Genomic DNA, 144,179 nt, shown 5'->3' with positions numbered 1-144,179 from the left:
TTTCATTTCTTCACACAGGAAATATCATTGATTCATGCAAAGAGGGCAAATTAGCAAAATTTTGCCAGCATAACCCCCTAATTTTTAACAAATAAAAACTTACAACCATACAGAAAACAAATCCTTAAACTTGCCACTTAAATAAAGAGAATTAAAAATTGAATTTGCACAAACTTGAAAGCACACAGGCAACTAAATTTTTTGGACAATCTCTTCAACAAATACATATAAATTTGGGAATTGATTAAATTCAAGCACAAATTACTCCATTTCCAAACCAAACTTTCAATCTAGAGTTTCCAATAAGATTTTGTAATTTCCTAGCACACACACAGGAAGAATCTCAAACATTTAAGTTTTTTTGCAACAAAAGAAAGAGTAAAATCTACCCAACCTGAAAAGCAATCCAGGAAGAAAATTGTAGAAGAGCTTCAATCTTCCCCACCAAATCCACAATTCAGATTTCTACTCCCAAATAGTTTCCAAATTTTCACTTTCAAAAATTCCTCCTCCCTTCCCGTGAACTCACAAGTAATATAGGAAAAATATTTTTAACCTAAACTTTTATGTTAAAAGTTTTCCTCAACCAATAGGAATAAAATATTTTAAAAGCAAAATCTAATTTTCCCCTTTTTCATTACACAATTCCTTTTTTTTTTTAATCAAAAATAAAAATCTAAAAGCTAACAACAAGGTCAATGGGAATTGCTTTTTATTTATTTTCTTTTCCCCATGTGAATTTAACTCATAATTTACACTAAAATTCTAATAGCATAGCATTTAACTTATTTCTTTTTCAAATAATTTAATACAACCATTTTTACAATAAAACATGCAATTTAACCATTTAATTTAACAAATCCATTTATTTAATTAAATCAATAAACACAAGGGCATATTAATTAAATTAAATACACTTATATGAAATAATACAATTCATTCAAATTAAATCTTTCCAAATAATTGGAAGCACACAAAACGAGAAATGACCACACGACGACACAAAACAAAAAAGTCAAAGGACTATGACTCGTATACCAATCAAATGGGAAATGATGACCGACTGACAACACTCACATGAGTGTAACTGCGGGTCAATTTAGGGTCTAACAACTATCTCCTCCACTCCCATCGGACAAATAAGGTACGCTCAGACCTATGAAACGAGGTGGAGTTGATACCACATACCTACCTGGCACTTGTACCTGCAACGTCCTACATCAAAGAACCACACGTGCATATAGATAAAAATATATAACAAACACGGTACACACACCAATGAAGAAGAATCATGACGTTCCTTGTCTCACTGGAGTGAGTGAAGGAAAATCATCCCCTCGCACCCCATACACTTGCAAACACGAAACATGTATATAATACATCTCACATATAAAGTAAATATGTTAGTCCATAGTCCATGACAGTAATCCATAAAATCACATTTAACATAAATAAGGAAATACTGCATGAAAGCATACACTACGAATCAAATTAAAACATGTAATAACATCGCATAAAGTCTAAATCAAATATAACAATAATGTATCCACTAAATAGTCAACCAAAGTCAAACATGAGTCTAAAAAGTCTGATCGAGAAGGGGTACTACATTCTCCCCCCCAAAACTAGGCTTACTCTTGGAAGCCTAAAAGAATAAGAATAAATCTCTCTCATCTTCGCTGCATCCTCCCATGTCATAGAGCTCTCATCATTTGGGTCTCATAAGACCCTTACCTGGTCGATGGTACGACCCCTAAGGGTCAAATCTCGATGTTGAGGAATGTGCACAGGCTCCATGGAAAGCTGGTCGTCCTCAACCTGCAAAGCATTCCAATCAAGAAAATGAGTCACATCAGGATGATAAGGTTGAAGAACAGAAACATAAAATACATCGTGGATGCGGGATAGACTCAGTGGCAAGGCAAGATGGTAGGCAATAGGTCCTATCCTCTCAAGGATGTCAAAAGGGCCAACAAAATGAGGTGCCAACTTAGAACCCTTTTCATAATGGATCAGACTCTTCCGCAAACACACTCTCAAGAACACATGGTCACCAACTGAAAAAATTGGCGATCCACTCTATGAGCATCGGCATACTTCTTCTTCCTATCCTGAGCAGTTACCAAATGCCCATGAATCTGTTCAACCTGTTGCTCCATCTCTCGAAGCATATCCGGTCCTAAATGCACCCTATCTTCTAACCGATCCCAACTCAAAGGAGTATGGTAAGGACGACCATACAATGCCTGGAAGGGAGACATGCCTATGGAGCTGTGATATCCATTGTTATAAGAAAACAACACAAGGCAAAGATATTCCTCCCAACGTGACTACTGGTCCATAACATAAATGTGAAGCATGTCCTCCAAGACCTGATTCACATGCTCAATTTGACCATCGGTCTCTGGGTGATAAGTTGAACTGAAGTTCAACTGGGTCCCCAAAGCATGCTGAAGTGAGGTCCACAATGCTAAAGTAAAGACAGGATCTCTATCAGAAATGATCCACGTAGAAATCCCATGCAACCTCACCACATCTTCCAAGAAAACTTGTGCCACCATTGTTGTTGTATAAGAAAATTGAATAGGAACAAAATGAGCAACTTTGGTCAATCTATCAGCAATGACCATGATGGCATTATGACAATGCGAAGAAACAGGCAACCCCACTATGAAATCTATGGAAATGATATCCCATTTCCAATCTGGTACCAAATTAGGCTGTAAAAGCCCTACAGGGTGTTGATGCTCTGCCTTCACCCACTGACATTCTAAACACTTTGACACAAAATCAAAAATGTCACGTTTCATACTATCCCAATGATATATCTATCTAAGATTTGTGTGAATCTTCTTGACACCAGGGTGTGTCGAATAAGGTGCACGATGGGCCTCAGTCATGATCAAAATGTGAAGACTCTCCAAAGGAGGTACATAGATCCATCTAAGATTTTGAAGAAGGCCATCTGCCTCAAGATTATAACCAGAATATCTACCCTCTAATGGTCTTCCAGACTCTGTCACAGCTCTAACATCCTGATACCAGGTGTCGAGAGGAGGAATCCCAAGAATTCTCTCACTCAAGTCCACTCCAAGGGAAAATGTTGCAACCACATGTCACCTACGACTCAAAGCATCTGCCACTACATTCTCTTTCCCCTGAATATATCAAACCTCAAAATCATACTCACAGAGGAATTCCATTCATCTTCGCTGTCAAGCATTCAAGTTCAGAAGCGTGAAAATATACTGCAAACTATGGTGATCACTATGTAGCTCAAACTGACGCCCTAACAGAAGATATCATCACGTAACCAATGCATGCACTACAGCTGCGAAATCCAAGTCATGAACTGGATAGTTCAGCTCATGGTCCTTGAGTTTGTGAGACTCATAGGCAACCACATGACCATCCTTCATAAGAACTTCTCCTATACCTTCTAAAGAGGCATCTGTGCATACCATAAAATCTCTGGATGGATCAGGAACTGCCAAAATCGGAGCACTAACAAAAAGTTCCTTCAAGGTACAAAAAGATGACTTGCACTACTCTGACCAAAAAAACTTCTTTCCTTTCCTCTGAAGAGAAGTGATCGGGTGACCTATCTGGGAAAAACTATGAATAAATTGATGGTAATATCCGACCAAACCCATAAAACTTCAAACCTCAGAAACATTAGTCGGCGTTGGCCAATCTACAATGGCTTGAATCCTAGAAGGATCCATGGATACACCTTCTCTTGAAACTACATGACCAAGATAGTTCACCTTTGACTGGAAGAAATCACACTTTGCCAAGCTGGCATAAAGTTGATTCTCCCTCAAGCACTGCAATACCTGTTGCAAGTGACCCTCATGCTCTTCCATAGATCTAGAATAAATCAAAATGTCATCTGAGAACACATGGACAAAATGATCAAGGTAGGTGAGGAAAACCCCATTCATGAGGCTCATGAAAAATGGACGCATTTGTCAACCCAAATGGCACCATTATGAACTCATAGTGACCATAACGAGTATGAAAGGTTGTTCTATGAATGTCTGCATCATGAATGTGCAACTGATGATACCCAGATTTTAGATCAATCTTAGAAAACACCTTGGCTACCTTTACCTGATCAAAAAGATCATCTATTTGAGGCAATGGGTATCTATTTCTGATGGTTACCTTAATCAGCTGTCGGTAATCAATGCATAACCAAAGAGAACCATCCTTCTTCTTAACGAAGATAGCAGGCGCACCCTAAGGAGAAACACTAGGATGAATGAACTCCTTGGCTATCAATTCCTCCATCTACAACTTCAACTCACTCAACTTCTGAGTAGTCATCTGATATGGAGCTCTTGAAATAGGTTCCGCACCAGGAACCAAGTCAATGCGAAAGTCTATGTCCCGCTTCGGAGGCATACCGAGAATATCCATAGGAAACACATCAGCATACTCTCGAAGAATAGGGTGAACATCAAGAGCGATTTCTCGACTCTCTTCCTCATCCACATCCTCAAGAGCAACTGCAAAAATATGACACCCTCAACTCATACACCACTTAAGTTGCATAGCGTAAATCATATGTAAGCATATCAATCTCTGAACTCCAACGATCCCCACTTTCTTGCCATGATCATCTAAACACTCCACTATCTTCTGACGGTAGTCTACACGAGCGTTGTGAGATGATAGCCAATCCATTTCCAACGCAACTCCATAAGACCCTAAAGATAAGACTCAAAGGTCAACTGAAGTAACAAAGGGTCCTAGCTCCAACTCACAACTACGAATAAAGGAATCTATGGTCACACGCAAACCAGTAGCCAACTCTACTTGCCACCTATCCGCCTGCTTAGAAAACGCGAGCCCGTACTACTCCACAATGGAGGAAGAAATAAAATAATTAGAAGCACCAGAGTCAAAACGTACAAAGATAGGAATACCACCCAACACACCTATAGTCTCGATCACCATACCCTGGTGCTCGGCCTGGCGATCAGAAATCGCCGCAAAAACTCTATGGGATCTACCTGCATCCCCCACTATTGGCTCTGACGTTGCTGGCCTCTGACTACCTATCTGATGGAATGTTGAGGGCACTGAGTGGATATGTAGCCAAAATGACCACATGAGAAGCAAGCTCCCCTATTAGGTCCTCTACCTCCAGATGGCCCATTGGATTGTTGGAAACTACCCCTACTAGGGGCCTGAGATGCACCCTAAGAGGACTGCCCTGGGAAACTCTTCCTACTCCTCTACTTGTTCCTATTCTTCTTAGGCTGAGAGTTGCCACCCTGCTGGCCCTGAAACTGCTTTGGCCTCTGCTGAAAACTCTGTTGTTGCTGCCCACCCTTAGCGGGTGCCTGAGAACTCCTAAAAGGTGTAGCAGTTTGGGACTGATTCCCTCTAACTCTGGAACCACTGAAAGGCACACTCCCAATCTGCACTCCAGACTGACTGCCATGAGCACGGCTAAGATTTTTCTCCACTAGCTTGGCTTTTGCCACAGCTATCTATATAGAAACAAGCTCAAACACTCTCACTCCTCCACTGATGCGGTCGTTTTGACCCCTCAAGAAGTGTTGAACTAGCATCGCCTCATCATTTCCAATACCGGCATACTGTTTGATCTCATAAAACATGTACTCAAACTAATCTACAGACATGCCAAACTGGCGCAAAGAATAATACTCATCTGCCCGAGACTATCTCCACTGAGCTGAGAGAAATCGTGCCCTGAATCTCCCCAGGAAAATCTCCCAAGATATGGTGCTAATGTTCAAAGCGATCCTCTCCTCCTCTAACCGCCACCAGATAGAAGCAAAAATCTTGAGATGCATGATGGCGCATCTGGCCTTGGTGTTACTGCCATACAGATGCATGGAAAAACACTGATCTAAACTAATCAGCCAGGTTTCTGCCTCAAGACCGGTACCCATACCGTCGAAGGAAGGAGGATGGGATCTCATGTGCCCCAAGGTAACTGAGTCCTGGTCCACCTCTCTCTCCTGGGAGATCTCTCTCTCTCCCTCTCCTCCAAATTCTACTGATGCGACTCTCCCGCCTGAGCATGGATGGTTGTTCGGCCTCAGGTCTAGGGCCTAGTCTGGCTAGCGCCTCCTAAAACATCTGCCTCAACTCTTCCCTTTCGGGAACCTGCTCTGTTGCATGTTGCTCATTCTGATGAACCGACTGATCATGTTCCACACTCACATGAGTGGGCACTGGTGAAGGACTATGGTGGCCTGAACCTTGACCATGTCCCCCACCTCTACCTCAATTGCGGCCACCAACATGGCCACTACCCTTGGCTTTCCTAGCCATGACCTAACACTGCACAAGAGAAAAAGGTTTAGATCTACAGCAAGGACACTGACAAGGGAAACACAAACACAAAGACCCAATCAAAAGGTCAAGATGAATGAGCTCAATTTAAAACCATAGTACCCAGTGTTGAAACATGGGCTCTGATACCAAATGTAATGCCCCGCCAGGAACCCCAAAGGAATAACCACACAACTAAGCAACTAAGGGTGAAATATTTTTTTTTTTAAGAATAAATCACATTAAGTGCTTTAATTACTACATTGCACATTAATTGCATAAGCGGAAGACTAACACAAGAATTCTTAAATGGTTACCAACGAAGAATTAAACGAAAGGTTAAATTCCATAATAAAGATTAATCCAATTATCCATCAATTACTTATTGAACACAATAAACCATATTCACATAACAGATTTCATCATTGAAAGATTGAAAGTATTACAATATAAATTACTCTTTGGGAAAGCATTTGCACAAAGCATAAGGATAACTGAGATAATAACATCCATTAACTTAAGATTACATTGTTCATCAAATACATGGCTTCCAATAATACATATAAAATTTACATCCTTACCAAATACAAGGTTACATAAATCCATCAATAAAAATGACCGCATAGGTCTCAAAGTACAATAATCTCCAACATGAGATGATACACGAATCACGAACCACAGGAATACCTGCGAAGCCAATCCTCGCATGAAGGCACGAACATAAACATCCGATGGGAAGTTGCACTACCACCCGACCATGTGATCCCAGAACGGAATCACCCCACCATGCTAGGAGATAGCAGAAGACCCTCAAACAAGCATAAGAAATATATGGTCGACAATACAAGTGTGACTCCCCAATACTCCAGGTGAACTCAACATCACAATACACTAGTGACCCTAAGGAGAGAGTGTCATCGCATAGCTTATGATAGTTACCCTAGGTAGGCCCCCATAGGTCCCGGCCCCCAGCCTGGGTTATCCTAGTAACCTTTCTCGAACCCTCAGTTCCATCTAAGTCTCATGCGGACCCTACCAACCCTTCGTGAAGACAAGGTGGTCGATTTGCCATTCCAAGCCTTCCCACTACATCTTGAGTCTTTACGAGCACTCAACCATGTGTGGGGTACAATATCTTATTTAATGTTAAAAACTACCCACCCCCTAATCAATTATTAAGTTATCACTTATTATCTCACTTTCGAGGGGTTATCCAGCTAACCACTTCAGGCGCGGCCCCCACTCGAAATCCACTCTCCCATAGGACACTATGCAAACATGGTCACTCTACGAGGACCCTATGGCAAACCAGACAGCCATAACACCACTACAAAAATACAAGTGACCAAAAACATTGTCTTACTAACCCTTGGTTAACCATAAGGAATAAGCACAATATGGTTAAAACAACAAGGTAATAAATACAACACCTGATCAAGAGGTACAATGAACACCACAACAGGACGACTAAACATTGACAAGAATTTGCAACAAAATAAGCCCCTTGCAAGAAATGTCAAATTCACTAAGACTGTACTCAAACAATCTTTTGAAATCAATAACATCATATACACTTGCAATTCATCGTTTAAAATTTGATAAAACACCACCATAATGACTAAGAGAAATTCAACTCATCATTAATCTAATAAGACTAGAAATCTAACTAATCACAAATAATCAATATACCTCTTTTCAATTTGAACAAGCAAAAGTCATATTAACTTTAACGAACAAAACACCCCATATTAAATAATACATTTATCCCAAAAGCATCATTTAATTTATAAATAAAACAATTTCTTAAAACTATATATATATATATATATATATATATATATATATATATATATATATATATATTATTAACAATTAATAATTAATAATTAACACTAATATTATTTTATTTTTTATTTTTTTAATAATTAAAAAAATATAATAATAAAAAAACAAACTAAAATAAAAAAAAATTATCAAATGAAAAATGGTGGGTCCACAGGGGCCCACACAACGCTGCCTGGCGTTGCCTGCTACCACAAGCATGTGATAGCAGCGCAAGCTACAGGAGGGGGGTGTGTAGCTGGGTCGAGCCCAGCTCCCTGCCACACATCCCTCATTAAATATTTTTTTTTTTTAAATTCTTATTAAATTAAAAAAAAATTAAATCTTTGCACCATAAACAGAGAACTCAGTTTTAACAAAGTATGACAAATTTCCATTTTTTTTTAAAAACTTTTCTCAAACAAGAAAATTTCTATTAACTAATAGAAGCTTAAAAGACCCAAATCAAAAGATCTTGGGCAAAATTTATGAGAAACTTAAGCCAAATAGAAGGGATTTAATCAATATTTTCATTTCTTCACACACAGGAAATATCATTGATTCACACAAAGAGGGCAAATTGGCAAAATTTTGCCAGCATAACCCCCTAATTTTTAACAAATAAAAACTTACAACCATATAGAAAACAAATCCTTAAACTTGCCACTCAAATTAAGAGAAATAAAAATTGAATTTGCACAAACTTGAAAGCACACAGGCAACTAAATTTTTTGGACAATCTCTTCAACAAATACATATAAATTTGGGAATTGATTAAATTCAAGCACAAATTACTCCATTTCCAAACCTAACTTTCAATCTAGAGTTTCCAATAAGATTTTGTAATTTCCTAGCACACACACAGGAAGAATCTCAAACATTTAAGTTTTTTTGCAACAAAAGAAAGAGTAAAATCTACCCAACCTGAAAAGCAATCCAGGAAGAAAATTGTAGAAGAGCTTCAATCCTACACACCAAATCCACAATCCAGATTTCTACTCCCAAATGGTTTCCAAATTTTGGCTTTCAAAAATTCCTCCTCCCTTCCCGTGAACTCACAAGTGATATAGGAAAAATATTTTTAACCTAAACTTTTAGGTTAAAAGTTTTCCTCAACGAATAGGAATAAAATATTTAAAAAGTAAAATCTAATTTTCCCCTTTTTCATGACAAATTCTTTTTTTTTTTTTAATCAAAAATAAAAATCTAAAAGCTAACAACAAGGTCAATGGGAATTGCTTTTTATTTAATTTCTTTTCCCCATACGAATTTAACTCAACATTTACACTAAAATTCTAATAGCATAGTATTTAACTTATTTCTTTTTCAAATAATTTAATACAACTATTTTTACAATAAAACATGCAATTTAACCATTTAATTTAACAACTCCATTTATTTAATTAAATCAATAAACACAAGGGAATATTAATTAAATTAAATACACCTATATGAAATAATACAATTCATTCAAATTAAATCTTTCCAAATAACTAGAAGCACACAAAACGAGAAATGACCACACGATGACTCACAAAATGAAAAAGTCAAAGGACTATGACTCGCATACTAGTCAAATGGGAAATGACAACCAACTGACAACACTCATATGAGTGTAATTGCAGGTCAATTTAGGCTCTAACAACTATCTCCTCCACTCCCATCGAACAAATAAAGTATGCTCAAACCTGTGAAACCAGGTGGAGTCGATACCCCGTACCTACTCAGTACTTGTACCTGCAATGTCCTGCATCAAAGAACCACATGTGCATATAGACAAAAATATATAACAAATACGGCATGCACATCGATGAAGGAGAATCATGACGTTCCCTGTCTCACTGGAGTGAGTAAAGGAAAATCATCCCCTCACACCCCATACACTTGCAAACACGAAACATGTATATAACGTATTGCACATATAAAGTAAATATGTCAGTCCATGACAGTAATCCATAAAATCACATTTAACATAAATAAGTAAATACTGCATGAAAGCATACACTATGAATCAAGTTAAAGCATGTAATAACATTGCATAAAGTCTGAATCAAATATAACAATAATGTATCCACTGAATAGTCAACCGAAGTCAAACATAAGTCTAAAAAGTTTGATCGAGAAGGGGTACTACAGATTGACACAAATATGATTTAGACATTCATCAAAAAGTTTTTGGCAAGTCTGGATGTGATTTTCACTTGTTTGTATGTTTGTATCAAAAGTTTCAACGTCCAAGTCATTGTTATGAAAAGGGAAGAGGTCTTCCATTACTTCTTCCAAGAATATATTACATTCTCTTCCATCATTAATACTCTCTTCAACTAAATCAGCACAACTTGTACATTCCAATGAGAAGCTCATATCATCCTTGATCATGAAAACATTCACAAACATATCACCTTTGTCCAAACAAGTGGACTTGTCATTATTATTTTAAATCACTTCCAACTTTGCTTTAAAATCACCCTCCTTTTGTATGAAGTCCATACAAAGATCAACATTATCGGCTTCCAAGCACAAAAGATTATCGTTCATAACCTTGTGCCCAAGAAATCATTCATGGTTAAACTAGCCTCTTTGAACATCAAATCCATACACAAACCCAAGTCAACCTCATCATGTGGAACTGATTTTCAACACCCATTTGATCATTCAATCATTAACATACCAGCTTTGTCTTTGCTTGTAGTGATTTCTCCATCTTGTTAGTCTTTGTCAATCAACTCCTTATGTGGGCCTTGTTGCAAGTCTTCTTGAGATACGAAAGATAAGAATTGTTCTTTGAATTCATTTGTAAGGTCCCAGTGATCTTCCAATGGAGTGAACACTTCTCCGAACTCAATTTCTTGTTTCAAGCATAGATCCATTCTCTCATAAAACAATTAGCTTCACAATGCTTGTTCGAGAGATGTATTCTACACCCATCTAATAATGCAATATTAACAAACACTTAGAAACATCCATTTCTTTCAAACGTCGATAAGTTGCTATGTACAAGTAAGATATCTTCCAAAGAATTAGTAATTTTCTCACCTTCATTCTATGATTGGTTACTATGAAACTCATGTTGGGAATAGGCATGAAACTTTTCAATTATTGATTCTCCATTGTAACAATGTTGGGGCAGCATTGTTGACATTTCAGATTCTTTACAACTTTCTCCCAAACAAGTTGTTGAATTACTTCCAAATCTGTTATATTTGTAATCAGAGTTTGTAGCCACTCAATCTTCATTTTTGAGCAACCGGTTCATGTGGTCTAGTTGATCATTAATTTTGTAGCTGCAACTTCATCATAATCTATTGTCCTTCCTCCTAAATCGTGACCAAAGAAAGAAGTTATAGCCATAAAAACTTCATTAGCAGATGTAATATTTTCATTCACATTTGAGAGTTGCATTTGTTGATTAGAGCCAAGTTGATCTATTGTGTTACTTGAAGTCATACTGGGCAGATTTGGGACATTGTAGTTTTCGAATACTTGTTGTTGGATAGGCATGGTGTGTACTTGAGCACGAGTTTGTACATATGAACAACCTCCTAACACAATTTCATTAAAATCATAGAAATTATTATTCACAACTTCATATCCAGATTGTGCTATGATTAAGGCTATTCTAAGTGCCTAATGTGCATCATTGACTTCACCAAAACTTTTAATTTTCACTGCAAATGTGGTACCAGTACTCCATAAGTGATGATTTTTCAAAAATCTTGCATCTACTCTACTCGTGGATTGAACTATTTGATACATAATCAAGAATCTATGATTGAATTGAGAAATTGATTCACTAGACACTCTTTTCACCTTTGCAAATTGAATTAATGCATCCTCCAATCTTGTGATAGGATCAAATTAACTTAAGAAAAGGAATTCAAGTTCATGCCATGAGAAAATCAAGTTAGGAGAAAGACTCGCATACCATCGTGATGTTGAACCTCGAAGAGTTTGAACAAAAAAATTGCAAGAAACATCCTTTGGTGTGATTTGAAGAAAGAGTATTTGATGTATGAAAATATTTACATGGTCTAAAGCACTTTGTCCATTTTCAGGAAAGACTATGGGAAGCCCATTATACGCATGATGAGGAATTCTATTGACAATCCTTAGTATGCAGAATGGACTACTCGTTGTAGTTAAACATTCCCAAGGTCTAACTCACTCTAACTTAAGCAAATAATTCAGAAATCATTACCGACAGACTCCCAGGTTTCGAACCTATGGGGTCCCAAGCTCGCATATTCTTCCTGCCATTCCAGCACTCCAGGATCTGGAATTCCAAAGACCTTTGGTTGCTAGATCTTTACATTGCCATTTCAAACTTTCTTTGGGGTTTTGGTTTCCAAGGTGTTGAGTTTTGAAGCAACGGCTCCTCTACATCTCATAAGTCTGTAATCCTAGACTCATTCTTTTACCTTCATTTTGCTTTGGGTTCCAGGGTTTTGAAACTGCGGAGTTGCGAGATTTCATATTTCCAAAGCTTCAACAATTTCATTCCTCTCCAACTTCGGGGTTTCGAACTTTTGAGATGTGAAGCTTTGGTATGTTTCGAACCTTCATACTCCAGGAGTCCAAGACTCTAAAGTGTTTTATTTATGAAACTCTCCAAACACTAAGAAATCTTTAAAAGATTTCAAAAAAATTAAACCCTCAAACTTTAAATTATTTTTAATTTTAAAATTCTACTTTAAAAACTTAAATTAATTTTCTTTATTGCAAACTCATCAACATTTTTTAAAATTAACTTTAAAATTTTTATTTTTTTAAAAAACTGATACTAATATTTCAACATGATCAAATTTAAATTAATTCATAATTGTTATTTTGAATTAATTTTGAATTTAACATTATTAAAATATTAATATATATATATATATATTTAATTTGATATTTAATTTGTCCAGGGGTTGATCTTAACTGTTTAAACAATGGGTTCTCACTGTGGAGACCCAAGTTCAATTCCCAATAGGGACATCTGAAGTGGAATTCTAAGTTGTGACTCTTGGCCTTCCATAGGATGGGGAAGGTCTTGGGGTCAATCTAATAATAATAATAATAATAATAATAATTCAAAGATATGTAATGGGGATGGGGCCCCCTACTGTGTCCCCATTGGTTCATAGCTCCAGTCAAAAGCTATTCAGGCGTTGGCCAATTATCGATAAAAAAAAAATTGATATTTAATTTTAATTTTAACAAACTTAAAAATTGACTTTCAAACTATTTCTTTTTTGTGATTATTTATTTTTTCATTTTTTTTGTATTATCAAAGGTTTTTCAATGTTTTTTATTTTCTCAATTTTTTTGGATTTTTTTGGATTTTAACATTTTAAGGTTTTTTGGGGATTTTGTTGATCTTTACGCCTACACTAACCTAAACCTATAGAAGACGAAAGCAACTGGACGATGACGATGATGGACAAGAAGAGGAACACACTACGAAGATGAAACAACAACTAACAAGAGGACGCACACATGAAAGCGAAGATGCACAAACGAAAAGGCAAACAAAAACTCAGGACTTCAGAGTTTGGGGAACTGGGAGCTCGAGGAACTAAATTTATGAGGTTCCCAAGGTTTTGAAATCATGAAATCCCAAAAGCAGCAAAGAAAGATGAAAACTCGAGATTCTGGAGTTTTGGGAAGTGAGGAGGCCAAGGCCACCACAAACTCGTAAACCCAGAAGTTTGGAATTCTGAAACAAAAACACATAAAAGAATGCGATAACTTGGGATTCCATGGTTCCAAGAAATGAAAGGACTCTTCCAAACCCAAGACTCTGGGATTTCAGAATCCCAAAAAAACAAAAGAAACAAAGACAAAATGCGGGAACACAAGATTCTTGGGTTCTTGGAATTGAAAGAACTCTTCCAAACCTAGAACTCCGGGATCCCAAGATTCTGAAGAAAACAAGGAAAAGAGCAGGCAAAGAGATGGAGGAAGCCCAGGATTTTGAAGATCCAAATGAGAACTTCAGGACCTCAAAATTCCGGGAACTTGAGACACAAAAAACAAAAGAAAAAAATGCAAAACAAAGAAAATAAAGGAAAACGAACGAAAACAAAGTGAAGCAAAGGGGGGGCCCTAGCTCAAGAAGCGAAAAATTGGGGTGTGTTATGCAGGGCATAACAAGATCACCTCCATTGAATAAAAGATGGAGACCTAGAAACCAAATTTTAATTTCAATGTCTAAGACTCAACAAAAGAGAAGAACATATTTGCACAATTAGAGATAAATAGTAATCCACACCAATCTACTAAGACCTTTAAGATACTTGTATTGCCATGACCAAAATGTTCATACCAAAGCTTTCTCACTGAATCTACATATGCAATGAGAGATGAACTCTAAAACCCTGACATAACCAAGATGTAGAATCAACACTCTCAGTAACCACAACAGCATAAGGATCATGGAGGCCTCTAATAAGCACATCATGTGGTGTGAAATCAACTATCTTGCCCATGCTAGAATGATAAATCCGATACATTGAACTAAGGTTGGTGGAGATATTAGGAACAACAAGAACATCCTGAAGAGAACCACCCTCAACCTGAATAGAACCTAAACCCAAAAGTAAAATCTAAAATCCCCCATTGCAATTTGTTAAGTACCACAATCTAAAAGAGAGATAAAATACCTTGGGAATGTGTCATATGGAGAGAAGAACAAGAATCAATTATTCAAGTAGTAGTTGAAGGCAAGGCTCATGTAGAAAAACCATGACTTTGGCCTATGTGGGAGGAAAAGACTTAGAAGATGAGATATTATACTATTGCATGTCCTTCTCTATAGCCTCTAGTCTCTTCCTACACCCGGTGACTCGGTTTACATCCTTGTCACAAAAGCTACAAGGCTCATCAGACTTCTTCTTCATCTTGGATGAAGACTCACCAAACTTAAAAGAATCAACAGGTAGAGAAGTGGATGAGGGTTTTTTATCCAACATTCAATTATGCTTAGAGGAACTATCACTACCTTATGAGAACATGTATTAGGCTTTTATTTTCCCTTATACTAATGTGCTACCAAAACCTATGATTTGGAATCAGAAAGTGAATCTAGTTGAGTCAACTTAGCCTATTTGCATGTCAAATAATCACAAAACACCTCAAAATAAGGTAGATTGATGGAATTACCCAGAGCATCCATAGTGGAGTAAAATATAATTTGAAGACCTAAAAGGGCCCTCAAATGTTAGACACAATCAAGAAGATACACTCTTTGTTAGTTTTATCATTTCCACAACCCTATAACAAAAATCTAAAAAACTTGAATTTCTCTACATATTAGTCCTCGATGGAGGAGAAGGAAACAAGTAAAAAGATAGTCAAATCTATCTCAATCTTAAGTGCCCTGAACTCATTAATTGTACTGAAAAGATCCTTGAATTTAACCTACACAATCCAAGGAGTATTACAAGATTCAAGATGAACTAAGAGACTATTTGAAACATGCATGAAAATCAATCCATAGCCTCATCAATCTTGATCCTATGTTGAAATATCTCAAATCGATGGGTCAAGTCTAGTGGGTTCTCTTTTAGGATTGACCATAAACCTCTAGACATGAGCAATCTCATCATCTGGGTTTTCTAGTTATGATAGTTATGGTGCATAAGGTGTTTGACAAAAAAATAATCTTCCATTGGTTTTGTATTTTATGAGGATCGAAAAGATACAATTGGACCCCCTACAACAAGACAAAACCAACCCTTTTGAAGCTTGAATGAATAGGAAGCAATAAAAGAAAAAAATTACTTCAAATGGATGTTTTGAGTACTTGTAAAAAAAATTTAGAAAAAATAGCAGATCTAGGTAGAGAATGAAATCGACTTTCCAACATCTACTCTTTTTGTGAAAAATGGATTCCAAATGAGCAAGATATAGCCCCGAAAGCACAAGCAGGAAGATCTAACTTCAATGGATAATAGAAAACTCTAGGAGAAAAATCTCTAATAAAAAATACTAGCACCACTCAACATTCCTTTGACTCAAATTTCCAATGATATCTTATTTATAAAAACAAAGATCATACACCCAAGTTATAGCCCATTTTATAAAAGTTGCCTAATTTGTCTTGAAAACCATCCCAAGGGCTAGGGCAAGGCATGGTTGGGTAGAGCTATTGCACTAGTGGCATCGGTGATGTGGTGATGGCAACTATAGCAAGGGTGGAGGCCATGATGGCCGACATGACTGCACACTAGTTGTGTAGGTGGAGGAGGGTGATTGAGCTAGGTGGTGGTGATGCTCTATGGTGACGAAGAAGATATAGACTACATATACCTGTAGGTACAATATGACATATAGATTCATACAATCATGTATATTGTTTCTAAAAAATGTGCCCAAAAAAATCCCATAAATCAACTTCACAATTTCTTGTTGAACAAAAGACATTTATTAGGTTTTTGGTTGTTGCATATGTGATGGAAAGGTTTGTTTCACCCCAAGATTCTTAGATTCTTTGTTGACCCCTAGATCTTGTCTCATAATGTGTGCCTTAAGAAAAAAAAAGACCCAAAAAATCAATATCTCAAATTTTGATGAAATGTCAATTGATTTGTAGATTTTGGAATGTTGTGAATGCGATGGTGAGGGTTTTTTTGCTCCAAAGTGCTTAAACAATACCCACTTTAAGATCCATAAAAAAGAAATATATGTGATCTTGTAACACTCTTCAGAAAAGAAACCCTCATATATTGATAAGGGGTTTGTTGAATACATGCGCAAATACATGTTGAAGTTTGCAACACAAGAATCTTCAACATCAAACAACAAACAAGAAGATCATCCACAAACAAGAATAGTAAGAAAATATTTACCATATTCCTCAAAAGCAAAGAGTACAAAATAAATGAAAAAAAGCATAAAGACTTGCTTTATAGAAAAGAAAGAGAAACTTAATTTAAAATTAGGGAACTAAAATTAGATTAAAGAAACTAAAACTAGCTCAATGATGTCCTAAGTAAACTTAAGCTAAAAACGCATGCCTCATAAATATAGAATACACTAACACTATTGACTAGTTATTATATAATGAAATTTGTTAGTGCTTAAGGATTCTAGTGGCTTGACACTCCAACACTTGACTTACTTAGCTAAATAATTTTGAATTGGTACGAACACCTACCATATAAATATTTGTGTAAGGCACCATTGGTTCCTACATTAGTTAATTTTTAGTTCCAACCTATACATTAGTTGAGGAATCTTTGAGTAAGTTCCTAATACCTTTTCATCATAATTTATTTAAATAGATTTCACTTTGGATGAAAATCTTGCTAGTAGATAGGTGTGTTGAAGCTCTACCAATAGAGTAATCCCATTTTGATTCTTAAAGGCATGTGGTTGATAACACAACTAGTTCATGCAAAAAGTAAAGTGAATATAGAGATTAGTAACAATATCAAGCACATAAACCATTAAGAAAGATATAAAAGGAAAAGAAAGGATGTTTTAGCTAGGGAAATGATAGCGGGATATAGAAAGATACGCATTGCAAAGAGGAGGCAGTGAAAATGTTGAAGTGTTGCTGATGAAGATTGCACAAATTATTTTTTTTGAAGGTGTGGGTCAAGGGTACCTATATTAAGATTGACACTTTGCAAATTGGAGCTTCTATGTTTCAACTATAAGTTACTCCTATGGAAGTCAAGTATAAACACTTGGATGCTAAGAGAACAAGGTATTAATTATAACCTTTATCTAATTTAAGTTTAGTAAAAAAAAAAGATAATCTATTAGTAATTTAAATAAGAACACAAATTTGTAGTGTCTAGGCCTAGTAAATGTCCATTAAGGTACTACTAACAACTATTATCTTAAAATACACAGTGCAAAGAGGAGGTAGTGAAAATCTTAAAGTGTTGACAATGAAGATCATACAAAAAAAAAATTTAAGGTGTGGGTCAAGGGTACTTATATTAAGACTAACACTTGGCAAAATGGAATGCTCATGTTTAAAACTAAGTTACTCCTATGGAAGTCAAGTATACACACTTGGATGCTAATCAACCAACTTATATATTGCAACCTTTCTCCTATTCAAATTAAGTCCACATAAGATTCTATTAGTGATTATAACGAAGAAAACAATTTTTAGTGTATAAGCTTTGTAAATTTGATATAGACTACAAGCAACTATAGCTAACTACCCCGAGGAAATATCTATTAGAAAGACAAAGTTCTACGTGCACCTTTTTCAAAACTTAAGAGTCTGAGTTGTTTAACTAAATATTAACAAATTGTTCCCCAACACCTCAATCGGTTTGATAATTCTCTGCAATGGTGTACACTTTCCCACTTTAACCATCTAACGAATATGTTGATACAACATAACAAGGAATGAGATTTCTAGGGAATATAAAAACAATGCCAATTACATATAACAAAAACATAGTAAACTACATTTCAAAATTTACCTCTTTACCACCTTGAATGTAACCATGATGTTTATTTTGTGATACGAGGCTCCAACATAATTGACTCTTCAAACCACTTTAGAAAATAACACCTAAAAGATTAGACTCCCATAAACTCACAAGCACAAGTATTAAATATCTAATAATGTATTTTGACATCAAGTTCACCAAAATGAATGCATGCAAATAGAATTAAAAATTAAGAATCGACATTAAATAATCAAAACACTCTTTCTACACATACAAACCTTGGATCAAACATAATTTGTAATTTGCTTGTTTTAGAATGTGGGTGCTCAATTCACTAACACGGTGATTCCATTCAGATAACAAATTGATAGAATTTGGATGTAAAAATAAATGATTGTGAAATGATGGATAATGGATTTGATTTGTAGACTTTTAGGAGAATCAAATGAATAGATAAGATTCAATATATGATCTCAACTCGATCTCAATTAGGGGATTTGATGAAAGAGATGGCAACCATGAAAAAAATGATATTATTGCTCATCTCAAATTGACTAGGGAGATGACACATTGATTAATGAGTTAATCCATGTATGAGGGAGTTAACTAAATGCACAAAATAGTTAACTAGTTGCATGAGTGAATGAAGTGGATTAGATTGTTGAGTGGGTCTAGGAGTATGTCTAGGTGAATTAATTAGACTAAGAAGTTAACTAGGTGGAGTGGATTTTAATAATTTAATAACTAATTAAATCAATTATAAGTACATATTAGGTGCAAATAAATGATAATGGATTTATTAATGGATAATTGATGAAATAAATAAACAAATAATTGGATAGATACAAAGAAATGAATGGAAAATTGATGGATAAATAAACCAATAATTAATTTATTACATTGACAAATAATGTTAGCATAATTTAATTACATAAGTAGAAATTATTTTAGTAAATTGTGAAGCATTAGGGGTCATTTGTATTGATGAACTATAATGAGATGGTGATGGTGAAAGCGGCCCTATTTAGGTGTCTACAATATCAACTCAAACACAAATATTGCATTGATGGTTTCGTAGCCACTTGGAATGTAGAACCCTAACCTTAAGGGTATGGATGAGTTGATTAAGTGGAAATGAGTTGGTTGGAAAGGAATAGGTCAACAAAATCTCTCAAAGACCAATTGGAAAAAGGGAGAGTTACGTTAGTTTTTTTCCCTCATGACAACCACCTTTATCAAGTGATTGCACATACAAAACACCTAATCAAACAATTGGTTGTATGTAGTGTAAAGGTTCTCAAGTGAGAGCTCACCTCCATTGAATAAAAGATGGAGACCTAGAAACCAAATTTTATTTTCAGTGTCTAAGACTCAGGAAAAGAGAAGAACACATTTGTACCATTAAGGGGATACATAATAATTCACACCAATCTACTGAGACCTTAAAGATTCTATATAAACACTATGTCATTGTTTATCAATGACTTTGTTGTTGACCCCTTCTTGAATGAGCTTGAGGACATGATGGGCACGTCCCTAGAAAGGTTGATAGAGATTGTAGAAATTATCTTGATCAACTCTACTATATAAAGGAATTTGATACTACCCTTTCATGCACGGGAAATAAGAAAAAGCTTGGGATTGATGGCTTTCCTGTTGAATTTTCCAAAAGCCCTAGCCAATAAATTAGAGAAGATTTCTAAGAGTCCATATTATCGAAGGAGTGGAAAGTAGTCCTTTCATCAACCAAGGATTGATCAAGCTTCTTCCTAATGGTAGGAATAAAGATTCAATGGGAAGGTGATGGCTTGTACACTCCTCAAACTTCCAATAATATAATTTCCTAATCTTTTGCTCGTAGAATCAAACCTATCAACTAGGAAGTTGTTAGATTAAACTAGAGTACTTTCTTGGGGATCATTTTATTTTAGACAACTTGGTGCTAGATTGAGAGACTATTGAATGAGCCTAATAGTTGGCACAAGATTATTTTCTTATCAAACTTCATTTCAAGAAAATGATAGAATTAGATGGCCTTTCAAACATAACATGCTCCAATAATTTGGGTTTGGGCACAAGATTATAACAGCTATCAAGATTTTAATTCTAATGCTAGTGTCTAAGCTCATTGTTAATAGTTCCCTCTCCCCTTCTTTTCCCCTTTAAGAATCTAAAAGACAAGGGTGCTCTCTCATCCACTTTTTTCTTTATCTTTTCCAACATGCTCACTAACATTAGCTAATCAAAGGCATCAATCACCTTAACAACTCCTTTTCTCTAAATTCTCATTTTCTTAATCACAAATTTCTTTCTCTAAGAAAATGTTGAAGATGTGGCTCATATCTTAGATGTGCTTGACCCTTTTGCCTATCTTGGATTCTTAATTAGACATTATTTCCCTTGTTTTTTACCTTGCCAAATTTAAACTTTATGCATCATTATATGTGGAATACCTTTGTCAAGCTAATCTTATCGTAAAATGTCAAACATTGCATAGTCGTTAACCTTAGAATGAAGTCATAGTGGCCAAGTGAAGTGTATTGAGATTTGAATTTGTGCATCGTTCCAAAGGAAGGAGAAGTGCATAATCACTTAACCATGAGATTTTACAATAAAATGATGGGCCCTTCTCTAATTGAGCTAAATATGAGTGTGCAAGCTTTATGTAGATTGAAGTCCTTTGTAAATCTTTTTTTCTCCAGTTTTAATGAAACTTTCAATTTAATCATTTTGCAATATGTTGAAAAAAATGAAAAAGTTTTAAATCTCCTAAATGAAATCCAAACAAAGGGATTCATTCAGAATCAATGCCTCTAGACAACATAGGCAAATTCTACTCAAACTAGAGAAGATCCTTTTGACCAGCCATGTCTTTGTTTCTTTCCATTCATTACCATCCAAAGATTTCTATAATCAACTTGCATAAGTAATTAGTAATTTTATGTGGTCTAAGTGGGGCACAAAGAAAAGTGTGTAGAACACATCTTGGTTGCATTACATCCACCCAAAGGACAAAGGAAAATTAGGCATCATTCATCCTCACTCGCGAGGAGTGCTTAATTGCTAATTGGATCATTTTAGACTTGTAGGGAGATGCTTCTTGGAAGAATCTAATTTAATATAGAATGCAAGTTGTTGTAGTTAAAAAACCCTAGCAAAATGTCCATTGGAAAGACCAAGTTCTACTTGCACCTTTTTCAAAGCGCAAGGTTCTACGTTGTTTAGTAACATTCTGAAAGCTTGACAAAGGGTTTCCTAACACCTCAATTGGTTTCATCAATTTGTGCAATGGTTTGAGTGTTCCCACCTCCATCTAGCAAAATAGGCTAAGGCAACATAATGAGGAATAATATTTCTTAAGAATATAAAATAATTCCAAATTGCACAGTAACAAAAACATAGTGAGTTACATGTCAAAATTTGCCTCTCGACCTCCCCAAATGTACCTATGACATATGTTTTGTGATACAAGGCTTCGAAAAAATTGACTCCTGAAACCACCTCAAAAAAACACACCTACAAGATTAGATTCTCATAAACTCACAAGCACATGAAATACATATCTAATAAACATAAGCAATGTGGAGATCACCAAAATAAATGTTTGCAAATAGAATAAACCAATAAGAATCAACATTAAACAATCAAAATACTAAAATTCTACACATTAAACTTTAAATCAAGCACAATATGGAACTTTGCTTGTTTTGGAATATGGGTGCTCAATTCATCAACATAACATTTGCTCTCATATAATAGGATATAAAAAGGAGATAATAGGATATAAAAAGGAGTTCTTACAAAATAATGGATAATAGATTTGATTTATTCACTTCCCACAACATCAAATGAATGGCTAAGATTCAATATGACATCTCAACCCTAATCCATGATTAGGGGAGCTAATGAGGTGGGGTAGTAAACATAAAGAGTTGCACTTTGTTCTGATAATTAAAATAATTATTATTGCTCAACTCAAATTGACTAGGAAGATCACAGTTTTTTAATGAGATAATTGTGCATGAGAGGGTTAACAAAATGCACAATGAAATTAGGGGGAGTTGACCATTTGCATGGAATATTAACTGATTGCATGGGGGAATGAAATGGATCAGATTGGTGAGTGGGATTAGGAGTATATTTGAGTGAATTGGTTAGATTAGGTGGTCAACTAGTGAAGTAGATTTTATTAATTTAATAATTAATTAATGAATTAAAAGCGCATATGATGTGGACATAAATATTAATATATTTATTAATAGATAATTAATGAAATTAATAAATAAATAATTGGATAAATACAAATAAATTAACAAATGGTTAATTTATTAAATTGATGAAAATGTTAACTTAATTTAATTAAATAATTAGGACTATTTAAGTCATGTTGATTGATGAACTATGACGAGATGGCAAAAGTGACTTTATTTAGGTGTCTACAATCTCATCTCAAATAAAAGTAATGCATTGGTGGTTTGGTAATGTATTTCCCTAGTTAGGAGAAAGGCTAATTAGTGCACCTTCACTTGAGCACCTTTAGCAAGTGATTGCACATACAAAACTCATTAAAAAATTGGATATATGCAAGGCAAAGGTGCTCAAGTGAGGACCCACATCCATTGAATTAAAGATGGAGACCATGGAATAAAATTTTATTTTCGATATCTAAGATTGAGGAAAAGACAAGAACACATTTGTATTATCAAAGGGTGAATAACAATCTACACCTAATCTACTAAGACCTTGAAATTCTTTATAAAGATTTTATGTCATTATTAATGGATGACTCAATTGCTGATCCCTCCCTCTTGCATGAGCTTGAGGACATGATGGGCATTACATCCCAAGAAAGATTGATAAAAATTGTAGACATTGTCTTGATCAACTCAACTCTATGGAGGAATTTGATACTACCCTTTCTTGCACAACCAATGAGAAAATTTTGGGGTTGATGGCTTGCCTATAGAATTTTCCAAAGCCCTAAGGTCCTACATCAGAGAAGAATTATGAGTCGTTATCAAGAAGTGGATATTAATTTCTTGGGTGCTTTCACCAATAAGGCTTGATCAAGCTTCTTCCTAAGGGTAAGAATAAAGATTCAATGGGGGGTTGATAGCTTATCATACTCCTTAGCCCTATGGTCCTACATCAGAGAAGAATTCTAAGTCTTTATAAAAGAAGTGGAAATTAATTTCTTGGGTGATTTCGTCAATCAAGGCTAAATCAAGCTTCTTCATGAGGGTAAGAATGAAGATTCAATGGGGGGTTGATAATCACACTCCTCAAACTTCCAATAAATGATTTTCAAGGCTCTTGCTCTTAGAATAATCCTACCACCCAAGAAAGTGTTAGATCAAAATAGATTTTTTCCTTGGAGATTGTTGAATAAGCCTAATAGTTTGCACATGATGTTCTTCTTATTAAGCTTGATTTCAAGAAATCTTATGATAGAATTAGATGGCTCTTTAATCATAACATGCTCCAATTATTTGACTTTGGACCCAAGATTATAGCAGATATCAAGATGTTAGTTGTTAATGCTAGTGCTAAGCTCATTGTTAATGGTTCCCTCCCATTTTTTCCCCTTTGAAAATCCAAAAGACAAGGTTGCCTCTCACCCTCTTTCCTTTTGTCCTGCTTATTAATGCTCTTAATCTTTTTGAACATGCTCAATCACATTAGCTAATCAAAAGTATTGACCACCTTAACAACTCATTTGCCCTAGATTCTCACTTAGTTAATAACAAACCTCTTTTTATCCAAGACAATGTTGAAGACATGGCTCATAACTTAGATGCACCTCACCCATTTTGCACTCAATTAGACATACATAAAACAAAATTCTTCATTACTCAACCTGCTAATCCTCCAACCTAGATCCCCAAGAATGGTAGTTTGTGGAACATAAAGTTTTAACTAGATATTTGGGCACCCCTTCACTTGAGGGTTACTCTACTTGACATGTGGAAGTGACTTTTCAAGAAAATCAACCCCAGACATATAAGCTATATTAGCAGGTTAGACATGGCTAAAGGCTCCATGTGGCCAACAATATCCTTTTGGCTAGCCATGTCTTCATTTCCTCCCACTAGTTATCATCCAAAGCTTGCTATAATCAGCTTACAAAATTAATTAGGGTCCAAGCGGGGGCACTAAGAAAAGTGTATCAAGCACATCTTGGTTACATTACATCCAGTCAAAGGACAAAAGGGAACTAAGCATCAATCATCCTCACTCTCAAAAGAAAGTGTTTGATTGCTAAATGGATCATTTTAGTCTTCCATCCTCACTCTCAAAGAAAGTGTTTGATTGCTAAATGGATCATTTGAGTCTTCTACGGAAATGCTCCTGGGTAGAATCTGATTGGATGTAGAATGTAGGGAGATGCTCCTTGGTAGAATCTGATTAGATGTAGAATGCATGATGTTTTAACTGGCAACCCCTAGCAAAATGTCTATTGGAAAGACGCTCGCACCTTTTTTGAAACTCGGTTCTGCACCATTTAGCAGCATTCTGAAAGACTGGCAAACCATTTCCCAACACCTCAAATGGTTTGATCAATCTCTGCAATGATCTAAGCTTGCCCACCTCCCCAACTAGCGGAATAGGCTGATACAACCTAATGAGGAACTATTGGACACCATTAGGAGGTTTAAAGGCAAGAGGTTGTACAAAAAGGGCTTTCGTATGTTCAAAGATCTACTGGACCTTTCCAAGCTTCAACAGAAATCCTGGCATTAGATCAGACACGAGTGTCTCTAGTAAGCAATCCATCATGGATACTCGAGCCCTGATCCCTCTCCCATCCTCAAGCTGTCAGCTTTTTGTCAATGCACTTTCTTCAAGATTGGAAGCAGCCTAATGCCCGCAGTATCCTTTTCTTTCCCCTAAAACCCATCTACTTGCCTTCTTTCTCCCTTCTCTACTGCCCAATGACTAATGATAAATCGCACTATAAGTGATCTTGCACCCAATAGTTGAAACTCAGTAAGAAACTTTGAATGTCGAAAGCTCATGCTCAATCTCAATTTACTGCCTGGAAATGCTCCATGCCAAACTCCCAATTGGCAATCATCTGCATTTTGTTCACATCACCCTCTCATGGCCTTTTTTTCATAAAAGAGAATCCTCCAAATAGATGTTTTACTCCAGTCAGATTTGTATATCACCATGTTCCTTCACAAACATCTCGGAAAGCTGTACTATTTGGTTTCTGTTTCTACTAATATTGCTTCTGAAATTTGTGCACAAGACGTTAGCAAATTTATTTGGAAATTTTGAAGAATAGCAATGTTTCCACTTTCTTCGTATCTTCATAAATTTGGAATGTAATTACGTTACTCTAACATCTCCCACTGCATGGCAAATACTAGGCAGGAAAATCTCAAAGCCCTAAAAGGTATGGCTCAAAGACTAGAAAAGCTTGCAAAGAATTCTAAATCATTGCCTGCCCTCAGCAACACTCTCCAGTCTCCACAATGAAGGTCAAATCAACAGGGCCAATTAACATTACCTAGGTATGTTAATGCAACTGTTAATTGCATAGCTAACACAGCTGTGGTTGACACTGAATGGCCGATGATTGAAGAATTTAATCTTTAACTGCTGCTGCTCCCTTTATTGGCTTGAGCGCCCTGTTTTGGTTGGCTGGGTACATGTTCTGTTTTGGTCTGTTCATGCTTTGGGAGCTGCAAGTCTGTTTCTCCCTTTAGTCGCCCATTACATAGTTTTGTTCCAGTCTGTCTACTTATAATGGTAATCTACTGCTATTTTTAGTTCAAGCATAATCCGATAAAAACAGTTAAATAATATATATACACTACAGCATTAGACAAACATAACTTCAACTTTTCTCATTGAAGACCTGGGTCGAAACTGTGCACAAATCCAAAGTGGGGAATATAATGAATTACAAGTAAAATATTCCATGCACAAAGCGCAAGGGCAGGCATAACTCGTAGATGATACCTAATGGAGAAAGAGAAAATAATTTCCATGTGTCAACTACTTACCCACGACTTGATATCACTAACAAAGAAATCTACCCCAATCTATCACGATGCAAGCCTTAAAATTGATGAATGTACATTTGAAGCATGCATTAGTACAAATGGAAAATGGAAAAATTTACAAGCAAAATATGAAAGCTATAAATATAAGATTTTGGAGAGAGTGCAAAGCACGAAATACGTGCATACAAAGATGATTCCCAAATGAAAAAGGACAGAAAAAGTCTCCTGAGTGTCGCCTAGTAATGCAGCAAAGACAGACAAATATACTCCAATACCTCAACATACAGCCCTTACAAGACTATCAAAAACCTAAGCCCCATCCCTATGTTTTCTACCAGGGCTGTCCAATGTTTCTTCATCAACATTTTCAGTTCCAAGGGCTGTATTGTAATACAAACGAGGCACACTCTTAAGAGCATGATCTGAGTGCAAATACCCCTCACCATGTTATGAGATAGGCTGCCCAAAAAATGTCGAACCCATTCCAGTTAGGAATAGCCAAATACCGTTGAAAAAACAAAACTTCATAGTGATTTATTATGGTTATTTTGGCAATTGTGCAAGAAAGGGTGCAAAGTTCATATATCATTTAATGCTTGCAAAATGGTAGCAATGATGATTTGCACCCTCATCCAGAGCTTCATTTGCTCAATTTATTAATTCATGTCTTATCCCACTAAACTCACACAGTAATATGTCATCTAATCCAATTTCTGTGATATATCGAATTTAATTTCTTACAATACTCCTTCAGAATCTTTACATCTGAAACAAGTGTCCTTGTAAGTTTAAGATGTCAGTAATAACGATGTTATATAAAAAAACATTTGAATCACAGTTATGGAATCAGCATACTCAGTTTTTACAAGTTAAGAATATAATAACAATTTATATGAGAAAACATTTGAATCATAGTTATAGAATCGGTAAATAATGATCACTTTACAGATGAGTAGAAAATTCACCTTCACTTCATGTTTAAATACAGAGACTTGTTTCCATATCAATTATCATTTCCTTACTCCGATTTGACCACAGACTGAATCCAGCATCCCTATAAACTCCCTTTATTTGCTCTTAGAACTTAATATCACTCTCACAATGTTTGTCATCCTGTTTGTATAAGTTTAAATTTAGATTCTACTAAATTAACTCAGTTCAAAAGCAAATCAAATACCAGACAGTGCAAACCCATTTCTTTCAATTTTAACTAACAAAACTCAAGCTTATGAAGATGGACAAATCACTGATGACAAAGAAAGGTGTCATTCTCACCAGAGATGGAGTTTGATAAGCATACTCAACAAAGAATTGATTGATAAATACTTTCAACAAATGGCACTCCCATCCATAACTGATGTCCTGCTGCAGTCGTCCCTCTCATATGCCCCTGGTGCCTGTTTGTTGTTTCCTGTGTAGGTTTCTGATGTGGGTGCAGCTAGTGCCAGACTTCCTACTTCAGGCATAGCTTTGTCTTCTGGGGCCACAGATCCTTCAGCGCTTGGAGGCCCCATTTAAGAGAACTTGACGCTTCTTCCCCTTGCTGCTCTCCATGGGTTATGGGCACAAATGGAAATCTTTCCTTTGCAGCCATGGATTGGGAGGGGCTGCAATTGATTATGATTTCCTTCCTCAGTGTGGGTTTGTTTGGCCCCTACCTTGCTTACAGTCTCTCTCTGTCACGGTCTGGGGCAGGATGTATCAAACAATGAGGCTTACAATGCCCATCATAATCCAATCTGCAGGTTTAACAATTTCTGGCCCTCTCTTAGACCTACATAAGTGGATTTTGTAGTCTTGGAGGCATCCCACTGATGTTGCAATTGAACTTTTTCTTTGTGCCAAGGGTTTCTTTCTTGCCTGATTTAAATCAGTGGACGTATGGAGTTGGTGTTGAATGGTCATGTGTGGCTTTCGAGCAAAGCATTCCCTCTCTCTAAAACCATGGTTCCTTTCTTTCCCTATGACAGAACCTCTCAACGTTTGCCAATTTGGGTGAGGATGCCTAATTTCCCTCTCCAATTTTGGGAGGATTCTTGCTTTGAGGATTATGGCAATGCTATTGGTTGTTTTCTAGAGGTGGACATCAACATTTCTAAGGCACTTCATGGGGATGTTGCGTTGATGGTTGGTGGATTACACCACTTGATTATGAGAGCTTACCATTCTGTTGCAGACAATGCTTTGCTATGGGGCATCTTGCTTCTAAATGCTCCTGCATTTCCTCTCTCTAAAACCATGGTTCCTTTCTTTCCCTATGACTGAACCTCTCAACATTTGCCAATTTGGGTGAGGATGCCTAATCTCCCTCTCCAATTTTGGGAGTTTTCTTGCTTTGAGGATAATAGCAATGCTATTGGTTGTTTTCTAAAGGTGGACATCAACATTTCTAAGGCACTTCATGGGGATGTTGCGTTGATGGTTGGTGGATTACACCACTTGATTATGATAGCCTACCATTCCATTGCGAAAATGCTTTGCTATGGGGCATCTTACTTCTAAATGCTCCTGGTCCTGCTGCAGGAATGCAGGATCTACTACTTGCTGGAGAAATGCCCTTCCTGACAATTTGACTGTGGATGTTTATGTTGATTCAGACTCTAGAGGGTGAGGTCACACCCCTATTGGTGAACCTTGACACGACCTTAGTGGCACCCCTAGGGTGGGTGCAGTTTAGGCTGCTTCATTGTTTAGGACTTTGCCTTCTAAATCGAGACTTCTACTTTGATTTCCATTGCCCTGGTAGAGGGCTGTAGAGGCATACTCTCTCCCAAGCAGTATGTGGTTTCTAGGATGTGTGCAACATCTTCAGTTGGGCATTCTTCCTCATTGTGCAAGGTGACTTTGGTTAGGAATCTATGGAGGGTTCCCTCTCTCCACGCTCGAGGAACTAGATAATGGTATGTCCTAGATGATTGTTCACAGAAGGAAAGAGAGCTCTACCTAATTCTGTTTTGAAATCCCATCCCTGGTTTGAAGGGGTGTGGATTGCAAGGAAGGAGTCAGGTATAGTGTAAGTTTGAGTTATCCAAAATGACAGCTTGGCTGCAGTTATACTGTGAAATGGCTTGGTAGCCATTGGCTTTTTCATGTTTCTACTGTTTGGTTGTTGATCAGCTGCTGTTCTGTTGTAAATTGGTTTTGAAATCCCATTAAAACCTATTTACCCTTAATCAAAGGGAATGAATTGATTTGATTATCCCAAGACATCACAATAGGACATTAACTATTATCACTTGAAAGGAATGTATCATGTTGCTTCAAAGAAAGATTTTGGGATATTCGCATCCTATTTGCATAGCTTAAGTAAAAAGCAGCCAATGGCTATGCCACAATATACCTTAATTGATCTAAATTGCCTTCACTTAAGCAAGATGTGCATCTGGATGCTCAACAATCAACTCTCTTCTATCACTGTCATGGAAGTAATGTTAATTTGCTGGTCTCACCTTGGCACACTTATTGCTCCGATGCAATGTGAGCAGTTTAAACCTAATAAGAATTCATGAACTAACTTTAAGTCACCCCATTTTGGGCCTCTTAAGTTTTACCCTTTTGATGCCAACAAGAACTAGTCAAACATAGAAAGGTAAACATGCAAATGCAAAACCTGAACTCTAGTCATTTACTATTAAAATGAACCATATACAATTTTGTTGAAGAAAAAGCACTGCCCATGCAACTTTTACCTAATTGAGTGACATCATGCACGTGACCAGATAACTAATTTGAAGTGAACCCATTACAAGCTTCTAAGTTTAACTCTTTGATGCCAATAGTACTAATATTACATAGAATAGCAGACATGCAAATGTCAGAATGGCAACATGATATCACCAGAAATGTCCCTGGTCATTTATTATGGATACAACTTTTGTGGGAAAATAAGTACTGCCCCTGCATTTTTACCATATTGAATAATAAATCGTGCATAACAAGATACAGTTGCATAAGAAAAATTGATTTTAAGATTATATTAACAAGTAGATCTCGATCAATTGAATTAGTGAACATCCATCAAGCTTATCAACTACAAAATTGTCAATCAAAATTATAAAAATTCAGTCACAATGGAGGCTTCATATGGCCGACAAAATGACATATTTTCTATACAACCTACAGCTAGAACCTCTATTTTTGTGACTTTTAACTGCTTATCCATCTGTTAGAATCCCAATATATGACGATATATAGAGAAATTTACTTCTTCCCAGGAGGGGACTCATACAGCTATTGACATTCCTTCCTCCTTCAAGCCAAACCCAATGAGATACAATCAGCATATGTCAAATATAATAGACCACAATTATAAAAAAGCAAGAAACTATGATGACCTTTCCTAACAGTGTAGAGATATCTAGCCAGCATGTCTAAAACAATCACAGCACAACACAAACTACTAGTGACCAAAATGACCATTCCAACAAGTGTGTGTATTTGTCCATCAACTCTTGTAGCAAATCTGAGCTGTATGGAAGATATTTAAGCAGCATATATCCAAAATAATTTACCACAACTTTTATACTGCTACTTTTATCACTCGACTGCTTTTGATATTTTAGAGTAAACTACTACTAGTATGCTGTTAATGTGCTGTTAATGGCTTGAAGAAGCTGCCTATGGGCTGTTCATCTACAGGGTCAGCACCCTAGTTTTGCTGCTTATCAATATCAAAAACATGTATCATAAGTAAGCAGAAATCATTACACAATTATCTGAGGGAGCATGATGCAATACATCACAATCTCATTCATCAAAATGATAAACTAGTCATGTTCAAGTCTACTAAAAGTTGCTTCCGTGCAAGCCCAATTAAAGAATACCATGGCTAAAGCTTCTAAGGAAACTTAATATGCACATCAATAAAAAATGTCACTATTAGAGAATTATAAATGATATGAACTAGAATAAATATGTAGACTGATAAAAGCAGCCTCCCAGAGAAATAAAACCCTAAGCCCACTTATTTAAAAGCACAACAAAGTCTTCAAAGAAGTAGCTGATGCTAATTCACTCTAGTACGCATCGCTTACTGCATAGATGATATTTATGTTTAGGCATCAATGGAACAATTATCTTCTGATGGTTATGCCCTATTCAATACATAGAAAACCTCATGATATTACTTGCTATGTACAATCACAACAGCAATGCTTTTCCAACTCTCCATATTCTAGTAATGCTGCTTAAAATTAGTATTCTGACCAGGTCGATTTGCAGTCATTGCAACAATAGCAGAGGTAGTCATCATAAATGAACTTCTAGTGAAGCCCAAGCCTTTCCTAATTGCTTCAAATACAAGCCAGAAAAATCCTATCCATCCTGCAATCATAGAGAGAGGTAGGTCAACTTAAAATTTCATCAGAAGAGAATTTGAGTACAAGTTAACTGTACTGTAATAGTTATAAACCTGAGAAAGGAAAATTATTGAAACTATGAAGGCATTGGCATTTTTCTTCTTAAATGCAAAACACTGTTCAAAATTATAAAATGCTTCTAATTTTCTGGTGGAAGACAACAACTACCTGCAGCAAAAATACACCAGGAACTTGGTGACAAACATAAAAAATTGGGTGAAGGCATAATCAAAAAATGGACAAACTTGGATATAAAAAACTTAAAAGCTAGCATGTCAACAACTAAGATGATAACTACTCCACGTTATAAGTAAGCTAACACTATTTTAAAAGCTGTATAGAATAAAATAAGTATGACTTCAAGAAATTTATAACATGCAAATGAATAAGTCAATTGCTAGCTCTTCTATACTCTAATATCACTGCAGAAAAGCACAGAGACTTAATATTCAATCTTATACAAGTAAATATTGTCAAAATTTATGTGCTGATATAAGCAATGGATATTTTTTATACCAAACTTATTTCAATGTTTACATAAGAGTCAAGGCCATGGGATGTACCTGCAACAACAGCAACGGCTGTTATGGTAATCAAAGTTGTCACAGAAATAACAAACGCAGCAATAGACAAAGCTCCCACATAAATTGCTGTAAGACAGGTGAAGAAAAGAACCATGAAACCACCCACTGCTGCTAAAGACATCAATAAACCAACTATAATTGTATTGGTTGTAGCTGCCAAAAAGATTAGCATAAATGCCCCTAAACCTGTCAGGGACAACAGCAAAATCATGCCAACCTGCAAAAGGAAAAGGAAAGATTCAATTTTTCACATATTGCCATAAAGTTTCCAAATGCAACCATATTTTATTTTAAAGAATTACTGGCAGCTTTATCTCTCTTTTTCTACTCAATAAGCATTAAAGAGAACAAATTTTATTGATATCAAGTAGCAAACATCTAGCAAGATCAATTTGGACAGAGAGATCATTCATGAATAGAAACTATTATCTAAGAAGTGTCTATGTTCAACTTTCTTTTCCTTGGCCCCTTAATTTATTATATGCATAGCTAATTTTTTATAAATTAATCACAACATTAACCAACTTGTTTAAAATCATTCTCTTCCCTATTTTCTGATTCTTCCCTAACTTGGATCAAATGGGACTGACCTAACCATAATATCCTCTCCATACAAGAACTAGCAAGTACTAAGAAGCTAATAACTCCAATACTAAGGTATATGTGAACAATACCAATGAGAAATGGACATTTTATCCTTTGTTTTAAATGTTCATTTGAACCTGTCAAAGGCATAGCTATGTCTGTTCATTGTAAATGTTCATTTGAACCAATCAGCCATTAACTAAGTCCTCGTAAGACTTTCTATTTCATTGACACTTTTTTAATGAGCTCTCTATAAGATTTTAACATTTTAGTAAACCATCAAAAAGTTGTGCATTTTATTAGCATTAAGGATTGAAGGTGTTTAAGGGGTAATAGCTGTTAAAAGATAATAGGAAAAGCAATTTGTTATATTGAGCTTTTGGGTTCCAGTTTATCAGAGAAATGAGCTTTTGGTGGTAGCAATGAGTTTTATTGACTTAACTGTGTTGATTTTATTGAACTTTTGGGTTCCCGTTTATCAGAGAAATGAGAGTCTCCTTATTTTTTGTAGGTAGAAATGAGTTTCTTTTGTAATGTTTGTAGAGATTGATTGAGTATACAGTTTTGGAGTTGCTGGCTTTCCTCCACCAGGCCATATAGCTTTGTTAAGGTGTTTGAACCCATTTTGGGTTGATTAGGGCAGGCTCTTGAGGACTTGCTTCTGGGTGTTGATTCATATGGTTTTTTTACTAAGTGACCAGTTCTGAGCATTAAAAGGAAATCAATCTTGTCTTAATATTTTTTACAGAAACAAATCACCCCTTGCAGGTAGCGCTTGGTTTTGACTCATGGGTTTTGTGGGAGAGATATAAGCTAACGTATGATGGTATATTTTGTCTATAGCGTTTTTAGAAGGCGTCTAGAATAGCTGCAAATAGGTTTGGAGATTGCTGGAGTAAATTGGAAGAGATTTGAGTTGTTGATAGCCAAGCGTCCTGTTTGATGAAACCAATCTGCTATAGCAGGTTCTTTGATTGAATACATCCTTTCACTTGCAGATATTTAAAGAGCTGGTGACAGTTTATTGGGAGTTCAAGAAGAATGAGATGCTACAAATTCCTAACATCATTAAGGTAAGGCAATTGGTCATCATTTCGTGTGAAAAAGAGACATGCAAAGACTTTTATATCAAGGGTCTTGGAGGGATCAGAAATACATGGAGCTTGGAATCCAATAAAAGAGATAGAACTTCAAGGAATTGAAGGAGGAGATCCTAGAGTTGCCATAGCTCTATGGATGAAAGACCAATTGATGACAATCACAATTTTATCAAGAGTGAGGTGCTTAAATATAATGGTATTTGGTCTATTTTAGTTATGCTCAACGTTCCATTTCAAAGGTGACCACCAAAGGGAATAAGTGTTAAATGGAACTTTTTTGTTGAGGAACATGAATTTGACATAGCTGTGATGACTATTGTAATGTCCCCAATTTTTAAGTGATAAATAAATTGACTTTTATTAAGTTGTCAAAAAAAAAAAATATATATATATATATATATATATATATATATATTTAAATAATGACTTAATATTAATTAATTTAATTAAATAATAAAATATTATTATAATATTTCTCCAGCAAGTCAACCTATCTTCTAGATTCTTCCTGGAGATCTTTATAAGGGGGTTCTTGATGATGTATTGGCATGCTTTCGATTTGATAAACAATTTATGATTTCTGGAGACAAAAATCTTCAAGAGTTGGCAGAAGGGTTGGACGAAAACCTAACTCTTCTTGGGAGTGGATTCATGATGGAGTCCACAGCTGAGCCAAATTTGTGAGTCTCCTTTGGAGACAAATTTGCAGATAAGTCCTTTCATCAGATTGAGTTTGGGATAATAGGAATATTTTATTCAGAGTTATTTGTATATGTTGTAACGGCAATATCGTGGCTTAGTTAATATTGTGACAATCATAAATGTCCGATACAAATAAGGAGTTTGGCGATACTATTAGCCAGTGATTTTGAAAGTATTTGGGAAGCGGAGGCTATATTAAAAGATTAAAATTGTGCATGTGCGGGAGGTACTTGGGTGCGAGCTTGGAACGACACATATTTGTTAATGCTCTGTATTTATTATCAGGCTTCCTAAGTTTCGCAGCTCTATATGGCAAAATATAATTTGATTGGCACAAAGCTCATGTTTGGGGGTTCACATAATTCACGATTGGAGGAGAAAGTGATTGGCAAAGTGTTGATGTGTGTTTTATGCACATGCAAACATCAGAATAAAATACTTAAGTACTTTACCCTCTCTTGAACAAAATCACTTCAAATGTTAAGGATAAGATCAACTAAAATGATTCCAAGGTTTCTACAATCAGGTCTTGACGAGTGGGTAACTTCAATGGTCAATGTGAATTGTTGTTTTCACTTGGGGACTTACACAATTGTTCGAATCAACTTTGTTTATAATGAATGTGGAATGGGTGTGTTGATAACTTTGGATTTGACAATGTAGTTATGGACATAATTCTGACAAGACTTTCTAAAAGAGGACAAAAGGGAATAGGGTTCAAGAAATCTATTCTAAGCCTAAGAATATAGGAAATGATGAACAAATTTAGTGGAATCAAACTAGGCAAGGTCTCACTATCAAATCGAATAGATTTTGACACAAGCTTAGTGCAATCATCTAAGGGGTATCTCATAGATATTCAAATTACTACCATCTAACAATGAAACCATCCAAGTTGATGCATAACAATGGATGTATAATAATCGAAGTTATGTTTGCATAAATTTCCAGTTGACCACGCAAGGCGCACTTACAATCAGCAAGAGGCTAGTGGTATGGATTAATGGATTCCACACAAATACATTCAAAAATTATTTCATTCAATCTAACAAACATGAAAGCAAATTCTAATCTAACTTGGAGAAATTGAGAACCTTGAATGCAAAACAACATTTAAACAAAATCACCATCAAGTCGAACAATGATTTATATTCAAAAACTGCAACATATACCAACAATTCTACAAAAATCTCTCTTACAAATGAGAGGCAATGAAGTATATATAGAGTCTCATACAAAATGGATGGCCAAGATTCAATCAAAATCAAGGGTCAAGATCATGCCAACAAAACCCTAGAGTTGCCCTAATTAGGGTTTACATCAAAAATGGAACCACCAACATATGGCCCAATAGAAAGATACCGAGTCATCAAATAGGGAATCTTCTAGAAGATTTTGCCCTGCATCTCTCTCTCTCTCACACAGCATAATCCAAGAATCTAGCTAATACAGAATCTAACTCCTCCATGGAAATGCTGGGTAAGGTATTCTGTTGTAAATCAATCACATCCAATGCATCCGAGCAAGTGTCCAAAGCGTTCTCCCAATCTGGCATGAGCTTCTGTGAATTGTGAACATGAATCAACAAAGAGACCAAGTCATCTATCTGACTCTTCTTCAAAGAGTCCAACTGATTGAAATAAATGAATTTCATTTTGTCTCTTAAATCTGCTAAGTGTAACCCATTGGCTTCACTAACATCAACTCCCAATAATTCCTCAATTGAGGCAAGGATCTTCGACTGAATATCATGAATTGATCCTTCCATCTCTGCAGTATTCTTTTGTGCGCTATCATAAGTTGATTTCTTCATGGCTAATGAAAAATACTAGCCACGGAAATCGTACATATCACCATTATGCACAATATTATCTCTGATCAATGTGGACATAGGAATCTTCTTCAAAGCTCTGAGGCGTGGAATAGTCTTCTCTTGAATAGGTTGGAATTCCTCCCAAACTAAGTAGGGAAATCATCTGCCTGTCTCTTTGTACTTTCAATCCATTTCTCCATCTTCGAGAGTGTATCTCTCGCTGCCTCATAATGTGAATGTAGTCCACGATCAATTGCAATAGGGGAAATAAGGGTGGGATTCTCACGCCTTATCCCTGCAATATACTCTCTAAGTCTGATATTCTCTTCTTCATACTTATCTCTTTTCTCTCTCTCTATCCAATCTCGCACTGATTGCCTTAAGAGTATCACCAACCTCCTGAAATTCCAGCTCTTTTGTAGTACAGCCAAGGGCAACTGAAATAATCTGGAAATCCATGGGAGTAGCAATGTCCGTTGTCACACCTCCAATAGAAACAGCCACCTGCACAATCAACATTCCTGTTTCATCTCTAGCTATGTGTGACAAAGTCTCAGCTTTCTTTGGTTCTTTCTCCTTATTGCTTCTAGCTAAGTAGTCATCAATGTCATCAATCGGTTGTGCCTCTATCATCATCTTACTTTTCTCCATACTCCTCATCAACCAATCAGGAATAGCAGTCATCTCTATACCATCATCGAGACATATTTCTCAATCAAGCTCTCTCAATGCCGAGATAACATTTGTTTGCCCTCTCGGGTGACGATTAAATGCAGAAAGTAAATGCACAGAACATAATGGAAATATATTAAATAACCAGCCTCTGTATTAATTCCACAGTCCATGTACAATAAGTGCTTATAACATTACATCTGACACGACCAACATGATCATACTTCGAAGAAAAGGTACACAATATATAATACCCGAAGGGGTGCGACACAACCGTCGCAACTCCAACTACCTAACCGTCGGCTAACTAACTGACCGCCGTAACTCATTATTACCGACGACAACATAAACATAATATGACAACATAACATAATGATTATTCCCGGTAACATCATCCCCCCCAAGAAAAGAAGTCGACTCCGACGACTTAATACAAAATAGAGATGAACGGCAGGAACTACTAACGCCAGTCGGACCCGGATCTTATACACTTGTTGCGTCCTCGCCTGAAAACCCTTTTCTGCTACCATCTGATGCTCAAGTGCGGATTTCACCATTATTGCTTCCTTTGCCGTCACAGTCCTCCTGTGCCTAACCCAAACTTGTCTGCAAAACACGTTTTTCAGTCTCAGCTTCCACCAACTGCTACTCAAATGATACTGTCTCCCTAGCCAATTTGTCCTCGATAGCCACCCGTGCTGCTCTCCCAGCATCCAACTCCTGGGTGCGCTGAACTAAGTCTCACGCAACTATTGCCTCCAACCTGGTGGTCAGCTCCTCCCGAGCCCTCTGTGCATCCACCAAGGCAACCTCACGTCCAACCGAGACATACTCCGAGTTCCTCAAAGTGTACCAGTCATGCCTGGAGGTGGCCACAATTCTCTGGCACAAATGCTAGGAGACACCTCAAATCCTCCATCACACTCCCCAAAGGCTAATAACTGAATTGAATAACTCCCTGGTGTCATACAACTACGCGGACCTGCAATGCCTTCCCTCAAACTTTGTTTGTTCCCAACCTCCAAATCTGTCTCCCTCTACGGCTTATGGCTTCCCCGCCAATGCTTAGCTGCAGGCTTCTTTCTCACAGTACGGACAACCACAACACTTCCCGTGGTATTCTGTAGCTCAAAAATAAACTGGGGGTCTGGGGGCAATGCCCCCAGCGGGGTCGAGGGGCAGCGCCCCCGCGGGGTCTGGGGCAGCGCCCCAACGGGGTCAAGGAGCAACGCCCCTCGCGGGGTTTGGGGCGCTGCCCCTCGCGAGGTCCGGGGGCAGCACCCCAGGTGCGCTCCTTGTCGCAGTACAAGGCGGGGTCGAGGGGCAGCACCCCCGCCACCAACACCAATTTACAACCTTCAGAACCCCACAAAAGTCCATGGCGGGCATCATTTCTATGATATTTTATGATGTCAAAATGATGTCAAAACCCTTCTTCTACACTCCAATATTTTCAGTGTCCAGGCTTCAAACTCCAGCGAATTATTTTAAATCTGGTCGTCATCGTTTTTTTTGTTTTTTGTTTTTTTTTGGCACTATAATGTCCCCGATGGCACCCCGGCCATACAACCTCCCTGTACGGTCAACAACAGCACTGGCACCTCCGATCATGCGGCCACCTTCCCGTGCTGCCTACACCCCTTCACCGTACGACGGACCATGACGACGGAGCGGCTGTGCGGCTTTGTGTGCGACGTGTGCAGCTGAGCGGGGGTTTATGCTGGGTGTGCGGTTGACCACCGCACGATGGCATCCACCTTCGGTGGTTCCACCGCACAGTGGTCCCACCTTCGGTGGAGCAGGTGGCCTCACGTCCTTCTTCTTCTTCCATTTTTATTTTTTTTTTAATTTTTGTTTCTTCTTCCAGTCGTACGGTCATCTGTCGTACGGCCCCGTGCGGTGGTGTTTTTTTCACAATTTTTTCCTGCCGTATAGTTAACTGTCTCGTATGACCGTACGGTTTTTTTTTGTTTTTTTTTTTTAAGTTGTCTAGAGAGTCTTCGGCTTGGGTCCCTTGTCTCTGGGATCGCCCTTCATCCTTCTCGGTTTTCCTCGCCCAAAAGTCTCCTGCTTTTGTCCCATGCCTCTCGAGTCACCTACCCGGCCTCTCAGGTCCCCTTCCATCCTCTCGGGTCCCCCTTCAGACTCTCGGGTGTCCGTCCGGCCTCTCGGGTCCCCTACGCGCTTCACCTAGTAGGGTTTCAATTTGTACCCGTTGGTGGCCAATCTATTTTCAATGTCCATCCGAAGACCTGGAACCACAAATTCTATAGGGACCACGGTCTCCTTCCCGTACATAAGAAGAAGAATAATAAAGATTTTGAAGACTGCGGTCTTCCACACAGGGTTCCAATCGTTGCCAACACTCTTCAGATTATCTACATCGCCAGGGTTTGGGGCGTCTCCCTTCCAATATTCTTTGTATTCCGGCAGGTACACCTCTGTTGGTTGCTCTGGTTCCTCTACTTCGAGCCTGTAGCTTTGGAACATTTCGTAATCCTCCATTTGCCAGTGGAAGAGCCCATTAAGTGAGCATACCTCATCCTCAGAACATCCCTCCAATTCGAGCACCCCTTCACTGTTCGGCTCCATCGCGTTCTTGCCCTTGCTTTCATTGGGACCCCCTTCCCCTTTATTAGAGTCCTCTGGGTCTGAGTCGGAAGAGGCGAGCTCTTCGCCGACATCTTGGGTGTGTAGGTCAATGGTATATTTCCGCCCTCCCTTCTCCATGGAAAGTGTATTTTTCTTCCAGTTGTGGTTTACCCTCGCGTTGATCAACCACGCTCTCCCCAGGATGGCATCATAGCCTTTCTTCTTCGAGGGAATAACCACGAAATCTAACAAGAATGGTTGCGTACCAATTGTCACTTGCTGGGCCATCAACAGACCGAGTGGCTTAATGCCGTGTTGGTCCGCTCCCACCAGGTTGAATGTGGGTGGCCACAGGGTGGGCTTCCCCAGCCGCTTCCATGTTTCTTTTGGTAGTACATTAACCCCAGATCCCCCGTCCACAATGGTGTCCTTCAGAATGGTCCCACGGATACCCATTTCTACCACAGCTAAGTGTCTACCACTGCTCAAGGCTAGTAACATCGAGTCAATCGAAGGGCTAACGGAAACCTCCACCTGTGGTGTACTCTTCGAAGCGGTGGCGGGAACCCCTACCTATGGTGCACTCGACGATGCGATGGCGGGAACCCCTACCTGTGGTGCACTCGACGATGCGGTGGCAAGAACCCCTACCTGTGGTGCACTCGATAATACGGTGGCGGGAACCCCTACCTGTGGTGCACTCGACAATGCGGTGCTTTGCACATTGGTGAGGATGGCAGTCCTCAATTGTGGCATAGAGTCTAGAAGGTCTTTTACCTTTATCGGCACCTCTATCTGCAAGATTTGCCCAATGATGTCATTTTCCGCTTCCGTACGGGATGATGTACTCGCCACCTCGTTGTCCCATCGTTCGGTCGTCATCTCACGTTCAATATTGGTGTAATGTCCCCACTTTGAAATAGAATTTAATAATAAATGATAATAATAAAATTAAAACATTAAAAACTAAATTAAAATATAAAATAATATAATTGAATATGATTAATTAAAAATTAATAAAGTTAATATGAAAAGTCAAAAGACATAAAAGAAAAAGTAGCGACTCCCTCAACAATGAGATATAAAAGGGAGAAGAGAACCTCATCTGAGAGGGGGGATAATTTGGAAATGAGAAGTGCAGATCTGATTTAAATAAGTGCACATCTGATTATGGAAGGTTGTGTCCCTTTCAAAGGGTAGAAATAATGAAGAGTTGCACTCCTTCAAAGGGTGCTAATGGTGAAAGGGTGTGTCTCTTGCCAAAGGGCATACATGATGAAGAGGTGTGACCTCTCCCTCAAATTGAGAGATATAAAGGGAAGGAATCAAAAACATCTAGTGACATCACCATTGATCAGATCAGATCAGAATTGTTATCAAGTTACAGGCAGTAACATTTGTGTTATTGATGGTATGCATGGGGATAGTGCTAACAGTGATAGCCACGTTGGAAGCAAAAACCGTAGAAAGAATAGAGCGTACCTAGCATATCCAGGATACACCACCGGCAAGTGAATGGTAAGTGGTTTGCCCTAAACCGTAGGAAATACTTCATGAATAATGCCGTGGAATTCGAATCATACCGCAAGATAAATTAAAAGCAGAATAGCCGATAAATAACAGAGATACATTCTAAATTAATATATTAGAGATGCATTTAGAATCAATGTTGCAGAGATACATTCAGAATTAGCATAATAGAGATGCACTTAGAATTGTAACGACACTTCTAGAGACAGAGATACACTCAGGATTATAATATAATAGTGATATATTAGTGATGTTAAATAACAATTACCATAAGATTGTAGAGATACACTTAGAATTAAAATAGAGGAAATAAAGACTGCTTCAGAGGCAATTTACAGAGCTAGGGATCATTGAGGCATTTCAGAGCAGAATTATATTTAAGTCCCTGATAATGTCTACGATGATTGCTCCCTTTAAAGGAGCCATAGAGACCAGAGGGCAAAATTGAATGCCAAGATTCCAAGAGGAATCCAGAGAGAGATTCATAGGGAATCTCTTAGAGACAATATATATATGTATATATATTGTAGAGGTTAACCATATGCATATGTTAGAGATAGAGAAGCTTGAGCAGGGGTGGGATCTCTGCCAAGCTTTGAGAAAATTAATGATTTCACTCATTAATAGAGATCCCAAATAGAGACCTTAGGAGGACGACATCCTGGGTTGCTCCTAACTAAGAAATATTTCTCAATAGAGGGTTGGGTCAATCCAGGTAAGGTCCAACTGAGTATTGTATCCTTTTTTATAGATAACAATAAATTAGCTTAACATTATTTGTTAAATATGTAGAATAACATATAGCATTCTTTCTTGTATAATTGCCCAAACAAATATATATGTTTCATTATCTTTCATATTGTTTGTATACTAACGTCTGTTTGCAGGACTTGAACGCCAAATAATCCAATCCCCAACTGGGAACATTGCAATTGGCCTTTGCCTCCCGTAATCTCTCCTTCTCCGTACGGGGGTCGAGATAAGTGGGTTTTTTCGTCTGGGCGCGAGTGATCGCCAGTACTTCTTTCTCACCAGTCTTCTCAGCCTTCTCAATGTTGAGGAGATTAACCCCTGCCTGTGGGCAATTTGCGTCCTCATGGTCGCCTGGCCCACACCAACGGCAGAGGTGCTGAGGGGTGGCTTCCTTCATGCAATCACGAGCGAAGTGCCCCCACTGATTACAAGCCCTACATTGGATAATTGGCCAGCCCTTGGCGTCATATTGGATATGGCTTCCGTTATTGTTATTGTTGCTATTCCTTCCGCCGCCGCGTCTGTTGTCCCGGTATCCTCCAGATGATGCCGTTGTGTTAGTATGTTGGCCAGTACCCGCTGGTGCGGATGTTGTGGCCTGCTCCGTGAACAGTACCTGGTTCATTTGCGTACTTTGGGTTTTCATGTTGTATGGGCACTCCTTGGTGGAGTGTCCCATCACTTGGCAAATCTCGCAGAATGCCTTCTTTTGGCAAGTACCCTTTGTGTGCCCTTCCTCTTTGCACTCAGTGCACCATATGTCCCCTTCGCTCCGACCAGTGCTTCTCATTATTTTGAATTCCTTTCTCATTCGCTCCATGTCTTTCTGGAGCGCTTGCACCCGTTTGCCAGCCTCGTCGTCGCTGCTGCTTTCCTGTGAAGAGTCATCGTCCTCGAATGAGGATTTATTACTTTTCTTCTTCTTTGATGTTTTGTGTTCGCTCTCCAGGTCCATCGCCCTATTATAAGCGTCGTCATATGACGTCGGAGGTACAATTTTCATCTTCCTTCGTAGGGAGGATTTCAACCCTTCAACGAACCATCGTTTCTTCAATCCATCTGCGGGTTGGCTTTCCATTTTACCCAAGAGTTCTTTCAACCTCCGACTGTATGCCTGTACTGTCTCCCTGGTAACTTGTTTGGTACTGTATATCTCCGTTACAATTTCATTGTCATCACGGAGCAACCGAAACTCCCCCGTGAATTCCTTCTGTAGATTGGCCCACGTGGCCACTTTTTGCTTGTCCACATCAGAGTACTATGGCAACTCCTCGTAACGTGGCTGGGAACTGCTGTACCCAGTCATCCTGGTTTGTTACTCCGTTGGCGGACCAAATGGTTTCACATGTACGGCAGTTCCGTAAGGGGTCTTCCTTGCCCTCCCCTGTGAACTTTGGCAATTTTTTTTTACTCGCCATCCCACCGCTGGGTCTCGCTCCTCTAATTCCTTGTGTGCTTGTACCTGGCGATCCTCCGCCTCCTGCAATTGAACCTCCACTCGTGGGTCCTCCGGAAAAAGTTGCTGACACCGAACCAAACAAATTGCCTCTCGTACGATACCCTTGTGCTCCCTCGGCACCTTCGGTCGTACCGTCACCTTCCGCTGTCTCCCTCCGAAATGGACAAATTCTTTAGCAAGTCTCTGGTAGCGTCGATCAAGTTTAGACTTCGCCTTGTTTGTTCCACCAACTCTTCCCAACTTCTTACCCTACGGTGGTATTCTGGCGAACTGTAGAGTTCTCCTTCGGCACCCTCCGTGACTCCTTCTCCGTTCCCTTCGGGCAACCCTACGACAGTGTAATTCTCTCCGTCTATCTCTGCCTCCGCAACCTCCGTGACACCTCCTGGGTTCCCTTCGGGCAACCCCTCGGCCGATCGTCCCTCGGCAAGCTGCCTTAGCCTATGCCTTCGTTCTATCTGCTATCTGAGATTCAACGCGGTTTGTGCCACTTCCCATTCGTCACTCTGTATCTTTTTATTTTTGTCCTTATTTAGTCTATTGGGCATAAGTCACTTCCATACACAGCAAACACACGCCATGTACACAAAAAAACTTTTATTATTTTTATTTTTAGTTTGCCTTTCGGCCACAATTTATATCAGCAATGTGTCGGGATTATTACAAGGTTCAATTTCCCCTTCGCCTCTTGCCATCACGCTCTGCGTCCCACGACGATTGTTCCCTTTGCGCGTCGTCGGCCTCTGGGTAAATCTCACCGACGGGTAGGCCCGTTGTGTCCGTGTGCCATCCGTGTCTTCCGTTCCCGAGTTCGTCTAGGCAACGGCGCCAAATGTTTGCCCTCTCGGGTGACGATTAAATGCAGAAAGTAAATGCACAGAACATAATGGAAATATATTAAATAACCAGCCTCTGTATTAATTCCACAGTCCATGTACAATAAGTGCTTATAACATTACATCTGACACGACCAACATGATCATACTTCGAAGAAAAGGTACACAATATATAATACCCGAAGGGGTGCGACACAACCGTCGCGACTCCAACTACCTACCCGTCGGCTAACTAACTGACTGCCATAACTCATTATTACCGACGACAACATAAACATAATATGACAACATAACATAATGATTATTCCCAGCAACAACATCATCATCATCATCATCATCAGGATTATCCCTGGTCAAATCATATACATTGTTTCCCAAACTAACCTCCAAAAGGACAGTAGGGGATCCCGGCTAATAATCATCCTCATTAGGTGGAGCAGATGTAGTTGTGGCATGTAAATCCTGAACATTCTCTAGTAATATCACTGTGTTGGAACATTGCTCAGCCTCTAATTCTGTTCTGGCACTTCAACTTCCTTGATTGATGAGACACTGAGGGGTGGTGAAGGAATGATAGTCTTTTGTTTTTTCTTCTTAACCTCCTCAATCTTTTTCCCTCTAGCCTTGACTTCTCCTAGTGTGTTCTTCCTTCTCTTGGGAGCTTGACTCTCCTCATCCGCATGAATCCTGATATCACTGATAGTTCTTTGATCATCTTCGAAAGAGGATTCCTCCAGTTTCATCTTTTCATAAGTGAAGGTAACACCCACATCAACTAACCATTCATCTGATCATCTACCCATCCTCGGGAGAAATTCAAGACCTCTCTCATCAATACATTCAAATCTGTCACTTCTTGTTCTGACCAATTAGGCAATAGAATCGCCCTCTTCATTTCCTTCTCATATTGTGGATGCGTATGATCCTCGTCATCTAATACCTGATCAGGAATGAGGAAAGTTCACACTTCCTCATGAAATCCACTAACATTCTAGACCACATTCTTCTTTTCACTGCTTGCTCGTCCATCAGGTTGGCCCAATAATCTTCTATGTCTACCTTGTGGATGAACCTATCTCCCCTGATCCTTCCAACTTTCTTATTCGGATCAAATCTTTCTCCTTTATTATATGTTGCAAATCGATAGAATGCAAGTTCCTCAACTGTTGCCCGTTCTATGTTTATCCTTCTAGATGGAATCATATTCCAGAAGTTGTCTCACCACCTCAAGTAATATCATTCTATCTGTAGGATACCTAGGAAGCCTGTAAGGTTCAGATTGAAATCCATGAATCCTTAGGTATGTGAAAGTGGGAAACTATATGTACCACGATCCATATTTCTCTATCAACTTTGTTGCCTCCTTGGACAACCTCCTGTGGATCCCGCCTTGCAACATTTGCGTTATGTACATAGTGAATGCATCATTCACTCTCTTATAATCTTCAATTCGATACATGTTCAGTTGTGGATAGCACTCATAACTCCTGAATTGTCCTTGTCCATTCCCGACTTCACCTCTGCATATCAATCCCTTGTAGGTAAAAAAAAGTCCAAGTAGGTACACCAAATAGGAAGTCATGGCAAATGACCTGAACCTCTCCACATTCCTCAACTGAAAATCCAAATTGTCACTTATGATTTTCGACCAATTAATCAGTGTTCCTTTCAGACAATCCTGGATGAAATAGAACATCCATCCATCATATATTGCACCCTACGGCATCCCCATCACTCGGTTAAGCAGGAATACTAAATCAGTATATTCATCTTTGAAATCTGTGCACATGAGTGTCTTGGGAGCCTTAGAATGATGAGTCCTAGGCTCGATCATCCACTCCTTGTTCACTACAGTCTTGCGCGCATCCATCTTCTTCTTATATTTGTCTTCATATCCATCCTTGGTTACATCTTTCATGTCTACTCCTTGTAGAATTCCAAACACCTCAGCAAGGTAGACAATGATGGCACCCTTAGGAGTCTTGATCATTCGGGAGTGAGGATCATAACATCGTGCACACTCCAGAATTAGCTCACTGCACTGTATGGACTGCGGGAATCCAGTGGCCTGATAAATACCACTCTTCATAATGTTCACATAAGCTGGAGAAGGAATCTAGCTTCCAATTCCGAACATCCGCTGCCGCATCTGACACATGTTCAGGAAATGCAAGTTCATGTCTGTAATCTTCTTCCATCTGGATGACATCTTGGATTCTAGATAGAATCTCGTCTCAATTATCCTCTGTTGTTCCCTCCTTTCCTTGATTCTGGACTTTGACATCGTACCTATACGAAGCTAGAAGTTAGAACTTCGGAAAATCAATCCTAATAAGCTATTTTCAGAATTAGGAAAGTTCTGATTTCTTAAAATGTAGACAAATTTGGGAATAGAAATCAAGAATTTTGTCCATATTTAAAACGAATTATGAAAATAGAACGTAAATACATAAAATTAGGGTACAAGACCCTCAATGAAAGCTCATAAAATTAATCATTTTCAGACTTAAGAAAGTCTAAAGACACCTCCTTACACTTAGGAAATTTACCCAAAATAGAGCGCAAAGGAGTATACCAGATCAAGAAATGACTACGGAAAGGTGTGAAAAGGATAACTTTCACATGGAAAAATGTTTGAGGACAAGTTTTCGAAGTTAACAATGGCTGCCAAAAGTCTGAAGACAACCTGCAACCGTGTAAATTAGTCCTTAAAATCATGTTGTGATCACTCAAAATGCAAAATATGTGATGAAAATAAATTTCCCAAGGCAAACATGGGTAAATCTAAGTATGTATGTAGAGCTGGAAATGAAAGTCAACTTTGAAGACAAGTCTAAAAATGGAGTTTTCAGACTTACCAACACCCTTAAGAATGAAGATAAACTCAGAAAATGGCCCCGGAATGAAGCAAAAATGCTTCCAAAGTAAAATCGCCTATGTTGACAAGTGGCTGGAAATGGTATTTTTCTGAAGACAGCCCCCTATCAATGGAGTTTCAGACCTGCAACAGCATGTAAATGGCCTGAAAATGCACGCAAAACTCCGCAAAATTCCTCCAAATGCAAATCGCCTAGGTTGAAATTGGCTGGGCAACGAAAAATTAATTCTGAAAATGAAATTCTAGCCAGCAATGGAGGTCACACAAGTCTGAAAATGATGCAAATCAAGTCTGAGAATGATAACCAGCAAGCTCCCAGCAATGGTGTCACGACCCAAGGAGAGTAATCATCAAAAATTGGAGGTAGAACCTCCCCAAAATAAAATTGCCACACGCCACCCTTAGAAAATCGCCAAGTCTGAAAAAAATCTGCAAGTAGATCACTCCAATGGCAGCCAAACAAAATCGCCCTAGGCTGGAAATGAGAAAAAAAGATCAATGGAAACAATCTTCAGCCCAATGTGTCAACTTGACACTTCACCAAAATTCGCCAGCTGGAGGAAAAAATCACCTAAGCCACACTTGGCAAATATAATAATATTATATTGCTGGCCACTCTCTTTTAAACTTGCTTTCACCTTGAATTTTCACCACACAAGTAATGTGGGATAAAACATTTGCACTTATACTTGCCTAGGGAAAATTGATTTGCTTCGAGAAGGTGAAATTCATTAAATGCTCATTGCAAATCATTTATTAATTGTTTTTATTTTTTAAATAATCATCAATGTCATTAAAAACAATTAAATTTGGGTCACATTATTAAAAGATTTTAAAATTTTATCCAAAATTGGACACATGGGGAAAATCGATCCCTATTTGGATTAAAAAACCAAATAAAAATAATAATTAATAATTTTCAAAATTGGGGAAATTCGACCCATGTCTAGATAAAAATCCGAACAAAATTTCATCATAAATTGCACAAAATTGCCTTTAAGGGGAAATCGATCCAAGTTGGGAGTCAAAATTCCAACTAAAATCATCACTTTGGCCAAAAAAACACTTTGGGGGAAAATCGACCCCAATCTGGATAGCAATCCGGACTTAAAAATCTTCAATTTCATCCCTAGTGGAAATTCGCCTAGGGTCTGGAATCACTATCCGCACTAAAATCCACAAAAAGTCCTCATGAAAAGCTCTGGTGGAAAATCAATCGTCATCAGGAATCCTAAGTTAAGTCATCCGCAACTTCATCCACACTCTCTAGGGGAAATTTGAAGGTAGTCAGGAAAATTCCCAAGACTTGGACTAAATTTAATCATCCTAGTGGAAAATTGCCCCTAGTCTGGATTTTGAATGGGGAAAAAAAAAGCATGTCTAGATTCTAAGGGAAATCCATGTCCAGTCTGGATTTTGAGTGGAGAAAATCATGGGTAGTCAGGAACATGAGGGGAAAAGCACCTCTAGTTTGGAATTTTGACCTTTTGACCCTTAGAATATGGATTTTCATTCGGAATATGATGATTTTTGCACTCAAAACCACTAGGAAACTTCAAAACTCAATAAGACTCATCTGGACTTGAGCGAATTCACCAAAATTTGAGCAAAACACAAAGAAATCTATCAGGATAAAGTGCAAAATCAACTTGAATAACTTCCTAGGAGCGAGAAAACAACTCCAAAAGGTCCTAAAACACCTTAGCACTTTAAAATCACTGACGAGGACATTCAAAAAACACGTTAACGCTCAAAAGGTTTACACTTAAACAAAATTAGGATCACTTAAAATCTTCAACTTTTACACACTTGATCCTATAACTTCAAAAAAACCCTAAATGACAAATAGACATGATCAAAAATCCGAGACTCGGGAACGAGAAATCAAAATTGTCCATTATGTTGCCAAAACCTTAAACTAACCAACACAGAAAGCAAGAAAAGAGGGGTCCCCGTTTGCAATGAGGCGATGTGTGAAAAGGTCACAACATCTGGCAACTCCACGGAGGAAATGTTCCTGAACATTTCAAGAACAAAGCTCAATCTGACTCTTAGAATCTTCAATTAATCCTTGCATAATATAGTAAAAAGTTAGAAAACACATTTGAAAGGATGGAATCCCAAAAATTGTATCAAGCATAGATGGACTACTCGCCAAAAACTCAGCGAGTAGTAAAAACTCGTCGGGTTTTTGAGCCAAGCAAGTATTTAGTAATTCTACTCGCCTGCCGAGTTTTTGGCGAGTTTTTGGCAAAAACTCGGCCGCGCCAGCACAAAGAAAAAAAAACATCAAAAGTTCATGCCATTTTATTTTTTGAGCTAGGTTTTTTGGTGAGGAGGGGGAAGAGTGACCAGCAAGGAGATTTCAAGATATTCTTGTTCATTTCAAGTGGATTTGAAGGGGATTTAAGGTGATTTTTCAAGGAAAATCAGATTCCCAGGTTAGTTTTTTTTTTTTTTTTCTATGCTTTTTTAAAACAATTTGTTTATTTTTTGTTGCATTTAGATGAATTAGAAATCATTCCTAAGTAGTCTAAATCTTTCTAAGTTATTTGCACAAGATTTAACACTAGATTTGACAAGTTTTGTTGAGATTTTCACAATTTTTTTTGAAGAATCTCTAGTTCTCAAAAAAAAAAATCAAACCCTAATTTTTTTTTTTTAAAACTTTGAATGATGTCTAAATTTATTTAAACTAATGTAGATAGTTTGCTACATTGTTTAACTAAAATGTTAACTTTTTTTTTCACTTTGTACGTAAGTAAGCATTAGTCATGGCAAGGGAGGAATGGCCACTAGATCCATGCCCATCTGGATATATAGGCACCCGTCCTAAAGGTGCTAGAGATGGGGCATGGAGGTATGCCTATGAGGGACCCGATCCTAGGTCAGTTATATGCATAAAATGTGAGAAAATACTTCATGGAGGCATCAATTGCCTCAAATACCACCGTGCAAGAATAGACAAGCATGATGCTAGAGCATGCCCTAGGACCAATGAACAAATAAAAGGATAAACGAATACCCTACTTGCAACTGGGGAAGAAAAGAAATTGCAAAGGGAGAGGGCAAAGCTAGCCATGAGATTAGCCATAGCTGAATATCAAGGTGTTTCTATTGACATTGAAGAGGAACGAGAAGCACTTGAGGGCATAGTGGGCTATCGGCGTGGCCCACATATCCGCAAACCCACCACCACCTCGCCCATCACTTCTGCTTCCTCTAGTAGAGTACCTGGCGTTGTTACATCATCATGATCAGGGTCCATAGGTGATTATTTTGTGCCCAAGAACACACCTGGAGCACAACCATCATTAGAGGCCACCGGATGGAATAGGAAGGCACATGAGACAAATCGACATTGAAGCAGCGTATTTTTGGTACTTCAACAACATTCCATTCAATGTGGCGGACGATCCTTGTTGGCTGAATTTGGTAACCACTATGACAGTTGCAGGAAAGGGGTACAAGGCCCCTTCTCGCAAGGATTTGAGTGGGAGGTTAGTAAATTACTAAATAGTCCACTTGATTTCATTTTTAATTATTTTTTAGATTTTTTGTTTATTAAATCAAAATTGTGTACTAAGACTTAATTTCACTTTGCTCTTCCAGGTTGCTCACAAATGCAGTTGCTAGGGCAAAAGAAGTGATGGAGGAACAAAAAATTGAATGGGCAAATTATGGTTGCGCCATTCTTTCTGATAGGTGGATAGATGGCAAGAACCGCACCGTCATCAATTTTTTGGTTGCTTGCAAGGACAATGTAGTGTTCTTGAAATCTGTTGATGCCTCCAGCAAGATGAAAATGTATAAACGTTGGCTGGAATGTTGGGGCATGTTGTCATGGAGGTGGGGGTAGAGAATGTGGTGCAAATCATCACAGATAATGCAGCAGCATATGTGTCAACGCAGCATATGTGTCAACAGGTGGAATCCTTTTGAATTATCACCTTTAAGCATTAGCAATATTTTCATTTGTTGTGGCTTTGTTTTACTTGGTTGCATCTTTCTTAAGAATAACTTCTTTTGCGAGAAGAATCCTCCAAGAGAGGCACCCCACTCTTTTTTGGACACCTTGTGCAATACATGTCCTTGACCTTCTTTTGGAGGACATAGGAAAACTTGAGTGGGTGACTCCAATTGTGGAAGATGCGAGGATCACCAAACATATTTACAACCACCCTTGGGTCCTAAATTTGATGAGACAACACACCCAAGGGAAAGATTTGGTGAGAGCTGATGTCACAAGGTTTGCAACGATTTTCTTGACGTTGCAAAGTCTTCTTACTGCATTGACTTCTTTGAATAAAATGTTTGTGAGTGGAGAATGGCTTAACTCACCTTCTTCAAAGAAGCCTGAAGGAGAGGTCGTCACATGCATAGTCTTCGACAGCCAATTCGCACAAAGGGCTGCAGAGATTGTGAAGGTAACTTCAAAACTTTAATTTTTAATTATTCTTGATTCAAGTCTCTCATTACTAATTTGTAACTTCATTAATTAATCTTTTTGTAATTTGTATTTTTCAATTGTAAGTGTCAGAGCCCTTGGTTCAAGTTCTCCGCTTGGTGGATGGGGATAAAACCACAATGGGATATCTTTATGAGGCCATGGATAGGGCCAAGGAGTCTATCAAAAATTACAAGGGGGATAGACTCAAATTTGATCCCATTTGGGAAATTGTTGATAGGAGGTGGAACAATCAGCTCCACCAACCCATTCATGTAGCAGGGTACTTCCTCAACCCTCGTTTTAGGTTAGGGGGTTCTTACTCAAATCCGAATGGAGAGGGCATGGAGGGCCTCGATACATGAATTGAGAGGTTGGTACCCGATGTTGAGGAGAGAGACCTCATTGTGAGTGAGCTCCAAAATTATGAGGGAGTAAGGGGTAAGCTATTCTCTTCAGAGCTGGCTAGGAGAGGAAGAACCACTCTAACCCCAGGTATAACATTTGCCATTTGGATTTTGGGATCTAAAATGATTGATAAATTGTGTTTTCTCTTTTATCTTTGCTTTCTAACTTTTCCATTTTATTTATTTTGCAGATGCTTCTTGGTGGCAAAATTGGGGTGGAAACACCCGAGGTGGAAACACCCATCTCAAAAAATTTGCCCTCAAAGTCTTATGTCAGCCTTGCAATTCATCCAATTGTGAGCGCAATTGGAGCTTGTTTGAAGCAATCCACACGAAGAAGAGGAGCAAGTTAGCGCAGAAACGCCTCAATGACCTTGTCTTCGTGCAATACAATCTTCGATTGCACATAAGGAAGGTAGAGGAAGTAGAAGGTGGTTCAATTGACTTGGATGATATAGATCCTTACAATGATTGGACATCATAGGAGCAGCCTCCATTGTTTTTCGACACCAACATCACTGATTTGGAGAGGCAGGCTATGGAGGAGGAGGAGGGTGGATTTGGGCTGGATGACATTGATGAGGGAAGTGTAAGAGGATGAGGATTCATTGCCAGTGTCAGAAGCAGGTGGAGACATAGCTTCATCCAGGATGGAAGATGAGTCAGCCATACCGAGCGAGGAGGCACAGTCATGCCCACTACAGACTTCTAGGACTAGAACCTCTAGTTTTACCTCTCCCCGAGTTTTTGCTAGACCTGGGAAGAGGAAGTTGTAATTGTAATTTGTAATGATGTATTTACTTTGGGTTTTACAAAAACTATTTACTATATTGCTTTCAGGCTTCCAACCATTAGCATTCCTCATGAGGATGCAATTTTGTAGACACTTTGCATTTAAATATATCTAGAATCAGCTTGTTTCTTTTGTGTTTATCATTTATTGACTCATTGGATGCATCTTCTCATTAAATTTTGCAAAAAAAATGCATTTTTTATTAAATTTAAGCATGTTTTTAAGTTGATGAGTTTTTCGCCGAGTTTTTCCTAAGTTTTTTTCCCAGGGGCTTGGCGAGTCAACCCGAGTCGCAAGTAGTCCAACTATGGTTTCAAGGCATCTTTCATACAAAGGAAGTTGTTGACATAGTACAAAGGTACTTAAAAGATGTCAAGTAGTATGATGGAATAAGTTCAAATTTAGAATTGTTTTCACAAGTATACAAACCAGGAATAAGAGGAAGAATTTAAGTTCATAATCTGCAACTATGTTGCACTAAGAACATGATAGAGACAGCTGTCCATATAATGTCCAACATTGAATTTGCTAACATCACCATTGCCAGCCACTATACTCCACCACTTGCAGCCATACAAATGTATTCAGTTGTGAAATTGAGTGATTTTCAATATGTTGCTCATGTTCGTATATTTCCAGTCATTACATGGGTGTTTCCTACCTCTATGTTGCTGATTTTTTCAAGAGAATTCCAGTATTGCAGCTGTTGTACAATTTTAATATTGTTGATTTTCAGGGGTTCTGATTTTGGACTGCTGTTATCAATCATATTCATCTACCAGTTTGCAGTATTGTGGAAATTTTTCATGCATCATGCTGTTTGTGAAGGATTTCAGCCACTAGAACTGCAAAAGACAATTTACCCAGTTACTGAATTGCTATTATAGATGAGATCTGGAATAAATATTCGCTGTTGCAACTAGATTCCAGCTTGTATGCAAGCTAATTGGTCCAAACTCATGAGAATTACAACCTACAGGACAGTGATAAGGCCCACTATAACTCAAGCGAGTTATCATCACCATGAGATTAGAGTGACGCACAAAAAACATGGTGGCAAATTCAAAGGTTGCCCTTTGGTCTTTAGGGAATTTGTGGATATTTTCATTCCTCTTCACATCAAAGAGGAGTGTATGGAGAGTTGGAAGCCCTCATTGCTTGATCCAAGTCAAATATGGAAAATCATAATGGTGCATCTCATCATAAGTCTCTCAAAGGAGTTGTTCCACATGGCAGTAACAAAATCCAAATGATATAACATGATTCATAGTGTTGGCACAACAGTATTTGAGTATCCAAGTATGCTTGGTGTTTTTTGGCAAAACATGTTGCATTTGAGAGGTACAAAAGCTAGACTCTATAGGCATTACAACATGATACATCATCTAGGTTTGCAAATTTTTTGTGGGCAAGGAATTCTGGGAAGGATGGACTGTCGTCCTTTTTTGGGGTTATATTAAATTAATAACACTATTAAAGTTGGGCCCAATAAACTCTAATTTTATGGACAACTTAATAATATTATTATAATTGAAACAAAAGGTGTTTTTAAACACTAGTAGTAAAATAGAAGTAATTTTAAATACTTCAAAAAAAAAGTACTTTTAAATACTTGAAAGGCAAATTTAGGACCCAAGAACCCAATTTGAAAAGGTATATCAAGGAGGTGCATATCTTCATTTAGAGATCGCTGAAACCACCATTTGCATACTACTTTCAGATATGAGAAATTGTTCAATCTAGGGCATCCAAGGATGAAAACTCTTGTTTCCTACTTTGGGTGATTCCATCCAAGGATCACAAATATGTTAACTCATTGAGGATTTGAAAACATTTTTCAAGTTTGCATGTTACTACTTTAGTTATGCTACAATAAATTGTTAAATATTTCATCATTTGGAGGGTTATATGTTGTTGCCATAGTGTCACTACAGTGATTTGTTGAAAATTTCATCATTTGGAGGGTTATATTTTTCTGCTACAGTATCGCTACAGTGATTTATTGAAGATATCATCATTTGGAGGATTATGTTGTTGCTACAATACTGCCCATCATATTTGAAGGTTCCTATGTTGGTTTCCAGGACTTTGGAAGGTTCTTGTACATCAAAAAGTCTTGGATCTGAATTGTTTATGACATTTCAATCAACCCTAGCTGAACACCCCATTGTGAGGATACATTTGACAATATATTTTTGTTTCAACTGTAACGATCGAAGATCTAATTGATTCTTCTAGGATTCTAACACCGTAATGAGACAAAAACAGACTGTTTGCAGATATATATTTTCAAAGCAGTAGAATGTAATACTTGCAAATTAAAACTGATTCCCAGATTCCAATGATAACAAAACAATATTAAAACTCAGATTGATTTCAGTTCCAGTCTTGATAGCAAAACAATATATATAGCTTCTTCACCAATTTGATACACTTTTGAAACTACAGATCAGAAGTCAGCTTACACTCAGAAATCCGGTACTTCATATCTAGGTACAGTAACAGTAATTCTGGAAGTATCATATCAAATGTAGTGTGATTGCATCTGGCTAAAAATTCACATATCAATATTGTTCACATCAAAGATGAAAAATTCTTAATTGGCAATAAAACTTTTGGCTGAAAATTAAAAACAAAATAAAGAAAAAATCAGCAATGAATCGGCAAAATTATCGAATATTTGAAAATATATAATTTCTTAAAATATTCTAAAAAACACACAAATACACTAAATTTATATCAGAAATGGATGATATCGCTACGTGAATCTTCTATATCCATCCATGTTTCGATATACTCTACCCTATTTTTAATCCTTTCTCGACAGGTGAACAGTACTTACTGTACAAACAGCAAGAGAGCATCTATACAATGTCACTGGAAAAAGTCAACACTGTGAAGGAAACATTTTCTAACATTTGACATGTAATGTATGATGATTTTTTTCTTGGTTTTAGGGTATTTTTCCTTTTTAAACTTGTTTTTAAATGTTTTTCCTTGTATACGAATAAAGCAATGAAATTGTTCTATGCCAAAAAAAGAGTAATGAATATATTTCAATGCCAACACCATTTATATTTTTACTACACGTCATCTTGTGATGAAATAGATCTTGATCTGATTTTCAGAGGGAGTTTAGAAAAACAAAAGGGTTGCGTCGTTTATATTTCCCGTCGCGGGTTTATATATCCTGTGCATTTTTTAGGGTTTTTCCCGTCGCGCGTTTATATTTCTTGTGCATTTTTTAGGGTTGCATCGGAAAATGGCATGTAGCTTTTTTTTAACGCGATTTTTACCGTTTAATTTGCAATTTTATCGAGATTTTTTACCTCCAAAAGCTGCGATTTAAAAAAAAAAAAATCGGTCGCGATTTTCCAGCCGATTAAATCGGCGAGCCAAAATACTCTGGATTAATCGCGATTTTAGCGATTTTTACATCTATGGTTCACATACACACCAAAAGTGCCAATCCTTCCATACTAAGAGGCCTGATCTGTGAGCCTCAGCTGATCAAGCGCGTCTCCAATCACTCCAAAAATAACCTGATTTTCTGCTATTGCCAGACAAACAGCAGAGTAGGGTCTTGAACCCCACGGCAGAAGATAGGAAGAATTGCTATGTATAGATTCTGCAATTCTTGGTTTTGGTGCAGGCTGATGTCTACATGTGTGTAAGCCTCCTTCAACCAGTCATGAATAACTTGCTGGGAAACTCAACTCAGAAAATGGTATCCTTTAATGCATGGGAATAAGGAAATGGAGGGCAGGTTTGATGTCCTACCTGCAGTGTTTCCTGAGGGTTTTGTCCCAAGGAACCTGAGCATTCACTTAATGCGTTTACAAATAAAGACTTTGATCATCTCATCATCAATCTGATCTGTATAAATACACGTTGCTCCACAAGTCGGCCCAGCTCAAGAAATCCAACTAATAAAACCCCAAGTTAGGTCGGCCTAAGAGCTGTTAAAAATTATTTAGTAATATTCATCAAAAAATATTTAATAATTTCATTTATTAAAAATTTATTTATTTATTTAAGATTTTAGGGTTGACCAACCCAGCCAAATCGGGGGAGATCACATCAATCCTATTTCCAACAGATCTACATCATTTACAGATTAATTAGAGTCTTTTTTAGCATTGTGCAGCCAGCCACACATATCCAAACAGAAGCCATACCAGTCCCCAACTCTATTTGCTGATTACATACATTGCAAGGTCTGATCTAAATCTAACTTGCATCTTTTCAGCTGAGTACAACATTCTGTGAGTGCAAAAAAATCTTTTACATTCTGATTTATATTTTCCAACATCATCATTCATTGTTTTCAGAAGCTATAATGTTCAAATAAATCATATTGGAAGATTATTTCGCTGCCCTGATTCAGAATTTGTTTCATTTCCCTCCAATAAAATCAGAAAATAACAAAAATCATAACAAAATGTTTTCTTCGTAAGACATATGGCATCACTTGAAGACAGCTTTCATAGTACAAGATGCGAGTAACAAACATTTCAGTGTTTCATATTACATTGGAAGTATTCATATAAATCATACTGGAAGGTTATTTTGCTACCCTAATTCAGAATTTGTTTCATTTCCTTCCAAAATAAATCAGAAAATAACAAAAATCATAACAAAATGTTTTCTTCAGAAGACATATGGCATCACTTGAAGATAGCTTTCATGGTACAGGATGCGAGTAACAATCATTTCAATGTTTCATATTATATTGGATGTACTATTCTAATTCGAGCCTGGTAGGGTTGTAAGGTCTTGTGGAGTTTAATGATGGTCATTTAGGCATGTTTATGTCCTTGTGTTCTGTATATTTGGTACTGAAAATGATGTGTTGTGACATGTGTGATCTCGATTGTCTTGAAATGTTTGTTTGGTATGTGTACATTGTTGTGAATTTGATTCCTATTGAAGTAATATTGTAATATTTAGCTTATAATGGTCATTTAAATGGTTTAGTTAGTTTTTCGTAACTTTCTATCCTATAAGTCAGTCAATTAGTATTTAGAATCTTTCTATTCTGTCTTTAGTTCTCAATTGTTTATGTTATGGAAAGATCTTTTGTAATTGCTTATATAAGGAGTATTCCTCCCCTTTGTTAATAGAACAATTAATTATTATTTCATGGTATGAGAGCAGAGACTCTTTTTTGGCGAATTTTATAAAAAAAAAATTGTAGTTGATTTACCTAGAAATTTGAAAAAAATTCTAGGTGTATTTTGATCAATTTATTTAAAACAAAAATCATGGGGTTTTTTTAGTGGATTTTCTATAGAATAAAATTCGTGGTTTTTTCTATTGGAGATCAAGGGTTTTTACCAACAAAGTATTTGAACAATTTTTTGATAAAAACCGCAGTTTTTTGGTTCACATTTCTTGGTCAAGTGTTTTTCAGCTGCTTTTGGTCAAGGGTTTTGTTGATGTGTTTTTTTTATGCCCAATCAAATGCAAAATAAAATACCACAAGTATTCTATCCTCTCTTGATCAAAATCTCTTGGATGCTAAATGATGTGATCAACCAAGACGACTCCAAGGTTTCTATGGTCAGGTCATGACATGTGGATAAACCAATTGGTTGATGTGATTGTTGTTAATCTAGGGGGCCTTACGCATATGTTTCCTAAGAATTATTACTTAGTTTCAAGGAGTACTTTCCAAATGATATGCAATATAGCTCTCTTACTTCCTACTACTACTAGATGTTTGATAAAGGAAATGCAAAAGTTGAAGGTTAAGGGATGCTAAACTATGCCTAAGAATGCAAGGACGAAAGATAATTCCAGTGAAACTCAATTAGTCTTTGCTACGACATACAAGAACAACTCCACAAAGGCTAATGCAATCTTCTAAGGAAATTAAGTAAATTTTCAAATTATTACCAAGCATAGACACCATCAATTGAATGCATATCAAATTATCAATGATTGAATAACAATTGAACTTAAGCTCATTCAAGAATTCTAGTTGACCACACAAGGCGAATTTGCAATCAACAAACTGCTAGTGGTATGGATTAGGAGTTTCACCATGAATCATGCACAAAGCTCTATCATTCAACTTAGATACTTAAACAAAATTTAAAGCTTGAATTGAGAAGATGAATAACCATGCAAATGCTTGAAATATTGAATAGAAACACCACACTTCAATGTCTTTATTAATCTAGCAGCAAAATAGCAACAATTGTTCAAGTCTCTAATCTCTTACAAATGAAAATGAGTGGGGCTTATATAGTGCTCCCAATTATGGTGAATGGCCAAAATTGAATGAAGATCAAGGGTCAAGATTTCACCACGTAAACCCTAATTAGGGTTTATTACAATCAAAACCTATCTAGATAAACATCACCAAAAATATTAGCCAATGGGAATGTGACATCCATTTGGCACAAACCACGAGGAGGAACCCTCCAATTAGAAAATTCATTGCCACATAGAATTATAGCAAATTGTCATCTAGAATCTTGTTGCCTTTTTCTCTTTCCCTTTTGGCAAATTCAATGAACCTAGTCGTTATGCATTCAATTTCAGTTACTGGAGCTGCCGGCAAGTTCTTCAATTGATCTTCCTCAAAAGCCGAGACAAAAGTAGTCTCCCATCCTGGCCCGAAATCTCTTGTCTTGCTAACAACTACCATGAGTGCATGTATGTCATCTGTTTTTCCGTTATCAAACCATTGGTTCCATGAAAGATGACTTTCACTATTTCCTCCAACTCATTGATATCTATGTGCATCTTGAGGTCTATCTCCTTTTCATGGGGTCTATCTCCTTTTCAAGAATGTTTTTCGCTACTTCCACAATCTTGTCATGAATCAAATGGATTTGCCTCATCAACTTGATTGCACCCATTGTTGATATCTCCATAAATAACCTTCCTCATACAAAGCAAGTTGCTCCAATGCAGAAAGTCTAGTGACTGTCCATCTTTCAATGTCCCTTCCTTCACCAAAATCTGCCTAGGCGTCTTCCTTCTTGCAAAATAGGGATAGTGAAGTCCCTAGTGTAGACAAAAGTGTAAAATGCTGCCATGTGAAATATTCCCCCTAGGGATATTTATTCCAGAAATTTGAACAGACGATTTGCATGTAATTGATTTCAATTTATCCATCAAATTACACTGCAAATCATTAAATTTCAGATTAAACATAGTTTCTGAAATTTAGATATGAATATAGCCTCAAATCCCTTAATAGAGCACAACAAAAAAACCAATCGTAGCTACAAAACTTACAGTCTGATTGGATAACCAGTAAATAAAACCTGAAGCACAAAGTGAGCCACCTGAATGATAACTCCAACCGACAATTGGTTTCTGTCCACTGCCTCCAAGCTCGAGGGTTTGTGTCCTCAAACCTGCTGAAAACTAGAGCTTCCCAGAAACTCTCCAAGAGAAACAATTTTCAAACATAAACCAAGCATGATCAGAATGAGCCTCTTAATGTTCTTAAAAAGCACAACCCTGTGACTCTTCATCTCCCCTTATGCCTGTCCCTTCATATTCTTTTTCTTTGTCTCTTTATTTTCGCTCTATTTTTTTTTGACTTTATTAATTATTCATTGAGCTCCATTAAGTCATTTTAATAGTTTATTAAATAATTAAATTAAGTTGTCATTAAATTTGATGTAATTTGACAACTTAAAATTTAATTACTTAATTGACTTCTAATGTCCCAAAAAAGGGACATTACAGTCCTCCCTCCATAGAAATTGCTTGTCCTCAAGCAATACCAGGATCCCAAACAAATCTGGAAAATGTTTCAACATTCCTGTGATGTATCTGCATGATGCAACTAAACTTAGCATCCCTGTCCAATTTCGCTAACCGCTGAACAATCCACAGAGAACAAACCAAACTGCATATGTTTCCTGGATCCCTTATCAATCTCAAGAATGTTTCATCACCAATCCGCTGCCTAGAATTGTGAAGCTACTCGACAAAATCCCACTGAAGTAATGCACTAATCATGCCAATGCCAAGATTCCACATTATCATGCTGTCAAAACTGTCAAATATGAGGAGATAGTAGTATCTCAAGGAGCTATCAAAACTGAACAACTTTCCAATTGTGAATGATCTCCCATGGAAGTGCATAACACTCATCATAGGCATACAAATAAACATATCAACCCATCTTGAACTGCTAGTATAATTCATAACAACTCTCATAGGCTTGGAAACTCTACGAGCACTGAGATCAATACCATGATATATATTCTGCCAATGTAATCCAAGAGAGACCGCCTCAGAAAACTCTCTATCAATCACGATCCAAGTACTACTCATGTAGCCAACTACTGACAACATGACATCAACAGTTTGTCTCCAAATGCTAGTGTAGGAAAAATGAATATTCCAACAAACCCAACTCACCCAAAAATGCCCCACAACTAGTTGCACTAAAGTCTACAAGTACTCTGAATACGCTGGGAGGGAACTAGCACAACAGTAAACAATCTGAAATGTCGTTGAATACATAGGAATCACGAGTAAGGAAGTAGCTGAAAAATCATTTTGTTTGATCAAATCATAACTACCATCCACCCTCAACCGACTCATTTGCTAAACCAAAGAATCCATCCAACTCATCTGTAGATCATAATTTGAACTCATATGTAGGCTGATTAGTAAGTGGGCAGCAGTACTAACTGTAAAAATTAATCCACTACTCCAATCCTGTGGCCAAATCTCATCACTAGGAACTGTATCTGGGTCCCAAATCATGCAATCAATTCCATTCTCATCACTGGAGTCAGAAAGAACTCCCTCATCCAACTCGAAGAGTGGATTATCAAATGTCCAATCAGCATCCACCTCAAACAAAGAATTGTCAACAACCTGAAAATTATCCTTTACTCCCAACTCATACTGAAGTTTTGGCTGGTCCAAAAAAATTTCATTTGATCTTTTGGGACAGCTATCCAAGTCATAAGTCCGTTGTATGTTGTCAAGTTCCTTAATCACTTCCTTGAAAAACTCAATCCTTCCTTGGTTCTCTTGCTCCCTAAACTGATTAGTGACCGAAATCTGATTTTTTGCTTCTTGATAAGCAATCTGTGTATTCTCCAATGTCTCTTGTGTATCATTAAGCTTCTTGATGAGCTTATTAACCTGATCCTCTTTTTCCTTCAATTTATTAGCATATACTTCAGCAACCTTTAAAAGATGATCCATGTCTGAAAGTAAATACAAATATTCAGATTTCATTGATTCCAGGGCCACTTTGACTATTTGCAAGTCAGCAACATAAGAATCACCTCCCATACCCCTTTGATTCTTTTCCACCCGAGCCTTCCTGTAAAGATCTTCAATGATCCTATAAATGTTATCATAACATACTAAGGCCGCAACAACCATATCATTAGTAACTTTCAGCTGATTCATCAAAGAATGTTTCTCATCATTGTCATTTTGAAAAATATTTTCTGGTTGGTTATCCAAAACACCCTCATCCATCAGTGAACTGTTGCTATTAAGAACACACGACTCATCGTGCCTTTCAAGGGTGTTGTCAATGTCATCATAGGCCTCAAACTCCTTGTTTGATTGATCCGCACGAAAAGTCAAGGCTGCTGCTATGTCATCATTTTCAAGCAAATTCTCATCATGTGAAGATTCATACACTTCATTGGAAACACCTTGAGTCTTCAACATGCTTCCTCCTTGAGTAAGGTCTTCTTCATCAAAATGTTTGTCAACAACAACTTCTAAGTCACCAATATAGAGATTTGTATATCCATTATTTATAACAATAACTGAATCCTTCTCCTCACAAGCATTTGTGTTATTTTGTTGGAACAAAACTGTGGCATTCCTTTTTTCTTCATTGCTGGTCCATACCTCTTTGGCTGACTTAACATCCTTACTTTCCCCACAAATATGATCAAGTGTCCAAGTCTCCTGGCATGTAAAACAAATCTGCTCCCTTCTCATTTGGTTCCTACTGTTTTTGGTAGCCCCTGCAACCTGTAAACCCATTGAGAATAACTCATTTTCAGTCATTTGTTCCCTGAACCTTTCAATTTTCTACTCAATCAACCCTTTTGAGAGCTCATAAGCACAATATGTGACAACCAACTCCTTCCACCAAATAGCTAATAAATCTGATTGCAACTGCCTGCAAATATCATCATCCTCATCTAGGATCATGGATAATATGTTGAACATATTTGTCTTCACCTTATCTGAATGACTTTTCCTGATTTCAGCAATGAAACAATTGAACATTTGAAGAATTAATTTTTCACATTTGAGATCCAACATAATGATGAATGATCTGGTACTTGCCATGGATTCTAAAATCTTAGCCCTCTTACCAAAAGTAGGGGCTTTGACATCATGTAACCCATTTAGGCTCTTCACAATCAGCTGTAGAACCCTCTTCAATATGTTATCATTATAGGGTGCTACAGGAGTTGTTATTCTTAAATCTCACTAAAACAAGTAGCCACTGCAAGTCTCACCTCTTCGTATGGATGCTCCATAAACCTGTGTTGGACCACAACAAGCATTGAACGCTGCAAAGCCCAATTTAGAAGCCTCAATCTGACTGGTCTACTTTGGACAAATATGCATCTCATTCTCCCAACTTAGGGAGGACACCATCAAGGAATTTCATGGACTCCAATTGTAATCCAATCACATAGAGCCCATTTCCTATTTCCTTTTCTTTCTGCAAGTCCCTTAGCTATTCACCATTAAATGTGTCATTAAATTCTTTTGAGAAAAGATCACTTTTCAAATCTGCCATTGTCTTCATTTTGCTTTTCACAATTGTAAGATGCTACACCTATTCTGCCCCAAATTTTAACAAACCTTTTTTTACCGGTTCGCTACTAAGACATTCAATCAAACAATTTTCTTGCAGTTATGAATAATGAATATGGGTCTATAACCTGTAAGATGCTGCCCTGTTCTGGTACTAATTTTTCAAACTTTTCCCACCAAGATAACTACGAGGACATTCTATCAAACAAAATGCAGCTATGTACTAGCAAAGAGCAAACTTGTACAAAAATTCACTTGTTTCCTTCGTAATTTTGTCAAACAGGTTGTTTGCATTCATGAACACAGTATTATCCCATTGTAATATCCCTTAAAGGATCTAGCCCAAATTATCATTTTATACCCTTGATAGTTTTGTCAAACAGTTGCTTGAAGTTTCTTTCCAGATTAGAATAAATATTTGATATGTGTATTTCTTATTACAGTTCATGAAGAAATTTGGAACCACAGAGTGATTCACCCGATACCCGACCTGTCACCCGAGTCTTGGCTGTGCTTAGCACCATACAAGAAGAAAGTTTACATCAATGCCAACAGAGAGAGAAACAGGTACTCATAGGGTTCATATTTGTCTCACAGCAGCAGATGAAATGCTTTGTCCACGCATCACAGCAGATATTCCAGTACTGGTTTTATTCTTCTCATGAATCTTGCCCAAATGTTACCTTACTCTTTGTAATTCTGTCAAACAATGGTGTTGCAAAACAAAATATAGAGGTTTTCGATTTGAAACTTTCTTGAAGAGTCTTTTATCAAACAGAAAATCCCTTGCTTATGTGCACTATACAACTGCCCTTAGTACAAACATTTGGTGAAACAGTTTGCATCTACAGAACTCATGGTCATTCTGAAAATTTAATGTTGTTTACTCCATGTTTAATACAACTTTGCATATGAGATAGCATAAACTATTGGATTAAGCACAATATTTAATTCTGTATATTAAACAACTGTTGTAGAACAGAATTGTGGTACTGGCAGCAATCTAACAAGAATAATTAAGAAACCCAAAACATCATGATCTTCCAGCATGAGCAGAATAAATGTTCACAACCTCCAGATCCACAGAGTAACAAAATGCAAAGGTGAAATGACATCCAATGTTCAAGTGCAAGGATGACTGGAAACTCAAACAAACACCCACACTAATCTCCACGGCAATAGAAATTGCTGAATCTCCAGACAAAGCTGCAGATGGTGCTTAATAGCCATAAGCAGCTAATTCTGAATATGTGTGGCTGATATGAATAGCTGCTGGTCATATCTCATTACTTTCCATTTGCCCGTGAACATTCACCCGAGCCATCAAATGATGAACCACAACATATATGATGTATGTTGTGCCTCTCCACTCCCGTGTTTTAAATTAAGCACATGAAGAACTCCATTTGAGGGTGTCCAAACATTAACCACAGCTATGCCCAGAAACGGCTGGCCAATTTATGCAATGTCATGTAGGAAGAACACAACCAGAATTCACCCGTACTCCAGTTACCTTCGACTATGCACAAGCATCCAATTTCAATCCGAGCCAAAGCTTCATTGCCCCATTCAGCACACACGGCACATATTAATAAAGTCTCCAGCCAAATATTAGTGCCATTACAAAGATCTTTGCCCAGATATCCGAGCCTCAACCATCAAACGCTAATTATTAAGTATGTAACATTTTTACGGCAACCTTAATATGTTTATAGTCCGTAATATAATATTTATCTCCAAGAAACATATTAGCGGCCCCCACAAATTTTGAGAATAGAATGACTTATTTTATTTCGGTCTCATTGGCACCCAAACTCATGAGAGTCTCAACTTAATTAAATCCGTTGATATTAAAGGCACCAAAGGATTAAATAATCGAACCTTATGAAATAAAGATCGGGCCCCACAGGTAAAAAGCCAATCTCCAACAGAGGACAACCTTAGTAATATTATGAATAAAATAATCTTCCTCTCCAATGTCAGATAAAAAGCACTTCGGGAAATACAAATACCTTTTTTCTTCAGAATAAAATAAGTCTTCCCAGGCAATCAAGTTGCACTTCTGTTATTCATGAAGCCTCACAGGTTGGCAAGAAAATCATCTTTGATACTACTGAAATATCCCCCTAGGGATATTTATTCCAGAAATTTGAACAGACGATTTGCATGTAATTGATTTCAATTTATTCATCAAATTACACTGAAAATCATTAAATTTCAGATTTAAACATAATTTCTGAAATTTAGATATGAATATAGCCTCAAAACCCCTAATACAGCACAACAAAAAAACCAACCGTAGCCACAGAACTTACAATCTGATTGGATAACCAGTAAATAAAACCTTAAGCACAAAGTGAGCCACCTGAATGATAACTCCAACTAACAATGAGTTTCCATCCACTGCCTCCAAGCTCAAGGGTTTGCATCCTCAAACCTGCTGAAAACTAGAGCTTTCCAGAAACTCTCCAAGAGAAATAATTTCCAGACATAAACCAAGCATGATCAGAATGAGCCTCTCAATGTTCTTAAAAAGCACAACCCTGTGACTCTTTGTTTCCCCTTCTGCCTATCCCTTCATATTCTTTTTCTTTGTCTCTTTATTTTCCCTCTTTTAAATTAAAATGACTTTATTAAATATTCACTAAGCTCCATTAAGTCATTTTAATAGTTTATTAAATAATTAAATTAAGTAGTCATTAAATTTGATGTAATTTGACAACTTAAAATTTAATTACTTAATTGACTTCAAATGCCCCAAAAAAGGGACATTCCACCATGAGAGCTTGAGTTCTTTCGAGGATTCTCACAACTCTATCAAGTATCTTCATTATATCTCTTACAAATTTGTTAGCTGTAATGTCCCCTTCTCATTGGTGACCTTCCACTGGTCCATTAGCCTATTCCTGAGACCCGTAGGCTAGGTGGAATGAAGAATGAGGGTCTAGCATTGATGAGGCGAGGACTTACTATTTTTAGTAAGTCAAGGAATGGCTAATTTGGCGATACTGTCCTACTAAGCTCTCCATGCTCTATCACTGGGCGCGATGATCATGTTTTTCGAAGCATTAGTTTTTGACTTACTATTTTTAGTAAGTGGCAGTGTGGCATAATTCTATTTCTGGCAGTGGATAGGGTCCTGATCCTGCAGCAATTCAGTGGTCTTCCTGGCTCAGTTTCATCCTGGTTTTGGCAGTAATCAGTACAGGAGTCATATGTGACACAATTAAATATTATTTCCTTATCCTAAGGTTTAATATTTAATTAATCTGATTAATTGCTACTGATTTATTGAATTTGGGATTAATGCCTATTATATCCTAAGTATTTGGCGAAATTCATGTGTAATAAGGGATGTCGAAATTATTTAGAGGAATATTATTTTATATTGCATCTCTAATATTTGCCAAGTGATTAACGTGGGTCTATGCCTTTTTGGCGTGAGGTTTGACTTCTTGTCCTCATTTTTGTTTCCAAAAATGAAGGACCACTACATGAATTTTTTGTGAAAAAATGAAAAAAATTACTCTATGGCACGCTTCCCGAGGCAGAATTTAGACTAATCCTTGGACTCGCTTAATCCTCAGTCCATCCTCGAACTACGTTTTGAATTTCGTCGAATTCTGGGTTCGTTTGCTATGTCTTTCCTTCAATTTCAGGTTTTAAAACCCCGACTGCAGGTGGAGAATTTTCTTCAAACTGCAAGTTTTAATGATATTCATTGTTTTGGTCTTTGTAGGGGAATTTTTGGCTTATTACATGTGCACTTTTATTTAAAAGATGTTACTTGTAATTTGTTTTAAATTTCCCCTTTGTTTGCTTTATTCTTTTTATTGTTTTTTGTCTTATTTAGTTAAAATAGGGATTTTTTTGGCTAGATTACAAGTAAACTTGCAGTTTGGTCTAAAAACCCCTACTTTAATGGTTTTTACGTGTAAATGGGATTTTAAACCCCCATTACATATGTGCAAGCAAGTATAACTTGTTGTAGGATTTTATTTCCCTTTTACAAGTAATTAAAACTTGCATTTCTCTCCAAAAAACCCGATTTTATGCATAAAGTGCATTTTTGACATTTTTAAAACTTGCTATTTGGTCCCAAAAACCCGAATTTGCTTTGTAAGTGAAAAAGTCAAAAATAAAAATTGCTATTTGGTCCCAAAAACCCGAATTTGCTTAGTAAGTGAAAAAGTGTAAATTCGAACTTGTTCTTCTCTGCAAAAAACCCGATTTTCAGTTGGAAGTGAATTTGTTGAAGTTTTCAATCGATTTTTGTGGAGATCTTCAAAGAAGGAGAGGCGTTTTGGTTTCTACCCTATTCCTATGCATTTGAAACCACTTGTCATGCCATTTGGAGGTTGCATTTACTGGTTTTTCGCATTAAATCAGCAACCACGTTTTTTTATTAATGCCACATTTTGAGGGACCAAATCTCCACAAAAATCCAGTATCCTAGTTCGTTCTTGCCTTTCATGCCAAGGCGATGAGGGTTAAGGAGGATTCAACCTTTTTCCATGCCATTTAACACTCATTTGCTGCCACGTTTTTTCATATAAGGCATTTTCTGCAAAACGTGGCTAGGGTTTGGCATCTCGGTTTGTGTCTATTTATTGGATATGCTTCTTCATTCCAAAGATTGTTGCATTTTTGGAAAAGCATTTTCAGTTTGAAGAAAGGTACGTTCTCTTTCCTTTCTTTCCTTCTTTTTGTTATTTTCTTTTTTCTTAGTTTTCTTTCTTAATTTCATTTTTGGAAATGTGTTGTTCTTCCCCCAAAAATCGGTATTTGTGAGAGAAATCTTCCCCTTGGTATGCAATTTTTGAATTGCATTGTTCTTCCCATATTTCCCTCTTTACTTGTATTCGGGATTTTTAATCCCGATTACAAGTTCGCTGGAAATTCTTGTTCTTCCCCTACGGTTAAGGAATTTAACCATTTTTTGTTAAAATTCCAAATTGAAAAGTGTGAAATACCTCTCCCTTTCAAATTCGGGTTTTAAAAACCGGATTAGATGTTGAAAAGTTCTTCCCATTTTCACGAAAAATGACATTCTCGGATTTTCCCATTTCTATCCATTCACGTTTCCCATATCCGTACTTCCCATTTTTGTCATTTTCCGAAAGTCAAAATCTCATTTTTCATCCATTTCTCCATTTGCAATTTTACAAGTGTACTTGCTTTCGGGTTTTAAAATTTCGATTGCATGTATGTCCTTTCCAACTTGTATACTTGCGAAAATTTCCCCAAGATCCGAAATTGGTCAAAGTCAAGATTTTCCCATTTCCACATATTTTCCCTCTTCCTCTCACAAAATCGTGAAATTCAAGAATCGAAGTTTTTCCCATTTGGAGAAGGAAGAATGATATTTGCAGCTGACTATGATGTTGCCTTAAACTCTTTTAAGTCTTCATCACAGTATTCCAGGTTCACAATCAATGTCAGATTTGTCGGCATCCCCAGCTCCAAAGAAGATGAAATACAAATATAACAAATATCAGAATGAGGTAGCACCTTCCCAGGTTTCTTCTCCTTTGAATCGCATCAGAGACACGGAAATAGGGCATGTTGATATGTCAGAATTCGTCAAGAGGGTAGAAGATCCACAGGATAATAACTTGCAGCGGCTGTTGGACAGCCATATCCACCATGCATCATCTTTCCCGGTGGCTGCCCTAGAACCTGAGTTTGTTCTTGCTTGCGCCCATCATTTTGACAAAGAGTCAAGAGTCATCAAAAATGATGATGGCGAAGCTATAATTTGTCTTGATGCAGATACGATCGAGAAGGTCTTCAGAATACCTCCTGCACCTGTTTAGATGGAAATCTCCAAATAAAGTGCAGCAGAGTATTATGTGAAGAGGGAAAAAGATTGCAAGCGACACATCAATAGGTGGATCCAAGAGCCACGAGCATCCTTCTCAAGGTGGGCAAAGTTGTATCGCTGCAATTTCAAGTGGGAGATAGGAGACACCATAACTCTTCTCAGCAGGATGATGGGCCTTGAGCATTCCAATGTCTTTGAGCCATGGATGTACCAGTTCATCATGTTCATAAGGCAGTCTCATCACATTTCATGGGGAGAAGTCATCAGCGATGCCTTGTGCGAACAACTTGCAGCACTTCCTACCACCATGACCTTCTTCATGAATTCATATTTGGTATACTTGGCAGCATCACTTAGACACTTTCCATGTCTTTCTACCAAGGGTGATCGCTCACTTATACCAGTTTGGGAGTATTATGACCAGTTGCCGTTGAGACCCAACAGACTGCATTTCAGAAGAATCCAAGATGCATTCTTCGGGTATTTCATGTGTCAATTTGACAGAAATCTCAAGAATATGAGAGTATCAGATGAGGCATGGGACAAGGTGTGCGAGTATGGATGTTTGTTTCTGCAGTTTCCCACCTTCACCTATATGAGGATCGGATGCTATGGTGGTCAACCATATATGTTTCCCAGATACCCAACTGATAAGATCATTCGTATGGAGTTGGGAAGACAGATCATGGCTGTCCACACTTTTCAGTCTGCTAAGCACAAGGTTGGAATGGGGATTTCTACCACAAACCCATTGAAAATTGGTCGGTATTCCCTTGTCACATCTGTGAAAGCTAAGGCCATGGAGACTGAATTGAAGGAAATCAAGCTCAAAAGGTTTAAACCTAGAGCTGATTTTGACTATAGGGGTATGAAGGAGAACATCAAGAAATCCTTTGTGCATGTACATCGCATTTAAGACATCTGGGTAGATCTCCGCACGGAAGCCGAAGTTCCGAAGATGGATTACTGCAGGCTCACTGTTGAGCAAATTGTTGATTTGAACTCGGCGGATATCCCACAAGGGATGATTGATGACGGGCATATACTTGATCCTAAATACATTTCACGGAGGGTTGAGGAAGCTCCACTTCCTTTGATCCAATGGTCGCACAAAGAGTGCATATCCATCCTTGAGAGATTTCAGCCTATCTTGGCTAACACCAACGCATGGCTGAAAAGTAATGTTGTTAGACTTATAAAAATCAAGGTTGGTAAAGAAGATGATTCTGCGGGGCCTCTTGGATGTAAGTCTGAGATTCAGGTTGACAACAAGGAAGGTGCATCATCTTCAGGCACAAGGATCAAGTTGTGAGTCAGTCATGCAGTAGTGCTTCCTCCTGAGGAGACGACAGTTCGTGGGAAGGAAAAATCACAATTCCATGTTCAGGTGATCAATCTGGATAATCCAGAAGAGGGGCAGCAATTTGATGATGCTCCTAAGTCTCCAATCTCAGACTCGCCTCATGAGATCATTCCTCCAGTTTCCATTGAAACGCCTCTTTCTCCTCCTGATTTGCTTGTGGATGAGTCTCCTCAGAATGCTATTCCCATTTCAGCATACGAGCCATCTCCTGATCCTCAACAAGAGAGTGTGTTAGAAATTCCTGAGGATATTCCTACTTGTATCCAGTTATCAGAAATTGATACTTCCACTTCTAGTTTTGAAGAATTCATGAGACAATCTTCATGCCCATTGAAAACTGAACAAACCGTGGTCGTTGTCCAAATAGATATTCCTCCCATGATGACCATAGTGATTCAAATAGAAACTGCTTCTCCTTTGCCTACGGCTGCTACTGGAGGGGAGTTGATGACTTTGCCTCCATGGCTTAGTTCTTTACCCCGAAAAGGAAGAAGCAAGAAATCTCACCTGATGCCTTTGATTACCAGCAACTGAAACAATCTAGATCCAAAGTTGCCAAGAAGGCCAAGACTATCTCCAGAGTAACTGTTGACAGCAACAAGATGAAGGTAGCTGAAATTGTGGAACCTATTGCAGATAAGCCACTTGAAGAAATGTCAGCTGCTGATTATAAGGTTACAAGGATAGAGTTGGGAAAACAAACGCATGAGATCATTGAACATGATGCTCAGTTTTTTGTTGCTTCGTTGGTGCAAAGGTGTGATGAGCTTCTAGCAAAGAAAGACAAGCTAGAAGAGGAAAACCAACAACTTATGATAGCCGTTCATAAAATTACAAAACCTGTTGCTGAAGGGAGTAACTCCATAGGTTCTTCTAGTTCCCAAGAATCAATTCGTGGAGAGGAAAGGGCTGCTCAAAAGGTACAAGCACTGGATTCCTGGGTTGATCAACTTCATGATCTATGTGCACAGGTAATGAAAGACATTTTTCAGATAATGTCTAAGTTGGAGACTGTTGAGGAGAAACTGGATCAGACTTCTAATACTTTCAAAAAGAATCAGGAAAGTGTTGAAAAAAGTTTGACAATCTGGCGTACCGTGCCCCAACAACAACTGAGTGTTCTATAGGAGCACGCCATCATCCCTTCCAGGGTCATGTACTTGGAATTTGAAGAACTCCTGGAAAACAAGACCCTTGTTCTTAAATCCCTCATTGAAGAGATCGATGATGCAAAGAGATTCTGGGGTGAAGTTTTCCGAGATATTGTCTCACATTGTGAAAGGGCCTCTTGCAACATAGTAAGTCAGGATGGAGAGCTGATTCCAGAAGAAGAATTTCTTGCTGATTTACAAATGAAGATTTATAATGAATGGAGGAGCGAACAATTCACGGCAGCTTCAATTCAGACATTGAAGAAACACCAAGTCTTTCTGCATGAAATCCAATCTATCCTAGATAAAAACAATTCTGCGCTCCTCCGCTGTCACGACACTATTGTGAAGACCATGGTTGTTGCCAAGAACACCCATGAACCGAATCCCAAGGAACTAAAAACGAGCATCCAAAAATTTCAAGGATTTGTGTCTTCACAAAATTCAACTTAAGTGTTTTTCAACACTTAGTTGAATTTTCCCTCTTTTGTAATCTTTAGTTGTAATTTTGTTTTGACAAGTTACATGTAAAAGTATTTTTTGTAAAAAGCAAGTTACACATCACTTGCACTTTTGTAATTACATGTAAGGCAACTACAAGTTGTGTCCGATTAGGACTGTAGTTGGAATAAGTCTTAGTTAGTTGGAATAACTCTTAGTTAATTAATGAAGTCTTACTTAGTTTTTTAATAAGTCTTAGTGGTTGAGAGAATCTCTCAAGTTAGTTAGGATCCTCCCACCTTTTTCTCAAGGCTCCTCTTCTATAAATGCTTGAGGGGTCTATTGTAATTTTTATCTTTTGGAAAGCAAGCAAAAACTCTGCCAAATTTACAGCAAGAAGTCTTTGAGTTTATGTATGTGAATTGAAAGTTTTGAAGAATAATAAAGAAGGATTGCTCAAGTTTTGAGTCTTTGAGCTACATGTTTGAGTTTGAATCTTTTTATTTCTTCCATGCAAAATGTTTCTAAAGGAGCTTAGTCCAATCTGATTTGAAGTCTTTGAGCTACAAGTAGAAAAGATTAATTAAAATCGGAAAATCTCTAGGAGCAGCAAGTCTTTGAGCTTGCGTCTATTCTTGAGGAAAAATTATTGTTTGATAAGAAATAGCAGCAAGTCTTTGACCTTGCATTAGTTCTTGACTTTGTGTTGAAAGAATAGATTATTCCAGTCTTTGAGCTGTTATCTTTTATTCATTGTAAAATTTAGTATAGCAAAGGGTACATAGGACTTCACATAATCAAGTCTTTGAGCTTGATATTGCTGTCTCGTCCCGAAGGAAGTGAAGGAAGTCTTTGCGCTTTTAGGAAACTTCATTTCCTTTCTCTCATTTCACTCGAAAGTGGTTACTGTTGTTCATATTCAATCGCTATCATTTTCTGTGAAGAGAAAAGGATATTGTCTTTCTTGAAAAAAGAAGAAAGATTGTTGTCCCATCCTATTTTATTTTCAAAGTTGTAGTTAGATAGGGGGAGTCTTCCCTTAATTAAGAGAGTTTTTACTCGTGTGTTGTGGTTGAAACCACAATTTTGTATATTTCCCCAAATGTACAAAATTTTCAACCAACATGACTTATGAGAATGGCGCTACACTTGGGTCCACGTGAGGTGAAATGAAATGCAAATGAAGGAAGTGGAGTTTGGAGGAATTTGCATTTAAAATTTGGATGGTGAGAAGTTATAAATAAGAGCCTTGGGCTCCCATTTCAGGCATCATGAAAATTTGTAATGTTATGCTGCCGGTTTGGCGACAGAACTTAAGGCTTCGGAGTGCATCTCCCTAGTGCTTCCCGGTTTCGTACTTGAAACATAGTACCTAGCTGTGCGTTGTATTCTTCTACATTCTCGGAGCTTTCCATAGTCATTTTTGGTGTTGGAGTGATTCTGGAGACTTGCTGGTTTGCCTGTGGCTGAAGTACATTTTCGATCACACCTCTCTGCTGAAGCGACTGACGGTTATGGGTATCAGCTCTTTCCTCCTTCCCAGCAATAGCTATATACTTTGTGAGTTTATAGTATGTTTGTTTGAGTTTTGAATTTTCTAAGCTAAATCCAAATTCCCAGGCTTAGTGTGGCTTTCTATTTTGCATTGGGATGCGTGCAAAATTAATAAGGGGTTGTTTGTATCTTGGTTTTGGTTGGTTGTTGTTGCACTTGATATATTGTGGGTTTGGGACTGGTTTGAAGTGATTTGGATGGGTATTGAGGTAGTTATGAGCTTTTTGGAGTTTTCATAGGCTGTTGATTTGTAATTCCAACCTGTAGATTGGTTTTAGCAGAAATTCATGTTTCTTATTGGGATAATCTGCATTATTCTCCTTCTCTTATCTCTCTTTTTGTAAGGTTAAGTAGTAGCACTACTAACCAGTTCTGCTTTGTAATTCTCATCCCACTAAAAAAGTGGAAGAGGTTGGCTTGCCGCCTACTATCAAGCAAAATTGTAATTTCAGTCCTCCCACTGCATAAGTGGTCGAGTGATAGTTGTGTAATGATCCTCCCGCTGCATAAGCGGTCGAGTTGAGGTTGTTATGTAATTGCAGTCCTCCCGCTGAAATATTGTGGTTGAGTGATTCTTATTTTGTATATCTTACTTGGCTGGTTCACCGTCAAGCTTCCTTGTTTTCCTGCTGGATAAGCGGAAGGGGTTGGCTTGCCGCCCAAGCATTGCATTGTATTTCAGTTTCTTAAGCTAATTATCCCCTCAACACCGTATGCTCTCACCTTCCCACATTGGGCACTTGGTGATCAGAAAGTGAAAGGGTTACTTTCCAGCATGTTTCAGTTTATGATTTCTAACCTTAACGGGTTAATTTCTTGTTGATGTTTATTGTTGACATTAAAAATCAAAAAAAAATAACTAGGATATTACAGTGGTATCAGAGCTGGTTTTCCTGCCAACCTGTGAGTTTCAGTGGGTTCAAAAGTCTCCATGAGTGACAGAGACGTCGAATACTACAACAGAGAGCAGAAGAGACAGCAGTTTCAGATTCCGATAGTGCCAGAGGAGGACACATTTTAAGAAGTACTGAGAAACAAAGGGAAGGATCTAGATACTTCAAATTCAGTGGATTCAATGGCAGATAAGACTACAGAACCGAATGAGGCACCTGATAAGAAGGCAAAGAGACAATTCAATGCCATGATGGGCATGATGTCTCTACTTCTGGCCAAGCTTAACCAGAACGTTGTTGGGGTCCCTAATCAACCCAACAATGGACCGAAAGCCAGCACTTCTAACGCTCCTGTAGGCAATGGAAACGGGAGTAACAACGGGAGTAACAATGGAGGTTCAGCCCCAAGGCCTTTACAACCTGTATTTCTGCCAAGAGAAGTACAACAAGCTGAAACAGAGATACCCACAGCTGATGAAATAAGAAACAGCTACATGGAGTATGCTTCTCTTACTAGTGAGATCCGAGATATCCTAACTCTAGATCAGTTTATGAATCAGAAAATGAAAAGAGGAAGGAGGAATGACTATAAGTCTGCTACCCCAAGAGATTATCAGCAAGCTCTTGGAAGAGTGACTTTAGCACACTTTGATGGAAGCGCTAAGAGTACAGCTAGAGCATGGGTACAAAAGTTGGACAATTACTTGTCCTTGAGGCTTATGCGGGAGGAGGATGCCATCAAGTTTGCTACCTTGCACTTGGATGGAGTGGCCCACGAATGGTGGTACCATGGGTTGGTCATCCTTGGTCATAACTTAATCACCACCTACGCTGATTTCACCAACAAGCTGATTGAGAGATTCGACACCAGGGATCCAGAGGTGAAGTTTAGAGAACTTGCACAACTCAGGCAGCAAGGTTCATTGGACACTTACGTACCTAAATTCCAAAACCTGTTAGTCATGGTGAGTAGCATCTCAGAGAAGCGGTTGGTTGTCCTTTTCACTGAAGGACTTGAGGAACCTTTGAGAGGTTGGGTCAAAGCTTTTGATCCGCCCACCCTGGCAGAAGCGATTAAAAAATCTTGAAGCATGGAGTTGGCTGCCCCAAGGAATAAAATTTAGTCCAAGCCTTTCCCTTTCAGAAAGGATAAGAAGAAGTTCACGAATCAGACCAAGAGGTTCCCTCCTCGTATGGATGATGAGCTCCGTCAAGAGCTCCAGAGGAAGAATCTTTGTTACTCTTGCAGAGAACCTTGGGTCCCCAGACATAAGTGTCATGGAAAGGGGAATTTGCATCAAATGGAGTGCTATTCAGCAGATGGATCAGATTCTGAAATTTCAGAACAGCAAACTGAAGTTGAGGACAGCGAGTATGAAGAGGCTCCTGAAGGGCCTGAATTTGGGTCAGAAGATAGAGGAGTGGTTGCTCAACTCTCAAGCATCCACAAAAATGAATCCTTTAGAGTTTGGGGTGTGATTGGAGAGCGTCGTGTCATTGCTCTCATTGACACAGGTCCAACACACAACTTCATTGATGAGAGGATTGTTGCAAAAAAGGGACTAGTGGCAAAGGAAGTTGAGGGCTTCAAAGTCATGGTAGCAGATGGGTCCACTATATCCTATACCCGAATGATTTCCAACATGTCTCTGAAGTTGGGGAATCATGAAATCAGAGATGATTTCTTTGTGGTGAGCATTGGTGGGACTGATGATGCAGTCCTCGGGATTCAATGGCTGAGATCCCTTGGTGAGATCACACTAAACTTACAAACCATGGAGCTGAAATTCATGTCTGAAGGGAAGAAGGTAGTGTTGAGAGGAATGTCACATGGGGGACTTAAAGTGGTATCCTTGAAAAGAATGGAAAGGCTGATCCGCCATAATCAGGTGAAGTGGGCAGCAGAGTGTTTGATAATGCCTTCCAATCCATTGGTAGATAAGGGCAGCTATTCCTCAGATATTCCAACAATGATCACGGATAGAAGCAAGATCATGGTCATGCCCTCCGAACCACAAAAAGAGCATAGGAACTATCCTGAAGACATTCAAGCTTTGATAACCAAGAGAAGCAAGGTGTTCGAAAACGCACCTCCTAGCAAACCCCCTGAAAGAGGTGTCAAACACATTATTAAGCTTGAAGAAGGAGCTAAGCCAATCATGACACTACTCCTTACCGATATCCTAAGAAGCAGAAGGATGAGATTGAGAAAGCAATTCAGGAATTGCTTGACATGGGTTACATACAGCCTAGCAAAAACCCCTTTGCTTCGGCTGTTGTTTTGGTGAGAAAGAAGGATGGGACCATGCGCATGTGTGTGGATTACAGAGCCCTGAATCAGAAAACCATCAAGAATCGGTATCCTATTCCGAGGATTGATGAGCTCATTGACAAGCTCCATGGAGCAGTGTTCTTTTCCAAGATTGACCTCAGGTCGGGGTACCATCAGATTAGAATGAGAGCATCAGATGTGGAGAAGACCGCTTTCAGATGCCACTTTGGGCATTTTGAGTTCCTAGTCATGCCCTTTGGCTTGACTAATGCACCCGCTACATTTTAGTCATGCATGAACAGAATCTTCCAAGAACAGCTAAGGAAGTTTGTTTTGATATTCTTTGATGACATACTTATATTTAGCAAATTGGAATGTCCCCATTTTAGTAGACTTGGATTTTGTGAGATTAGCCTATTATCCTGACCCTCGTAGGCTAATGTGTTGGATAGAGGGTCTTTCGAGAATTGGTATCATCTCCAGTGTTCAGAGTGCTTCAATTTGGTCTTCGTTTGGCATCATTCGGACATCATTTGCTCTACTTCCTATTTTTAGTAAGTCTTGGGATGTTAGAGATGGACCCCTGCTATTTTTAGTAAAGGGGGTATGGTCATATGCAGTCTCCTCATGTTAGCTCCCAGTTCAGACGACGTTTGAAAATACAAAGTATTCATGGAGATATTAATGTTTAATTGGCTCAATTAAACATTAATTATTTGGAGATTATATTATTAAGTTATAAAATGACTTTATATTATAAAGCACTTAAATGAGGGTCTATTTATCATGATAAGGGGGCCAAGTTTATTTTTAATTTATGAGCACATAACCCAAGGTTTAATTACATTATTGATGTCAATGAAATATTATAACATTTTAATGTTAATTAAGAGCTTTTTGAAGAAGTTTGAACTTCTTGAGGAAATATAAGTGTGCAAAAGGAATCGAACTTCATTATGTGATTGGAGTTTTTGATTGAAGTTTCTCTGGAGCATTGAAGTGTAGAATACCAAGGGTTTCTGCAGGATTCAAAGCTTGTCGGCATTGGAAAGCGTGGCTTCTTCATTGTAACAGCATATAGAGGGTGTGCAATATCATCTGATTATGCTTGTGAGAGTTGGCTTCATTCAGAAGTCAATATTGAGCTGATTGGAGGGTTTATTTCAGAGTTTGTTTGCAAATTGAAAGAGACTACAGTGCGCATGAACAGTGCACTACAGTGCCATGAACAGTGCGCTACAGTAGTTTGAATTCTATAGAAGGGGATTTAGAAAGGTGAACAGCTATATATATTTGACAAGGGCTTTGAGTATGAGGAGAATCAAACCAATATATCAAGGCAGCCATTGAAATTCCAGGTTTTCTATCTATGGTCATTGTATTAGAAAATCATTACTTCATTGCATCATTTTCTATTATGATTATATCATGAAATACTTGGAGGTTGCATATGTTTAATGGAGATATAAGTTGCATATTCCACATTCATGGTAACATTCAACATTGATCAGCCACTTAGCTTTCATGCCAATTGTTTGCTTAAATGCCTAATGGTTGTAGGTATACATTGGGATGCATGACAAGTGTTTGTCTTAATGTCAACTAGCTGTACTAGTTAATTTCAGTCATTACATGTGTGTGTAAAGGTCTAAAATAGCTAGTATATCATTTCTATAACAACTTTGCATTGTTAGAAGCTTTCCATAACTTCATTTGCAGCCTACAAACCCAAAGAAGACAAATAAAAAATTCATAACAGCGGCTTCAAACATTGTATGCCAAGTGTTTGACAATATTCCTTGGGGTTCAAATAAGCGAAACAGGGTCAGATTAGACAAGGCCTTTTGAGTTCCTAGTCATGCCCTTTGGCTTGACTAATGCACCCGCTACATTTTAGTCATGCATGAACAGAATCTTCCAAGAATAGCTAAGGAAGTTTGTTTTGATATTTTTTGATGACAGACTTATATTCAGCAAATCTTGGAAAGAACATTTACAGCAGTTAGATGAAGTGTTGAGCATATTGGAATCTGAATCCTTGTTTGCCAAAGAATCCAAATGTAAGTTTGGGATGGAAGAGTTGCTCTACCTTGGTCACATTATCAGTGCAGGTGGTGTGAAGGTGGATCCTGAAAAGATTAGAGCCATTATTGATTGGCCTGCTCCCGAAAACATAACACATTTGAGGGGATTTTTGGGATTGTGTGGATTTTATCGGAGGTTTGTGAAGGGATATTCTCAGTTGGCTGCCCCCCTCACAGATCTTATAAAGAAAGGAGCTTTTGAATGGTCCGAATAGGCCCAGACAGTATTTGAGCAATTTAAAAGGATCATGAGTTCCTGCCCTGTTTTAGCATTGTCGGATTTCACCAAGCCATTTGAGCTATAGTGTGATGCATCTAGAAAAGGTGTCGGTGCGGTCCTCATGCAGGACAAGCATCCTATAGTCTTTGAGAGCAAGAAATTGAGAGGTCCTGAAAGACTGTATTCAATTTATGAGAAGGAAATGCTTGCATAATGCACGCCCTTGAGAAGTTCAGGCAGTATCTGGTGGGAAGTAAATTCATTGTTAAGACTGATCACAATAGTCTTAAACACTTCATCAATCAGAAAGATTTGAATGAGAGACAGCAGAAATGGGTGAGTAAGTTGCAGGCTTACGATTTCGATATTGAGTATGTCAAGGGTAAAAACAATGTTGTGGCAGATGCCTTATCCAAAAGACCCCATTTAAGCTCACTATGCGAGCTTACTACTGATTGGAGAGAGTTGTTGCTTGCTGATTATGCCAAAAATCAATTTGCAACCAGCGTTATAGAAGTTGGTTGAGGGATTGATATTGTACAAAGGGAGAATCTTCATAGTGGCCGAATCTAAGTTAAAAGAGAAGATTTTGAAGACTTTCCATGACATTCCCCTCACTAGTCACCAAGGTTATTTCAAAACATACAGGCAGATCCGGGAGAGATTCTCTTGGAAGGGACTTAAAAGTGATGTTTTGAAGTACATTAAGGAGTGTCATACATGTCAGAGGAACAAAGATGAGCACACTCTACCAGCTGGTTTGTTACAACCCTTGCCTATTCCCGGTCAAAAATGGGAAAGTATTTCCATGGATTTCATCATGGGGTTGCCTCGGGCTCAAGGGAAGGATAGTATATATGTGGTGGTGGACAGACTTACAAAGTTTGCTCATTTTTTCGCCATCACCAGCTCTTTTACAGTAGCACAAGTTGCCGAAGTGTTCTTCCGGGAGGTGTTCCGATTGCATGGGTTACCGAAGAACATTGTGAGTGATAGGGACAGCAAGTTCCTAAGTACTTTTTCGCAGGAGATTTTCAGATTGTGTGGTACTGTGCTCACTCCAAGCACCAGTTATCACCCTCAAACTGATGGGCAGACCGAGATAGTGAATAAGTGGTTGGAAGGTTAGCTTAGAAACTGTCTCGGAGCAGCAAAATACATGGGTGAGATGGCTTCACCTAGGGGAATATTGTTACAATTCCTCCTATCACATGTCCATCCGGATGTCACCATTCATGGCACTGTAAGGTTATGAAGCTCCTAGCTTCGCGGACTTGGTATTTGGTGATAGCAGAACCCCTCAAGCAAACAATATGATGCAGCAAAGTCAAGATATTCTGAGGATTCTGAGGGACAATCTCCAGCATGCACAGAATCAGCAGAAGTTGTATGCTGATCAGCAGCGAATTGAGCGCACCTTTGAGGTGGGCGACATGGTTTATTTGAGGCTCCAGCCCTACAGACAGTCTACTCTCAAGAAGAGTGGGGTTGAGAAATTGAAGCCACGATTCTATGGGCCTTTCAGAGTCAGCAGAAGGGTTGGAGAAGTAGCGTATGAGTTGGAATTGCCAACACGCAGCAGGATCCATAATGTATTTCATGTGTCTTGCCTTAAGAAGGCTCTGGGACATAATGTTGTTGCTTCAGCTGAGTTGCCTACGCTTGATGAGGAGAGAGAGTTGGTTTTGGTTCCTGAAGCTATCCTTGAATTCAGGGAACAATCTTTGAGGGGAAGAGTGATCAAGGAATACTTGATCAAATAGAAGAATCTACCAGCAGAGGATGCTACGTGGGAAAATGAGGAGATTTTACTGCATCCAGCCTTACAGTTGCTTGAGGGTAAGCAATTTTGAGGAAGGCGGACTGTAATGTCTCCTTCTCATTGGTGACCTTCCAATGGTCCATTAGCCTATTCCTGAGACCCGTAGGCTAGATGGAATGAAGAATGAGGGTCCAGCATTGATGAGGCGAGGACTTACTATTTTTAGTAAGTCAGGGAATGGCTAATTTGGCGATACTGTCCTACTGAGCTCTCCATGCTCTGTCACTGGGCGCGATGATCATGCTTTTCGGAGCATTAGTTTTTGACTTACTATTTTTAGTAAGTGGCATAATTCTATTTCTGGCAGTGGACAGGGTCCTGATCCTGCAGCAGTTCAGTGGTCTTCCTGGCTCAATTTCATCCTGGTTTTGGCAGTAATCAATACGGGAGTCATATGTGACACAATTAAATATTATTTCCTTATCCTAAGGTTTAATATTTAATTAATCTGATTAATTGCTACTAACTTATTGAATTTGGGATTAATGCCTATTATATCCTAAGTATTTGGCGAAATTCATGTGTAATAAGGGATGTCGAAATTATTTAGAGGAATATTATTTTATATTGCATCTCTAATATTTGCCAAGTGATTAACGTGGGTCCATGCCTTTTTGGCATGAGGTTTGACTTATGAGAATGGCGCTACACTTGGGTCCACGTGAGGTGAAATGAAATGCAAATGAAGGAAGTGGAGTTTGGAGGAATTTGCATTTGAAATTTGGATGGTGAGAAGTTATAAATAAGAGCCTTGGGCTCCCATTTCAGGCATCTTGAAAATTTGTAATGTTATGCTGTCGGTTTGGCAACAGAACTTAAGGCTTCGGAGTGCATCTCCCTAGTGCTTCCCGGTTTTGTACTTGAAACATAGTACCTAGCTAAGCGTTGTATTCTTCTACATTTTCAGGGCTTGCCATAGTCATTTTTGATGTTGGAGTGATTCTGGAGACTTGTTGGTTTGCCTGTGGCTGAAGTACATTTTCGATTACACCTCTCTGCTGAAGCGACTGACAGTTATGGGTATCAGCTCTTTCCTCCTTCCCAACAATAGCGATATACTTTGTGAGTTTATAGCATGATTGTTTGAGTTTTGAAATTTCTAGGCTTAGTGTGGCTTTCTGTTGTTTTAAATTGGGATGCGTGCAAAATTAATAAGGGGTTGTTTGTATCTTGGTTTTAGTTGGTTGTTGTTGCACTTGATATATTGTGGGTTTGGGACTGGTTTGAAGTGATTTGGATGGGTATTGAAGGAGTTATGAGCTTTTTAGAGTTTTCATAGGCTGTTGATTTGTAATTCCAGCCTGCAGATTGGTTTTAGCAGAAATTCATGTTTCTTATTGGGATAATTTGCATTATTCTCCTTCTCTTATCTCTCTTTTTGTAAGGTTAAGTAGTAGTACTACTAACCAGTTCTGCTTTGTAATTCTCATCCCACTGAAAAAGTGGAAGAGGCTAGCTTGCCGCCTACTATCAAGCAAAATTGTAATTTCAGTCCTCCCACTTGCATAAGTGGTCAAGTGATATGTAATATCCCAGTTATTTTTTTTTTGTTTTTAGGCCAATAACAATCATCCACAACAAATAACTCGTTAAGGTTAGAAAGCATAAACTGAAAACTTGCTGAAGATTGCAACCCTTCCACTTTCTGATCACCAAGTGCCCAATGTGGGAAGGTGAGAGCATACGGTGAATAGGGGATCGTTAGATCTCAAACCGCTGAAAGATGAAATGAAATACAATAATGGGCGGCAAGCCAGCCCCTTTCGCTTATCCAGCGGGAATGCAAGAAACTTGGCGGTGAACCAACCAAGAGAAACACACAAGGCACAAATCACTCGACCTCGATATTTCAACGGGAGGACTAAAATTACAAAACAAACTCAACTCAACCGCTTATGCAGCGGGAGGACCATTACAATCAGACATCACTCGACCACTTATGCAGTGGGAGGACTAAATTACAATTTACTTGAAAATAGGCGGCAAGCCAGCCTCTTCCACTTTTCAGCAGGGTGAGATTTACAAGGCAGAATTGGTTAGTAGTACTACTACTTAACCTTACAATAATCAAGATAATGTGAGAAGAGAGTAATGCTGAACATCCAATTAAGAACATGAAATTTCTGCTAACATCAAAAATCTGCAAGCTGGAATTGCAAAACCAACAGCTTGTGGATTCACTAAAACGCTCATAACTCTCTCATTACTCACCCAATTCACCCAAAATTTGTTCTAAACAATTGCTATACCCGCCACAATGAGAACAAACCCAAGGAAAGCCATCGAAACACCGATATTTATTTTGCATGCTTCCCAATGCATTAACTAAACCCCACGCCTAACCTGGGAAGTTCGATTTTCAATATAAAAATCCACACTCAAAATAAGATGCTAAAAACTTACAATATGCATCGCCAGTTGTAGGAAGGAAGGATGAGCCAGTACCCAGAATGATGGAATCGCCTGGCCAAGAGGTACGAGCAAAATACACTTTCAACAGTCCCGCGACCAGCAACCAGAAAACACTCCAATCTTAATCAAAACACTCCACAATCTGCAACTCACTTACCAACAGCACTGGGAATACATGAACACAGCTAGGTACTATCTTGCAAGTACGAAACTGAGACTTAGCTAGGAAGCCACACTTCGAAGCTCAGATTTTTCAATCGCCAATTCGGCAGCATAACAATGCAAATTCATTTGATACCAAATGAGAAGCCCAACACTCTCATTTATAGATTTTGAGGGCTCAAATTCAAATTCACAATCCCTCCAAATGAACGCCAAATCCAAATGCACATTCACTTCACATTATTTTGAAATTACATATCATTTCTCCTTTCTCCAAATCGACCTCTCATAGGAGCAAATATTCTTTATAAAAATGACAATAAAATCATAATGTGGCATCCAAGGTAGATAAGTGAAATATATTAACTTATTTCTCCATAAGGCGTCCATCTTGTCGTATTAATATTTCACTTTATAAAGTATTTTTCCTCAACAATAAATCACCCAATATATAATTAAGGAAATGACTTATATATCAATATAACTTAAGCAACCCCTTTTAAATAAATCGTCCAACCTTTGCCTTAAGTTATAATTTAATTTAAAACACCATTTTTCATCAAATATTGAACTTGCCAAAACAAGCTCCAAGGATATGGGGAAACAAGCTAAGAGAATTGCCCTGCCAGAAATAGTCACTGAACTGAGCTGAGGAACCCTTGCCAAAAATATCACCAAAAAATGAGGGAAGACCAACTGCTCAAACTAACTTGTCGGAAATAGCCATCTAAACAAGCCTGCTGACATCCTGCTAAAAATAGAACTGCTAAAAATAGTACTTACTAAAAATAGCATAGTAAGTGTTTCCAAAGTGATTTTAACCACATTCTGAGCAATCGTCGTACTTATTAAAAATAGTAAGTCTGGAAAAAGTCACCTGATGCAGATGCATGTGAAACCATCCTGAAGCTCTCTGAAAACCCAGAAGGAATCCAGAATCCAAACTGTCAAACTCCCACATATAGCCCCTGAAATCACCAAAGAATCCTCCTAGAAAATAGGAAACCCTAATTTCTGCCCCCGACTAGCCTACGGGCCTCCGAACTAGGCTAACAACCAACAGAACTAATCACTGCGGAGAAGGGGGCATTACATGATAGTTATGTGTAATGATCCTCCCGCTGCATAGCGGTCGAGTTGAGGTTGTTATGTAATTGCAGTCCTCCCGCTGAAATATTGTGGTTGAGTGATTCTTATTTTGTGTATCTTACTTGGCTGGTTCACCGCCAAGTTTCCTTGTTTTCCCGCTGGATAAGCGGAAGGGGCTAGCTTGCCGCCCAATCATTGCATTGTATTTCAGTTTCTTAAGCTAATGATCCCCTCAACACCGTATGCTCTCACCTTCCCACATTGGGCACTTGGTGATCAGAAAGTGGAAGGGTTACTTTCCCAACAAGTTTCAGTTTATGATTTCTAACCTTAACGGGTTAATTTCTTGTTGATATTTATTGTTGGCCTTAAAAATAAAAATAAAATAATTGGGATATTACATTAGCCTTCTTGAAGGACTTGTTTATCTAAGTTTCCATTAGATGTGCTGAATTTCTTACTTTCTCTACGTGATCCACTGATTCTGGAGGAAGCAACGGCAGTGTAGTCGATGGATCATGTTGCCTCAATGGCCCCTTGAATTGCTGGAAGTAATTTCTCCATGCACTTACTTCTCTCTCCAATTTTCTATTCTTTTCTACTTCCATCCTAAGCATATCATGGACTATTTTTACTGAATCATTCATATCAGCCAATGCTTGCTCTGTGGTAGCCGGACCCAAATCAATAGTTTCCAAATCATATTCTTCTGCTGTGATCTCGCCTTCAAATTTTTCTACCCTTGGGGTGGCAATTTGTATGACTTGAGAACCTATGTTATCCCTTATTACTTTGGACATTTTTGGTGCTTTCTTCTTTTCAGTGATTTCTTGAGTTTAATTTAGGAGACTATCCAAATCACCCAGTGGTTCTTCATCTACTGCTATCACTTCTTTAGTGATCCTTTCTTTGAGCCATGCCAGGATAGAGGATCTTTCTTCTCCTACTTGTGTTTCTTCACACAATTGGTCATCTCTAGGAGGAGAGGTTGTCTCATCACTATCTTCTTCTACATTTATAGACTCATTTCCTTCATCCTCATTGTTCATTTGGATGCGGGGAACGGGATTATCTTGGTCTTGTGGTTGCTTCCCTTTGTTTTGTTTCTCACTTCTGTCATTCTAGATTGTGGATTTCATTGATTCATTCACTCCATGACTCAAGTCTCCTTCAAGTCTTTGGTTCTCATAGCCTCCATCTTGATTCATCTCTACTTCGTGCCTAGAAGAGGTACTAGTGGAAGGATGACCGGAACTTGATTTATGCCTCTTATATGATGATCCTCTTTGTTCATGATTCTCCTTTCTTTTGGAACCTTTGGAGTGGGTTGAATGGGTGGCACTTCCACTTGCACTGGTATCTTCTTCATTGTCATCTGACATGTTTGCTCTTCCCACTAAGTCAAATGTTAATTGCAGATTTGTTCTTTTAACTTTTGATGTTGGATATCTACCCATTTGCGTGTGTATGTCAAGACCGGCTTCATCAAATCTTTCAAATCTATGGTTTCTACTTTGATCCAATTGACCTTTACTTCCTTGTCTTTCTCTTCTTCATAGGTAGGTTGGAGACGTTTACCGTTGTCTTGTGCTTGATCAGCAACATTAAAGATTTTACATCTCTGAATAATGATGTCAATGGGCAATCTGGGGTGCATTCTTCTTCTTACTTCGAAATCATCTTGAGCATTCATCTAGCATTCCTCCAATTGCCATTTGTGTTTATGCTTTTTCCCATCAACCTTTCTTATGTTTCCATAAGGATCAAAAATATCTCTAGAAACATATTGTGTAAGTGAGTAGGATGACAATTCTTCTTTGGCGTTGTCAGCTGCTTGTAGAGAGGGGCAAACTTCTACGGATTGTCCAAGTGAAATAGGAAAAGCAATGCCAGTCTTGTGTCTATTCCTTTGAACCTTATCAAACGCCACCAACTGCCTTACCACTTCTAGTAACACTCTCTTATCCATAGGATAGCGTGGCAACATGTAGGGTGGGGAAGAGTACCCTTGAATTCTTATATATGTGAACTTTGGGAATTGAATGAACCAAGCACCAAATTTCTTGACCAATTCCTATGCTTCTAAAGATAACCATTGATGGATTCCGCCTTGTAGAGTTCTTGTGATATGCATAGTGTCATTGACTCTTCTATGATGCGGCTTACTAGGATCTTGCAGTTGTGTATATGATTCACATGCTCTTATTTCTCCAAGTCCTCTTCCAACTAGACCTCTATACATCAATCCGGCATACTCATAATTTATGGCAAGAGAGTATATGATGTATGAGCTCGTGTAAAATGTCTTAGTGCGGATGAGCCTCCTCAATTGTATATCAATGCTATTGTTGATGATCCTTGCCCAATTGATCATATCTTTCCCATTTGTGATTGTTTCTATGAAGAAGAACATCCAATTCTCGAAGTAGAATGCTAGAAGAGCACCTGTGACTCGGTTGAGCAAAGTCATTAGGTTGCCAAATTCTTCCTTAAAATCAACTCTATAGTCTGCCAGGAAATTTGCTTTTGCCAAGTCTACTCTTCAATAGCCAGTATTTATTGATGATTCCAAGAAATTTCTTAGGATCATCATCATAGAATGCTTTAGCTCCTTTCGTGCTTCTATAAATCATATCTCTTGGCTCGGGTATGTGGAAAGCTTCACTAATGGCTGCCTCGGATAGGTAAGCAAGTACTCTTCCATCAAGTGCCACTATTGTCCTTGTATGAGAATCATAGTGTTTAGCGCACTCAACCATCAATTCATAGCATTGTATGGCTGGAGGAAACCAGCTGCCTTGATAATTCCGCTCTCCATTACCTTCTTAGCTGCTGCTGAAGGTTTGCTAGTGTATAGTGAGCTACGAAACCTCTTGACATCAAATCGCTCAAGATTAGTATCTCCCACGTTGCTCCAATAGGAAGTGATCTTAGTCTCCAGCACTTCACCTTTCCAATCTTCTTTGATGAGGGTTTGATGTGTGCCTGCTCCAGCCTTTGGTGCTGCCATATTTCGCCTAAAAGAATTGTCTAAGTTAGGATTATGGTGTGAAAGCACCTAAATTACTGAGTCAATGCCTATGAGGCATTAAAACCAACAATGAATAGTTACACCTTGAATAAATCTGAAAAGACTCATTTAAATGCCACTAATTGTTCATTTTCAGTATGCTATCTGCAACTTCATGATATTAGAAAAGGGTCTAATTTCACTAAAATAATCAAAAAGTTAATATGCATCAGACCTATACAAACTTTTCACCAGCTTGAATGTCAAATTTGCCTCTGAATTTGGTGGTTTTGACCCAATGTTGATGCTCCTAACAGAGGTGGTGACTGATAACAATCAGTAACTTCGCTCTATGCTGAAGATGTATGAATGAAATCGCCTTACTGCTGATCAAATTCACTTTATGAAGGTTTAAATCACTGCTCTACTTATTAGGGAATAATTCGATCAAATGGTAGGATTACTTGTCATTTATAGGCGCTCAAGAATGAGGTGTGCCTTGGGAGCGGGATGGTGAGCGAAGGTGGCGAATTCGGCAGTGGCAGTGGCAGCGGCAGCAGCAGGCTTCAAACCGGCGAGCAGATTGCTGGGGCTCCTATCTATGGCAAGGGTCAGGGGAAGTTCAGGTCTTGGAGCGATGAAGCGGACGAAGCTTTTCCAATCGAAACAATACGGAACCTTACGCTCGGCAAGCAACCAGCGCTCAAAACAACAGCATGGAAAGATCAATCCCCAGGCCGACCATGGAAGGTGGATGTACCTAATCCTGTGATGAGGTAGTAGGGATCCTGGACCACAGAGGAAATCAGATGCTAGTCACCCCTACACAAATGGTAATCTCAGGCCAATAAACTCGCAGGCATGGAAGAAAAACGGCTTCTCATGGAGCAATGATGGTTGGTTTCGAAATGCGAAGCTTCCTGCTTCTGATTTGGCGCGCAATTGGAAGTCAATTTTAAAACCTAATCCCTCTATATCGGAGTCAGGAAAACTTAACATCCATAATTGTCATAGGCAAGGTTTTAAACCCCCTCCGGCTAACGGCCCTAATAAATTTCGGATTGGGTGGTTTAGGCAAGACAGAACCTCGCGTGCCGATCGTGCTGAGGCCTGGCGGTCCACTGCCCCGGCTAGAAACCAACGATCTAATCTGGATCTAGTTTGGAAAAATGAACACTAGCAAAGATACAATCCATCGGCTCATCCAACCATCCACAAACCGGTAAGGAAAAATTTGAGACCCACTGTTATTTTGGATGATAATAAGATTAATTTGGCTAGGTCAAATCTTCAAGATTTTTGTTTCTTATGGGGTGGTGGCAAATGGTTAAGGGGAAATTTTGAGAAATGGTGTAGATCGCAATGGGGGGAGAACATTAACTTTAATGTCCTTCCGAATGATTATTATCTGATTGAGTTTATGAAAAATGAGGACATGTTTAATGCTAAAAATAAAGGTCCTTATACTTTGGACGAGATTGGGTGCATATCATTGATTGGAAACCAAATTTTAATCCCCGGTTCCATACCCTGCCGGAAAACACAGTCTAGTTAAGGTTATATAACTACCCATCGGACTATTGGCACATTGAGATCATAAAAGATATCTGCAAAGAGCTTGGCACTTTTGTTTCTGTGGACGATATTCTGGAGGATAGGGTGTGGGGTAGCTTTATCAAGATATGTATTAATACCGGCCAGATCTCCAAAATCCCAAAAGAAGTCAAAATTATTGGGGCCGGAGAGGTATGGATTCAAAGGATTAACAGGGAAGATCAGTTGCACCTTTGCCCCAAATGCTTCTCAAGGGAGCACATAGGTCTTGATTGTGAGGTATCGGCCTCTATCCTTAAAAGTTATGCTCGTGTGCAATCTAAGCCCATTGACATGTAGTTAGTCAAGGAGAATATAGAAAATCGGGAAGCAAATGATGTTGAGCAATCCTCGGCGCCCAGTATGAAGGAGATGGAAAAAAATAATCCTGTTGTTTATTCTACTCTTGTTGCGTCTAGCCATCAACAGGCCCTTTCTGCCAACAGTGAAAGTGCTCAAGCTCTACTAAATCTTTTGGAAGATGCTAAAACCCTTCAAAAGGATATTATAACAGAGTTTGCAGCTACTCTTTCCTCAGTACCCAATAAGACCGGTGATTTTAGTATGATGGAGGATGAGATTAGCCCCCCTCTCCTAGATGGTCTAACCACCTTTGATGATCCAGGCAAGAAAGGCTTCACCATTGGCTTGGAAGAAGGAGAAATTGTTTCCTCTGCCTCGAAATGGGAAGAAGATATTGAACCGATTGCCAACCTTATAATGGATGATACTGCAAAAGGGCTTGGGAAGTCTAAGTCACATATTAATGTACCAAACTTCCATCCAAAGGGTAAAAGGGGGCGCAAATCAAGGAAAACAATGCTGATAATCGCAAGTGCAGCTAATGGGCAATCCAAGCTTAACTTAGGGAAGGGGAACCCCCTTCCCCAGGCTCCATGAAACTACTATCCTGGAATGTCAGGGGCCTTAATGCCCCTGACAAGTGGTGTTTAATTAAGCGCCAGATTGATGAGACTAAGGGGGACATTTGGGTATTACAAGAGACTAAATGGAGCCAGTCTGAGATTGGAAAAAAAATGAAAGTATGGAAACAATGGAAAGGTCTTTTAAGGCAATCCGAGGGAGCCTCTGGTGGCATGGGATTAATCTTGAACCCTTTGAATGTTCAAATCACTCTCCTTAGCGAAGATAAATATTGGCAGCATTGTCTAGTCACTAGTTTAAGCAAAAACGAGAGTTTCGATCTCTTTAATGTCTACAGACCTTCTGCAGCTAATGACAAACGTGAGCTATGGGCACTCCTGTCAAACAAATTCCAAAATATCACTATGGGCAGCTGTGTGTTTGTAGGCGACTGTTGACGTGTATTTTGTACACCATCATACACAGAATAAAATACCTAAAGGCATCTTATCCTCTCTTGAATAAAGTCTCTAACTGCTGAAGATTCGCATGAAGGATCAGTTAGGATGACTCCAATGTTCTGGTTAGTAGGGTCTCTACGTGTGGATAAACTCCAGTGGTATGATGTGATTTGCTGGAATCACAAGGGGACTTACATCTGATGATTGAACTTCCGATCTGCTTTGCTGGAACGCAGGCTCCTACTGGCTTAGATTTGAAAAAATGGAAAAAGGATAAGGGCGAAGAGAAGATCTAATCCTAATACTAAGAATGTAGGAGCAATGATTTGATTTTTTGATGAAACTCTAACTAGGTCTTGTTTTGACATCAATGGACCATCTCCACAAGGCTAGTGCGATCTTCTAAGGGAAGCTTTATGATGTTCAAATCATCACCGTAGGCATAGACACCATCAAGTTGATGCATATCAATGAAGAAGCGACAAATTGAAATTGAGCTTAAGCTGAATGATTCCAGTTGACTACACAAGGCAAGTCTGCAATCAACAAACTGCTAGTAGTATGGATATACGAATTCCACCATCAATCAATCACATTTCCTCCATTCATCTAATCATCTACCATCTAGGATTGAAGACTCAACAAGAAACCATGCAAATTGCAAGAAACGACACACTTCACCATTACTTCAATGAAAATGGAGTTTGTTTACAATCAATGGCAACAATTTCTTGCCTTGTCCTCCTATTCTACTCTAATTACTATTCTACCAAATTTCTAACTACTAACTGCTTTCTATTATTTACAACTCTCTCTAATCTTATTGCTAATTAGCCTTTACAAATGAAATGTCTGGGCTTATATAGTGCCCACAATACAATTTGATGGCTTAGATCAATTCAAGATCAATGGCCAAGATTCAACAATGAAAACCCTAATTAGGGTTTGTTACAACCATTACATAACATTTAATGCTTGACCAATGATAAAATTGTATTGCTTGGACACATGTCCCCTCTAGAAAAATCGACCAATGGATAGCCGGGGTAGGTACATCGGAGTTTGTGCCACCTTCCATGAGTTAAGTACATTGAATCTGGACATGCTGAGGTGGACCTCACTGATTGGAGACATGATGACTAGGATGCCACCTCGTCTGACACTTGGTTGATACTCAATTTGGTAGCGTTGAGAAGTTATCTTTGATTAACTCTTCTAAAATTATTTGCTTCTTCAACGAGCCCTTGTCCTAACTCCATGTGTCCTTGATGTGTAGGATGATGATGTACCTCGCCCTGGAACGCTGGATTGAAAGAGGTCGCCCCTGTCCTGGCTTGATCGTCCCAGCGAAGATCGTCCTTGATTCGGCTTGATTTTTCTTGATGAGATCTCCATTTGATGCCTACACAACATTTCAAAATTAGTAATAGATATTGCAATGCATAACATAGATTAGATTAATTTTTAGGAAACTTCATAATAAATCCTTGAGTTATTATTTCCTAAAAAACGATTGAGCTATTACAATTCAAAATTCAAAATTTAAGATTTAAGCTATGACGATTTAAAACTTAAAACAATAAAACCAAATCGCCATACCTCACGAAAGAGCTAACTCTAGAATGCAAAATGAACAAAATTCGCCTAGGCAAAATTGATATTAGATAGCTTCAACGTGATCTCTTGTTCAAATTAGGAACTTCGCCACCTTTGATATGTCCTTGACGTGATCTTCAATGTCCTTGGCAAGTTCGCTCAAGTGGAAACTAAGTTCGCACTCCTTTGATGATATTAGCGCCTTCCTTTGCTTGAAATGAAATTCGCACCTCTAACACACAATTCGCACTACTCCTTTGTCTTCCTCAAATCGCACTTGAATGATAAAATGGTAATGTGAAAATAACAATCTTCACCACCCTTTATAAGCGCTTACACCACCAATTCACTTAGGCCGACTTTTATAAAACAAGATAATTTAAATGATTTTTAATAAATAATAAAGGCCGATTTTCATAAACCAAGCGCTCCATTTAATTTTTTAATTAATTAATAATTAATTATTAAATGCCATCGTTTTTTAATTAATAAATTTGATCTTTTTTTGCAAGGCAAAAATAATTAATTAATGATCAAGCGCAATATTTAAATGCCATTTTTAATTAAATTTTCAAAACATATCGAATTTTAGCATTTAAAATAAATTCAAAAATATTTGTTTTGGGCGCCAAAATTTGAAAATGAAATATACATACCTCATCGCCCTGGTCCCTGACTGAGGGACAGGAGCGATCCATCAATTTGGTCTTGATCTTTGCATTTTTGACGTCCAAAGTCTTCATCTCCACGTTCAAATCGACATTTTAGCTGGGTCCTTCGAGTTTGATTGACTTGTTTGTGCGAAGGAATGTCTTTAAATGTGATATCGCCCTGGTCCCTTGGAGAGGGACAGGAGCGATCCTTGTCTTCTAGCTTGAAATTCATCGTTTTTGATTCTAACTCTTCGTTCATTGCCTTCCAAATGGCGTTTTAGACCCTTTGCAACTTGTTTTGTTATGATCTTCGAAGGATAATAGATGTTTTGGCAAATATCGCCCTGGTCCCTTGGAGAGGGACAGGAGCGATCCTCATAATTTCTCCTTGACCTTTGTAAATTCGAGCCTCAATCATCTTTGTGAAGGACAAACAATGCTATTCTTTCATTCCATGCTCATTTCGCTTGAATTCCACAAGACATTTCAACGTTGGAAGGATCATCGCCCTTGTCCCTTGGAGAGGGACAAGAGCGATCCATGTGTCTTGGCTCAAATTTGCAAACTTTTGATCTTGGTTCTTTGTTCATTGCCTTCGAAATAGCGTCCTTGATATTGCCTATCCTTGCCTTGTCTTGGTTTTGACGGGACATGAGTGTTTTAGTAAAAATCGCTTTGGTCCTTGTCCAAAGGACAGGAGCGATATAGGCCTTTTGTACAAATTGGTAGCATTTTAACGTTCAACACCTTGGTATATGACCTTCAAAGGACGCCTTGAACCTTTTACGACCTTGTAAAGTCTTGACTTAACGTGATTTTTGCATGAATTGGCCAATTTATTCAATATCGCTCTGGTCCCTTGGAGAGGGACAGGAGCGATATAGCCTCTTTGTTCGATTTGATGATCTTTTAACGTTTGAAGCCTTTGTATATCATCTCCTAATCATGCCTTGGACCTTTTACCACCTTGTAAAATCTTGACTTAACGTAATTTTTGAGAGATTTGGCCAATATGATGAACATCGCTCTGGTCCCTTGGAGAGGGACAGGAGCGAACTTTAAGATTTTAGGTTTGTCCTTGCTTCCATCAATTTGCCATCGCTTTCATAATGCGAGATGAAGTCCCTTGATCCTTCTTAATCACTTGATACTTGTCTAACTTTCGAAAATCTAAGCCTTTATGAGGATTTCGCTCTGGTCCCTTCCTGAGGGACAGGAGCGAACTTGAACATTTGAAGCAAATCTTTCAATAATGGCGACCATTGATGCTTTGTGCTTGATTGAGACGCATTAAAACGTCCTTGCCACCTTATGTCCGAACTTGGAGTGCCTTGAACTTGAAGAAAAGGCAACATACTCATTACATCGCCCTGGTCCCTTGGAGAGGGACAGGAGTGACCTTGCTCTTGTGGGCTTCATTTCGCCTTGTCACCTTCAAAATTTATCTTCAACGGATTCGTAATGTACCTTTCCACTCATCCATGCCTTGGAATCCATTGTAACTTGGCAAGAAATTTGTCTAAGACAAAAATCGCTCTGGTCCCTCTCTGAGGGACAGGAGCGAACTTGGGCATTTGGGCCCCTTGTTGACGTTTCACAATCTTCAATTTGTCTTCAACGAGTTCAAGTCACATCTTTTCTTGCCTTCAAACCAAAAACTTGCTTGATCTTTGCCCAGAACATGCCCTATGAAGGATTTCGCTCTGGTCCCTGGGAGAGGGACGGGAGCTACAATGGTTTTCGCCCTGGTCCCTGACTGAGGGACAGGAGCGATTTTGCATATTTGGGTCATTCTCCTTCACTACGGTACTTCAAGTTATATTCATTTGGTAAAATGCATCTCTTTGGACTTCTTCAAATCATCAAGTCGTTAAAATCCTGCGAGGACAAAGCAATGTCAGACTTTAAGCTCCGGTCCTTCACTGAGGGACAGGAGCGAAATTTGCTCTCTAGGCCAAATCGTTGCAATTTTCATCAAAAAAAGTCTTGGCTAAGGAAGATATCATCTTACTTAATGCTATGAATAAAAGTTAATGTCCAAAAAAGGTCTAAAATTGTGCATATAAAGAAAATCGCTCTGGTCCTTCAGTGAGGGACAGGAGCGAATTTGACCTTCTAGGCAAAAACTTCATCATTTCATCGTTTTTGATCAAGTCTGGATGCTCTATCATGCTCATTTCGTCCTTCACCATGCCTTTGATGTCTCAATTCGTCCAAACACGGTCAGGAATGGGTCCACTAAGCTTTTTCGCTCTAGACCCTTGGTGAGGGACACGAGCGATTCGCCTTGGTCCTCCTGGGAGGGACAGGAGCGAAATTTGACTTTTCGAACTCTCAATCAGGACAATTTTAATGGAATATAACATTTAAGTATAAGAAAGTTATATTCCATATATACTTTCAAGATGTTTGAGAGTGGTTTCAGACCTCCAGGAGTTATATTGCAAAATCTAGTTTTTTGAGGTTTTTCAGTTTCCAGACTTAGTCAAATTCAGGATCAGGACATTCCAGACTTAGCCAAATTTCAGGATCAGGACCTCACTCAAGCCGGACTTGCTACCCTATTGATCTCCCCGACAGCACTCAAAATGCAAAGGCTAACCGACAAAACCCTAAAAAACCTAAAGAACAAACCCTAAAAAGCAAAAAAAACAAGGGTCCCCATTTGCAATGGGGCGATGTGTGAAAACGTCACAACAGCGACTTCAATGCTATCTTGGCAAGTAATGAAAAGAAGGGTGGTATTCAAAGGATTGGTTTGGCTCAGAAAGATTTCCAGGATTTTGTTGATAAGAATCAATTATTGGATGTTGCCCCGAAGAATGGTACCTTTACATGGACAAATAGGTGTACCGGTTTCACTGAAATTGCAAAACGTCTTGACCGGTTTCTGGTGGCTGGTGATTGGTTAGCTCAAAATCTTATTCTTGAATCAACTATTCTACCACTTATAGGTTCAAATCATCTCCCTATTTGCCTTAATGTGTCTCTAGGACATTCTCAGGGTGGCCATCCTTTCCGATTTGAGTCGATGTGGCTTAGAGTGCTAGATCTACATGATCTGATAGCAGCATGGTGGAATGAACGGTTCTCGGAAACAACTTGTGGTTGTTCAAGCTAAATAAGAAACTCAAGTATATTAAGATCAAAATCAAAGAGTGGAATTTGAGTCAGTTCCAAAACATCCATATGGAGAAACTCAGCGTTACGGCAAAACTGGAGGATCTTTCCAATTATGTCATTAAGTCAGGCATGAATGAAGTACTCTTCCAAAGGGAAAGCTCTCTCAAGTCTGAGCTAAATGAAATTCTCCGACATGAAGAAATTCGCTGGAGACAGAAATCCAGAGAGCTTTGGCTCAAGGATGGTGATAGAAATACCAAGTTCTTCCACAGATCGGCTAATACCAATCGTAGCAGGTCCAGAATATCGGAGGTGGTAAAACTGGATGGTAGTATTGCCAGAGATTATGAGGATATTGCCCGGGAAACAGTAAGACATTTTGAATCTCTGATGAATGGCAATTGTCAGAATGATCAGGAAGCAAGAAACAGAATTCTAGACGCAATCCCTCCTTTAATTAAACAATATAGAGCTCTTCAAACCTATTGACTTAGAAGTCAGGAAAGCTACCTTCCAGTTGAATCCTGATAAGACTCCAGGCCCTGATGGTTTTCCTGCGGCCTTCTTTCAGCATTTCTGGGACATTATTGCCCAAGATTTGCACCTAGCGGTAGACGAATCCAGGAAAAAAATGACTATGCTGGGAGCCATCAATCATACCTTTCTAGCCTTAGTACCGAAAAAGAAGAACCCTCAGCAAATGGGCGATTTTAGACCAATTTCTTTATGCAACTCAGTTTACAAAATAGTAACAAAGATCATTGCTAACAGGCTGAAACCTCTTCTAAAAAATATTATTTTACATGAACAGAGTGGCTTTGCCCCTGGTCGCTCTATTGTTGAAGGTATCATCTCTACTCATGAAACCCTCCACACCACTAGGAAGACTAAAGCTTCTTGTATGATATTAAAGCTGGATATCATGAAAGCCTATGATATGGTGGACAGGGAATTTCTTGTAGAAGTATTGAGGAAATTTGGCTTCTGTAATGAATGGATCACTTGGGTCAAGAATTGTCTATCAACCCCCAAATTCTCAATTTTGGTTAACGGTTCATCTCATGGTTTCTTCCCTTCAACAAAAGGCATTCACCAAGGGGACCCTATGTCGCCATTTCTGTTTATAATTATGGCTGAAGCTTTAGGTCGGATGATTAAATCTCTTCACCGTGTGGTCACTGCCTGGGTGTCAATGTGGCTACAGGAGTTGAACATTCAACCCACTTGCAATTTGCTGATGATACTATTATTTTTGGAGCCTCTAGCAGAAGAGAGGCAAGGATAATAAATACATGCCTGAATGACTACTGCAAGGTTTCGGGGCAGAAAATCAATTGGAACAAGTCAGAAGTTTTATTTATCAACACAATGCCGAATATGCAAGTTGTCCTATCAAGAATCCTTAATTTAAGAGTGGCAAACTTTCCAGGTAAATTCCTTGGGACTCCTCTTTTTAGTGGCCGCAATAAAACTTGCTATTGGACACATCTTATTGAGAAATGTAAAGCTAGGCTTGAAAATTGGAAACGGAAGTGGTTATCATCTGTCGGCAAGCTTACTATGATAAAATCAGTCCTCTCTACCTTACAGGTTTTCTCCATGGCTTGCATGAAGCTACCGGTTGCCATAGAAGATGAGTTAATCACCATAATGAGAAATTTCCTTTGGAATGGATCGAATGATAAAGGGAAGTTTCCACTTATTGCCTGGGGAAAAATAAGCCAACCAAAAAATGCTGGAGGTGCTGGCACTCGACAGATTTCTATTATGAATTTGGTTATGGGTGCAAAATTGGTGTGGGAAATTTGTAGAGGCGGTAATCAGAGATGGACAAGAATCCTTAAACACAAATATCTGGACTCACTTGAGCCTAAAAGGATTCTCACAGTTACCAACCCTCCTAGGGGCTCGGCCATTTGGAATTTTACTCGGCCATTTGGAATTTTATTCTGGAGTGTAGAGAGATCATTAGTGATCAGGTCACTTGGGATTTCAGAAATGGGAGGAATGCATCCTTCTGGCTGGATTCTTGGAGTGGCAATGAAGCCTTGTGTCATAACCCTGTTCTTCAACCTATAATGAGAGAAACTTGTTGGCTTTGGGGTCACAAGGTCTATGATTATGGTCATTCAATTAAGGAGAATGGTATGGATAAATGGGTGTGGAACTCTCTGGACCCATTGGTTTTAGCCCAAAATCAGAAAGACCTTCTTACCAATATCATAAAGAATCGAATTATTCATCCATCCCCGAATGAGGACATCATTAGATGGTGTTGCTCTTCTGATGGTAAGTATAACATATGTTTTGGCTATAAATTGAAAGAAGCTGCAATACATAAGAAGGATTGGCCGGTTAGGCTGTTCTGGCACAAACATCTTCTTCCTAAAGCAGGTTCATTTGCTTGGATGGCTTTTCAAAGGAAAATCTTAACCAATGAAAGACTCCTTAAATTAGGTATTAATGGGCCTAGTAGATGTGTATTATGTCGAAATCAAGAGGAAACATTTATCACCTTTTGCTACAGTGCAATTTCTCCAGCAACTGTTGGTGGCATTTTATGGGTAAGTTAAATCTGGTATGCCCTTTTCCGAAAGGTTTGGATGATTGGTTTCTACTATGGCCTAAATCAGAATGCAAGGTGTTATTTGGGGACTTATTTGTTATCCTTCCCTCACTGATGATTTGGGAAATTTGGAAAGAAAGGAATCAAAGAATTTTCCAGGATAAAGAGATGGGCCAGTTAGCCCTCTGTGGGAAAATTGAGAACCACCTGGTTGAGCTCCTGAATGAAGCGGCCAAGTCCAAATCGCTGAAAAAGAATCTATACACTGACTAGGATTGGAAGTTAAAGCTTGCGTTCCCAAATTTGACCATCCCCTCGCTTTTCAGTAATGGTAATCCTAAGATACCTGTTAATCCAAGATTGAATGTTAAGTGGGAAGCCCCAGAACCAAGGTGGCATAAGATTAACTTCGATGGTGCCTCTGCAGGGAATCCGGGGCGTAGTGGTATTGGATGTTGTATTAGAGATTCTGAAGGCATCTGCATTAAGGAAATTTCTGAAGACATCGGTCTGGCCACTAACAATGAGGCTGAATTCCGAGCGGCATTAAGAGGTTTGCAATTGGGGGCTGAGTTGGGGATAAAAAGAATCCATTTGGAGGGTGATTCATTAAATGTTATCAATGTTGTTCGTAATAACCATACCCCCAGTTGGCATCTCAACCTATGGCTTCGACCTATGGTGGGTTTGCTTGAGAACTTTGAAGATTTTCCGATCAGCCATATATATAGAGAAGGCAATGTGGATGCAGACAGACTATCTAAGATGGCAATTGCAGACGGTGGTCTTGATCCGGGCAGTCGGCTCGGGCATGGGTTAATAGCAATTATTATGGTTTAATGTTGCATTTATTTTGGTAGAGGAATGAACCGCTTTGGTTTCCCGAAGTTTGGTCTCTACCAATGGGGAGTACAAACCGGGGGGATGTACCCTTACCGGGTACGAGTCTTCCTTTGATGGTGGTTTTTCTGGCTCCTACCAGTAGGGGTATCAGTTCCAGCTACCCGGTCTTTACCGGTTGGTGTTGACGTTGTTTACATAGGCCTCTTGCACCTTTCCCCCCAACCGGTAATTTGTACGCTCCGGTTTAGGATCTCTTCGGAGTTACTCCAGTGCCTTTGTTGATGCTGCTAGAACGATTGTCTAGCAAATTTTTGATAAGCGGCTGCATTCGGTTCTCTCTCCAGACACCCTGTTCGGATGGAGGCACATCTACATTTTGATTATGGTGATTATTATGGCTGAAGTGTTTCATCCGATCTTGTTCTAAGAAGGGATGTCTATGCCCCCGGTGGCATTGGCCCCTACCAGTTGGTAGTTCTTACCGACCTCTTGACTATCCCCAACCGGTATTCTTTATGGTTTAGGTAGTATGATCCCACCAGGGTCATTAACTCAAGCTTCGGTTTAGATGTTGTCAGAAGATATCTAATTTGCATCATTACTTTTAGATACGGTAAAGCCGGACGACGGCTGACATCAAAGAGGCAATCAATTGCGATTAAGGTGGCATGCTTAAGATGTACCTTGTTTGTGTGAAGTAATTTCGCTCGCTTAGCTAAGCCCTCGAGCTCCTCAACCTTTATGAGCTGGTGAGATAAATAAAGGATGACCTGCCTATTTTTAACATATCAAACTCTTCCCATTTCTTGCTCTGCTGCTTACAATGGAAACACTAATTTTGTTGGAGGCAACCTGCCGTCAGATGGCATTCCTAGGCAAATCTCTGATAAGTGCCTGCAATCAGTTCTCTCCTCGAGTCACCCTTTGATTCTGCACTGTGTTAAAAGAATTTTGGGGGAGGAATTCCTTAATGCATACCAGAGATACAGAGCTAATGCAGACATCCCGGCTTTCTTCCTAGCCATGCTGCTCTATATGGGGACTAGCAAGCAAAGGGCGAAGCTTCTCAGCCAAATGGTGTTTGAGCATCGCTTTCTTGGGGAAACTGATGCAGTATTGGATAATGTTGATGGCAATCTCAGATTGGCCTTTCCCCAAAATTATTATATGAGTTTGGGAAATAGTGCGGAGGTGCGGAAAATGGTGATCGTAAGCTCTCTTGACTTCAATGCCTTGGAAGTCTCCTCGCCTATTATTACCAGAAATATTGAGTTCCTCTACAAGATTGTCGGTATACTGCCCGGCTTCACAGCTGCCTGGAGAAGCACCTATATCCAGGAGGAAGGGCTTTCAGGTAGAGAAGAACTTGGTATTACGGCCAACGGTGACAAAGTTGAAGGCAACTCTTGGGGGCTTGGCAGTGGAGAAGAGTGGATTCCAAATGATGACCGTCACCCCTGGGAGAAAGCGGAATCATTGGACCATGCAACTTGCAGGAATGATTGCCCGGTAATTTTGGATGCAGTTGTTGCTCCTGCTTCCGATACCGAGGACCCAGACTCAAATACAGAAGAATCCTTATTTCCTTGTTCAATTTCATACGTTGTTTAGGCCTTTGGTTCAACCGGCATTTCTCCTCTAGTTGTTTTCTCCTAGCTTTTTAGCATCTCGACCAGTGTGGCTGGCTTTTTTGTATTTACTGTTGGAGCAATGGTAGGGGGTTTTCTTACTGGTTCTTTCCCCTTGCGGCTCTTTCTGAACCAATTATGTATTTTTCAAGTTTTGATTAATATAAAGGGTGCTGCCCCTCTGCAGTTATTAATCTATTAAAAAAAAAAAGAATGAGGTGTGCCTCTTCCCCCATTTAGGCTGACTTGTTTGCATTTTGTATTAAATATATTTATCTTCTAAGAGGCCGACTTGGTTGCATAATTAAACAATTTCCTTGAAACTTTAAAATCAAACCCTTGGCGCTAGCAATCCTCATCACCTATTGTTGTTTGACATGATTACAAGGGAGAATTTTGGACCTTTTCGAATAGCAAACGAAAAATTTCGTACTTTTCAAGTGTCAATGGAAGGATTACTTTTCAAGTGTAAAAGGAAGAAAATCGGACTTTTCAAGTGGCAAAGGAAGGAAATCGGACTTTTCAAGTGGCAATGGAAGTCATCTTAAATCACTATCTCCAGCTCACCATCATCAAATCTTCCTTAATTCGATCTTTAGTTTCAAAGCTCATGTCAATCATTCATGTCAATGAGCAAAGGAAAGGTTGTATTTGTGACAAGGCACAAGAAATGCTCAAGATTCTTGCTCCAGCCTTTCAAGTTCTTCCATTCACTATCATCAATTAATCTTCAAAACAACTCTGTGTCCAAATCAGACCTCTAAAAAAGAGGTCAGGAAAATGAATTCTAGGCCAGATCCGTGATTGGAAGGATCAAAGACATCGCTTAGCAAAGGAAGTAATTCGTGATCCATAGAAAGCAAAGGAAAAATTTTGGACTTTTGAAGTGGCAAAGGAAGGAAATCGGACTTTTGAAAGGGCAAAGGAAGTGATCTACACTTAGTAAAATTTTCATCCAAGGAACTTGCCTCTCAAACCTCTTTGCCTACCTCGTTCAAATTGGCATCATTGACACCTCCTTTTAACCTTTTCACCATCTTAGGTTTTGATCAATCGAAGCAATCGTCACTTACTAGCCTACCTGGTTCAAATTGACATCATTGACACCTCCTTTTAACCTTTTCATCATCTTAGGTTTTGATCAATCAAAGCAATCGTCACATACTAGCCCTAGTCACTCAATTGCAAGAGATGGGATGCTACAAAACGTTGAAACTTGAAGCAAAAAAGGGGTGTCCCCATTTTGATGGGGTGATGTTGTGAAATGGTCACAACAGGTTTTTCTGGGCTGTTTCGAAAAAATAGCAATGGATTTTCTTAGTTTTGCACAATTTTTTCAATAAATCATGGGTGTTTTCTAATCATTTCTACTCGCGACAGGTCGTTTTTCTTTTTGCAATGGCTGCAACTAGTTTTTTCTGTATGAAGGGTTTTAGGCAGATGTTTTTTTGACAATTTTTAGACAACATCGTGACTTTCTGTCTTCGACAAATCTTTTTGATAATTTTTCGATAAATCATGGTTTCTTACCATTCGTTTTTGCAAATTTTCTCATTTTTAATCAAAACCTAGGTTTGCTTCAGCAAGTGTTTTTGCACAAATTTTTAAAAACAAATTGTGGGTTTCAATTTTTTGCCAATTTTTTATCAAATAAAATCAAAGGTATTTGAGAAGCTGTTTTTTATCTCGTTTTTTGTGTCTCTAGATAACGGAAGGGTGCCACCATTGCAGTAACTTGATCATATGAAGAAGCTCTGTAGAAAGAAGTTGATTGATCAAAAATCCCACCATGGAGGGTCTCAACAATAGGCTCATGTCGCAGAGCATTTAAAGAAGAAGTCAGCCTTCTATGCATAAATGGCCAAAAGACCAACAGATCATGACAAGTCTTCTACATGATAGTTAGTAGAATTGCCATTAAGGGGGTGTATTAAAGTAATATTGCAATATTTAGTTTATAATGGTCATTTAGTCGTTTAGTTAGTTTTTAGTAACTTTCTATTCTATAAGTCAGTCAGTTAGTATTTAGAATCTTTCTATTATGTTTGTAGTTCTCGATTGTTTATGTTATAGAAAGATCTTCCGTAATTGCTTATATAAGGAGTATTCCTCTCCTTTAATAATAGAACAATCAATTATTATTTCAATTCCATGTTGGAGGTGTTTGGATCTATGGGTTCATCTATATGCTTAAATTAATTAATAAGGGAGTGAAGTAATCAAGATAATCACTAGTGTTATATGCACTACACTAATGAATTACAAATAGATTCTTATTTTACCTGACTAATAGGTAGGGAGGAAAGTGACTCCTCTAGTGGTAGGTTCAATTCAATGCCAAGAGCTTGGAAGTTTAGAGAAATTAACTTGTAAAGTTGAGCTTGGAGTCGTCCAATTATATTTGAGATGTAAATTGTATATGACCATTTTCTATAGATGGCAACTCGGCTAGAGAACTATTGTAATCTCTATATACTATTTTGTAAGGTTGTAGTTCTTGAGCCCTTGTATAATTCATTATTGAGATGTACTTGATGGTACTTATCATTGTATTTGATGAATGAATCAATTTTACCATGATGTTCTTTATACTACTTACATGTTTAGCATATAGTTGTAATATTATTTACATGGTAGAATTTTTTCCTGGCTATTCTTGGGAGCTTATAACAGCAAGCTTTGTATTGCTAATTTTAGGGAAGTATGGTTGTTGCAGCTTTGTATGTAGTTTACTTCACATGATTTTCTTAATCGTGTGTGTCCTTTGTTTAAACCAGTTCAATTCTCTTGTTGTGCTCACACATCTTTGGTCTTTACTTTTAGCCAAAGAACGAACATTTATTAGCTGCTATAGATTGTTTCACTAAGTGAAGACACAAAAATTTGTCATATTTAACAAAAGTGTTGATTTCTTTTGTACCTTTGCTTGAGAACTAAAAAGATAGTCAATAACTTGGTTTCTTTTGCAATGTATGTTCAAAAGCCCAAGAGTTAAATTGTACATTTTGTGAAAAGCTAAAAAATTATATCCTTTGGTTCTAAGATTTTTTATTTACTTTTTGTTGGAGCTTCTAGAGCTTCTACTTCCAATTTGAAGAAAGATTTCTCCTCACACATTGTTTCATTTTGTGTTGCAGTGAAAGGTCCGAATTTAACAGTTTCTATTAGAGAACGATAAGTGTAACCATCTTGTTGAATACAATTGATGAATAGTCATAGTGCAGTCTAAACTTGATTGCAAAGAAAAAGGTCTTAACTGATAAAGGAGATATTTCCACAAAGTACCATATATAGGCTAGAGATAAGAGTTTGAACCTTCACGATCATAAGGAGGTTTGATTCAGGTAATGCATATGAAGTTGAAATCCCTAAAAGTTACGGTATGTCACTAATGTTTAATACAAATTTGTATGAGTATTATGAAGAAGAGTTGGAAGAAGAAAATGAAAAGATGAATTAATAAAAGCAAATGCCAGAACAATAAATTGAAGAATTGAATAAATATTAGAGAGTAGAGTTGGAAAGAGTAAAAGGAGCAGAAAGTATAAAGAATACTTGGGAAAATGGAAAGGAAGGCCTATTGAAGATTCAATATAGATGTCCAAGGCTGAGATGAACCATTTTGGTTTTCTTTACCTAATAGCCCCGGCCAAAAGTGAGAGGCTCACTTTTCAATTACCTGGGATGTCTAATGCAAGAACATTCAAGGTGTAAGAGAAATGTTACATCACCCAAAACTATTTCCTTTCATGTTTGTTTAGTTTTGCAATATTCTTTGTGTCATGTGTAATGGTAATTGTATCATTAACGTTAGATACAAAAGCTCTATTTAAAGAGATTACAAAGATGATGTTTCTTAAGGAAACAATAGTTAACTGAAGACGAAATTATAAACTAACTAAACTAAACTAAGATTACATTATTGACCATTAATAAGCAAATATGCTAATATTATTCTAATGCCCTCCCTCTTAATGGTCAATCTACCAACTACACCAAGTTGCCCCCTAAATTTTACAAACTTGTCCGAACTCAAAGACTTGGTGAGGATGTTTGCAATTTGATCCTCAATTGGAACATATTGCAAGTAAACTTATCCATCTTCTACAAGCTTGCGGATGAAATGACAATGAAGCTCAACATGCTTGGTCTACTTATGGAAGACTAGATTTTTGGCAAGTTTCAGCACCCCTTGATTGTTGTAGTACAAGGGTGAAGGACTTGCTTGAGATATTTGCATGTCAGAAAGCATCCTTCGAAGACAAACTACCTCACAAGCTTCCTTTACAATTCCTTGATATTCTGCTTCGATCGAGGAAAGAGCTAGTGTTTGTTGCTTCTTGCCAGTCCATGTGACTACACCTGTGCCTAAATTGAAGACATACCCAGAAGTGGAGTATCTATCATCAACAAAACCTTCCCAATTTGGACCTATAAAACCAATGAGCCTAGGATATTTGCTTATGTTGTACAAAATGCCAAAGTCAAGAGTGCCCTTCACATATCTCAACACACACTTCACTGCAACCCAATGTTCAGCTTTAGGGGTTGTCATGAAGCGAGAGATGTAGCTCACAGCATAACTAAGGTTAGGTCTAGTCGCAGTGAGATAGATGAGTCTGCCCACTAGTTGCCTAAACGCTAATTCATTCACCATAGGTGAATCTGATTTGACCAATAGTTTCAGCCCTTTCTCCATAGGTGTAGAAGCAGGTTTGTAGTCATGCATTTGAAACTTATCTAACAAACTCTTGGCATACTTTGACTAAGAAATAAAAATGTGGCCATCTATCTGCCAAACTTCAACACCTAAACAATAATGCAGAATCCCAAGTCTATCATATCAAAGGACTAGCACAAATTCTATTTTATCCGCTCGATCAAATCTGTTGCACTACCAGTGATGATCAGGTCATCAACATAGATGACAAGAAGAAGAATATCACCACTAGTATTCTTAACGTACAGATTGGGATCGAAAGGACTCCTTTGAAAGCCTTGATCAACTAAGTATGTATCAATTTTCATGTACCAAACCCGAGGAGCCTATTTGAGGCCATAGAGTGCTTTCACTAGGCTGCATACCCGGTGTTCTTTACTGACAACCTTAAAACCTAGATGATGCGTCATGTAGGCTTCTTCTTGCAACTCACCATTGAGAAAAGCACTCTTGACGCACATTTGATGGACTTTCCATCCAAACTGGGCTATCATAGCGGGGACAAGCTGAATGGAGCTCATTTTGGTTGTAGGAGCAAATGTCTCCTCATAGTCGATGCCCTCTTGCTACGAGAATCCTTTAGCTACTAAATAAGCCTTGTACTTATCAAGTGAAATGTCCCCCTTAGTTTTTTTGTTTTTTTTTAACACAAAAAGATTCACCCATTAAGGTTAGGATAATCAAAAACTTGCACTGAAAGGAAATTCTGAAAGTAAAGCAATCACTCAACCACTTGTTCAACGGGAGGACTGAATTAAGCAAATGACAATCACTCAACCACTTTTCAGCAGGAAGACTAGGAATAACAAAACTATCACTCAACCACTTTTCAGCAGGAGGACTAGGAATAACAAAACTATCACTCAACAACTTATTCAGCGGGAGGACAGGAGTACAATATAAAATAGAGATAGGCGATGTAACCAGCCTTTATAACCAAACTATCACTCAACCACTTATTCAACGGGAGGACCAAAGTACAATATGAAATAGAGATAGGCGGCAAAGCCAGCCTCTTCCACTTATTCAGTGGGCATTAAGAAACAATTCATAATGAAGTTTTTATTAGTACTACTAATCAGCATTACAATAAGTAACATGAATTGCAAATCAAGAGGTATTGCTATCCAACAGCTGGAAATGATGTCCAATGTTATTCTCAAGTTTCAAGAGACTCTCCACCAAAGAAACAACCCCCCAATCTCGAAACACTAAATCTGATATACTTAACCGACAAACTGAAAATACAAACCAGCAACATAAAAAAACTCACTAAAATGCTCATAACTCCTCCAAAACTCGACGGATAGTCTTAAAATAAAATGTTGAAGAAGGATAGTGAGGAGATGCCAAAACCCAAACCCCTAACAAGCAGAAAATCTCACCCAACATAATATTGCACGCTTCCCAATGCAGCCATAGGCATGGTATAGCCTGGGAGAGAGGGCGAACTTCACTATAAAATTCAAATCTGCATTAAAACCTCTGAAAAATTTGCAAAAAGGATCGCCTAGGCCAAAAGAAAACATAGAGAGAATACCCAAAAGAAACAAAAACCCTCTCGAAGACTTATGATTGAATTTCGCTTTTAGCTCCACAATAACCAGCAACTTGGAAGCTCACAAACACCCCAAAATATCAGAAAACTGAAAAAAACCACACTAAAATCCATCTCAATATAGCTCAATCTATTCCTCTGGATGAGAAATAGTCTTTCCAATCAGCTAGGTGCTATCTCTCAAGCACGAAACTGACACATGCTAGGAAGCTCTCATTTACAAAATATTCCTGGATACCAAAACAAGAGCCCAACACTCTTATTTATAACCTTGGTGCCTCCAAATTCAAATTCACATTCTCCCCAAATAGATGCCAAACCCAAATGCAAGATCATTTTGCATTGATTTGAAATTTGCATTTCATTTCCCCTTTCTTCCCAAGTCGACCTTCATAAGGTAGCAAATATACTTTATAAAATGTCAATAAAATATAATGGGGCGTCCAAGATGAATAAGTGAAATATATCACAAAAATTAACTTATTTCTTCCTAGGGTATCCATCATGCCTTAACTGATATTTCACTTTATAAAATATTTCATGAGCACATAAGGAGGGGCGTACCACTTAAGGAGGTCCAATAATAATATAAAATGCATTAAGTGAAAATACAACTTAAGCGCCCAAACCTTATGACTTAAAATAATACTTTATCACCTCAAGTCGTCCCCTTAAGTCATAACCAAAAATACATAAGTCACACGCCTAGGCCAAGGGGCATTAAAATATATTAAAAATACTTTTCCCATGTGTTGAACAACTGTCATAGTGAACTGGAGGCTAAAATAACTGAAAACTATGTTACCAGAAATAGCCTCTAAACTGAACCATTGAAACCTGCCAAAAATGGTACTTACTACAAATAGCATACTGCTAAAAATGGTGTCTCCAAAGTGATTTTAACCACATTTTGAGCAACTGTTGCAACTTACTAAAAATAGTAAGTCCGAAAAAGTCCTTAGATCCAATTGTATGTCACACGATCGTGTAGCTCTCTAAAAACCTAGAAAAACCCAAAAAAATAAGTTGTCCTCGCACCCACTTACTAAAAATAGTAAGTTTACCAAATTCCATTGATTGCTACGCATGTACCAACATTCTAAAGCTCTTTGAAAACCCAGAAGGAATCAATCACAACTGTAAAACTCCAACAAACAAGCCACCAAAACTATCAAAGCATCCTCCTAGAAAATAGGAAACCCTAATTTTGCCTCTGACTGACCAACGGGTCTCGAGATTGGCCTACAGTCCCCTAGACAAACTAGAGTGGAAAAGGGGATATTACATCAAGGGTTCCATTAGCCTTATACTTGACTTTATACACAAATTTGCAGCCAATGGGTTTCTTCCCAGGTGGAACATAAAATAGGACCCAAGAGTTGTTCTTCAGAAGACTATGGTGTTCAACTTCCATAGCCTATTCCCACTCAGGTATTCCTTTAGCTTATGAATAAGTCTGAGGCTCATAGGCATTGTGAATGTTAGCCATGAGCGCAAAGTTAACTGTGTTCTACTTGTGCTTGCTTCTAGTTGATCTACCCTCAATAAGCTCATCATCATGAAGATCACCAATGGTCTTGGCCCACTACTTAGGCCAGAGAGTAAAAATACCAACATCCAATTCAGGAGGATCAACATCACTTGGGGTGCCTAGAACAAAATCATCTGGATGTGGACCAAAATTTTCCTAAGGAAAGTCGAGTGGTGCAATAGTCGAGTGGTGCAATAGTCGAGTGGTGCAATGTCATGCTTGGGATACTCCACAACTTCAAAGTATGAGTCATCTGAATCCCTCCAATCAAGTGGACCTAAGGGAAGACGAACACCCAAATCTGTAGCCTTCAAAGGCTAATCCTCAAGGCTCAAAACAGGAGAAGAGAGTTGAAAGGGCCCTCGTTCTTCATCAAATACAACATCATGATTGAATATGAGACAATCAGTGTCTACATCAATCAGTTGATAAGCATTGTGATTATCACTATAGCCTATGAAAATAATTTTCTAGCTCTTGGAATCCAGTTTCGTGCGCTTGGCATCTGGAATCCAAACATAAGCAGTAGAGCTTAAGACTTCAAATGACTGATTTTGGGCTTCTTGCCAGACCAAGCTTCCTCTAGGGTCATCTTCTAATTCTTAACAACCAGTGTGGGAGACCGGCTTAGAAGATAGATTGCAGTGTAGGCTGCTTCAGCCCAAAAAAATTTAGGAACATTTTGATGCTCTACCATAAACAGGGCCATCTCGATGATTGTGCAATTTCTCCGCTCAACAACACCGTTCTGCTGAGAGGTGTAAGGTGTGGTAAGATGATGCTTAATCCCATGTGTTGCATAGAAGTTGGAGAAATTAGAAGAACAAAATCCCCCCCATTGTCTGATCTAAGAGTGACAATCTGTCAACCTGACTCTTTCTCCACTAAGGCCATAAACTTTTGAAACATGCTAAACACCTCTAATTTTTTTTTAAGAAAGTACACCTATGTTCTTCTACTAAAATCATCAATGAATAATAGAAAATACTCAGATCTAGTGATTCAGTGTTCATCAGTCCACAGACATCTACATGAACCATTTGCAACACTTTGGATGCTCTCCAAGTGTCACCATCTCAAAATGGAGTCCAATGGTGCTTTCCAACCTAACAAGCTCCGCAAACTCCATGATTTTGAGTTTGAATCTCAGGTAACCCAACAACTAAACCCTCCAGAACTAACTGAGAGAGATAACAGACATTCGGGTGCCCATACCGCCGATGCCAAAGATTGCTGATAGAAGAACTTTTGGCTGCCATGGCGTGCTCTTGAGAATCACTAGTATCAACAAGTCTATAAAGACCATGATCCTCAAGGCCAAGAGCAACTGTAGTGCAAGTCTCCCTGTAATGTCCCCTACCTGATTAACATAATTAATCTATTTCAATATACTTATGACTTAAACTAAATTGATTAGGAGACAAATCTGTTTTAACATGAATCAAATCTGTGCTATCCATAGTTCAATTAATTTATTATTAATAAGTGAATTGTTCATCAACCATATTAGATAATTAAGTTTGTCTTCCATAACTCTTAATGCAAGGACCAACCTTTGTGACTACTTCAGCTTTAAGGAAGGAGGAGGATATGTATGTTACCAAAGCGCTTAGAGACCAACTACAATAGGTTCCCTCAAAGTTTACAGATCCAAGCCCTTACCTCTCTTGGGTCTATACCCTCAAGGCTTATGGGTCGCTGATCCCCACCCTATCTTGGGACTTAACATATTGCTTGGATTTAGACTGCCCCTCTTTGGAACGTCTCATTCCCACCTTTTTAAATACTGATAGTAGTAACAAGACTTAGATAACTTCTCATGTATTATGAATATAGATGAAATTAAGTATGACTGTCATACAAATTGCAGTCCATATTAATATTACTATTAAATTCTGCATAAGAACATTATCAGGCTTCATATGTTAAGCATACATATTAAGCAAATCCCCATGCATACCACCAAGAACAAAGATGTTGCTGTCTGTAACTTAATAACAGTTCTGATCTAATCTGATGTGATTGGTGGTGCCCCCTAGAAATGAATCTCTCCCCTATTTATCCCTTCATGATGGGAGAGTCACAACTCTTTCACTTTTTAAATCATTCCTTTTGGATATAATAAAGTATTTATTATTTGTAACTTATATCAGAATTAGTCATCATACTTAATATATTTTCTTAATTAAACTGTGTTGCATCAACCCTAGAATCGCACCCTTTTAGAGTACTTGATTATCATTTGTTTGACTAGCCATTATCGTTGTTTATGTCTTGACCACTATTTGCCCATTTTGATTGATCGCTGCCTTTTAATTTTAATTAACTGCTCCCAGCGATATCTTAATTGAACTCCAGTTAAATGCTGATAAGGTTCAGGTATCATGTATGACAGTTTAGAGGAGAAGCCAGACAACTTTCTTGTGTCAGACATTGTCTCCTATACCAATTGATACCACTCTGCAGCGATTGGATATAATGTTCTCAAATGAATAATGTTGAAGTAATATATTGTTCACTTAATAAATGTCATCGAATATAATATAATTTCTGCAGAAGCAACTTTACATAGCAGCACTATAAATATATATATATATATATATCCTTAAAACTAACTCTATAAGTTCATACATACGATGAAATTTAGAAATCTCTATTTCATATCCTTTGACCATTCATATTTTAATTATGTTATATTTTAATTTAAATTATATTTTTATTTTTATTATATTTGAATTTATTATTAATATTAAATCCTATTTTAGAAAGGGGATATTACACTCCCTTTCAACAATGTTGCACTTGTGAGAACTGAAGACAACATCAAGTTGTGGAAAATGACGCATAATCTAACTGATGGACAACAGATTCAACTCCATGCCAGGTACAAAGTATACATTGAGAAATATTAAATTTCTCCCTCTAGATTGAATCTGCACGTTGCCCTTCCCGACAAAAGTATACTCTTCGCCTCCTCCAAAGATCATTGAATCAGTGAAAGGTGTGTACTCTATAAACCAATCCCAACAATGTGTGAAATGTCGAGAGGCACCAGAGTCGATGTACCAGGCAGATGATTTCACATGATCAGATGAGTGTTTGGCCATGAACGCATAGAAGGCAAACTTCTGTTGGTCAGAATGCGTGGCCGCATTGGCCTTCTACTGAGACCCTCCTTGTCTAGATTGCTCAAACGCCATTTGTTTCTTGCAATCTTTCTTCATATGGCCATACTTAAGACAATAGTTGCACTGAATATTCTTCTTAGGATTCTCCGAAGGTTTGCCTTGGCCTTTCTATTGAAAGGACTTGCCTTTGCCCTTGTCCTTATTAGGGCTTTGGCAGTGAATGACTATTCAGTGGAGGATGTGTTGGTGTTGCTACCAAACTACTATTTCCATCTATCCTGCTACAAAAGTTTATTGCAAAGGATAGGAAACTTAAGATCAACACCGGTGGATGTGATATTAAGCATTTCAATGAAATGCTCATAGGACTGAGGTAGACTTTTCAAAATGATCACCACCATATATCTTCTTCCTCCATTTTTTGATTAATAGCCTCCAACTGATCGCAAATATCTTTGGATTTTGTCAAATGCTCTTGGAGAGACATCTTCTCGCCCATCATGATCGAAAAGAGCATGTTCCTGAGAAAGAAAGCTCGGCTCTTATCTGAAGTTTCATGGAGATCCTTCAAAGGGATCCATATCTCTGCAACTATCTTCTTAGAAGGGACTTGTGGCAGCTGATCGTCAATGATGGACAGTTTGAGGAGCAAGGTATTGAAGATGGTGAGCATCTGTTGTTTCCAAGTGTTGTAGTTGCGGCCATTGAACTTTTGACTGCTTTCCAACATGATGTTGGTCAAAGATGCCATCACGAATATCGAGGTCAAACTAGGTCAACCTTGTGAAGGCATAGAAAACAAGGAAGAAGAATCTAATCAATCAGCACAAAGAATCAGATCCCAAGACAAAATTAGCAAAAAAAATACAAATTTTCCTACAAACCCCAGGTCCCAGGAAAATAAATAGCAAAAACTTAGGTCGAATGAAACCCTAGGTCGGGTTGAAAACCAAAACTCAAAAAATCGATTAAAAACGGCCACAAAAACCCTAGACGAACACAAAATCTATTTGAAAAACTGCTGCAAAAACTCGTGATGCAAAGAACGTGAAACCCTTGTCGTGCAAAAAAAACAAGGGTGGTAGGTGTGAGCGTGTGCTTAGAGAAATGTGTGTGAGCGGAAGAAACACTATTGAGAATCCGATGCCAAAATAGAGGTTGAAACCTTCACACATGCCTGAATAAACACGAAAAAAAGACGTTGCGAAACCAAGCAGTAAACACAATGCAGGCTTCTTCAAAATGACACCCAGAAACATGACACAAAGATCCCAATGCAGAAAAGCATACGTGTCACGGGTGGAAAACAATAGAAAACACACCTAGCTCACTGAATAGAAGAAACCACAAGCACAAGACAGAAAGCGCGACCCAGAAATCGTGATGAAAACAAACTTTCATGGGTTGCAATAAAACACGATTTTGGAGAAGGAAAGAAACGCACAGACAGAAAAATCGCAACAGAAAACCCTTCAATGCAACAGACGTCCAAAATGGTGATGAAAAAAATGTGATTTTTCACCATGAACCCTCAGAAAATCCTTCAATAGACCTGCAAAAAATTTCTTCACAAATAAACTTTTACAGAATTTTTCACTAAAAAATTGGCTTTGAAAATTTTAGGATTATAAATATTTAAAAAAAAAAAATTCCCGCTCTAATACCATGTAATGGTAATTGTACGATTAACATTAGATACGAAAGCTCTATTTAGAGAGATTACAAAGATGTTGTTTCTTAAGAAAACAATTGTTAATTGGAGACAAAATTAGAAACTAACAAAACTAAACTAAGATTACATTATTGACCATTAATAAGCAAATACGCTAATATTATTCTAATATCATGGTCATTATATTCTTACCACAAATGTTAATTCATTAGCATACAGATTCATTCTTGCCACAGTCATCATTTTCAACACACAAAGCTCCAGTCAGTATTTCTATTGTGTTATGCAATTTGATCATATAGCTTGCAATTTGAAATCAGATCTTAATGAAGGTGTACTCTATAATGCCATGTCATCACTAAGTGTCTTCTCATAGCCTACTGACTTGTCAAATTCACCTTAAGAAAACCTTTTTGAATTGAGCACCTTACATTTGAATCTTGCACCAACTTGTAATGACATCTAAGACATTATTGGTCCCAAGAAGGCTCATCATTAAGACTGTAAGAAGTTATACTGAATCTTGCTGTACTCATCTAAAGGATCACTCTACATGTTTCCTTCAGCAGATCAAGGGAGAGATCATCTAATATTGGACCCATGATTCTTATCACATGAGCCTAGGGCAATGTACCACATTTCTAGTCAGCACCAAGACATTTCGCCTCTACCTGCTATAGAAGATCATTCATTCTATATTGCAAGGAAGCATGAAGCAAGTTAGGAAGTCAACAAGTAACATCAAGGGGGAAGAATTCAATTTCAGTAGCAGATCAAAAGTTCAGAAGATCAGTGGGAGCATCTTATTGAATATCAGCTCCAAATATTGTAACTTGAGAAGCCTCTTAGCTCCAAAGAATCCAATTCCGGAAGCAGATTAACCTCATTGTAATTCAAGACTGAGGCCTTATTCTGATTGTAAGCCCTTCGTTAAAGACTACTAATATAATTTGAGTTGTGAAATCAATGAAAATCAGTGTTCTACAATTCTTGTGTATTTTCATTCCATTGTATGAATTGATGAATGTTTTTGTGCTAAGGCTCAATGTTTGGAATGTTCTTAATCGAACCATCCATCCATGACTGCATCATAAAAGCAGCTGAACTTTTTTAAACTAGTAATAATCCTCCCTCTAGCTTTCTAGGGATTTTTATCATTATTTTCCTTTAAATACCTTTAATTTTTATGCACACAATGGAACTGAAACAGATTATCCAGTCATTAAAAAGGGAATGTCTCCTCCAAGCCCTCAGGTCTCTTGGATGTCACCCAAACACCAAGGATGCATACACTGTCAAATAGTTAGATTATAAATAGCATCCAAAGTCAAGTGTACAAAAAAATCTATCATATGAAGCTGAAGGAGACAAAAACATCAGAAAACTGAAGGTGAACTTTTGGAAACAAAATAATCAGGTAGAGAGCAAACACATATTTATACTTCCAAAAGAAAAGTGCTCCCTTTGAAGCCTATCCTTCAAATATAGGATTTGGAGACCTCACTTTTTCATCTCACTTGTTTATTTGATCGATATATCACGTTACCAATGGGTGGCTCAAGAGCACCCTAGAAACCAAAGTCAACGACTATCAAAAAATGCATTGAAACAAATGTCCTTTGGAAACAGACCAAAACTGAGCACAACATAAGGAATAATACACTGCGTAAGGCCACATACAGATGTAGACGGTATAACAAAACACAAGCAATCTCAAGATGAACTTTTCCAAACATTAATAACTTAACAGACAGCAAACTAAGCTGAAGTTTGCCTCCAAGATGAAGAAAACGAACACCACAAATTATCAAATGAAAAACATTAAAAGACTATCACACATAACAAGACCTTATTAAAAAAAAAATCTGAGGAGGTCAAAAATACCAATTGAACAATTTAATTTTGCTCGACAAAATCTACTTGTGAAAGTCCATCTATAACTAGAGAGAGAAGGTACTGCATGACGTGACAAGTCAACCAGCTTTGAATTAAGATGATATAACAAAGACGCCAAACACAAGCGAAGCCAATTCACAAAACACACAAGCAATACTAACTACAAGGTTTGAAATGGCGCCAATGAATAGTATCTGTACTAGTTTATCAGTGGAAGAGGATTTATTAAGCACATATTACAACTGCCAACAATTTTAGCACTGGAAAAAAGGGGCTAACATAGCACACATTGGCACCAGAAAGCAATGCTAATCCGTGAATAGAAGCTTCCTAAATGGTCTCAATAGAATCGGAGCCCGAGCTGCGAGAAAACTTAGCAACATTTTGCAGAAATAACCCTGAATTTTTTTAAGCTAAACTATAAAAAATATGGAGTTCATCCAAGCTACGAGTTGGCAAGAACACATCTTAAGCAAAAGAGAATACCTAAAGAGTCCCTCCTGAACAGTAAACACTCTAAGTTTTGAGGTCTACATTTTTCAAATAATAAGGTTTCAAAGACTTGACGCATATAATTGAAGCAGAAGTCCCTCCACAGGACTCTGCCCTAAGCAATGCTTGTAGCTAGGGAACGGAGATTTGCAATGCATTCACAGCCAGTTGCCAAGCGATGCCATTACTCAGGAAAGGCAATCCAAAAGAGCTTAATGGCCTGCTAAACAAAGTTAGTACCAGAGGAGAAGAAGGTTTACAACATTGCCACCAGTAGGCGATGTTAGCATATGACATAGTGGTAGTTTTTTCCACCTTTTTAAGCTGGTGAAGCACAAACCTCAAATGGAAAGATGTTCTTATTCACTACCGGATTCCAAGCTCTGCTGCTTAAGATCTGTTGTACCACCAACAACAGAAAATTCTGGTGAATCATAAACGGAATTGCAGCTTCTCAAAGGAGAGAAATCACTCCGGTCCTGTGAATGGTAAAAGATAAATGCTGTTAATAAGATTTTCATTTGGATTTTGATAAGGTCGGACTCAAGGCTCAAACACATGCCCACACTTACTAACCATATTAGAATACTCCGGCCGCCGGAGAAGACCAGTAGCATATGCATACTGATAGCCTGTGGAAGGAAATCCACATGACAAGGGAATTACACCTAATAATCCTAACCCTGTAAATTGTACAAGCCCAGAAACTTCCCCTCCGCTTGCTGGGTAAGAGAGTTTAATGTTACCAAGTGCGAATACAATGAGAACAGGTAGCTCAGTGGTATAGCAAACCCGCAGCAAAATAAGGTCCATGTCATGTTAACTTACTCATGATTTGTCGAGAAAATCTTCATCAATCCATACTTATGAAGAGTAATAAGATAAAGGCATCCACCAACCTGACAGAATAAGTGAAGAACATATAACTTAAGTTGATAATTTGTTGAGTTAATCTTCATCGATCAACCATGAACTCATATTTCATGAGTACCGAGAAGGTACGGCCGTCCACTAAGCTGACAAAAGAAGCTAAATACTTATATGTAGTTACAGTGGCTTAAAAGAAACAACTTGTTGTTACTAAATGTGAATCTTATCAGTAACGAGATGGTTTCTTTTCTTTCTCCAGTTAAATTCAAATAACTATCCACTAGTTCCATGGGTAAAAATCCATACCGATATGACAAGAAAAGCTCGCCATAATCCCCCTTGGTGCATCCAATGCATCAAATTGTGAGTAGAATTCCTGGCGGAGTGCTTGATTAGAGGAGTATTCTCCTTGAAAGCTCGCTTGGTCCTCTCAATTACGCCCATCCCTTCGCATTGTGTAGGATTTATTATTTGGGTTGCCAGAGCTTTGAGAGCATCCAACAGTCCTTCCACCTCTGGCGACTCCTCCTTATAGTACACGCCTTCCACCTCTGGCGACTCCTCCTTATAGTACAGGCCTTCCACATCTGGTGACTCCTCTTCGCCTTCCTGATGTATTCCCTTCTCGGCCATGTCTTACAAAGCCCTCACGTCGCTGGGAATGGGGTTTCAGATTTGAGGCAAAATATCCTCATTCGGATGCCACGCGTAGGTCACTCCTGCAATTGAAATAAGCGTGTTCGTGGCACTTGTAAGCTTTGACTAGTTGAGTTGGTTGAAGACAGTTAGATTCCATCATTGTTAAGCTCTTTTTCTAAAACAGTGGACAACGGAAAAAAGCCCATACAGCTTTTGGATCTTCTAATCTTCTAGTCTCGTGTGCCTTTGGAGTTGCACTCAGACTCGAGCATCAGTAGTTGAGCATGTATGGATTGTTGTGAGAGTTGTTGATACCTTTTGTTCCAAAAATTGAACAAATAAAACCTATTGTTTGAAACATAAAATATCAAATTTTGTTAGGAAATGTACCAATAGTTGTTAGGAAATGTACCAATATTGTAAAAAGTAACCAATCAGGGGATGCCATATCAGTTGCACAACTATTGGGGCCTCTTTTGCATGCCTATTGGTCTCACTTTTTTGGGGGGTGTTTTGGACACCTTGGCAAAAAGCATGTTGATGTGGCATTGAAAGCTTAGTTATAAGCAGGGGACTTGCCAAGTAAGCTATGTAAAAAATTTGGAGTGATTTGAAATTTCCAAGTAGGATTTTGAGAAACACAAAGTTAGGGTGCTCAACTACTGATGCTCTTCCCCTATTTTTTAATTCCAAACACCTCTCATCATTTCCTTCACCCCATTCTTTCTATTTATCTATTCATCGAGCTCCAATATTAAAATCATGAGTTGAGAAGTTCAAAGAATTTTGAAGCCATTTTAAATTTTGATGTGGCAATTGTTTATTGAGATTTTTATTATTTTTATAAGTTTTAGAGATTGCTTTTAAGGGTAATGATTAGTATACAAATAGGATAATTTTACATAAAATCGGCTCACAACATGAGTCTTGATTGATAACTATCAATTTTTAGTCTTAGTTTTCTAGTCTTTTTAATTTGGATCATTTCGATACATGCATCTTCAAACCTAGTTTATAATGACAATTATTTTTCAATTTTATGGTCTATATAATCTTTTTTTCAATTTTAGATGTATATTACAATTTTAAAATTTATTAGACAAATTAACATGATTTTCAAAACTGGTATGGCTCATTCAAATGGATGAAAATTATGATGGTAAAAATATTACTCATTACTTTACTCTTCTAACAATCTCTTCATTTTAGATCTAACCACACTTTGATAGCATCGTTGGAGTGGTTCCTTAATCTCCCTTATGATACACTCAATTCCTTCGCAGATCTCTAGAAAAGTTCATTACACATTATTCATATAACATTGAAAGTGAGCTTTACGTTGTTAGATTTGTGTAATGCTAAACAGAAAACGAATATAGATTGACGTTCTATATTTTTATAAAATTGTACATATGACACTTCAAATAATAAATAAACCATAAAAAACTAGCATACTTATATTTTGAAAATATTGTGTAAAAGACACCGAAATATATCATATTTGTTCATTTTTCCACTTTAAAAATTATTATATTTTAATTAATATTAAATTATTATTATCTATGATTATATTATTATAATTATTTTAATATATTTCTATTATTGTATTTTTATATTTCAATTAAACTCTTATGAAAGTAAAAAAAACTATTAAGACTAAATTTTTTTATTATATTTTTATTAAAGTATTTAGAAAAGCAAAAAAACTATTAAAAAAAAAATTCTTTTTTTTTACTAAATTATTAATTAGTATATTTGTTCTTATCCTTGTCATTGAGAAAAAAGTGGATTTTAGACACTTTCAATCCCTTATGTTCCCATTGTAATACACCTATAGATGTTATATGTATATGTAATTGTGGATTTTAGAACAAATATAGATACTAAGTTAATTTAATTTTTAGAGTTTTTTTTAACATGAATTTAGAAACTTATTAATAAAAGGAAAGAAAAGGAGCGATGAAACCCTAGCAAGAAGAAGTTGCCAAAAGTGGTGAAGCCCTAGCGAAAAAAGGCGTAGCTTGCAAAAATTTGTTGTTGTGCACATTTTCAGTGGATGTACATGGTGAACAAAACTGATAATTGCTTTGCCATGATATGGCAGAGGAGATTAGAAAAGAGAAGGCAAGGCACATTGAGGGGAAAGAGGACTCAAAGCAACAAATAAGGATTAAGTCGACAGACATGCAGTTAGGAGTTGGGAAAAATAATGAATCAAGGGTTTTTATCTCAGGCATGGAGGGGTTGAATGGAAACACCAAAAAAATGGAAGAAAACTCGTTTAATGAAGTTGCAGCCAATGAAATCATGGTGGAGAATGCGGTGATGAACCATGGAGCTGAAGATGACAAAGTACTTCATGATGCTTTAGTAGATGAGCAAGGTAAAACCTTAGAATATGAGCTCCCTGATGATGTTGTTGAGTATATTGCAGAATACCAATCTAGGACTATCATTTTATTTTTCTTAAGAGGAATACCTACAGAACTAGAGTTTTATAAGTGGGCAAAAATGAATTGGGAAAATAGGGGATGGGTAATTGAAACTATAAGGGGTCTTGGTAAGGGTTACATTTCTTGCATGTTTAAAAATGGTAAGCATGCCCAAGCAGTTCTCTAGTATGGTACATGGATTATATGTGACCAAATATGTTACCTTTAAGCCTGGACCTTTGATTTTCATCCAGAAGGCCCTTCACATTCACACTACCCAATGTGGTTAGAATTGCCATATTTAAACTTAGCCTTTAGACCATTCCTTAAAGATACTGTCAACCGACTTGGGAAAGTGATATGGTGCAAACAACCTTCAGACAAATTTTCCAGCCTTCGAATCCATCTGAGAGTGTGTCTGGAAGTATATTTGAATAAACCATTGCCTAAGAATATTAAACACTTTGGCCCAGGTTTTGAGTTGGAATAGCCAGTTGGTCTATTTGAACAAAACCGAATGCATATTTTTTTTGTCAACAAGAGTGTCATTTTATTCGAGATTTTCATATTAGGAAGAACAGGTCTCTCAATGCCTAGTCTTTTTTTATGCCTACCAACAAGGATGTTAAATAGCCTAGTCCCCTTTCTCCAGTTTCCAAAAATCATGTAGTGTCTCCCTCTCAAAATAATGCTTCCCCTTCTTCCTTTAATCTCCCTTCTTCATTTGTAATGCATGTTGAGAACACTTATCCATATAAAGATGTTGTTATGTCAGATGAATGGATATTGGTGAAGAAGAGAAAGGAACCCTCTCCTTCTATTGCCAACTGACAATGTCCCTCTCACAATCCATTCCCACCACTTTTCCATCCTAGTAGGACATCTCTTTCACCTACTCCCAATTCTTGTCAAAGATCAAGAACCCTTTCTTCAAGGTGTCAAAGATCAAATTCCCCCTCATCAAGGATATATGAACGTGTGAATCGGGATCATGTTATTTCTCTTTCCAACAGCTTTGATGTTTTGCCACAAGATGATGATAATGTTTTAGTTGGCTCATTATGAATTGCAAAATATTGTCATGGAATGTGAAAGGGTCATCTCTCCCTCGGTGAAAATTTAGAGTTAAAAAGATTGTAAATTAATGGAAGCACGATGTTTTATTCCTACGAGAAGTTAAATTAGGCAATGACCGCCTCAACCTCTTCTTTTTTCAATGTACGGAAGGAAGCTAGTTTCTATCATACTTTGCATAGAGATGGGAGTGGTGGGGGTGTAATTGGTTTAGCTTCATGGATTTCCAAATATGTCATTGATAAGGGAGAGGACCCCTCAAACAATTGTGTTTGGACTCTCTCTTTTATAAATGGGTAGCTTTTTGGGTTCTATTCTATTTTTATGCCCCTAATGACTACAAAAATAGATCTTCTCTTTGGGACTAGATGGCCATAAATTTACCTAATGCTGATTGGGTGTTGGGAGGGGATTTTAATATGATGGAGCATCACGAGGATTGTAGCTGGTACAATTATTTCAAACTTTGCAATGAATAATTTGAAAGATGGATTTTTTATCGCAATTTAATCGGAGTGGTTGATCCCATTTGAAATAAATTGTCAAGTAATTTGAACAATTTGTTTACTTTGTCTAATTGCAGACTTGGGATTGAGAGAAAGATGAGCAGACTAGACAAATTTTATTTATACCATAATCTCGAATTGGTATACCATTCTTTGGGGGCTTCTATTCTAGTAAATTATTCTACCACTCTTTTTGATCATTTTCCTATTATTTGCTCTATTTCTACTTGTCTAAAGTCAGACTCTCCTTCCTAGGCCCCCTTTAAACTTAATACTTTTCATTTAAAGAATATTGATTGTGTTGTTTCTCTAATAGGAATCTATAATTCTATTCCTAAACCTCAAGAAGGAGATTCTTGGATGGAGTGTTGGTGTCTTGCTTTAAACAAATGTGTTAATTTTCTTCACTAATTTGGGCGAAGAATGTCGTGGAGATGAAAGCATAAAGAAAAATCCTTTCAAGGAAAACTTGGCATGCAAGGAATCAATTAAATATTGGTCCATTTAATGAGTAAATTCAAACATCTATTGTTGTCCTTGAGACTTAGTTAAGAAAAATAGATAAAATTATAAAGGTCAAGGTGTTAAAATTAGAGCGAGACTCCACTAGATCAAGGAAGGAAACAAGTGTTCTAAATTCTTCAAATATCTTAAGTATAAGCTCACAAGAAGGAGAGAAGTGGTATCATATCATATGAACATGGAACCCACATTGGTCTTGTTGAAATATCTATGGTGTCTCAGAAATTTTATGAAAATCCTTTTAAAGAAGACAAAAACTAGATAGATGTACAACAAACTTTGGAAGAGATTACTAGAGAATATATTCCTAATAAATTGATCTTGAATATAGCATTTAGATGGATCCTATCCTTTCCCTAGAGGACATTGAATGCACACTTTTTTCTATGAAGCCCAATAAAAGTCCATGTATTGACAACCTTTCAGCTGAATTTTACCAAACCATGTGAAATCATATCAAGGAGGATTTGAAGAGAACATGAATATATTGAGAGGGGGGGAAGGGGGGGGAGGGGGGTGAATCAATATATTAATAAACTTTTACTTTTTCAACTTTATCAATCATAATAACATTATTCACTAACTTTAAACAATCATGTACAAAAGAAGAACATAATATTTATGTGGAAACCCTGATAAGAAAAACCTCGACAATTTAATGCTTTTATATATTTCTTCTTTTACAATGTTTGTAGGCACCAACCTACTAGAGGCACCAACCCCTAAGTTTGTTTATGAGCACCAACCTACTGGAAGCATCAACTCCCACTTTCAAATTTGTAGGCATTGACCCACTAGAAGCACCAACTCCCACAACTGAGCACCAACTCAACAAGAGACACCAATTTCTTATTTGATAGGCAACAACTTACGAATTCTTCGATGGATGATACTATTCTCCCTTCCTCACAAATCTGATTACAACTTCCAATCTTGACTGATGTATATCTTTCCTTTACAAATCTAATCCAGGCTTATTCTTTCTTTACAAATATGATCACAACTCAAGCAACAAACTTTCTTCACCAATCTAATCACTATTATACACTTCTTATATTCACAAATCCAATCACTATCATGCACTTTTTCTTTTCACAAATTATCTGCTTCATCCTATTATAATCTTCCTCTATATATCTATCATAGAATATGGTCTCAAATTCCACATATAGATTTTCTCATAAGTCTACATATAATCTCCTCATAATTTTGCAAATAATCTTCTTGGCCCCATACATTTGCTTGAGTAAAACTTCCTTAATATTTATTCCTCATACACTTTGATCCTCTTTTCTATTCACTTCATTATTCTGATCATATCATGCATATTAAATCTGCATCTTGTATGGTATCTTCCTCTTGCATAAATCTGTTATATCTATTTTTTATGTATTTATAATATATCTTCAAAACTCTTTCGAGTCTCCATATACTTATTTGAAATATACATTATTTCTTACAGTGATCTTCTTATTCTTATATTTGTAAGTGTTGATATGATATTTTTCTTTTGAATCCTCACACACCTTACACACACTACATTCTTCACTTCACACCATGCTTCTTACACTTATCTCTTTTATATCTTTCATATATCCTTTCATAACAGGCCTGACTCTTTAATGTAACCATTGAATGGTTGTGTCTTTCACTTAAAATTAAATTGTATTTACTTAAACGTTTGCCACTTAACCATAATCGCACCTTTTAAAAAGGTGCAATGCCCTGCTATGAGGCCCAGAGAACTTAAACAAATTAGACAATGAAAACCACAAACAATTTTTTTTCTAAAAAAGATATACCACACAATTGCAATAAAGATACATGAAACATCAAGATAAGGAATTGATGTACAAAAACAAACTAGCAAAAGTCCTCAAGGCCCCATAACGATGTTACTCAAGGAAAACATTAACCAAACATAAAATAACACCAAAGGAACTTCTATAAAAAGGTCACACTATCTTACAAGGATCATGATACAAAATACAATACCATGAGAATATACGTATGACATTAGATACATCACCAGGTATCCATAAGAACAAAATCTCCAGGAATACAAACAATGGAGAGAATACATAAATCTGGTACATAATTAAAGTCTTCAATCCTTCCACGAGCCACCTCGAACATGAAGCAGATCAAACCAAAACCCAAAGGGTGAGAATAACACTCCACCCAACCATGTGGTACCATCAGGTCCACCCCCCGTACTAGGAGGTATCAACCAGGCCCAAGAGATGAAAGGAAATTACATGAAGATACAAAAGACACACAAGAGGCTCACAAGACTAGTGCCATGAGAGAATCACAAGGATATGGTCACAAGAGACTCACAAGGCCATAATCACAGAAAATCAATAATAAACAACCAACTTCCAAAGGCCCGAGCAATCCATGGAAGGATAAACAATATAAGTTACCACTAGGCATGCAATAGGGAAGAGTGTCATCACTAGGTTGTCATGAATTACCTTGGCGAGTCTTCACTAGTTCGCGACCCCCTTCTTAGGTTATCCTGGTGACCTCTTCCAATCCCCGACCCCCATACAAACACTAGTGGACCACACCAACCTTTCAAGGGGACAAGATTGGTGGACGCCATTCCAGGCCTTCTCTACTTACCTTGGACCTAAACAAGAACCCGAGCGTAAGAGAGGCAACAATGTTATCTTTATTAATGTCTACTAACTACCCTTCCGATTTTATTATTTAATATTTTCACTTGTTTACAAAACTCTTATTGAGTTACCCTGGTGACCACTTTGGGTCTTGGCCCCCAATGAAAGCCACTCCCCCTTGACTTGCACCTAGGAGTCAAAATACAACACAAGGTCTAAGATAGCCAAAACACCAAAAGTCTAGAACCCTTTACCATAGCAAGTTGACTGACTTGCTAGAACAGGATTACACACAAGGTGATTCAATGCAACAAGGAATGTTTGATTAACATAGAAGACATGTAGGACACCAAACACGTCACAATAAGGATGAAGAGTAGCCATACACAATTAGAGAATTCAATCATTGTCCTTGGCCTCAAGAATCAAAAGCATATAAAGACATAACCGAGTATCCAACTTTAAGAACAAAAATCAAAGCAATTACAGGATCACATAATGTTAAACATAGGAGAATCCAATCTTAACATATCACCAAAAGTCCAAAATTATCTTCTATACATCCATTCATACAAACTAACATTAATTTCCAATAACCAAATTTAAATCATCATAACTCATTTTATTCCTATTAATTGTACAATGATACTAACATTCCATTATTCAAACATTTAAGAAAGAGTAAATCATTCCTACAATTTCTATCATTATGTTTGATCATCAACAAGTTATATGAAGATTAGCCAAGTTCATATGAAAACATATATATAATCCTACACCAAACTTAACCACATGATTGATTAATTATATAAAATAACATATGGATAAATCTAAATACATATACTCTTCTCACATTAATATCAAATTTCCAATTATTATATGTTTAACTATAAACAAATATTAATTCACAAAATATAACTCTATACTCAAAATTAATATCATTAATCTAAATATACTTAAGTTTATTTTCTATAACTATCTTTAACAATACCTAGCTATATTAATCGAAAAATATATCACTTTATCAATTATACTAACTTAACAAATTAATCTACTTTTCCCATGAACATATATAAACATTTATCTAACTAATCGACCAATATCCATATACATATACACGTGCATTAACATTTTCATAATAATGAATTATCTTAAAAATATATATATTAAATTAATTGAGAAATATTAGAAAAAAATTTAAATAATAATCAAATTGTTAAATAGTAGGTTGAGTGCGTTGCTACAAGGGGAGGGAGGCTTCCACCGTGGACCCCTGCAGTGGTGGTGGAGATCCCACCACCATGGGTAGGCCCACATTGGGTGGGGTTTTCCCACCCCCGTGGGTGCCACGACACCCTATAATACAATGCATAGAGAATAACAAAAAGAATACGTAGAAACTATATTTCGCAGGACTACGATTAAATCTGAAAAATAATAATTCTTAAGATCAAACTTACATATATATATATATATATATATATATATATATATATATATATATATATATATCAAAACAAAAACACAAGGATTCATAGAAAAATAATACTCTAGGGAAGAAGAAATTATAATCCTTTCAAGTCCAAGAATTTGCATGCACAAATACACCCTTAAATTGATCTTTCCCCAAAGTTTTATTTCCTGATTTTTTTAATTTTACATTTAATTTAACCCCAATTCACAAATAAATCACAATAACCCAAAATCCCCATTTAACAAACAATCCATGAAACTTTCTCTGTACCGATTAACAACAGACTATTTTTTTTCATACAAAACTAAAAGAAATTTCCATGTGCAAGAGAAGAATCTGGAACCCTGCCTCTTAACGAAATTAGGATAACAAGCAAAGAAGTTGAAGCAAAAATCCACGGCTGTCGAACACAATGAGCCAGGCACGTAAATCCAGAAGCTTCGACAAAATGATTCAAACCCTTTTCAAAAAGAATCTAGAAAAGAACTCCATTGATATTTCCCCAATTTCTTCTCTTCAAACCCTTTTTTTTCCCAAAAAAAAATAAAATTCAAAAGCCATAACCAAAAAAATGTGTATAGTAAACTTCACGGCAATAGCCCCCTATTTTCCCCAAAAAGTAGAATTAAAATCATTTCCCAAATGTAACCCCCAAAAAGCATCCAAGATTCCCTTAGTAATTTTATTAATTAATTGACCATTTTCTTTTTGTAACTCCCACACATGCAGGTTTTAAATTTGAAAGCAATTAGTTATTAATTATCCCTTTTAAAATTATTCATCAAAAAGCACAATAAAATCCATAATAAATATCTAATTCTCCGTTAATAAATTATTTTCCAAACAATAGATTATATTAAATCACTTAACTATGTAATTAACTAAATATAATAATGCATGATTTTTAATTATACTAATTAATTAAACTAATATTTAATTGTCATTAATATTAAATAAATATTAAACTTTACACAGGGGTAACAAATTGTGACAAGCCAAACATGAAGGACCAATCCGACGACTACTGACATGACCGAACAAAATGCACAAGAATAACAACAACCACAAGGATACCTGACAAAGATCTTGTTCCATAGGAACAATGACATGTCAAAAGGGCCTAACTAATAACTCTGATTTTCCACTTTACCATTGGGTAATTGAGCACGCTTAGACCCGAAGATTCGGGTGGAGTCGATGCTCGTTACCTACAACTATATAAACAAACTGTCGAACATGCACATACAACCATATAATATCATACTGTGAAAAGGGAATGGAAACAATGTAGCTTGCCTGTAAAGAGCAGTGCAGTGCTTTTCCCTTTCACGCAAGCATATCAAGAATAAAGCACAATTTATAATAGAACAATTAAACATCGATAAATATAATGACTAAATCCTAACATCACGTATATATCTAGCTATCAGAGCATAAATAACAACATATAATCACATCATCATGTAAATCATCGATCCATAAAGCATATACCATAAATAGTTGCACAAATTATAGCAAAGATCATCCAGAGTCAAACTAGGTTAAATCGAGTCTGATCAAGGGAGGGGCATTCATCCTCCCCCCCTAGGATTCGACATGCTCATGGAAGTTGCAAGGCTGAGATAGGAAAAAGAAGAACACATAGTTATAACACTTATATTAAGTAATTCTAAAGCCTTATTCTATAAATATTCTTGCAAAGCAGAGATTCTCTAAAGTGGACATATCGTAAAGTACAAACATCAAAACTTACTCTTTTCAAAGATGAGTATAGTTCCTGAACATATTTATGCACCATATAAATGATAGATATTCATCTAATACAACATCTGCACATACACGTATTTCTACACACCATGGTAAACATTACATGTTTTCCAATTAAGTTCTCAAGTTCAAACATAGCTAATGTATCATTTATCATCTAAGGTCCATAACTTTTACACATGAAAGAAGAAGAGAGTTCAAGGTACATATGGCATATCACATCAACACCAACTCTAATCATAAAGCACAAAACAATCTCAATCTAAGAGAGACGGTAAATATAATTACATACATCAACCATCTAATGCCAACTTAACTCAAAGAGAATCCAGGTAAACCTTCATAAACACTCGTCATACAATAAATTTGCAGAACAATAATTTTATCTCATGCTTATAACACATTCTATTTAATCCAATTAACACTTCTTCCTAATATAACTTATGATCCAAATGATTACAAATGATCTTCATCATAAAGAATACACTTTTATTTCCTTATATTACTATTAAAGCTATCTGATTACCCAACATCCCTAGATCCAATCTCTATGGTGTTCTCCCATAACATGTTATCAAAGGTTCAAGCGAAAATGATAGAAGCCACACTAGCACATAACTAGGGCCAACTAATTCAAACATTCAGAATGACCACCAGAAACAAAAGAGAAAATAATCCAAGAAACAAATATGTCAAGCTCAACATTAAATAATGAAAAGTGCCAATGATTATGACAACCAACAACACACTCCAAAAACACGACAAGTGTCATAAATTAAATGGAGAGAAAAGAGGATTTAGTGGTCATCCCTTACAAAAGAAATTTCAAAAGAATATTTCTAGCCCCATAATCACAAAACATAAATCATAAACAGGTCAAAGAAATCACGGTCACATCAAACTCTCAACACGAGGTGACCAATTTTGGCCACACTGAAGGGAGTAACTGCTACACAACACCCAAGATCGCACGTCCTGAGTATGTTAGAGAAGGTATCATAGACACCTTAGGCTAATAGGTTGACTACATATATATTTCACTATTATGCAATCTTTTGAGCACAAAAAGTTAATTAAATTATCCTAGACATAAGAGAACACATGCGAGAAGAGAGAAGATACTTCATTTCACACAAAAAGGGAATATTCTCATTACATACCCGTCCTCCCTCACGATCTCACAAATATAAAATAACTATATTCCTAACAGTACTATCTTCTAGTAGTTCTTAAACATGAACTTCTAACCACTTAATGATTTCAACAACAATAAGAATAACTTCATATTCTCTCTACCCATACTACATACCGTGCATAACATAATCTTAAATTAATACTTATTCCCTATCATGATTTTCCTAATGACTACCTCACATGAGCTACCTATAATAAATATGCAAGGTGTATTTTACCTTCCAACTCACTTCATATGATATTCTAAGCGCAATACAACTTTTAAGGTCTTTAATGCAGAGATTAATCAAACATTTCTTAGTGCAAGCCATATAATACTCATTACAATGCAATTAAATACTTCTTGTTTAACTTAAAATACATCATTTAGTAACATTCCTACGAATTCTTTTACCATGATGGAGGAAAGAGAGAGAGAGAAATTAATAGTCAATCAATACATACACATGCAAGTAAACAAATAAGGTCAAACAAAGATGATTAAATTTTCCTATACATATCACCTTCATGGAACTACACTTCATTACACAACCTATTTAGAAGCAAACAAATTAACCTATCATAACTTTACATAAAATTAGAGATGCGGCTAGAGGTCCTAATTTTCCAAGATGAGATCTATACAAACAAACTTTTCTTACATACAACACCTCTTGCATATACACTCACTACTCCTAATTGTTACACATACATCCTTAACTATCATTTTCCATTGAATATCAAAATACGAGAAGAGGAAAGAGAGAACTATTAGTTAACTAATATACTATAATGTATACAAATCCAACATGTCCTTCTCTAACACATCCTATTTATGCAAAGTCTGTTAAATTCATCGAATGCAGGCACATTATCATGTTATTCATAACAAAGACATTTATTAAGTTAATCATCCAAAGTACACATAATGGAATCCATAAAGAAAATACTTACCCTACCCTGATAAACCTACCCAAAGAACATTTATACCACCATAACCTCTCCCATCCTTCACGTGCACACTAGAATATTCAAGGCACACATAAGGGTTTCATGAAATTACAAGCATTCACTCACAACAAGAATACATAGACAAGCCCTAAATACACAAGATGCAGATAGTTTTTTAATTTATAGAAAGGAGAAAGAGATAAATACATCCAATTCATTCATGATTTTAGTACTGAGTCAGATCCCAAACTTATCACAAGCACATCGCCATATCTTTCAGGATTAGAGCAATTCATTATCCAACCCAATAAGCTAGTTTACATAATACTACATTAGATAGGGAGACATATATAATTCCCTCTATAATAAGAGTATCGTGGATCTTAAAAGCAATCAAAAGCATATGCACTCACATAGGAAGCACTAACATCAAGAAGATAAGAGCAATAATGAGTGAACACATGTTACTTAGGAAGATCTTTAGGAAAAGTAGACAATAGACACAAAGCACAAAACACCCAAGACATACAAGTTCCTAAACATCAATCCCAAGGATACTTAGAAGGACAAGCATATGACAGAAAAACCAACCAAACTAAGGGGACAACCTTATCCAGAGATCCTTGTGTTTGAACATGCGCTTTGATACCAAGTGTAATGCCCCGCTATGAGGCCCATAGGACTTTTTAAAATTAGACAATGAAAACCACAATTTTTTTATTTTTTTTAAAAGATATACCATACAATTGCAATGAGATACATGAAACACCAAGATAAGGAATTGATGTACAAGAACAAACTAGAAAAATTCCTCAAGGCCCCACAACGATGTTACTCAAGGATAACATTAACCAAACATAAAAGAACACCAAAGGAACTTCTATAAAAATGTTACACTATCTTACAAGGATCATGATACATAATACAATGCCATGAGAATATACATATGCCATCACATAATCACTGAGTATCCATAAGAATAAAATCTCCATCAATACAAACAATGAAGAGAATACATAAATCTGGTACAATGATAGTCTTCAATCCTTCCACGAGCCACCTCGAACATGAAGCAGATTGAACCAAAACCCAAAGGGTGTGAATAACACTCCATTGAACCATGTGGTATCATCAGGTCCACCCCCCATGCAAGGAGGTATCGACCATGCCCAAGAGATGGAAGGAAATTACATGAAGATAAAAGACACACAAGAGGCTCACAAGACTACTACCATAAGAGACTCACAAGGCTATGGTCACAAGAGACTCACAAGGCCATAATCACAAAAACTCAATAGTAAACAACCAACTTACAAAGGTCCGAGCAATCCATGAAAGGATAAACAACATAAGTTACCACTAGACATGAAATAGGGAAGAGTGTCATCACTAGGTTGTCATGAGTTACCCTGGTGAGTCTTCACTAGGTCCTAACCCCCTTCTTGGGTTACCTTGGTGACCTCTCTTGATCCTTGGCCCCTATACAAACACTAGTGGACCTATTGGTAAACAGATTTATCACTGTGAATTCCCCTTCAAAATTGACCTTGTTCGCCCGAAGAGTAGTGACAATTACTCCAACAGTTGGAGAGATTGTGGTGAAGCCACAATCTTCCTCTGCGTTTGAGAGGGGCAGCTCCCTCGTATGATGGGGGTATTTGTGATTTATGTGTACTTTTGACATGAAAGTACAAAAAGGAAGGAAACCACAAAACTAAAGAAAGTAGATAACGGAAACCCCAATGGCAGACACACAAATACACACTGAGATTCCATAATAGATAGCCATTACAAGAGGGTTTAAGCATAAGATGGGTTTAAAATATGCAATGATGATGAAAGAATCACAACAACTCTCAACATACGAAGAGATAGGCTATACTAGCACAATCAAGTTAAGATACCAAAGCTTGATTGTGTTTCATTACATCAATTGCATAGATTGCTGATAATTCACATGGGCACAAAAAGGAATCACCAATTTTACATATGAAGAAAATTAGTATGACAACTTAGAAGAACATCAAGAACATATGAACTTGAAAGCATTCTTTATTGTCTTTGTGAGATTATATAATCTCATAAACCTCTTTGTACATAGTGTAAAATCAAAATTGATTACAAGATCCTCTAACAATTTTTGTAAAGTTTCCCCTTTGAAAGAGTCCCCCCTTTACAAATGAAATAGCCTTGTATTTATAGGTATTTTGCAATAACTAATTCATAACCACTTTTGGTAACCACTTAATCTAGCTACTTTGTGTAACTACTTAGAATAACTTCCTAAATAACCACTTAGGATAACTAATTTTGGTAATTACTTTGAACAACCAACTTAGTAAAACTACCTAAATCAACACTTAGAATAACTACCTTTTGAAGACAAGTTAGGATTTACCCAACATTTATAAAAGTAATCCAAAAAGCTAACTTTAATTACAATTGGTGACATAAATCACTTTTACAAAATGGTAAGTAAAAACTTGAAACTTTTGAAAGGAGCAAGTCGCCATCTTTGTTGGAGTAGTTTTCATCTGCCATTTCATCATCAACTCTATGAGAAAATAATCTTGAAATTCTTCATAAAGATGAAAAAGTTATTTGCTTCAACCACAAACTATCTTCACATATTGAAAGATTTAGGCCAATAAACTTCAGTTCTTTGTCTTCTTCCTTTGAAAACATCATTAACCGCAAGCTTGAAAGCTATCATATTGGAGATTGCATCATGGCATGATCCAATTGTAAGGATATTGTTTGGCTATCATAAATTTTCCAACACTTCACCTTTGAGTAATGAATTCCAGTCCATCAAGATGCCAAGTCTTTATTGCTAACAGTTCTCTTCGTGTATGATGTTCCAACTGCATACCATAGTGTTGTTGGGAAAAAAAGAAGATTATGTCCACACAACCACCACAAGTTTGATCAAACCTCTTAATAATATCCTCAAGAACTTTGATGCATGCATGAAGAATGTTGGCAAACAAAAGTTTTTAAATCTATCTCACTAAATCTGTCATGTGTAAGATGAAATCGTACATTTTGTGAGACCACAATTCTTGACACATTCTATATACACGTTCTGCAACCTTTTTATTTCATTCCTTGAAATCACATCCCTTTGAGGAGCTCGACCAATCACTTTAGTTGCGCGTATATGATTCCACATTTTGCATTCATGTTGGTCAGGGTAATAGCGACTAAAACATTCGATGATAACCTTGGTGCCTTGTCCACGGTTACACATTTTGCATACATGTCTATGATATCATTTCCAACCATATAATTTGACAAAAATATCGATACCAATATATCTTGATGCATGTCCATACATTGTTTTGAAGCTTCCACTTTTGTGCGGGAGGGGAGAATGCCAGCAGTGGTTGTGGAATTTGACTTTACATGCCTCAAAAGTTTCTCGTGCCTTTCTAACTGATTTGCATCACCTAACCTGAAAGTGTGTATGCAATGAGAGGGTGCTAATAAGAAACATGTGTATGGAGTTTACAAACGGTTCAAGAATTAGTTATAGCAACTAACTCTAAAAAGAGGCATCAATGTTTTTGCAATCACGAACAACTCACTGAATCATCATGAAGGATTTAAATGATCTTTATATATATATCCTTGTATCGGTGATTTGGTCCAAAGCCACAAATTACTGTGAGAAAGAAAAATATAAGTTGCCAATAAATGCCAATGATGGAGTGACTTAGATTTTGGATTGGTTTTTAGCTTATTGGCCATTTGTGAAAGTGTCGCAAGTTGCCGATGATGTTAATTGATGTAGCATTTTGGTAACTTTGAAGACTTGAGAAAGTCCCTGACAGATGAGTGAAACTTCAAAAACATGTCTCATACAAGCTTATCGGCTTCTTTCAAAAATAAACCAACTTGTCAATGATGACTTTGTCATCGAAAGTGTTTGAACAAACTTGGCCAACTTGTTAAATCTTCGGTGAATGAGATTTTAGAACTAACTTTTCATGGATGGAATGCATGGGCATCTTTTGAAACGAAAACATTCCACTGACAAGTGAAGAACTAAGTGAAGTGTATCAGTCTCTTTAAATACTCTGGAATCTTTGTGAAATGATCAATTCAACATATTTAATACGAGCTCCTCTACAACTTATCGACTTATTTTATTCTTTATTCAACTTAGCACTAGGCCTATTGGAGTTAACCTTATCTTGCTACCGACATTTGATGAAGTTTGCACAACTTGCGTTAGAAACTCAAGCCACTTTGGCAACAAATTTTAAAGACCAATCTAGCATACCTTTGTCCACATTTGGAATTGACTTCGCAAGTACTTGGAGTGGAACATTGTTTTGAACAAGATGGATACTCATCACCTCGATTTCTACCAAAATAAAAGCTTTTATTTTTGGCAATTCTTGATTAGCATGATTCCATACTAGAATGAGGAAATTAATAATTTTTAGATGATAGGAAACCTTCTAAACCAACAATTATCACATGCAAGATATTAAATGCCAAACTTTCAAAATTGGGGCTAACAAGACCACACCAACCTTTCGAGGGGACGAGATTGGTGGATGTCATTCCAGTCCTTCTCTACTTACCTCATACCTAAACAAGCCCCCGACCATAAGAGAGGAAACAATGTTATCTTTATTAATGTGTACTAACTACCCTTCCCAGTTCATTATTTAATATTTTCACTTGTTTACAAAACTCTTATTGAGTTACCCTGGCGACCACTTTGGGTCCCGACCCCGAATGAAAACCACTCCCCCTTGACTTGCACCTAGGAATCAAAATACAACACAAGGTCTAAGACAACCAAAACACCAAAGGTCTAGACCCCTTTACCATAGCAAGTTGACTGACTTGCTAGAACATGATTACATACAAGGTGGTTCAATGCAACAAGAAATGTTTGATTGACATAGAAGACATGCAGGACACCAAACATGTCACAATAAGGATGAAGAGTAACCATACATAATTAGAGAATTCAAACATTGTCCTTGGCCTCTAGAACCAAAAGCATGTAAAGACATAACCGATTATCCAACATTAAGAACAAAAATCAAAGCAATTACAAGATCTCATAATGTCAAACATAGGAGAATCCAATCTTAACATATCACCAAAAGTCTAAAATTATCTTCTATACATATATTAATACAAACTAACATTAATTTCCAATAACCAAATTTAAATCATCATAACTCATTTTATTCCTATTAATAGTACAATGATACTAACATTCCATTATTCAAACATTTAAGAAAGCGTAAATCATCCCTACAATTGCTATCATTATATTTGATCATCAACAAGTTATATGAAGATTCGCCAAGTTCATATGAAAACATATATATAATCCTACACCAAACTTAACCACATGATTGATTAATTATATAAAATAACACATGGATAAATCTAAATACATATACTCTTCTCACAAATATATCCAATTTACAAATATATCTATGTTTAACTATAGACAAATATTAATTCACAAAATATAACTCTATACTGAAAATTAATATCATTAATCTAAATATACTAAGTTTATTCGCTATAACTATCTTTAGCAATACCTAGCTATATTAATCCAAAAATATATCCTTTTATCAATTATACTAACTTAATAAGTTAATCTACTTTTCTCATAAATATATATAAACATTTATCTAACTAATCGACCATGTCCATATACATATACACGTGCATTAACATTTTCATAATAATGAATTATCCTGAAATATATATATATATATATATATATATATATATATATATATATATATATATATATATATATATATATATATATATATATATATATATATATATATATATATATATATATATATATATATATATACCACATTTATATATACATACATTTATATATGTATACGTGTATATATATAAATGTATGTACATATATATGTATGTGTATGTGTATGTACATATATATGTATGTATATGTACACACACACACATATATATATATATACATATATATGTATGTATATATGTGTGTGTGTGTATATACATACATATATATGTATATATATATGTATATATATACATACATATCTATATATATATATACATACATATATATGTATGTATATATACATACATATATATGTATGTATATATACATATATACATATATATGTATGTATATATATACATATATATATACATACATATATATGTATGTATATATATATACATATATATTTTTGTATATATACACATACACACACATATATACATACATATATATGTATATATATATATATGTGTGTGTACATATACATACATATATATGTACATACACATACACATACATATGTACATACATTTATATATGTATACATTTATATATATACATGTATACATATATAAATGTATGTATATATAAATATATATGTACATAAACATATATCTATATGTGTATGTATATATGTATGTATATGTATTTCTATGTGTGTGTGTGTGTGTGTGTGTTTTAAAATATAAATTTCTTTCAAAATAGAAAAAATAAAAATTATTTCATAATTAACATACATGGTTGATAAAATATTTAAATATAGAAGATTTTATATTAGACAATTTATATTTCTCAAGTAAAACATCAAATGAAAAGCATTTAAATGACCAAATAGTCACATAATTTTTATATAATAGGTAAGAGTGACCATCAAATTCAAAGCCTAATCACAATACATTTTATCCTCAAACTTTTAAATTCAAATATTAATCATGAATTCACGCCAACCTCTTTCCAACTAGTCTTTATTTCTTCACTTAAGTGGAAAATATTCAAATCTAGGCGCTAAAGTGTTGTATAAAATGACAAAGCCTAATTAATTTTTATCAAGAAAATAGAGATTGACTCTATTTAGAGTAAAACTCAATTATGAATTTTATCATCATTAGAAGAGCATAACATCTACATCTATATCAATAAAAATATATTGGGCATTTATTAGTTGCTTAAGATGTCTTCAAATTTGTCTACACCTTTTAATCAATGTGATCTATTTGAGTAATTTAAGGAAAAATTTATTTATTCATTAGAAAATGAGCAAGATTTATAGAATATGCAAAAGGAAAATAAAAAAGAAAATTGAATACACATTCAATGCATGAAAATATTTTGACAAAATAAGTCTTCTATTCAAAATGAATGGAAGCAAACATTTATAAAGGGGTAAGATGTGAATCTATGAATTCCTCTCTAACTATAATTTTTTTACAATATAGTACAATTAGGTCATCAACTAGGTGCCACAAAGATATATAGTAATATTTGTCCTATGTGTATGGTCAGTGACATATGTGTATAGGTTGTAACTAAGTGTCAAACTCAAATAATATCATTGATTGAAGAAAAATAATGTTAGTTATTGTCCATGAATGGTATCAATTTTCACACCAACATGGTGTCATTTTCTATGAAACAAAGACCACCAAGTGTTACATTCATGTGATATCATTTCCTATGTTGAAAATGCACCCACATTTTACATACATGGCATGACTAAGCATCTACATGTGTAGCCATGAGACTACCACACTATGTACACAAGTAGTATTGCACACACATTACACATTAAAGTTGCATGATGTTGAGTGTGCTAATAAAGTCGATGTGTGAATCTATGCTCAAATTATTTTCCCATTATAATGCAAATAATTTACTAAAGATAAAACATCCAAAAGATGACCAATAATTTTTTCACGTTGACAATTACAACACTAAAAAAGAGAGAAGTGCATGCTAACCAAAGATAACTCTCCAAAACCCTTTTGAAAATATATATAAAATCTTAATAAATCTTTCAATTTGATAAAAAAATATTAATTTTATTAGCGAATCTTTCCTTTTTGAAAAATTATTTATTTTATTGGTGAAATTATTTAAATCACTATGGAGAAAAAATTGGTGATTTATAAAAATATGACAAAAAAATATTAAATAAAATAATTTTGTTTGTGAATTATACTTGTATTCAAAAAATAAAATAAAATTCATGTGTTGGTAAGTTTTTTGGAAAATCATAATGTGAGTGGCAAAAATATCAAATTCTAAATGATAATTGTTGGTGTAAATAATTATTCATCGTGGATATTATTACACTTAATTAAGTTTACTTAGGAAATGCATATCATAGTAGTTTGGGTATGAGACACTTGGGTGTTTGTGCCACATTGAGATAGTGTGTGTAGGAGAATTTCTACCTTTTATGGTGTGATCTTGTTACTACTCTTATCATATCCACTTATTGTGGAGTGATAATTCCACCTTCGGTGGGTGATCCATCTCATGTAGAATATTTTATTGTTTCTCCTACCTACCACACCTATTTCCTACATACCCTTGTTTCTTATTGAGCCACATGTCATGTTTGTGTGTTCACATATCCATTTAGCCTTGCCTATATAAGCAGGCTCATCTACATTGTTTGTACCGACAATCAATCAACATCTTGTAATGATCCAGTTGATCATATTTTGCATCTTGATAGAATATAGTTTATTCCTATCATCTATTTTTTTCTCTCTTATTTGTGCTTTCCATTGCCTCTAGATCTTGGCAAAATCTCACATGGTATCAGAGCCATTAGAGTGCCATTGGTTTGCCAATTAAGAGAAATTTGGGGTTTTGCATTTTGGAGCTTTCTATTGCAGGTTATTATTGGAGCTTGTTGGGTCTAATTTGAGGTCACCATTGGATTGAGGAGGTTCGAGCAATTAAGAATCGCCTTTTGTTTCATCCAAATCCGACATCCGAGGCCAAATCTAGAGTTGTTTGAAGGTGGAGGGTGGTGACTTGTTCCGATAGCGATCTGAATTTTTTGAGCATTTTTGGCCAAATCCGTCATCTTCATTGCACTCAAAAGGCCCAAAAACCCCAAGATCGACTATTAATTCGTCGAAATCAGCCTTCGTTACCCCGAGTTGAAAAAATCTCCCCTCCTGGCCCGTCGTACGGACTTGCAGGTATAGGTCTGATTTTTTTTTTCCATTTTTTAATTTTTTCGAAAAATTAAAAAAATTTTAAATTTTAGTGTGGGGGGGGGGGGCGCGTTTTTGGTTTTTTTTTCGTTTTTTAATAAAGAAGGGGGGCGAAAAAATTTATTTTTTAGGGGCTCCGTGTCGCAGGCACTGCGGGTACACCGCAGTGTACCTACGGTCCCGTAGGCACTGTGGGTAATCGCAGGCACTGCGGCCTCGCAGTGTACCTGCGATGGTCCCGCACTACCCTACGGGCCCCTCCACGTATGGGGGGTACATTGTTTTTTATTTTAAAAATTTTTTTTTACTTTTTCTTATTTTTTAGATAAGTTTTTTTAATTAAAAAAAAAAAACTTTAATAGTTTTTTTTTCTTTAATAATTTTTATTAAATTTTTCTTTCATTTTCAAAAAAAACATTGCCTTTTTTTTTTAATGTTTTTCTTTATTTTCTAATAAAGTTTTTTTTGGGCATAATAAATTGTTTTTATTTAGATTTTTAAAAATCTTTTAAAAACAAAAATATCATGGAATAAGTCAAATTGGGAACACAAATTTTCTTGTCACTTCACACCTGTCTTGCAGTGCTTCCAATCGAGAGTCAAGGTGGGGGGGGGGATTGATTTTCTCCTTTATATCTCTTGGTCACATCTCAACTGGAGGCATCTTTTTCTGCAACATTCTACAGGGCTTCTTGGTGGCATATTTTTCATGTTTCCAAATTTGCACTATCATGTTGTATGCTCTTGCATGAGCAATGTTGTACTCGCACTATCATAAAGTGCCACACCTCTTTGTATCTTGTCATTGTTGACTATTTGATGTAATACTCTTATACACGTAGATTAGGAATATCTTGTGAGACTCGGTGCATGTCTCTAGTTGAGACTTAGATTGTACACATTTGTGCATGGTTCCCGTGAGACTTTGATTGTACCAGTATTTCTGCCATTTACGAGTATCCAGATGATGCTCAAAGGAGGTTGTCTCCATGCCTGATCTTCATTTTGTTGCAGCGAGTGATTCATCGTCATCGACTTGGTACCTGTTTTTGTCACACTTTGACATTATTGGTGCAGCATTGGCTCTCTTTCTTCCTTATGGGGAGGTATTTTGATCATCAGCATTGGACCATCTTTGCAGGAGATTTGACATTGAGGGGGGGCTTCATGGTCTCTTCTCTCTTATGGGGGGGACATATTGTGTTCTTCTCATTCATCATTGAGAGCATTGTGTGCTTTTATCATCTCTCTTTTGGGGGGGAGTTTTTTCCCATTGGGTTTTTCTCTCTTTCCTCGCTTTATGGGAGACTGCATTTGCATTTGTACATGGGTACCTAACATGGCCTCGTAGTCGAGACCCATCTTGCATTGCTTAGTTGCATTGTAAACTTTAGTGCATTCCCCTAAGTTGCACTTAAGGGGGGGTGTTGGTGTAAATAATTATTCATCATGGATATTATTACACTTACTTAAGTTTACTTAAGAAATGCATATCATAGTAGTTTGGGTATGAGACACTTGGGTGTTTGTGCCACATTGGGATAGTGTGTGTAGGAGAATTTCCACCTTTTATGGTGTGATCTTGTTACTACTCTATCATATCCACTTATTGTGGAGTGATAATTCCACCTTCGGTGGGTGATCCACCTCATGTGGAATATTTTATTGTTTCTCCTACCTACCACACCTATTTCCTACCTGCACTTGTTTCTTATTGAGCTACATGTCATGTTTGTGTGCTCATATATCCATTTAGCCTTGTCTATATAAGCAGACTCATCTACATTGTTTGTACGGACAATCAATCAACATCTTGTAATGATCCAGTTGATCATATTTTGCATCTTGATAGAATACAGTTTATTCCTATCATCTATTTTGTTCTCTCTTATTTGTGCTTTCCATTGCCTCTAGATCTTGGCAAAATCTCACAATAATAATTATGACATATACATTGTAGATGATCATAACGACATAAGTTATATTCGGTGCTATAGTTTGGCACACCAAAATTCCTATGTAAAGTCTCTAAAATAGAGACAAGTGCCAAGAAGTATCTAGAAAGTGCTCAATGTATCAACAATTGAATAACTCTATTGGTCTACGGTTGTAGTGTATATAAAATTTGAGTTAGAAAATGAATTATATTTTATATTGAAGGTTGAAGCCTAAAAAGCTATTAGTATTTTGCATCACTAATATCCTAAAAAGACAAGTATTTTCTATCATTAATATCCTCCCCTTCCCAAATATTCATGTATTATAAGAAAGACAAGTATTTTCCATCATTAATATCCCCCCCTTCCCAAATATTCATGTATTATGAGGTACTAATAATAATTATTTTTAATATGTATTTTTGGTAAGTGAATTTGGCCATGGGAGCTATCCCATAAACATACAAAGAAAGGAAAATTAACTCTTACAAAACAAAATCCTTAAAGGAGCTAAGAATGTATTATTTCTGACAATAAATGCCCATGACACAACTCTCATCATGGGATACATATATTAACATAGCTTTATAATGATGTTTTCTTTTTACATTATCATATCTATAAATGTTATTGCATATTGATTAGGAAATCATCTCTGACCTAGTTGCACTATCCTTGAAGAAAAAGAAAGACAAGTCCACAAAAACCTCATTAAAAAACCTAGCCACATGTTTTAAGAATTTGAGGCCCTAGGACATTTTTTTCCTTTGAGCCTTCGCATCCCAATCAACAACTTCAACCACAAAGGGGTCCCATGGCCCATTATGAGAGGGTAACATGACTGACTAGAAACCATTTTTAGTGTGAAACCCCAATCCAATAATCACATTCTCCAGAGCCTCACAAATCCCACCATGCCACTTTAGAAAGACCAGAGCCTCCATAACACTTGTGACAATAAATTTGTCCTCTCATAGATCCAAGAGGTGATGTTAATGTTCACATGATATATATGAGTCACTACAAAGAAATTATCTTCTAACATTGTTCTAATTACATGTAGAACAATAGGATCTACACATATTTAAAAAATATTATTAAGCCTAATATTAATTATTACCCCTAAAAGTGAGTTTCATCCTATTCATAAGAAGGCCAATAGTAGAATCCATGGCAATAGATGAAGAAGAAACAAAACCATGCAAGTATTTAATGTTGATTATGTTTAATTTAATATGTATGTATTAGAAATCACACTTTGGTGTGCAATAGGTATGTTGAAGAGGTGCGAAAGATCAATTAGGGAAAGTTTTAGTCTATTTTTTGCATATTTTTGGGGAGTACATGAGGCCAATTGGTAGGCCATTTGGAAAATGATGTTATTTGTACAAAAATGTCTAAATGGAGAAGTGGTAGCTTCAAATGAACTATATATCTACTTATTGGGATCCAAACGCAATTGCAACAAAACCTCTAAATCAAGAAGATAATAAGGATCCATTACCAATAGACTCATGTTATGGGAGAGAGATGGGAGATAGAGGGAGATATAGAGAGGGGTGGGATGGGGCAGCAAGAGAGGGGTGAGAGGGGAAGTGAGAGAGAGGGGATGGAGATAGAGATGGAGATGGAGGAGAGAGATATGGAGAGGAGAGAGAGGACATAGGTAGATGTAGATGAAAGAGAAATATATAAAGAGAAAAATAAAAATAAAGATAGAGGTAGAAAGTGATATATAAAGAGAGAAAGGTGGAAAGATGGAGAGATATTAGGGCTAGAAATAGAGGGACAGTTAAATAAATATGGAGAGAGATATATATATATAGATATAGATGTCTAGGAAGAGGAAGAAGGAGAGGGAGAGAAAGGGGGATATGTCTAGAGATAGTAGGAAAGAGAGGAAGATGGAGGTAGAGATGAAGTTAGATTGAGAGAAGAAGAGGGAGACAAATAGATAGAGATATATAAAGAGGTAGAGGGAGAGATAAAGATAGAAAGAGATAGGGAGATATAGGGGAAGAGAGTGATACAGAAATAGATAAACAAAGAGAAGTAGAGAGAGAGAGAGAGAGAGAGAGAGAGAGAGAGAGAGAGAGAGAGAGAGAGAGAGAGAGAGAGAGAGAGAGAGAGAGAGAGAGAGAGAGAGAGAGAGAGAGAGAGAGAGAGAGAGAGAGAGAGAGGGGGGACAAAGGAAGAGAGAGGTAGAGAGGGAGAGATATATATAGAGAGAGATATTGATGGATAAGGGGAGAAATAGAGAGATAGGATTATTGAAGTAGTGAAAGAAATGAATAAGAAGGAGAGAGGGATAAAGAGATAGAAATAGGAGAGATAGAAGTCATCTATTTGTTTTAAATTAAAAGTTTTATTATTGAAGTGCAAACATTTAGCAATATTAAAAAAATATAACAATGATATAAATAAAGTCTACACCCTAAGTAGCAAATCAAATTCTTAATAGATGATTTTTAACATAATTCAAATAAAAATTGAACTTCTAATTTGTTTAAAATCTAATTAGTAATAATTAATTAAGAAAAAGATCATTACAATACTATTACTTAATCTTGACATGATGAAGGCATATGACAAGGTGAAATAGAGTTTCTTATTTAAAGTTTTGATCAAATTTGGGTTTTCTAAAAAATGGTGTAAATGGATAAAAGCATGTGTATCAGGGTCTCATTTTTCAGTCATCATAAATGGAAGTCATACAGGGTTCTTTGTAGCCAC

At 37.3% G+C, this 144,179-nt stretch overlaps 1 protein-coding gene across 1 annotated transcript; it reads right to left on the bottom strand.

Moving 5' to 3' along the window:
- Positions 1–31,398: 31,398 nt before the first annotated feature.
- On the bottom strand, positions 31,399–118,069 carry LOC131069787 (uncharacterized). The gene is made up of 3 exons (XM_058005345.2): positions 117,636–118,069; positions 32,466–32,703; positions 31,399–31,867 (listed from the first exon to the last, which is right to left on the bottom strand). The coding sequence occupies exons 1-3, from the start codon at positions 117,960–117,962 to the stop codon at positions 31,719–31,721; spliced, it is 714 nt and encodes a 237-aa protein (XP_057861328.2). The 5' UTR covers positions 117,963–118,069; the 3' UTR covers positions 31,399–31,718.
- Positions 118,070–144,179: the final 26,110 nt, after the last annotated feature.

This window comes from Cryptomeria japonica, chromosome 5 (assembly GCF_030272615.1).
Source record: "Cryptomeria japonica chromosome 5, Sugi_1.0, whole genome shotgun sequence".
NCBI classification, from domain to species: Eukaryota; Viridiplantae; Streptophyta; class Pinopsida; order Cupressales; family Cupressaceae; genus Cryptomeria; species Cryptomeria japonica.
This window is presented reverse-complemented; position numbering and strand designations above follow the sequence as displayed.

Excerpts from the sequence above, each read along its gene's own strand:
- LOC131069787 (XM_058005345.2), bottom strand. The coding sequence starts at position 117,962 with ATGGCCGAGAAGGGAATACATCAGGAAGGCGAAGAGGAGTCACCAGAT. Across the intron at positions 32,704-117,635 it reads GAGCTTTTCTTGTCATATCG|GTTGGCATGATTTTGCTGTT; the intron begins GTATGGATTTTT and ends TTCCTTTTGCAG. Across the intron at positions 31,868-32,465 it reads AGCCGTTGCTGTTGTTGCAG|GATGGATAGGATTTTTCTGG; the intron begins GTACATCCCATG and ends CTATGATTGCAG.